Source organism: Phyllobates terribilis, unplaced genomic scaffold, assembly GCF_046119375.1.
Source record: "Phyllobates terribilis strain yellow unplaced genomic scaffold, ASM4611937v1 Scaffold_13__5_contigs__length_258822181, whole genome shotgun sequence".
Classification (NCBI taxonomy): Eukaryota; Metazoa; Chordata; class Amphibia; order Anura; family Dendrobatidae; genus Phyllobates; species Phyllobates terribilis.
Window position 1 is genome coordinate 182688620 of NW_027362773.1, and position 143175 is coordinate 182831794.

At 42.8% G+C, this 143175-nt stretch overlaps 36 non-coding genes across 36 annotated transcripts; all 36 read right to left on the reverse strand.

The window, feature by feature from the left end:
* Positions 1 to 22836: 22836 nt before the first annotated feature.
* TRNAS-AGA (transfer RNA serine (anticodon AGA)) lies at positions 22837 to 22918 on the reverse strand. Its single transcript has one exon. It is a non-coding gene; the product is annotated as a tRNA-Ser (tRNA).
* Positions 22919 to 23821: 903 nt separating this feature from the next.
* Positions 23822 to 23893, reverse strand: TRNAQ-CUG (transfer RNA glutamine (anticodon CUG)). The gene has a single exon. It is a non-coding gene; the product is annotated as a tRNA-Gln (tRNA).
* A 728-nt stretch (positions 23894 to 24621) lies between these two features.
* TRNAS-AGA (transfer RNA serine (anticodon AGA)) lies at positions 24622 to 24703 on the reverse strand. Its single transcript has one exon. It is a non-coding gene; the product is annotated as a tRNA-Ser (tRNA).
* Positions 24704 to 25606: 903 nt separating this feature from the next.
* On the reverse strand, positions 25607 to 25678 carry TRNAQ-CUG (transfer RNA glutamine (anticodon CUG)). Its single transcript has one exon. It is a non-coding gene; the product is annotated as a tRNA-Gln (tRNA).
* A 23095-nt stretch (positions 25679 to 48773) lies between these two features.
* Positions 48774 to 48845, reverse strand: TRNAQ-CUG (transfer RNA glutamine (anticodon CUG)). Its single transcript has one exon. It is a non-coding gene; the product is annotated as a tRNA-Gln (tRNA).
* Positions 48846 to 49574: 729 nt separating this feature from the next.
* On the reverse strand, positions 49575 to 49656 carry TRNAS-AGA (transfer RNA serine (anticodon AGA)). Its single transcript has one exon. It is a non-coding gene; the product is annotated as a tRNA-Ser (tRNA).
* Positions 49657 to 50559: 903 nt separating this feature from the next.
* Positions 50560 to 50631, reverse strand: TRNAQ-CUG (transfer RNA glutamine (anticodon CUG)). Its single transcript has one exon. It is a non-coding gene; the product is annotated as a tRNA-Gln (tRNA).
* A 728-nt stretch (positions 50632 to 51359) lies between these two features.
* On the reverse strand, positions 51360 to 51441 carry TRNAS-AGA (transfer RNA serine (anticodon AGA)). The gene has a single exon. It is a non-coding gene; the product is annotated as a tRNA-Ser (tRNA).
* An 8814-nt stretch (positions 51442 to 60255) lies between these two features.
* On the reverse strand, positions 60256 to 60327 carry TRNAQ-CUG (transfer RNA glutamine (anticodon CUG)). Its single transcript has one exon. It is a non-coding gene; the product is annotated as a tRNA-Gln (tRNA).
* A 728-nt stretch (positions 60328 to 61055) lies between these two features.
* TRNAS-AGA (transfer RNA serine (anticodon AGA)) lies at positions 61056 to 61137 on the reverse strand. Its single transcript has one exon. It is a non-coding gene; the product is annotated as a tRNA-Ser (tRNA).
* Positions 61138 to 62040: 903 nt separating this feature from the next.
* Positions 62041 to 62112, reverse strand: TRNAQ-CUG (transfer RNA glutamine (anticodon CUG)). Its single transcript has one exon. It is a non-coding gene; the product is annotated as a tRNA-Gln (tRNA).
* Positions 62113 to 62840: 728 nt separating this feature from the next.
* TRNAS-AGA (transfer RNA serine (anticodon AGA)) lies at positions 62841 to 62922 on the reverse strand. Its single transcript has one exon. It is a non-coding gene; the product is annotated as a tRNA-Ser (tRNA).
* An 898-nt stretch (positions 62923 to 63820) lies between these two features.
* Positions 63821 to 63892, reverse strand: TRNAQ-CUG (transfer RNA glutamine (anticodon CUG)). The gene has a single exon. It is a non-coding gene; the product is annotated as a tRNA-Gln (tRNA).
* A 13892-nt stretch (positions 63893 to 77784) lies between these two features.
* TRNAS-AGA (transfer RNA serine (anticodon AGA)) lies at positions 77785 to 77866 on the reverse strand. Its single transcript has one exon. It is a non-coding gene; the product is annotated as a tRNA-Ser (tRNA).
* Positions 77867 to 78769: 903 nt separating this feature from the next.
* TRNAQ-CUG (transfer RNA glutamine (anticodon CUG)) lies at positions 78770 to 78841 on the reverse strand. Its single transcript has one exon. It is a non-coding gene; the product is annotated as a tRNA-Gln (tRNA).
* A 1101-nt stretch (positions 78842 to 79942) lies between these two features.
* Positions 79943 to 80024, reverse strand: TRNAS-AGA (transfer RNA serine (anticodon AGA)). The gene has a single exon. It is a non-coding gene; the product is annotated as a tRNA-Ser (tRNA).
* Positions 80025 to 81727: 1703 nt separating this feature from the next.
* TRNAS-AGA (transfer RNA serine (anticodon AGA)) lies at positions 81728 to 81809 on the reverse strand. The gene has a single exon. It is a non-coding gene; the product is annotated as a tRNA-Ser (tRNA).
* Positions 81810 to 86275: 4466 nt separating this feature from the next.
* Positions 86276 to 86347, reverse strand: TRNAQ-CUG (transfer RNA glutamine (anticodon CUG)). The gene has a single exon. It is a non-coding gene; the product is annotated as a tRNA-Gln (tRNA).
* Positions 86348 to 87075: 728 nt separating this feature from the next.
* Positions 87076 to 87157, reverse strand: TRNAS-AGA (transfer RNA serine (anticodon AGA)). The gene has a single exon. It is a non-coding gene; the product is annotated as a tRNA-Ser (tRNA).
* Positions 87158 to 88860: 1703 nt separating this feature from the next.
* TRNAS-AGA (transfer RNA serine (anticodon AGA)) lies at positions 88861 to 88942 on the reverse strand. The gene has a single exon. It is a non-coding gene; the product is annotated as a tRNA-Ser (tRNA).
* Positions 88943 to 90637: 1695 nt separating this feature from the next.
* On the reverse strand, positions 90638 to 90719 carry TRNAS-AGA (transfer RNA serine (anticodon AGA)). The gene has a single exon. It is a non-coding gene; the product is annotated as a tRNA-Ser (tRNA).
* Positions 90720 to 93407: 2688 nt separating this feature from the next.
* On the reverse strand, positions 93408 to 93479 carry TRNAQ-CUG (transfer RNA glutamine (anticodon CUG)). Its single transcript has one exon. It is a non-coding gene; the product is annotated as a tRNA-Gln (tRNA).
* Positions 93480 to 94207: 728 nt separating this feature from the next.
* TRNAS-AGA (transfer RNA serine (anticodon AGA)) lies at positions 94208 to 94289 on the reverse strand. The gene has a single exon. It is a non-coding gene; the product is annotated as a tRNA-Ser (tRNA).
* Positions 94290 to 95919: 1630 nt separating this feature from the next.
* Positions 95920 to 96001, reverse strand: TRNAS-AGA (transfer RNA serine (anticodon AGA)). The gene has a single exon. It is a non-coding gene; the product is annotated as a tRNA-Ser (tRNA).
* A 903-nt stretch (positions 96002 to 96904) lies between these two features.
* TRNAQ-CUG (transfer RNA glutamine (anticodon CUG)) lies at positions 96905 to 96976 on the reverse strand. The gene has a single exon. It is a non-coding gene; the product is annotated as a tRNA-Gln (tRNA).
* Positions 96977 to 106835: 9859 nt separating this feature from the next.
* TRNAQ-CUG (transfer RNA glutamine (anticodon CUG)) lies at positions 106836 to 106907 on the reverse strand. The gene has a single exon. It is a non-coding gene; the product is annotated as a tRNA-Gln (tRNA).
* A 728-nt stretch (positions 106908 to 107635) lies between these two features.
* TRNAS-AGA (transfer RNA serine (anticodon AGA)) lies at positions 107636 to 107717 on the reverse strand. Its single transcript has one exon. It is a non-coding gene; the product is annotated as a tRNA-Ser (tRNA).
* Positions 107718 to 108896: 1179 nt separating this feature from the next.
* Positions 108897 to 108968, reverse strand: TRNAQ-CUG (transfer RNA glutamine (anticodon CUG)). The gene has a single exon. It is a non-coding gene; the product is annotated as a tRNA-Gln (tRNA).
* Positions 108969 to 111476: 2508 nt separating this feature from the next.
* TRNAS-AGA (transfer RNA serine (anticodon AGA)) lies at positions 111477 to 111558 on the reverse strand. The gene has a single exon. It is a non-coding gene; the product is annotated as a tRNA-Ser (tRNA).
* A 3492-nt stretch (positions 111559 to 115050) lies between these two features.
* On the reverse strand, positions 115051 to 115132 carry TRNAS-AGA (transfer RNA serine (anticodon AGA)). The gene has a single exon. It is a non-coding gene; the product is annotated as a tRNA-Ser (tRNA).
* A 15925-nt stretch (positions 115133 to 131057) lies between these two features.
* On the reverse strand, positions 131058 to 131139 carry TRNAS-AGA (transfer RNA serine (anticodon AGA)). Its single transcript has one exon. It is a non-coding gene; the product is annotated as a tRNA-Ser (tRNA).
* Positions 131140 to 132042: 903 nt separating this feature from the next.
* TRNAQ-CUG (transfer RNA glutamine (anticodon CUG)) lies at positions 132043 to 132114 on the reverse strand. The gene has a single exon. It is a non-coding gene; the product is annotated as a tRNA-Gln (tRNA).
* Positions 132115 to 132842: 728 nt separating this feature from the next.
* TRNAS-AGA (transfer RNA serine (anticodon AGA)) lies at positions 132843 to 132924 on the reverse strand. The gene has a single exon. It is a non-coding gene; the product is annotated as a tRNA-Ser (tRNA).
* An 899-nt stretch (positions 132925 to 133823) lies between these two features.
* TRNAQ-CUG (transfer RNA glutamine (anticodon CUG)) lies at positions 133824 to 133895 on the reverse strand. The gene has a single exon. It is a non-coding gene; the product is annotated as a tRNA-Gln (tRNA).
* A 728-nt stretch (positions 133896 to 134623) lies between these two features.
* On the reverse strand, positions 134624 to 134705 carry TRNAS-AGA (transfer RNA serine (anticodon AGA)). The gene has a single exon. It is a non-coding gene; the product is annotated as a tRNA-Ser (tRNA).
* Positions 134706 to 136409: 1704 nt separating this feature from the next.
* TRNAS-AGA (transfer RNA serine (anticodon AGA)) lies at positions 136410 to 136491 on the reverse strand. Its single transcript has one exon. It is a non-coding gene; the product is annotated as a tRNA-Ser (tRNA).
* Positions 136492 to 143175: the final 6684 nt, after the last annotated feature.

Genomic DNA, 143175 nt, shown 5'->3' on the forward strand with positions numbered 1-143175 from the left:
TTCCCATTCTTCCTACTTTTCGGGATAGTTAACGATTGTGCTTTGAGAATCTCATTTTTAAAAATTTCCCATCCTTCCTGGACATTTTTGTCCTTATAGACATCCAGCCATTGGATCCCTCCTATTCTCTTTCTGAGACTCTTAAAATCTGCCTTTCTAAAATCTAACCTTGAAGTTTGAGTCTTCACATGTCTTCCTCCTCTAGTTATCCAAAATTCTATAATAGCATGATCGCTGCCTCCTAGGGTCCCGGCCACCTTTACCTCCTCAACCATTTCCTCCCTGTTTATAAGGATTAGATCCAAAGTAGCAGATCCCCTTGTTCTCTCCCCTACCTTTTGGAAGATAAAGTTGTCAGCAAGAGAGGATAAGAATTTGCTTGACCTGTTAGTTTTACTTGAGAGAGATTCCCAACAAATGTCTGGATAGTTGAAATCTCCCATGACCACTACGTCATATTTTTTGGAGAACTTGGTCATTTGATACATAAAGAGTTCATCCATATATTCAGCTTGCCCAGGTGGCCTGTAGTAAATGCCTACAATGGTGTCCTTTCCGTTGTTCTCTCCTTGTATTCTTACCCAAACAGTTTCCACAGAACTCCCAGTCTCTGAAGCTTCAATCTCTGTGCAGATATACGCTTTTCTAACATACAATGCAACACCTCCTCCTCGTTTATCAAGTCTGTTTCTTGCAAATAAGTTGTATCCTTTTAGCCTTTTATTCCAATCATGTGCATCGTCCCACCAAGTTTCAGTGATTCCAATGACATCATATTCCTTTTCCTGCATTAGTAGTTCCAATTCTCCTTGTTTGTTGCCCATGCTTTGTGCATTTGTATAAAAACATTTTAGTTTGTGATTGGTTTCTCTTCCTCCCATATTTTTATTATTTAGATTTTTTTGTCTTTGTTCTTCTTTTCCACTTCCAGTAGCAGAGATCTCAATAGTATTTGTCAGCTGTATGGCTTTTTCTGGCCTTTTGCTTCCCTTCCCACATTGTTCTAGTTTAAAGCTCTTCTGATGAGTGTAGCTAGGCGACTTCCAAATACATGTTTTCCAGTCTTCGTAAGGTGCACCCCATCTCTAGAAAGTAGTCCATCGTATAGGTAATTCATTCCATGATCCAGAAATCCAAATCCTTGTTGACGGCACCATCGACGTAGCCAGTTGTTCACCTGTAGAATTTTATTCCATCTCATTGTTCCATGGCCATCCACTGGGAGGATGGATAAGAAGACCACCTGCGCTCCCAATTCTTTCACTTTCTTGCCTAAGTCTTCAAAGTCACTGCAGATGGTTTCCAGGTCCTTTCCTGCGGTGTCATTTGTCCCCACATGTATTAGCAGGAATGGGTAGTGATCTGTAGGTCTGAAGAGTCTTGATATCCTGTCAGACACATCTTTAATTTTTGCTCCTGGAAGACAGCACATTTCTCTTGAGGTTATGTATGGTCTGCAGAGAGCGGCCTCTGTTCCTCTTAACAGGGAATCCCCCATGACCACCAATCTCCGTTTTTTCTTCACAACATTCTTCTTTCTCCATCCAGGAGGATTCTGAGGGCTTACAAGGTTATTCATTGCTGGCAAAGTCTTATTTTGCTGTATTTCTTCATGGTTCTCCTGCGTGAGAGCCTGGTACTGGTTCCTGAGCAGTATGGGTGCTGACTGCCTCTCGATCCTCCTGATTCTGTGGGTCACATGCTACCATTCCTCTGTTTCGTCAGGTGCAGTTCGAATTTCTTCTCTTTCTGAATCATGAAGAGATAATTCTGCTTTCTCTAAGAACTCTTCACCTTCCTTAATGATTTTCAAGGTAGTTAACCTCTCTTCTAGATTTCACAACTTTTCCTCCAACAGGGACACAAGCTTGCATTTCTGGCATGTGAAGTTTGGCTTTTCCACTGGCAAGTCTGTGAACATGTAGCAGCATATGCAGCGCACCAAATGGCTACAGGACTCTTCCATGTTCTTATTGTTAATGTTCTGAAAACAGTGAAAAAAGCTTAAAAAAAAAGCTTCAAAATACCGGCGCGCGGTAATATGTTAATGAATTTCCTTTCCAGGGTAAAAACTTGTGTATAAGGTAAAATAAATAACCAAAAACAAAAATACTCCTCCACACCTTGGGCTATGTTCACAAGTAGCATTTTTCATGCGTTTTTGCACTTTTGTATTGCTTTCAACCGTGACAAATGCGTTCACTGGGAAATGTCATTTTAACATTTTACAACCTTATCTGGCCATGTGCTGTGTGACACATGCATACAGTGCTGAAAAGTCAAGGGATCAGCATGGGGAAGACCCCTGGAAGCATCTCTGACCCCCAGGTCACTGTCTAAAAGTGTGCCCATCAGAAGTGATCCTTGCCGCATCAGAAGATGCAGACTTGCAACTATCCCCGTGCAAGTCCTTGTCCCAGGGCAGTGTTCAATTGTACCTCCCCCATTCCTTGCAATGCAAGCGAAAATATGCAGCCAACCACCCACCCACCCGCAGGCTGCAATACCATACTGCTAGCTTTCACTTGAAATGGGGCCTTTTAGTTTGGAGGAGGCCGAAGCTGGCCACTACATCATGGCCGCTTCGGCAGCGAGGTATCCATACTCTGTCCCCAGCCGCCCGGCGGCCGGGTGTCCACGCTCGGTCCCCAGCCGCCAGGTGGCGGCCAGGTGTCCATACTCGGTCCCCAGCCGCCCTGATTTCTCCTGTCACCTTCCCCCACACTTTTCTTAGCCTGGCCTGCTTTAGGGCAGCATTGGACGAGCCCACCAGAGAACCAGACTCCTCCGGTGGGCCCTGGCTTCTCCATCAGGGGAGTTGAGAGTGCCTAGGTGAGGAGCATGATGATGATGATAGAAGTTAGCATCTGCTTTGTTTTCTTGGAATGCAAGCGCATGTATGTAGTAGCGGCTAGGCCTGAGGTGGTCAGCGTTTTGGCGCATATCCTACCTCCTCCGAGGATTGCTGGATGTTTTCCTGCTACTATCCCAGTTCTATGACTCCCTTTAAAACAAAGCTTCAGGTGATAAATGATGGATGAGGTGGTGGCAAAAGGAGAAAGAGCAGGAGGAACAGGGACCATTCACATCAATATCAGGCCAGTCAACCAGATATGTCTTGTAGGATATATTTCTGTAACAAAAGGAGCTGTTCGGCTACACAGTTATAGGGCATACAGTGAGTGCAATGCCTACCAAAAATTTCGAGCCACTCCAATGCCCCTTGGAAATGACATGGAGGTCAGAGGGCGTTAACTAAACCTTTTTTTCGATTTATAGCAACTGGGTCTCCCGTGCACTGTTGGCCTAAGCAGTGAATGGAAGGCTTTCCAAAAATTATGAGGAACTGCAATGCCCCTTACAAGAGCCATGTGTGGCACCCCAGGGGTCTGGTCACCACAGTAATAGAGATATTACGTCGGAGATCAAGTGGGAGGTTTCCTGGTCAGGATCCCTTAAACATGCAACATCCTCCTGCCCCAGTCCTGGGAGGGGAGAATTCTGCCCTTATAAACTGGATCTGGGGCGGGTTGAGTGAGTCAGAGAACAGTCAGAGTCAGAGTGAGAGCAAGGGAAAGTAACAGCAAGGAGCTCTGTAGGAGCTAGGAGCTAAAGACCAGGGGCTGGAAGCTGAGCAGAGCTCACCCTGGCAGAAGACAATAGGAACCGGACACAGGAGTCCGAAGCTGTGAGGACTTATATATCCAGCAGCAGAAACCAGCCGGCAGGGAATTTCAGGTCCTCTGGCCATAGAAGCCTGGAGGCTCAGTCACAAGCAAGGGACCAGCACCGCCATCGTGGAGTGGAGGCTAACAGAAGGCCCCAAGTCACCAGCCATACGGGTGAGCACTACACGGTACACTTAGGGACGTGGGCTACTTCTACCCGCTTACAGCAAGGTAGCCAGGAAGAGTGCAGACAGACGGGGAGGCCTACAACTCCACCTGGCCAGGGGAACTCCTGCTTGCTCACAGACTGACCAGGCCTCTTATGCTAGCCAGTACTCCCGGGAGGGTCTACCTTATATTCATCAGTAAAGACCCTGAACTGCACTGCAAAGACTCTGAGTCGTTCCTGCTGCGCTCGTGCACCATCACCCCCATCATCCACACTCACTGCCCTGAGGCTATACTCCTCCCGAGGGGAGTTATCCCATTCTATGCTGCGCACACAACACCAGCCTCAGCGGTCTGCCTCGCAGCGGTGGTACTCCCTGACCGCAATCCACGGGTGGCGCAGTCGGACAATTAACCTCAAAACATAAGAAAGACTGCCACTGGTTTGACCAGCCTGAGCCACGGGACCGGGTCAACGCCACGGAGACTACAGACCCCAGAGACCCGGCACCGGGTATCCCACACACGTGTACACACGGCCCAGGGGGCGCGTCACATGCAGTACAGCATATTACAAACATAAGTCCCATTATTGGGGAGTGGGAGTCCCATAGTATTTGCTTATGCCTTGCTAGCAAAGCTGCCAAAAATTAGGATGGAGCAACTTGCAATGCCCCTTACAAGAGCCATGCAGTACAGCATATTACAAACATAAGTCCCATTATTGGGGAGTGGGTCTCCCATAGTATTTGCTTATGCCTTGCAAGCAAAAGCTGCCAAAAATTAGGACGGAGCAACTTGCAATACCCCTTACAAGAGCCATGCAGTACAGCATATAACAAACATAAGTCCCATTATTGGGGAGTGGGTGTCCCATGGTATTTGCTTATGCTTTCCCAGCAAAAGCTGCCAAAAATTAGGACGGAGGAACTTGCAATGCTGGCACCCTGGTGGTATAGTGGTGGTGGCGGCTGAGGATAAGGAGAAGAAGATTAAACAGCCGAAATGAGGAAGCGTATACCCATGTGTGGGAGTGAAGCGGTGCATGTGAATACACCTCCCAAAATAACACAGTGGATTTGACTTTATGTTACTCTGCTGTCATTTGGTGGTGATGAGAAGTCTGGCCCAATCCAGCCCTTGTTCATTTTGATAAGGGTCAGCTTGTCAGCATTGTCAGTTGACAGGCGAGTGCGCTTATCAATTATAATTCCCCCAGCGGCACTAAAAACACGGTCCGATAACACGCTAGCGGCAGGGCAGGCCAGGACCTCCAAGGCATACAGAGCGAGTTCATTCCAAGTGTCCAGCTTGGATACCCAATAATTAAAAGGCACAGAGGAATCACGGAGGACGCTGGTACGATCGGCAAGGTACTCCCTCACCATCTTTTGAAACTTTCCACTCCTTTGTGAGAGTACCCTGTGCCTCAGGGCCTGTAAGCTGGGCGGATGTCAGAAAACTGTCCAAGAACGTTGACAGTGTTCCCCTGCCTCTGCTGGATTGGAGTTGCATCTCTCTCGCCTGTACGCCTTGGTTGGGCAACGAACTGTGACCTCTGCCGCTAGCGTGTTCAGATAGGAATTTTTTTAAGAGTTCTGCAGCAAGGGCCTTCTGGTATTGCCCCATTTTTGCAGACTTCTCCACCTCAGGAATAAGAGAGTGAAAGTTCTCCTTGTAGCGGGGGTCTACAAGTGTCACCAACCAGTAATGACTGTCACCCAACATTTTGACAACGCGAGGGTCACGGTTAAGGCAGCCTAACATAAAGTCAGCCATGCGTGCCAGACTGGTAATGGGCAAGATTTCCGAGTCCTCACCAAGATGACGACTGACCATGCTCTCCTATTCCTCCTCCTCTTCCTCCTCCCCCCTGTCCTCAGGCCACCCACGCTGAACCGACGGTATGACACTTTTACAGGTACTACCGTCTACAATGCATGATAGCAGCTCCTGTTCTTCCTCCTCCTCCTCCTGCTCTCCCTCATTGTCCCCCAATGCACGTTGGGATGAGATGAGGCTGGGCTGTGTGTAATCGCCCGCTATGGCTTCTTGATCCATCTCATCATACTCTGGCTGCAATGCCTCCTCTTTAATTCTCTGCAGAGAGCGTTGCAAAAGACAGACAAGTGGGATGCTGACACTAATGATGGTGTCATCGCCACTCACCATCTTGGTGGCCTCCTCAAAGTTTGTCAGGATGGTACATATGTCAGACATCCAGGTCCACTCCTGAGGTCTTATGTGTGGAGTCTGACCTGAATATCGACGGCCTTGTTGCAGCTGGTACTCCACAACTGCTCTCTTCTGCTCACAAATCCTTTGCAACATGTGGAGGGTAGAGTTCCAACGTGTGGGGACATCACACACCAGTCAGTGTGCCGGAAGCTGCAAACGCTGCTGAAACACAGCAAAGGAGGCGGAAGCTGTAGCCGACTTGCGAAAATGAGCTGATAGGCGGCGTACTTTCACGAGCAGATCTGGCAACTCGGGGTACGATTTAAGAAAACGCTGAACCACGAGGTTAAGCACATGAGCCAGGCATGGTACGTGTGTGATCTCACCTCGCCTCAGAGCCGCCACCAGGTTACGGCCATTGACACACACGACCATGCCGGGATGTAGGTTCAGCGGTCTCAGCCACAGATTTGCCTGCTCTTTCACAGCTGTCCACAACTCATAAGTAGAGATGAGCGTTGTTCTACTCGAACTGTTCGCCAATCTCAAATTCGAGCTGTTTTGGGCAGTGTTCGAGCCGTTCGGCGAACACGAACAATTTGAGAAAAATTCGGCTGTTCGAAGTTATGTTCGATAACTGTTCGTGCACCAAAATCATAACTGGATTTTTTCTCAGTAATGATGAAAATTAATGTTAATACGCAGTTTGAGTGTACAGCGGGGTGGGGGGAGGGGCAGGGGATGGATCTCTGCAGGAACAATGAAGATCTCCATTTTTTTTTCTCTTTCCCGCATTTACAGTGGGGAGGTGCAATCTGTCAGCCTATCAGCAGCGCACACAAGGAGCGAAGTGCTTTTTTTCACACAAGCAAGGGCATGTGTCATTGGCAGTGTATGTCACATGTCCTTGCCCTATAAGACCAAGCCATTTTCCCCGTCGCCACCATTTTCTCACTGCTGCAGCTGCGTGTTAGACGGCACCGCTGTTGCTGTGTGCGCTATACCTTGCTAATTTCAAGCCAATTTTCGCACAAATATACAGATAGCTTGGGAGTAGGGAATAGTTGTGATTGCAGTCCTTTTAAGGACTAGGTTACAGCATTTCCTACGACTTTTATCAGGGAGGTCTGTGCTCTTAAATAGATCGGTTGTGGGAGTAAAGACTAATTGTAATTGCAGTCCTTTTCAGGACTAGGTTACATGAGTTCCTATCAGTTTTTGCCAGGCAGGTCTGTGCCAGTGCTGTGCAAGTTTTTTTCACAGCATTGGGCTGAATCTAGCAAAGCTAATCCTTTTTGGCCTATTGCAGAGTGTGTTAGTCAGTGGAGTAGCCTATCTGTGTTGCAAGATATACCACCTGTGTATAGAATACCAATTTTTTTACTGCACCTAGTGAAGTAAAATCTTTTGGGCATAGCATCATTCTATTAGTCCATCTATACTGACCTCCATCAGGTTGCAAATTAAAACTAATTTTTATCTGCATCTACAGTACCTCTGAAAAAATATTTGGGCTTCTAGCAGTGTGTGGGACTTGTTCTATTAGTCCATCTATACTGACCTCTATCAGGTTGCAAACTGAATATATTTTTTTCTGCATCTACCTCTGAAAAAATATTGGGCTTCTAGCTGTGTGTGGGTCTTGTTCTATTAATCCATCTTTACTGACCTCCATCAGGTTGCAAACTGAATATATTTTTTTCTGCATCTACCTCTGAAAAAATATTTGGCCTTCTAGTAGTGTGTCGGACTTTCTCTATTAGTCCATCTATACTGACCTCCATCAGGTTGCAAATTAAAACTAATTTTTATCTGCATCTACAGTACCTCTGAAAAAATATTTGGGCTTCTAGCAGTGTGTGGGACTTGTTCTATTAGTCCATCTATACTGACCTCCATCAGGTTGCAAACTGAATTTATTTTTTTCTGCATCTACCTCTGAAAAAATATTGGGCTTCTAGCTGTGTGTGGGTCTTGTTCTATTAATCCATCTATACTGACCTCCATCAGGTTGCAAACTGAATATATTTTTTTCTGCATCTACCTCTGAAAAAATATTTGGCCTTCTAGTAGTGTGTCGGACTTTCTCTATTAGTCCATCTATACTGACCTCCATCAGGTTGCAAATTAAAACTAATTTTTATCTGCATCTACAGTACCTCTGAAAAAATATTTGGGCTTCTAGCAGTGTGTGGGACTTGTTCTATTAGTCCATCTATACTGACCTCCATCAGGTTGCAAACTGAATATAGTTTTTTCTGCATATACCTCTGAAAAAATATTGGGCTTCTAGCTGTGTGTGGGTCTTGTTCTATTAATCCATCTATACTGACCTCCATCAGGTTGCAAACTGAATATATTTTTTTCTGCATCTACCTCTGAAAAAATATTTGGCCTTCTAGTAGTGTGTCGGACTTTCTCTATTAGTCCATCTATACTGACCTCCATCAGGTTGCAAACTGAATATAATTTTTTTCTGCATCTTCCTCTGAAAAAATATTTTGCCTTCTAGTAATGTGTCGGACTTTCTCTATTAGTCCATCTATACTGACCTCCATCAGGTTGCAAATTAAAACTAATTTTTATCTGCATCTACAGTACCTCTGAAAAAATATTTGGGCTTCTAGCAGTGTGTGGGACTTGTTCTATTAGTCCATCTATACTGACCTCCATCAGGTTGCAAACTGAATATAGTTTTTTCTGCATCTACCTCTGAAAAAATATTGGGCTTCTAGCTGTGTGTGGGTCTTGTTCTATTAATCCATCTATACTGACCTCCATCAGGTTGCAAACTGAATATATTTTTTTCTGCATCTACCTCTGAAAAAATATTTGGCCTTCTAGTAGTGTGTCGGACTTTCTCTATTAGTCCATCTATACTGACCTCCATCAGGTTGCAAACTGAATATAATTTTTTTCTGCATCTAGCTCTGAAAAAATATTTGGCCTTCTAGTAGTGTGTCGGACTTTCTCTATTAGTCCATCTATACTGACCTCCATCAGGTTGCAAATTAAAACTAATTTTTATCTGCATCTCCAGTACCTCTGAAAAAATATTTGGGCTTCTAGCAGTGTGTGGGACTTGTTCTATTAGTCCATCTATACTGACCTCCATCAGGTTGCAAACTGAATATAGTTTTTTCTGCATCTACCTCTGAAAAAATATTGGGCTTCTAGCTGTGTGTGGGTCTTGTTCTATTAATCCATCTATACTGACCTCCATCAGGTTGCAAACTGAATATATTTTTTTCTGCATCTACCTCTGAAAAAATATTTGGCCTTCTAGTAGTGTGTCGGACTTTCTCTATTAGTCCATCTATACTGACCTCCATCAGGTTGCAAACTGAATATAATTTTTTTCTGCATCTAGCTCTGAAAAAATATTTGGCCTTCTAGTAGTGTGTCGGACTTTCTCTATTAGTCCATCTATACTGACCTCCATCAGGTTGCAAATTAAAACTAATTTTTATCTGCATCTACAGTACCTCTGAAAAAATATTTGGGCTTCTAGCTGTGTGTGGGACTTGTTGTATTAGTCCATCTATACTGACCTCCATCAGGTTGCAAACTGAATATATTTTTTTCTGCATCTACCTCTGAAAAAATATTTGGCCTTCTAGTAGTGTGTCGGACTTTCTCTATTAGTCCATCTATACTGACCTCCATCAGGTTGCAAACTGAATATAATTTTTTTCTGCATCTAGCTCTGAAAAAATATTTGGCCTTCTAGTAGTGTGTCGGACTTTCTCTATTAGTCCATCTATACTGACCTCCATCAGGTTGCAAATTAAAACTAATTTTTATCTGCATCTACAGTACCTCTGAAAAAATATTTGGGCTTCTAGCAGTGTGTGGGACTTGTTCTATTAGTCCATCTATACTGACCTCCATCAGGTTGCAAACTGAATATATTTTTTTCTGCATCTACCTCTGAAAAAATATTGGGCTTCTAGCTGTGTGTGGGCCTTGTTCTATTAATCCATCTATACTGACCTCCATCAGGTTGCAAACTGAATATAATTTTTTTCTGCATCTAGCTCTGAAAAAATATTTGGCCTTCTAGTAGTGTGTCGGACTTTCTCTATTAGTCCATCTATACTGACCTCCATCAGGTTGCAAATTAAAACTAATTTTTATCTGCATCTACAGTACCTCTGAAAAAATATTTGGGCTTCTAGCTGTGTGTGGGACTTGTTGTATTAGCCCATCTATACTGACCTCCATCAGGTTGCAAACTGAATATATTTTTTTCTGCATCTACCTCTGAAAAAATATTTGGCCTTCTAGTAGTGTGTCAGACTTTCTCTATTAGTCCATCTATACTGACCTCCATCAGGTTGCAAATTAAAAATAATTTTTATCTGCATCTACAGTACCTCTGAAAAAATATTTGGGATTCTAGCTGTGTGCGGGACTTGTTGTATTAGTCCATCTATACTGACCTCCATCAGGTTGCAAACTGAATATATTTTTTTCTGCATCTACCTCTGAAAAAATATTTGGCCTTCTAGTAGTGTGTCGGACTTTCTCTATTAGTCCATCTATACTGACCTCCATCAGGTTGCAAATTCAAAATAATTTTTTTCTGCATCTATCCCAGCCAATAGTTTTGGCCTAATACCACAGTTTGGCCACTCAGCACTGCTCGGTTACCATCCATTGTTTTTTTGTGCAAACAGCTCCAGAGTTGTGAATTAGTTAACCACCAAAATGAGTGGAAAAAGGCCTGCTGCTGGTGGAAAGGGGAATAGGCGTGTTGGGAAGGGGAAAAAAGGTTGTGTCCGTGGGGTAGGTGTTAAAGCAACAGTAACATCTGCAGAAGAAAGACCATCTTCCAGCCAAACTAAAATGTCTACTTCTTTTAGCGGACAATGTGATAAGATCCCTTTCTTACGGCCACGCCAATCGCTACAAATTCCAGATGAGGCACAAAAACAGCAGGTGCTTCAACGGATATCAAGTGTTCCTTTAAGTGGGCTCTCCTCCACATCAACTTCAACATCACAAATACTCCAGTCCTCAAAGGTGTCACCCAAATCGCACTTGCTTCCTCACAGCTCCCAAATCTCCAGCTGCCCGTCTGAGTATGAGGTAGAACAGATGGTTGAGTCTGCAGAACTGTTTACTCATACTATAGCCTGGGAATCAGAGGTCGACTCCAGCGCTTCTGTGAATCCAGACGAGGAAATGATCTGCACTGATGCCCAGAATCTTTATGAGTCGGATCCAGGACCAGACGCAGAAGGTTCTGACCATAATGTAGACCCTCATTCCCAAACTGTAACTCCTGTTGGTGGAGACAAGAGGAAGACGATGATAAGACTCAAATACCTGATTGGAGCGACAACTTTAGTTTTTTGTCAGGGCAGGAACAGGTTGGCTCTGAGGACGACGGGTGTGATAACGCACAGGGTGGTGATGATGAGGTCGGAGATCCCACTTACTGTCAACCCACAGTCAGCCAAGAGATGAGGTCAGCAGAGGAGGTGGAGGAAGAAGCTAGTGACGACGAGGTCAGGTTGCGCCTTCCTGGACAGAGACGTAGTACTGGAAGCACGTCAACAACTGCATCCTCAAACACAACTCTGCCTCTCACCACAAGTCGTGGTGGCTCTTCAGGTCGCATGGGTGCTAAGCCTTGCATAGCCTGGGCATTTTTTCAGATCGATAAAGATGACCCAACTCGTGTTATCTGTAACATTTGTCAGCAAAAGCTAAGTAGAGGCCAAAAAATACATAGTTTGAGTACTTCATGCATGAACCGGCACATGGACATGAAGCATAAGTTGCAGTGGGAAGCTCAGTGTGCTACAATGCGGCCTAGCCGGCCGGGCCAACCACCGTCTGCCATATCTTGTGCATCCGCGGCCTCTTCATCCTCTGTGACTGGGGGGACAGCAGTCACACCTGTTTTGGGGCGCAGACCTGCCACCTCTTTACCCGCAACAGCCAGCGTGATTGGCAGGTCATCATTTTCTTTGGAGGTGGTAACACCAGCTGGTGTTGAGCGCTGTCCGACATCGATAGCACCACCTTTGGATGAAGGCAACCTAACATGTCCGCCTGCATCTTCCTCACAGACCGGCAGCTTGCCGGGGACCCCCTTATCAACCCCGTCTAAGCACAATAGCCAGCCCTCGGTCCCTCAGATGTGGACAAGTAAAAGACCATTTCCTCCTAGCCATGAGAAAGCTAAGAGGTTGAATTTCACCATCTGCAAGCTCTTGGCTACAGAAATGCTGCCTTTCCGCCTGGTGGACACAGAGGATTTTCGAGACCTTATGTCCGTCGCAGTGCCCCAGTACCAGATGCCCAGTCGGCACTACTTCTCAAAGAAAGGTGTGCCTGCGCTCCACCAGCACGTCGCACACAACATCACCGCTTCTTTGAGAAACTCTGTGTGTGACAGGGTGCATTTCACCACAGACACTTGGACGAGTAGGCATGGAGAGGGGCGTTACATGTCGCTGACTGGGCACTGGGTAACTATGGTGACAGCAGGACAAGGGGCTGCTGTCCAAGTCTTGCCGTCCCCACGAGTTGTGCGTCAATCCTCTTTATGTCAAAGTTCCTCCACTGCTTCTGCCTCCTCAACCTCCTCTCGGTCTTCCACCTGCACCCAAAGCCTGTCTGGTCATGCCACAAGCTTTCTAACTGCGCAGAAGGGATCCTGCACACCTCCTTACTATGCTGGCAGTAGGGCTCAACGTCATCAGGCGGTTTTTACATTGAAATGTCTGGGAAATGTGAGTCACACAGCTGAGGAGTTGTGGTCAGCTCTGGAGAACCAATTTCATGAATGGTTGTCTCCACTGGACCTGAAACCAGGGAAGGCCGTGTGCGACAATGCTGCAAACCTGGGTGCGGTCCTTCGCCGGGGCAATGTCACACACGTGCCTTGTATGGCTCACGTGTTGAACCTGGTTGTCCAGCAATTTTTAGCCCACTATCCCAGACTAGATGGCCTTCTGCAGAGGGCACGGTCGCTGTGTGCTCACTTCCGCCGTTCGCATCCCGCAGCTCAGCGACTTACATCTCTACAGAAGTCGTTGGGCCTGCCACTTCACCGGCTAAAATGCGATGTGCCTACCCGGTGGAATTCAACTCTGCACATGTTGCAGCGACTGTGGCAGCACCGACAAGCCCTGGTGCAATACGTTCTGACGTATAGCCTGGGCCAACGAGATTCAGAGGTGGGGCAAATCACGCTGGAGGAGTGGTCTCAGATCAGGGACCTATGCATCCTTCTGCACAGTTTTGAAATGGCGACGAAGATGTTTAGTGCTGACGATGCCATTATCAGCATGACTATTCCGGTGATTTACATGCTGGAGCACATGTTAAACAGAATTCGGAGTCAGGTGGTGGCACAAGAGGAGGTGGAGGAAGTAGAGGAGGAGGAGTTGTATGCGGAAGGGCTAACATCTGCAAGGTCCAGAAGGTCGGCAGCACCAAGGCAGCAGGCATGTGAGGGTGGGGGAGATGGTTTTACCAGGGCGCATGGTAGCAGCCAAACTAGTGAGGAAGGTGCAGGAGCCCAGGAAGAAGTGGAGGACGAACTGATGGAAGACTCATCAGATGAGGGAGACCTTGATCACATTTCTGTTGTGCGAGGTTGGGGGGAGAGGACAGAGGAAGGAAGCATGATTGTTACCTCGCCACCAACACAACAGGGACTTGGTGCTCCAGGATGCGCAACACACATGAGTGCCTTCTTGCTGCACTACCTGCAACATGACCCTCGAATTGTGAGAATTAGAAATAATCCTGACTACTGGGTTGCCACACTGTTAGATCCCCGGTACAAAAGTAAATTTGCAGAAATTATTCCTGCCATAGAAAGGGATGCACGCATGCAGGAGTATCAGCAGAGACTGTTGCAGAATCTTACATGTGCTTTTCCACAAAATACCAGTGGTGCACGTAGTGAATCTCACAGTTCCAACTTGCCAACCGTGGGACCGTCAAGTGTTCAGCACTCAAACCGTAACAGAACCACAGTATCTGCTGGTAACATCAATTTTGCGGAATCATTTCACCACTTTTTTAGCCCATCCTTTGCAAGGCCACAGGAGACAAGAAGTCTGACACATAGTCAACGCCTAGAGACGATGGTACAGGAGTATCTCCAAGTAAACATTGAAGCCACGACTGTGTCACTGGACCCTTGCTCTTTTTGGGCTTCCAATCTGGATAAATGGCCGGAGCTAGCCACTTACGCCTTGGAGATCTTGTCATGCCCCGCAGCCAGCGTTCTGTCTGAATGTGTGTTCAGCGCTGCTGGTGGTGTGCTGACAGATAAGCGCACGCGGCTCTCCACTGATAATGTAGACAGACTCACGTTCATAAAGATGAACAAATCATGGATCCGAAACGACTTTTCTACCCCTGTGTCATCCTGGGGAGAGTAAAAGCTTGATGATTGGTTAAAATCACCCTACCAAACATTTTAAGCTTTCAAATTACTAATCATGTTTATCTGTATCTTGACTGGAAAATAATTTGGGCTTTGTAGCAGTGTGCAGCACTGATCCTATTAGGCCATCTATAATAAGCTCCACCAGATTTAAAATTAAAAATAATTTTTAGCTGCATCTAGCCCGGAAAATAATTTTGGGGCTCCGAGATGCGCAAGACACATAAGTGCCTTCTTGCTGCACTACCTGCAGCATGACCCTCATATTGTCAGAATTCGAAGTAATCATGACTACTGGGTTGCCACACTCTTAGATCCCCCAAACTTTTTGATCAACCTTTTCATTTTAATAAAGACCAAAAATATGGTCATTTTTGAAATTATAAGCATTAGCAGGTTGTTAGAAACTGAAATCAAACAGTTTTCAACTCAAAACTTTATTCTAGGTGATGTTACATTTTCACATAGGACCCCTTGTTCGAAAGGAGCTTCTGAACTCTCTCGTCCACTGAATTTGTCAGGTTTTGGATGGTTTCTGCTTCAATTGTTTTGCATGAGGACAGAATACCCTCCCAGAGCTGTTGCTTAGATGTGAACTGCCTCCCGCCATCATAGACACTCCTTTTAATGATGCTCCAAAGGTTCTGAATGGGGTAGAGGTCAGGGGAGCATGGGGGTCACACCATAAGTTTGTCCCCTTTTATGCCCATATCAGCCAGAGATGCAGATCTTTTATGTGCAGCATGAGATGGTGCATTATCATGCAGAAAAATGATCTTGCTGTGAAATACACGGTTCTTCTTCTTGAACCATGGCAGGAAGTGCTGTTTGAGAAAATCCACATACATTATGGAGTTCATCTTTAGCGCCTTCAGGGATCCTAAAGGGGCCAACAATCTCTCTCCCCATGATTCCAGCCCAAAACATTACTCCACCTCCTCCTTGTTGGCGCTGTAGCCGTGTTTGCGTGGGGTGTCCATCAACCAGCCATCCTCCACTCCATCCATCTGGACCATCGAGCGCTGCACGGCACTCATCCGTGAACAAAACAGTTTTGAAATCAGTCTTCATGTAATGTTTGGCCCACTGGAGCCGTTTCTGCTTGTGTGAAGTGGATAGAGGAGGTCGACAGGATGGCGTATGCACAGCTGCAAACCTCTGAAGGACCCTGCATCTTGTTTTTCGGGGGACGTTGGAGGCACAAGCAGCTTCAAAAACTTGTCTGCTGCTATGACAAGGCTTTTTTGCCGCTGCTCTTTCAACCTGACGTAATTGCCTGTAGGAAAGAGTCCTCAATTTGCCCTTATCAGCACGCACACGTGTGTACTGTGAATCAGCTACATACTTCTTGATTGCCAAGACACTTCATCCTGATCATCGCACAATGTTGATTGTAGTCATGCCTTGACCTAAACACTCCACAATTTGTTGCTTCTCAGCAGCCGACACATCCTTTTTCTTTCCCATTTTGGAAGAAAATGTTGGCTGCTTAATAATGTGAGAGAGCCTTCTTAAGTAGTCTTGCCTTTCATTGGACACACCTGCCAAACTAATTAGCACAGGTGTCTGCAATTGCTTACAGTGATATAAAGAGCCCTGACACACATCACCATCAATGAGTTTAACTGACAAACAAACAAATTCTTCCCTTATCACTCCTAAACACTTTTTGCATAATAATTTGGAACGCAGTGTACATGTGCTATTCCACAAAACACCAGCGGTTCACGTAGTGAATCTTACAGTTCTAACTTGCCAACCGTGGTCTGTATGGAGTTGTTCAATAAAGGGCCCAAAATTAAGATAACATAGATGGGAGAGGTCTCTATGAATAGGATTTCCTAAGTATTTGATACCCTGTGAGGGCCAGGCAAAGGGAAAGTTGGACTGGATGGAATCCTATATGGATTTGGGGAGGGAGACATCGAGGGCCTCAGACTTCGCTGCATTGATTTTAAAATTTGACCATGTAACAAAGTGATCTATTTCAGCCATAACAGCATGGATGGATATATGTGATTGAGTGATATATACTAGGACATCATCAGCAAATAGAGAGCACTTGTACTCGGTGCCTCCCACCTCAATCCACCTAATATTGGGGTTATGGCGAATTGATGAGAGCAGGTGCTCCGTCACTAGGATGTATAAGAGAGGGGACAGAGGACATCCCTGCCTTGTCCCATTGGTGATTGTGAAAGGTGATGAAAATGTTCTGACGCACCCCCTGGGCCTTGGGACACCCGGAGCCGGACCCTTTTTGGTGGATGCTGGTGGTTGTAGTCTTCGTGGCGGCGACCCGGTTCCGTGGCTCAGGGCGGTCAAACCAGTGGCGGAACTATTTATGTGGTTTTGATGTTTAAATGTCCGACTACGCCACCCGTGGATTGCGGTCAGAGTGAACCGCCGCTACAGGGCAGACCGCTGAGGCTGGTGTTGTGGGTGCAGCAGAGCGTAGCATAACTCCCCACGGGAGGAGTATAGCCTCAGGGCAGTGTATGCGGAGGATGGGGGTGATGGTGCAGGGCAGCAGCAGTAATGACACGGAGTCAGTGATGCAGTCCAGGGCCTTTACTCACAGTTCTTATTATCCAGACCACGTCTGCAGGTAACGGCTGCCCACGTCGTACTGTGCTCACCAGGTGAGGGGCTCAGACAACTCCCAGATAACTTTGTCGCACTTCACAGGACCCCTTTGTGTGTCCTTTGTCTGGCCTTTCTTACCAACACTTCTGTCCGGCTGCCTCGGGCCTCCTCTTGGTAAACTTGGCGCCAGTTTCCCTGACCCTATGTGGTGCCTTCCTAGCGGGTGTAGCGAGGGGCTGCGCCACATAAAATGTCAGAGCCTCCGGTTTCTAGCTGAGGGTCATTTCCTGCCTCCACTAGTTCGGGGACCGGTCTCCCCCTTTGGCCTGACCCCTCCACGCAGGTGGATTCGGGCGTGCGGTGGCGACTCGCCCGTCCGCACCCCTGGGATCCCTTCATTCCTCGTTCCTGGAGCCTTCTCCGCTCCTCTTCCTTCCTTCTCCCTCTTCCAGGCCTGGGCCTCTGTTACTAGGCCCGCCTCCGGAGCAGAGCTCATGCAGAGCCCCTGCTCCCTGCCACTTCTGCTCAGACTTCTCTGCACTGAACTAAGATGGTGCCCACCTTTTATACTCCCTTCTCAATGCACCCAGGAACTGCTTCCTCCCTGCTCCTGCACTACAGGGTTCCCCTTCCTCAGTGTTCCCTCCCCCCACTCCAGCCAGGGACAGGGACTGTCGTGCCCATCTCAGGGGCATATTGGTCGCCCTGCCCCACGGCAATGTGGTGTAATGCATGCAGGTGTCGGGTCCTGATCCACACTCCATCCTTACCTGAGAGTGAGATATCACACCTCTGGGTGAGGTGCAATACGCCTGTAGCAACCGAGCCCTCAGGGTGCTACAGTTCCATTTATCTTCAGCCTAGGTGACGTATTGCGATACAGGGCCGTGATTTTGGCTATAAAAGGGTCCCCTAGACCCCTACCCCAAGCTTTTTAAGAGAATCATATATGGTGTGCCAGGAGACTCTATGGAATGCTTTCTCAGCATCCAACGAGAGTATCTAATTACAAATTTTTAACTGCATCTAGCCCAGGAAATACTTTGTGCCTAGTAGCAGTGTCTGCTAGTCAGCGGATTATCCCGGCTGTTAAGCAAGCTACACCACCTGTAGTTTAGACACTTAATTTTTTCAAAGGAAATGCTTCGGGACCATGGAATACTCAGTGAAGAGCATCAGGAGGCACCCCAAGGCATAGGGGCTGGGACTGGCAGTAGGATGCCTTGCGGTGGACAGCCGAGCTCGATCCTTATAAAAGCTTTTTAACTGCAGCAGCTTTAGTGGACGCTACTGGAGCTGGAATTACGCGGCTGCTGGCATGAGACTTGCCCTCCAATAGATCCTTGTAAATGGATTTAAAGTGTATTCATTCAAATTAGAGAGACAATTTAAATTAAAAAGCTTAGAGCTGCCTCCACCACAGGGGGGCTCGCTCGACCCACCAGCGGACAGGCACCAGTATTGGGAGAGGGGGGCTGGCCATCAGGGTTCACCGCGGCTCTGGCACAAACCCGGCGACACGGAGGTGGCACGGGCAGGAGCGGACTCTCCGTGTCGGCTTCTCACTTTTTGGATTTTAGAAGGGCATGACATGCCTATATCTGTGTCTCCCCCTCCTTTTACTCCTCCACCTCTTTTATTTTCGCATGACTATATGTACTTGTCACTTTTCCATGTGTTAGTTGTGTCTTCTGAGCAGTTTGTCAGCTTTTGGACACCTTTGAAGGTGTTTTCTATGTGTTTCTATGTGTTTTTGTTTGCCTGCCATTGGTTTTAATGGTGTTCGAAGGTGTTCGACGAACAGTTCGACGAACAGTTCGGCGAACACACGGGTGTTCGACGAACCGAACCGAACTCGAACACTACGGGGGTGGCTCAACACTACTCATAAGCAGTGTGAGGTTTATCACCTAAGCTTATGAGTTTCAGCACAGCCTGTTGCCGCTTGGTGAAGGCAGTACTGCAATGCTTCCAGCTTGTAACTGACGTGGTGATATCTGAGATGGAGGCTGAAAATGAGGAGGAGGAGGAGAAGGAGGATGCGCAGGAGCTGTACACTGTGGGGGCAACTCTGACTGACATAGGGCCCACAATCCTCGGTGTGGGGAGGATGTGTTCCGTCCCAAGGTCCGACTGGGTCCCGGCTTCCACTATGTTTACCCAGTGTTCCATCAGAGAGATGTACCTTCCCTGGCCACAAGCACTTGTCCAAGTGTCCGTTGTCAGGTGGACTCTCCCAGTAACTGCGTTGTTGAGGAAACGGCAGATGCTTTGGGACACGTGCTTGTGTAGTGCGGGGATGGCACACCTGGCAAAATAGTGTCGACTGGGGACCGAGTACCGAGGGACGGCCACCGCCATAAGATTGCGGAAGGATTCCGTCTCCACCAGCCTAAAAGGCAGCATTTCCAATGCAAGCAGTCGTGAAATGTGCGAATCTAGGACTGTGGCCTGTGGGGCGTTAGCTGCGAATTTCCGCTTTCGTTCAAAGGCCTGGGATATGGACAATTGAACACTGCGGTGGGACGTGGACGTGGACGTTGATGCTGTTTCTTGAGAAACTGCCATAACAAGTGAAGACTGAGAGGAGTGGGCATCTTTACATGCAGTATGGACAGGGGATTGCCTTGCACACACAACAAGGGGTTCTATTGCACGCACAACAGTGGAAGAAGCAGTGGTGACACCCGCTGACACTGGTCGTGGACCCTGGGTTTTGCCCCACAAAGTCGGGTGCTTTGCTGTCATGTGCCTGATCATGCTGGTGGTGGTCAGGCTGGTAGTTTTGTCACCCCTGCTGATGCTGGCATGGCAGGTGGAACATATGGCCGTTTTGGGGTTATCAGCAGAGTCTTTAAAAAAATCCCAGACTCTGGAAGACCTACCGCTTGTACTGGCTACGCCCCTCGTGTTGGTGTTACGGGGAACGGTTGCCTGCCTTCTGTCTGCGGCCACCACACTGCTTCTTCCTGCCTGTTGGGGTACTCTGCCTCCCTCCCCCTGTGTGCTGCTGGCCTCACTCTGCATGTCCTCCTTCCACGTTGGGTCAGTTACTAGATCATCCACCACCTCCTCCTCTTCCACTTGCGCACCACGATCCTCCTCCTCACTTCCTGGCAATTGTGTCTCGTCATCGTCCACCTCTTGTGACAGATTGCCAACGTCGACTTCCTGTGGCCGTGGCTGTTCAAATATTTGGGCATCACAACATGGGATCTCCTCTTCGACTACTTCAAGCGTATCAGGCGAGGGGCCCAAATATGGAAATGGACCAGTGAACAGCGCTTCAGAGTGTCCAAGTGTGGGATCACTTGCTGTTTGACGACACTCGGCATGCTGGGAGGAAGGAGCATCAGGGTGAGGAGGAGTATGCGGTCGAGACTCACGGCTACTAAGAGTTGACCGTGTGGAAGACAGACCGGAGGTGGTGGTGCCCAGGTAACTGGAAGTATTGTCTGTTATCCAATTAATAACCTATTCACACTGATCAGTTCTCAATACTGGTGTTGTTCTGTGCTTCCCTAGTAATTCGGTCAAGAAGTGGGAGCGAGAAGATGTGGCTGTTGGTTGTGGCACATTTTCACCTTGGCCACGGCCCCATCTTCTGCACGAACAATCACCAGAACGTCCACTTCCACGTCCCTTGCCACGTGCCTTGCCCATTGTAAATGAAGTAAAATAGCTTACACTTGCACTATCAATGGAAAAAGGGTAACAAAGAGTAGATTAGAACCGTGGAAGAGGAAAACCACAGTTATTGTTTACTGGGGTATACCACACTTTTTTAAATAGAGATATTTGCGGCTGAACAGTGAGCGACACACTCAAACTGCTTTTTTTTTAGATACCAAAGGCCCAAAACTGGATAGTACAGCGATTTTACCGGTGGAACTGCGAAACCACACTGGGATGTCGGGCCTACACAAGACTATTTTCAACAGATATATTTTTGTGTCACAACAGTCAGGAGACACTACTGTTTTTCTTTACGGAAAAAACTACCAAAACCTGAATAATAGAGATTTTTCACCGTGGGATGGAAAAACCACAGTTATTGTTTACTGGGGTATACCACGCTTTTTTAAATAGAGATATTTGCGGCTGAACAGTGAGCGACACACTCAAACTGTTTTTTTAGATACAAATGGCCCAAAAGTGGATAATACAGAGGTTTGTACCTTGGAACTGCAAAACCACAATTGTATTTCTCGGGCCTACACCAGACTATTTTCAACAGATATATTTGTGTCTGAAAAATCAGGGAGACACTATTATTATTTTTATACAGCAAAAAATGCCAAAAACAGGATAATAGAGATGTTTTACCGTGGCACATCAAAACCACAGTAATAATTTACTGGTGTATACCAGACTTTTTTAAATATATATATTTGCGGCTGAACATTGAGCGACACACTCAAACTGTTTTTTTTAGATACAAATGGCCCATAGAACTGCAAAACCACACTTCTATTTCTCGGGCCTACACCAGACTATTTTCAACAGATATATTTGTGTCTGAAAAATCAGAGGCATACTTTTTTTTTTTTTGGGGGGGGGGGACACCAAAAGGTTAATAAGATGGGTATTTGTACATTGTGTATGAGGAAAAAAAAAAGAGGATTTAGATTAAAAAAAAGGATTTTTCCTGGCCCCCGGGACCTGGAGCTAAGTCCAGCAATTTCAGCAACAGGAGCAGCACACAGGACTGTAATGTAGCGTTTGCTGGTATAACCACTGCGTCTCCTATACAGCTTGCCTGCCTGCCTGCCTGATATACCTGGGATGGATATTAGTCCTGAGAAGGACTGTTTGATCTGGCAGCGTTTACAGACCCTACACTAACTATTTTGCAGGATATATCTCTCCCTAAATCAGAAGCGCTGTCCCTACACTGTCTGATCCGGAGCGACTGTGTCCAAGATGGCGGCACCCGGTTTTAAATACTCGAGGTGACGCTGTGTGGCAAGCCAATGACTGTAATGCCCACAAACAACATGGCTGCGGCATTACAGTGAATGACTGGCAATACCTGCATGTTCATTGGCTCTGTAAAGAGCGCCAAACATGCAGGGCGGAGACCCGAGCTCCCGCCCGAGAAACCCAGAAATGCTCGGTGCTCGCCGAACATCCTGAGTAGCGTGATGCTCGGGCGAGTACCGAGCAGTGTCGAGCATGTTCGCTCAACACTAGTTCTAATATTAGTGGAAACTGGGAAGTTCATGCATTATGATGAAAACTGGTTCTAAAGCTTTTCTGCAAATGTATATCTAATACACATTGGTAAATTAATATCTCCTCCCTTTTTATTCCACAAGTGTGCTTAAAGTTCCATGATATCACAACAAGGACAGATTTAAAATGTTGATGAAATCTGGCTAATAATTAGCGTGCTGGATCTATTAGCTGGAAAAAGGGTGAGAAAAAAAGAAATTGCAAAACTTCTGCTCATCCAGAAGTCACTAAAGATTTTTCATGGTGTGCTAAAAGGTTCCATCGGAAAGATAATTCAAGTAGAGTTGGTGCAAATCAAAGTTCATATCCCAGTCCATCAGTCACGGCAGTGATCTGTGTTCGCTGGAAAAAAGGAGGATTTGCACCACATACCTGATGGCACCCTCTGAGCTTTGTTTGATTGGTGGTGTGATGCACAAGTGACATCTCACCAGGCTGACTAATCAAAAGAAGATCTACAGATGCTGTTAAGCTGGTTCTACAAATACAATCCAAAGATTACAGAACATTTCTGTGGGGGATAGACTTGGGAATGTGGACATTGATCTACTCAGACAATTCGTCAAAATGTTACATGAAGTTAAACGTAGTTGGCAGGATTTGAACCGATGCAGGGAGACCCCAATGGATTTCTAGTCCATCGCCTTAACCACTCGGCCACAACTACTCGGATGCTGTTTCACCCTTATGAGTTTCACACCTTTTCTTAGAGCACCATGATCAATATCAGTGATTATCCTTCTGGAAGACATTTCAGAAAATGGAAGATTTCAATTGGAAACAAAATTCCAGGCCTCACTGAAATGTAAAAATCTGATTTAAAGGTATCATCAATTGGAACCTTTTACAGTTCAAGGTTTATTAAAATTCATAAGGCGGAATTCGAGTGACTTTGTTCCAAACACCTCCTGAAAAGGGCTTTGAAAATGCTCAATAGTTTGAACAGATTCACTTCCATGCAAAAAGACTTGCTGTTCATATGATCAGGTATTGAGCGTATTTTAACCTCATTAAGTTTCCCAAAACGCCAAGCGGTTAACAGAAGTGAGCATATCATTTTTCAGGTATATTTTGCTTGCTTTAGACTTGCTATACAAGTCAATGAGTAGGTTAGAAAGACCCCTGGAAGGTTCCTGAGTGATGTTCACAGCATTTTGCGAGCAAAAAAGAAACTTAAACAAACTCATTTGATGCCCAAAACAATACTTAGAAAAACATCACCAATCTATGTTTACAAAAATGCTGGAAAACACTAAAAAGGGTGATTCAGGAAAAGAATCGCTGTTGTTTCTTGAGGCCGTTTCGGCTTGAAATCCTGGTCAGTTTCAACCACCTGGAAAAAGTGTCATGCGAACATTGGCACAAGTCATAGAGTACGATTGCTTGGTGTGACATAGATTATATGAGTTTTGCTTCATGAAGTCAAGTTTAACTTTTGAGTTAAACTTTCTTGATAGATAGATCTTTCTGCCATGTGGATTTTAACTTTCTCTTTTTATGTTAAACCATGTACATTGGCAAATTGAGTGTGAGCAGAAAAGATAAAACTGCTATGCACAAAGAATTTCTCAGGTTCCACTGAGATTTGAACTCAGATTGCTGGATTCAGAGTCCAGAGTGCTAACCATTACACCATGGAACCACATGACCAATGAAGCTGGCTGGAATTTCTTTTGAAAACAGTAAAAGAGCATGTGTAAATATTGGAAATGTGAGAAATTCACTCTTAATCCAGTGATCTGAGTTCTAATCTCAGTGGAACCTGGGAATTCATGCATTATGATGAAAACTGGTTCTAAAGCTGTTCCGCAAATGTATATCTAACACACATTGGTAAATTAATATCTCCTCCCTTTTTATTCCACAAGTGTGATTAAAGTTCCATGATATCACAACAAGGACAGTTTTAAAATGTTGATGAAATCTAGCTAATAATTAGCGTGCTGGATCTATCAGCTGGAAAAAGGGTGAGAAAAAAAGAAATTGCAAAACTTCTGCTCATCCAGAAGTCACTAAAGATTTTTCATGGTGTGCTAAAAGGTTCCATCGGAAAGATAATTCAAGTAGAGTTGGGGCAAATCAAAGTTCATATCCCAGTCCATCAGCCACGGCAGTGGTCTGTGTTCACTGGAAAAAAGGAGGATTTGCACCACATACCTGATGGCACCCTCTGAGCTTTGTTTGATTGGTGGTGTGATGCACAAGTGACATCTCACCCGGCTGACTAATCAAAAGAAGATCTACAGATGCTGTTAAGCTGGTTCTACAAATACAATCCATAGATTACAGACCATTTTAGTGGGGAATAGACTTGGGAATGTGGAAATTGATCTACTTAGATAATTTGTCAAAATGTTACATGAAGTTAAATGTAGTTGGCAGGATTTGAACCTATGCGGTAAGACCCCAATGGATTTCTAGTCCATCGCCTTAACCACTCGGCCACAACTACTCAGACGCTGTTTCATTCTTAGGAGTTTCACACCTTTTTTTATAGCACCATGATCAATATCAGTGATTATCCTTCTGGAAGACATTTCAGAAAATGGAAGATTTCATTTGGAAACAAAATTCCAGGCCTCACTGAAATGTAAAAATCTGATTTAAATGTATCATCAAATGGAACCTTTTACAGTTCAAGGTTTATTAAAATTCATAAGGCGGATTTAGAGTGACTTTGTTCCAAACACCTCCTGAAAAAGGCTTTGAAAATGCTCAATAGTTTGAACAGATTCATTTCCATGCAAAAAGACTTGCTGTTCATATGATCAGGTATTGAGCGTCTTTTAACCTCATTAAGTTACCCAAAACGCCAAGCGGTTAACAGAAGTGAGCATATCATTTTTCAAGTATATTTTGCTTGCTTTATACTTGCTATACAAGTCAATGAGTAGGTTAGAAAGACCCCTAGAAGGTTCCTGAGTGACGTTCACAGCATTTTGCGAGCAAAAAAGAAACTTAAACAAACTCATTTGATGCCCAAAACAATACTTAGAAAAACATCACCAAACTATGTTTACAAAAATGCTGGAAAACACTAAAAAGGGTGATTCAGGAAAAGAATCGCTGTCGTTTCTTGAGGCCGTTTCGGCTTGAAATCCTGGTCAGTTTCAACCACCTGGAAAAAGTGTCATGCGAACATTGGCACAAGTCATAGAGTACGATTGCTTGGTGTGACATAGATGATATGAGTTTTGCTTCATGAAGTCAAGTTTAACTTTTGAGTTAAACTTTCTTGATAGATAGATCTTTTTGCCATGTGGATTTTAACTTTCTCTTTTTATGTTAAACCATGTGCATTGGCAAATTGAGTGTGAGCAGAAAAGATAAAACCATTATGCACAAAGAATTTCTCAGGTTCCACTGAGATTTGAACTCAGATAGCTGGATTCAGAGTCCAGAGTGCTAACCATTACACCATGGAACCATATGACGAATGAAGCTGGCTGGATTTTCTTTTGAAAACAGTAAAAGAGCATGTGTAAATAGTGGAAATGTGAGAAATTCACTCTTAATCCAGTGATCTGAGTTCTAATCTCAGTGGAACCTGGGAATTCATGCATTATGATGAAAACTGGTTCTAAAGCTGTCCCGCAAATGTATATCTAACACACATTTGTAAATTAATATCTCCTCCCTTTTTATTCCACAAGTGTGCTTAAAGTTCCATGATATCACAACAAGGACAGTTTTAAAATGTTGATGAAATCTGGCTAATAATTAGCGTGCTGGTTCTATCAGCTGGAAAAAGGGTGAGAAAAAAAGAAATTGCAAAACTTCGGCTCATCCAGAAGTCACTAAAGATTTTTCATGGTGTGCTAAATAGTGTTGAGCCACCCCCGTAGTGTTCGAGTTTGGTTGGGTTCGTCGAACACCCGTGTGTTCGCCGAACTGTTCGTCGAACACCTTCGAACACCGTTAAAACCAATGGCAGGCAAACAAAAGCACATAGAAACACATAGAAAACACCTTCAAAGGTGTCCAAAAGCTGACAAACTGCTCAGAAGAGACAACTAACACATGGAAAAGTGACAAGTACATATAGTCATGCGAAAAGAAAAGAGGTGGAGGAGTAAAAGGAGGGGGAGACACAAATATAGGCATGTCATGCCCTTCTAAAATCCAAAAAGTGAGAAGCCGACACGTTCAGTCAGCTCCTGCCCGTGCCACCTCCGTGTCGCCGGGTTTGTGCCAGAGCCGCGGTGAACCCTGACGGCCAGCCCCCCTCTCCCAATACTGGTGCCTGTCCGCTGGTGGGTCGAGCGAGCCCCCCTGTAGTGGAGGCAGCTCTAAGCTTTTTAATTTAAATTGTCTCTCTAATTTGAATGAATACACTTTAAATCCATTTACAAGGATCTATTGGAGGGCAAGTCTCATGCCAGCAGCCGCGTAATTCCAGCTCCAGTAGCGTCCACTAAAGCTGCTGCAGTTAAAAAGCTTTTATAAGGATCGAGCTCGGCTGTCCACCGCAAGGCATCCTACTGCCAGTCCCAGCCCCTATGCCTTGGGGTGCCTCCTGATGCTCTTCACTGAGTATCCCGTGGTCCCGAAGCATTTCCTTTGAAAAAATTAAGTGTCCAAACTACAGGTGGTGTAGCTTGCTTAACAGCCGGGATAATCCGCTGACTAGCAGACACTGCTACTAGGCACAAAGTATTTCCTGGGCTAGATGCAGTTAAAAATTTGTAATTAGATACTCTCGTTGGATGCTGAGAAAGCATTCCATAGAGTATTCTGGCACGCCATATATGATTCTCTTAAAAAGCTTGGGGTAGGGGTCTAGGGGACCCTTTTATAGCCAAAATCACGGCCCTGTATCACAGTACGTCACCTAGGCTGAAGATAAATGGAACTGTAGCACCCTGAGGGCTCGGTTGCTACAGAGGTATTGCACCTCACCCAGAGGTGTGATATCTCACTCTCAGGTAAGGATGGAGTGTGGATCAGGACCCGACACCTGCATGCATTACACCACATTGCCGTGGGGCAGGGCGACCAATATGCCTCTGAGATGGGCACGACAGTCCCTGTCTCTGGCTGGAGTGGGGGGAGGGAACACTGAGGAAGGGGAACCCTGTAGTGCAGGAGCAGGGAGGAAGCAGTTCCTGGGTGCATTGAGAAGGGAGTATAAAAGGTGGGCACCATCTTAGTTCAGTGCAGAGAAGTCTGAGCAGAAGTGGCAGGGAGCAGGGGCTCTGCATGAGCTCTGCTCCGGAGGAGGGCCTAGTAACAGAGGCCCAGGCCTGGAAGAGGGAGAAGGAAGGAAGAGGAGCGGAGAAGGCTCCAGGAACGAGGAATGAAGGGATCCCAGGGGTGAGGACGGGTGAGTCGCCACCGCACACCCGAATCCACCTGCGTGGAGGGGTCAGGCCAAAGGGGGAGACCGGTCCCCGAAATTAGTGGAGGCAGGAAATGACCCTCAGCTAGAAACCGGAGGCTGTGACATTTTATGTGGCGCAGCCCCTCGCTACACCCTCTAGGAAGGCACCACATATGGTCAGGGAAACTGGCGCCAAGTTTACCAAGAGGAGGCCCGAGGCAGCAGGACAGAAGGGTTGGTAAGAAAGGCCAGACAAAGGACACACAAAGGGGGTCCTGTGAAGCGCTCCAAAGTTATCTGGGAGTTGTCTGAGCCCCTCACCTGGTGAGCACAGTACGACGTGGGCAGCCGTTACCTGCAGACGTGGTCTGGATAATGAGAACTGTGAGTAAAGGCCCTGGACTGCATCACTGACTCCGTGTCGTTACTGCTGCTGCCCTGCACCATCACCCCCATCCTCCGCATACACTGCCCTGAGGCTATACTCCTCCCGTGGGGAGTTATGCTACGCTCTGCTGCACCCACAACACCAGCCTCAGCGGTCTGCCCTGCAGCGGCGGTTCACTCTGACCGCAATCCACGGGTGGCGTAGTCGGACATTTAAACATCAAAACCACATAAATAGTTCCGCCACTGGTTTGACCACCCTGAGCCACGGAACCAGGTCGCCGCCACGAAGGCTACAAAAACCAGCATCCACCAAAAAGGGTCCGGCTCCGGGTGTCCCAAGGCCCAGGGGGTGCATCAGAACATTTTCATCACCTTTCACAATCACCAATGGGGCAAGGCAGGGATGTCCTCTGTCCCCTCTCTTATACATCCTAGTGACGGAGCACCTGCTCTCATCAATTCGCCATAACCCCAATATTAGGTGGATTGAGGTGGGAGGCACCGAGTACAAGTGCTCTCTATTTGCTGATGATGTCCTAGTATATATCACTCAATCACATATATCCATCCATGCTGTTATGGCTGAAATAGATCACTTTGTTACATGGTCAAATTTTAAAATCAATGAAGCGAAGTCTGAGGCCCTCGATGTCTCCCTCCCCAAATCCATATAGGATTCCATCCAGTCCAACTTTCCCTTTGCCTGGCCCTCACAGGGTATCAAATACTTAGGAATTCCTATTCATAGAGACCTCTCCCATCTATGTTATCTTAATTTTTGGCCCTTTATTGAACAACTCCATACAGACCACGGTTGGCAAGTTAGAACTGTAAGATTCACTACGTGAACCACTGGTGTTTTGTGGAAAAGCACATGTACACTGTGTTCCAAATTATTATGCAAAAAGTGTTTAGGAGTGATAAGGGAAGAATTTGTTTGTTTGTCAGTTAAACTCATTGATGGTGATGTGTGTCAGGGCTCTTTATATCACTGTAAGCAATTGCAGACACCTGTGCTAATTAGTTTGGCAGGTGTGTCCAATGAAAGGCAAGACTACTTAAGAAGGCTGTCTCACATTATTAAGCAGCCTACATTTTCAGGCAATTACGTCAGGTTAAAAGAGCAGCGGCAAAAAAGCCTTGTCATAGCAGCAGACAAGTTTTTGAAGCTGCTGGTGCCTCCAACGTCCCCTGAACAACAAGATGCAGGGTCCTTCAGAGGTTTGCAGCTGTGCATACGCCATCCTGTCGACCTCCTCTATCCACTTCACACAAGCAGAAACGGCTCCAGTGGGCTAAACATTACATGAAGACTGATTTCAAAACTGATTTGTTCACGGATGAGTGCCGTGCAGCGCTCGATGGTCCAGATGGATGGAGTGGAGGATGGCTGGTTGATGGACACCCCACGCAAACACGGCTACAGCGCCAACAAGGAGGAGGTGGAGTAATGTTTTGGGCTGGAATCATGGGGAGAGAGATTGTCGGCCCCTTTAGGATCCCTGAAGGCGCTAAAGATGAACTCCATAATGTATGTGGATTTTCTCAAACAGCACTTCCTGCCATGGTTCAAGAAGAAGAACCGTGTATTTCACAGCAAGATCATTTTTTTGCATGATAATGCACCATCTCATGCTGCACATAAAACATCTGCATCTCTGGCTGATATGGGTATAAAAGGGGACAAACTTATGGTGTGACCCCCATGCTCCCCTGACCTCTACCCCATACAGAACCTCTGGAGCATCATCAAAAGGAGTGTCTATGATGGCGGGAGGCAGTTGAAATCTAAGCAACACCTCTGGGAGGGTATTCTGTCCTCATGCAAAACAATTGAAGCAGAAACCATCCAAAACCTGACAAATTCAATGGACGAGAGAGTTCAGAAGCTCCTTTCGAACAAGGGGTCCTATGTGAAAATGTAACATCACCTAGAATAAAGTTTTGAGTTGAAAACTGTTTGATTTCAGTTTCTAATAACCTGCTAATGCTTATAATTTCAAAAATGACCATTTTTTTGGTCTTTATTAAAATGAAAAGGTTGATCGAAAAGTTTGGGGGATCTAAGAGTGTGGCAACCCAGTAGTCATGATTACTTTGAATTCTGACAATATGAGGGTCATGTTGCAGGTAGTGCAGCAAGAAGGCACTTATGTGTCTTGCGCATCTCGGAGCCCCAAAATTATTTTCCGGGCTAGATGCAGCTAAAAATTATTATTAATTTTAAATCTGGTGGAGCTTAGTATAGATGGCCTAATAGGATCAGTGCTGCACACTGCTACAAAGCCCAAATTATTTTGCAGCCAAGATACAGATAAACATGATTAGTAATTTTAAATCTGGTGGAGCTTATTATAGATGGCCTAATAGAATCAGTGCTGCACACTGCTACAAAGCCCAAATTATTTTCCAGCCAAGATACAGATAAACATGATTAGTAATTTGAAAACTTAAAACGGTTGGTAGGGTGATTTTAACCAATCATCAAGCTTTTACTCTCCCCAGGATGACACAGGGGTAGAAAAGTCGCTTCGGATCCATGATTTGTTCATCTTTATGAACGTGAGTCTGTCTACATTATCAGTGGAGAGCCGCGTGCGCTTATCTGTCAGCACACCACCAGCAGCGCTGAACACACGTTCAGACAGAACGCTGGCTGCGGGGCATGACAAGATCTCCAAGGCGTAAGTGGCTATCTCCGGCCATTTATCCAGATTGGAAGCCCAAAAAGAGCAAGGGTCCAGTGACACAGTCATGGCTTCAATGTTTACTTGGAGATACTCCTGTACCATCGTCTCTAGGCGTTGACTATGTGTCAGACTTCTTGTCTCCTGTGGCCTTGCAAAGGATGGGCTAAAAAAGTGGTGAAATGATTCCGCAAAATTGATGTTACCAGCAGATACTGTGGTTCTGTTACGGTTTGAGTGCTGAACACTTGACGGTCCCACGGTTGGCAAGTTGGAACTGTGAGAGTCACTGCGTGCACCACTGGTGTTTTGTGGAAAAGCACATGTAAGATTCTGCAACAGTCTCTGCTGATACTCCTGCATGCGTGCATCCCTTTCTATGGCAGGAATAATTTCGGCAAATTTTCTTTTGTACCGGGGATCTAACAGTGTGGCAACCCAGTAGTCAGGATCATTTCTAATTCTCACAATTCGAGGGTCATATTGCAGGTAGTGCAGCAAGAAGGCACTCATGTGTGTTGCGCATCCAGGAGCACCAAGTCCCTGTTGTGTTGGTGGCAAGGTAACAATCATGCTTCCTTCCTCTGTCCTCTCCCCCCAACCTCGCACAACAGAAATGTGATCAAGGTCTCCCTCTTCTGATGAGGCTTCCATCAGTTCGTCCTCCACTTCTTCCTGGGCTCCTGCACCTTCCTCACTAGTTTGGCTGCTACCATGCACCCTGGTAAAACCATCTCCCCCACCCTCACATGCCTGCCGCCTTGGTGCTGCCGACCGTCTGGACCTTGCAGATGTTAGCCCTTCCGCATACAACTCCTCCTCCTCTACTTCCTCCACCTCCTCTTGTGCCACCACCTGACTCCGAATTCTGTTTAACATGTGCTCCAGCATGTAAATCACCGGAATAGTCATGCTGATAATGGCATCGTCAGCACTAAACATCTTCGTCGCCATTTCAAAACTGTGCAGAAGGGTGCATAGGTCCCTGATCTGAGACCACTCCTCCAGCGTGATTTGCCCCACCTCTGGATCACGTTGGCCCAGGCTATACGTCAGAACGTATTGCACCAGGGCTTGTCGGTGCTGCCACAGTCGCTGCAACATGTGCAGAGTTGAATTCCACCGGGTAGGCACATCGCATTTTAGCCGGTGAAGTGGCAGGCCCAACGACTTCTGTAGAGATGTAAGTCGCTGAGCTGCGGGATGCGAACGGCGGAAGTGAGCACACAGCGACCGTGCCCTCTGCAGAAGGCCATCTAGTCTGGGATAGTGGGCTAAAAATTGCTGGACAACCAGGTTCAACACGTGAGCCATACAAGGCACGTGTGTGACATTGCCCCGGCGAAGGGCCGCACCCAGGTTTGCAGCATTGTCGCACACGGCCTTCCCTGGTTTCAGGTCCAGTGGAGACAACCATTCATGAAATTGGTTCTCCAGAGCTGACCACAACTCCTCAGCTGTGTGACTCACATTTCCCAGACATTTCAAAGTAAAAACCGCCTGATGATGTTGAGTCCTACTGCCAGCATAGTAAGGAGGTGTGCAGGATCCCTTCTGCGCAGTTAGAAAGCTTGTGGCATGACCAGACAGGCTTTGGGTGCAGGTGGAGGACCGAGAGGAGGTTGAGGAGGCAGAAGCAGTGGAGGAACTTTGACATAGAGAGGATTGACGCACAACTCGTCGGGACGGCAAGACTTGGACAGCAGCCCCTTGTCCTGCTGTCACCATATTTACCCAGTGCCCAGTCAGCGACATGTAACGCCCCTGTCCATGCCTACTCGTCCAAGTGTCTGTGGTGAAATGCACCCTGTCACACACAGAGTTTCTCAAAGAAGCGGTGATGTTGTGTGCGACATGCTGGTGGAGCGCAGGCACACCTTTCTTTGAGAAGTAGTGCCGACTGGGCATCTGGTACTGGGGCACTGCGACGGACATAAGGTCTCGAAAATCCTCTGTGTCCACCAGGCGGAAAGGCAGCATTTCTGTAGCCAAGAGCTTGCAGATGGTGAAATTCAACCTCTTAGCTTTCTCATGGCTAGGAGGAAATGGTCTTTTACTTGTCCACATCTGAGGGACCGAGGGCTGGCTATTGTGCTTAGAGGGGGTTGATAAGGGTGTCCCCGGCAAACTGCCGGTCTGTGAGGAAGATGCAGGCGGACATGTTAGGTTGCCTTGATACAAAGGTGGTGCTATCGATGTCAGACAGCGCTCAACACCAGCTGGTGTTACCACCTCCAAAGAAAATGATGACCTGCCAATCACGCTGGCTGTTGCGGGTAAAGAGGTGGCAGGTCTGCGCCCCAAAACAGGTGTGACTGTTGTCCCCCCAGTCACAGAGGATGAAGAGGCCGCGGATGCACAAGATATGGCAGACGGTGGTTGGCCCGGCCGGCTAGGCCGCATTGTAGCACACTGAGCTTCCCACTGCAACTTATGCTTCATGTCCATGTGCCGGTTCATGCATGAAGTACTCAAACTATGTATTTTTTGGCCTCTACTTAGCTTTTGCTGACAAATGTTACAGATAACATGAGTTGGGTCATCTTTATCGATCTGAAAAAATGCCCAGGCTATGCAAGGCTTAGCACCCATGCGACCTGAAGAGCCACCACGAATTGTGGTGAGAGGCAGAGTTGTGTTTGAGGATGCAGTTGTTGACGTGCTTCCAGTACTACGTCTCTGTCCAGGAAGGCGCAACCTGACCTCGTCGTCACTAGCATCTTCCTCCACCTCCTCTGCTGACCTCATCTCTTGGCTGACTGTGGGTTGACAGTAAGTGGGATCTCCAACCTCATCATCATCACCCTGTGCGTTATCACACCCGTCGTCCTCAGAGCCAACCTGTTCCTGCCCTGACAAAAAACTAAAGTTGTCGCTCCAATCAGGTATTTGAGTCTCATCATCATCTTCCTCATTGTCTCCACCAACAGGAGTTACAGTTGGGAATGAGGGTCTACATTATGGTCAGAACCTTCTGCGTCTGGTCCTGGATCTGACTCATAAAGATTCTGGGCATCAGTGCAGATCATTTCCTCGTCTGTATTCACAGAAGCGCTGGAGTCGACCTCTGATTCCCAGGCTATAGCATGAGTAAACAGCTCTGCAGACTCAACCATCTGTTCTACCTCATACTCAGACTGGCAGCTGGAGATTTGGGAGCTGTGAGGAAGCAAGTGCGATTGGGGTGATACCTTTGAGGACTGGAGTATTTGTGATGTTGAAGTTGATGTGGAGGAGAGCCCACTTAAAGGAGCACTTGATATCCGTTGAAGCACCTGCTGTTTTTGTGCCTCATCTGGAATTTGTAGCGATTGGCGTGGCCGTAAGAAAGGGATCTTATCACATTGTCCGCTAAAAGAAGTAGACATTTTAGTTTGGCTGGAAGATGGTCTTTCTTCTGCAGATGTTACTGTTGCTTTACCACCTACCCCACGGACACAACCTTTTTTCCCCTTCCCAACACGCCTATTTCCCTTTCCACCAGCAGCAGGCCTTTTTCCACTCATTTTGGTGGTTAACTAATTCACAACTCTGGAGTTGTTTGCACAAAAAAACAATGGATGGGAACCGAGCAGAGCTGAGTGGCCAAACTGTGGTATTAGGCCAAAACTATTGGCTGGGTTATATGGAGAAAAAAATTATATTCGATTTGCAACCTGATGGAGGTCAATATAGATGGACTAATGGAACAAGTCCCACACACAGCTAGAAGCCCAAATATTTTTTCAGAGGTAGATGCAGAAAAAAAATATATTCAGTTTGCAACCTGATGGAGGTCAGTATAGATGGACTAATAGAGAAAGTCCCACACACTGCTAGAAGGCCAAATATTTTTTCAGAGCTAGATGCAGACAAAAAATTATTTTGAATTTGCAACCTGATGGAGGTCAGTATAGGTGGACTAACAGAACAAGTCCCACACACTGCTAGAAGGCCTATTATTTTTTCAGAGCTAGATGCAGAAAAAAATTATATTCAGTTTGCAACCTGATGGAGGTCAGTATAGATGGACTAATAGAACAAGTCGCACACACAGCTAGAAGCCCAAATATTTTTTCAGAGGTAGATGCAGAAAAAAATTATATTCAGTTTGCAACCTGATGGAGGTCTGTATAGATGGATTAATAGAACAAGTCCCACACACAGCTAGAAGCCCAATATTTTTTCAGAGGTAGATGCAGAAAAAAAATTATTTTTAATTTGCAACCTGATGGAGGTCAGTATAGATGGACTAATAGAGAAAGTCCCACACACTGCTAGAAGGCCAAATATTTTTTCAGAGCTAGATGCAGAAAAAAATTATATTCAGTTTGCAACCTGATGGAGGTCAGTAGAGATGGACTAATAGAACAAGTCCCACACACAGCTAGAAGCCCAAATATTTTTTCAGAGGTAGATGCAGATAAAAATTATTTTTAATTTGCAACCTGATGGAGGTCAGTATAGATGGACTAATAGAGAAAGTCCCACACACTGCTAGAAGGCCAAATATTTTTTCAGAGCTAGATGCAGATAAAAATTATTTTTAATTTGCAACCTGGTGGAGGTCAGTATAGATGGACTAATAGAGAAAGTCCCACACACTGCTAGAAGGCCAAATATTTTTTCAGAGCTAGATGCAGATAAAAATTATTTTTAATTTGCAACCTGATGGAGGTCAGTATAGATGGACTAATAGAGAAAGTCCCACACTCTGCTAGAAGGCCAAATATTTTTTCAGAGCTAGATGCAGAAAAAAATTATATTCAGTTTGCAACCTGATGGAGGTCAGTATAGATGGACTAATAGAACAAGTCCCACACACAGCTAGAAGCCCAAATATTTTTTCAGAGGTAGATGCAGATAAAAATTATTTTTAATTTGCAGCCTGATGGAGGTCAGTATAGATGGACTAATAGAGAAAGTCCCACACACTGCTAGAAGGCCAAATATTTTTTCAGAGCTAGATGCAGATAAAAATTATTTTTAATTTGCAACCTGATGGAGGTCAGTATAGATGGACTAATAGAGAAAGTCCCACACACTGCTAGAAGGCCAAATATTTTTTCAGAGCTAGATGCAGAAAAAAATTATATTCAGTTTGCAACCTGATGGAGGTCAGTATAGATGGACTAATAGAACAAGACCCACACACAGCTAGAAGCCCAAATATTTTTTCAGAGGTAGATGCAGATAAAAATTATTTTTAATTTTCAACCTGATGGAGGTCAGTATAGATGGACTAATAGAGAAAGTACCACACACTGCTAGAAGGCCAAATATTTTTTCAGAGCTAGATGCAGATAAAAATTATTTTTAATTTGCAACCTGATGGAGGTCAGTATAGATGGACTAATAGAGAAAGTCCCACACACTACTAGAAGGCCAAATATTTTTTCAGAGCTAGATGCAGAAAAAAATTATTTTCAGTTTGCAACCTGATGGAGGTCAGTATAGATGGACTAATAGAACAAGTCTCACACACAGCTAGAAGCCCAAATATTTTTTCAGAGGTAGATGCAGATAAAAATTATTTTTAATTTGCAACCTGATGGAGCTCAGTATAGATGGTCTAATAGAGAAAGTCCCACACATTGCTAGAAGGCCAAATATATTTTCAGAGCTAGATGCAGATAAAAATTATTTTTAATTTGCAACCTGATGGAGGTCAGTATAGATGGACTAATAGAGAAAGTCCCACACACTACCAGAAGGCCAAATATTTTTTCAGAGCTAGATGCAGAAAAAAATTATATTCAGTTTGCAACCTGATGGAGGTCTGTATAGATGGATTAATAGAACAAGTCCCACACACAGCTAGAAGCTCAATATTTTTTCAGAGGTAGATGCAGAAAAAAAATATATTCAGTTTGCAACCTGATGGAGGTCTGTATAGATGGATTATTAGAACAAGTCCCACACACAGCTAGAAGCCCAATATTTTTTCAGAGGTAGATGCAGAAAAAAAATATATTCAGTTTGCAACCTGATGGAGGTCAGTATAGATGGACTAATAGAGAAAGTCCCACACACTGCTAGAAGGCCAAATATTTTTTCAGAGCTAGATGCAGATAAAAATTATTTTTAATTTGCAACCTGGTGGAGGTCAGTATAGATGGACTAATAGAGAAAGTCCCACACACTGCTAGAAGGCCAAATATTTTTTCAGAGCTAGATGCAGATAAAAATTAATTTTAATTTGCAACCTGATGGAGGTCAGTATAGATGGACTAATAGAGAAAGTCCCACACACTGCTAGTAGGCCAAATATTTTTTCAGAGCTAGATGCAGAAAAAAATTATATTCAGTTTGCAACCTGATGGAGGTCAGTATAGATGGACTAATAGAACAAGTCCCACACACAGCTAGAAGCCCAAATATTTTTTCAGAGGTAGATGCAGATAAAAATTATTTTTAATTTGCAACCTGATGGAGGTCAGTATAGATGGACTAATAGAGAAAGTCCCACACACTGCTAGAAGGCCAAATATTTTTTCAGAGCTAGATGCAGATAAAAATTATTTTTAATTTGCAACATGATGGAGGTCAGTATAGATGGACTAATAGAGAAAGTCCCACACACTGCTAGAAGGCCAAATATTTTTTCAGAGCCAGATGCAGAAAAAAATTATATTCAGTTTGCAACCTGATGGAGGTCAGTATAGATGGACTAATAGAACAAGTCCCACACACAGCTAGAAGCCCAAATATTTTTTCAGAGGTAGATGCAGATAAAAATTATTTTTAATTTTCAACCTGATGGAGGTCAGTATAAATGGACTAATAGAGAAAGTCCCACACACTGCTAGAAGGCCAAATATTTTTTCAGAGCTAGATGCAGATAAAAATTATTTTTAATTTGCAACCTGATGGAGGTCAGTATAGATGGACTAATAGAGAAAGTCCCACACACTACTAGAAGGCCAAATATTTTTTCAGAGCTAGATGCAGAAAAAAATTATTTTCAGTTTGCAACCTGATGGAGGTCAGTATAGATGGACTAATAGAACAAGTCCCACACACAGCTAGAAGCCCAAATATTTTTTCAGAGGTAGATGCAGATAAAAATTATTTTTAATTTGCAACCTGATGGAGGTCAGTATAGATGGACTAATAGAGAAAGTCCCACACACTGCTAGAAGGCCAAATATATTTTCAGAGCTAGATGCAGATAAAAATTATTTTTAATTTGCAACCTGATGGAGGTCAGTATAGATGGACTAATAGAGAAAGTCCCACACACTACCAGAAGGCCAAATATTTTTTCAGAGCTAGATGCAGAAAAAAATTATATTCAGTTTGCAACCTGATGGAGGTCAGTATAGATGGACTAATAGAACAAGTCCCACACACAGCTAGAAGCCCAAATATTTTTTCAGAGGTAGATGCAGATAAAAATTATTTTTAATTTGCAACCTGATGGAGGTCAGTATAGATGGACTAATAGAGAAAGTCCCACACACTGCTAGAAGGCCAAATATTTTTTCAGAGCTAGATGCAGAAAAAAATTATTTTTAATTTGCAACCTGATGGAGGTCAGTATAGATGGACTAATAGAGAAAGTCCCACACACTGCTAGAAGGCCAACTATTTTTTCAGAGCTAGATGCAGAAAAAAATTATATTCAGTTTGCAACCTGATGGAGGTCTGTATAGATGGATTAATAGAACAAGTCCCACACACAGCTAGAAGCCCAAATATTTTTTCAGAGGTAGATGCAGAAAAAAAATTATTTTAATTTGCAACCTGATGGAGGTCAGTATAGATGGACTAATAGAGAAAGTCCCACACACTGCTAGAAGGCCAAATATTTTTTCAGAGCTAGATGCAGAAAAAAATTATATTCAGTTTGCAACCTGATGGAGGTCAGTATAGATGGACTAATAGAACAAGTCCCACACACAGCTAGAAGCCCAAATATTTTTTCAGAGGTAGATGCAGATAAAAATTATTTTTAATTTGCAACCTGATGGAGGTCAGTATAGATGGACTAATAGAGAAAGTCCCACACACTGCTAGAAGGCCAAATATTTTTTCAGAGCTAGATGCAGATAAAAATTATTTTTAATTTGCAACCTGATGGAGGTCAGTATAGATGGACTAATAGAGAAAGTCCCACACACTGCTAGAAGGCCAAATATTTTTTCAGAGCTAGATGCAGATAAAAATTATTTTTAATTTGCAACCTGATGGAGGTCAGTATAGATGGACTAATAGAGAAAGTCCAACACACTGCTAGAAGGCCAAATATTTTTTCAGAGCTAGATGCAGAAAAAAATTATATTCAGTTTGCAACCTGATGGAGGTCAGTATAGATGGACTAATACAACAAGTCCCACACACAGCTAGAAGCCCAAATATTTTTTCAGAGGTAGATGCAGATAAAAATTATTTTTAATTTGCAACCTGATGGAGGTCAGTATAGATGGACTAATAGAGAAAGTCCCACACACTGCTAGAAGGCCAAATATTTTTTCAGAGCTAGATGCAGATAAAAATTATTTTTAATTTGCAACCTTGTGGAGGTCAGTATAGATGGACTAATAGAGAAAGTCCCACACACTGCTGGAAGGCCAAATATTTTTTCAGAGCTAGATGCAGACAAAAATTATTTTTAATTTGCAACCTGATGGAGGTCTGTATAGATGGACTAATAGAGAAAGTCCCACACACAGCTAGAAGCCCAAATATTTTTTCAGAGGTAGATGCAGATAAAAATTATTTTTAATTTGCAGCCTGATGGAGGTCAGTATAGATGGACTAATAGAGAAAGTCCCACACACTGCTAGAAGGCCAAATATTTTTTCAGAGCTAGATGCAGATAAAAATTATTTTTAATTTGCAACCTGATGGAGGTCAGTATAGATGGACTAATAGAGAAAGTCCCACACACTGCTAGAAGGCCAAATATTTTTTCAGAGCTAGATGCAGAAAAAAATTATATTCAGTTTGCAACCTGATGGAGGTCAGTATAGATGGACTAATAGAACAAGTCCCACACACAGCTAGAAGCCCAAATATTTTTTCAGAGGTAGATGCAGATAAAAATTATTTTTAATTTTCAACCTGATGGAGGTCAGTATAGATGGACTAATAGAGAAAGTCCCACACACTGCTAGAAGGCCAAATATTTTTTGAGAGCTAGATGCAGATAAAAATTATTTTTAATTTGCAACCTGATGGAGGTCAGTATAGATGGACTAATAGAGAAAGTCCCACACACTACTAGAAGGCCAAATATTTTTTCAGAGCTAGATGCAGAAAAAAATTATTTTCAGTTTGCAACCTGATGGAGGTCAGTATAGATGGACTAATAGAACAAGTCTCACACACAGCTAGAAGCCCAAATATTTTTTCAGAGGTAGATGCAGATAAAAATTATTTTTAATTTGCAACCTGATATAGGTCAGTATAGATGGACTAATAGAGAAAGTCCCACACACTGCTAGAAGGCCAAATATATTTTCAGAACTAGATGCAGATAAAAATTATTTTTAATTTGCAACGTGATGGAGGTCAGTATAGATGGACTAATAGAGAAAGTCCCACACACTACCAGAAGGCCAAATATTTTTCAGAGCTAGATGCAGAAAAAAAATATATTCAGTTTGCAACCTGATGGAGGTCTGTATAGATGGATTATTAGAACAAGTCCCACACACAGCTAGAAGCCCAATATTTTTTCAGAGGTAGATGCAGAAAAAAAAAATATTCAGTTTGCAACCTGATGGAGGTCAGTATAGATGGACTAATAGAGAAAGTCCCACACACTGCTAGAAGGCCAAATATTTTTTCAGAGCTAGATGCAGATAAAAAATATTTTTAATTTGCCACCTGGTGGAGGTCAGTATAGATGGACTAATAGAGAAAGTCCACACACTCTAGAAGGCCAAATATTTTTTCAGAGCTAGATGCAGATAAAAATTATTTTTAATTTACAACCTGATGGAGGTCAGTATAGATGGACTAATAGAGAAAGTCCCAAACACTGCTAGAAGGCCAAATATTTTTTCAGAGCTAGATGCAGAAAAAAATTATATTCAGTTTGCAACCTGATGGAGGTCAGTATAGATGGACTAATAGAGAAAGTCCCACACACTGCTAGAATGCCAAATATTTTTTCAGAGCTAGATGCAGATAAAAATTATTTTTAATTTGCAGCCTGATGGAGGTCAGTATAGATGGACTAATAGAGAAAGTCCCACACAATGCTAGAAGGCCAAATATTTTTTCAGAGCTAGATGCAGATAAAAATTATTTTTAATTTGCAACCTGATGGAGGTCAGTATAGAAGGACTAATAGAGAAAGTCCCACACACTGCTAGAAGGCCAAATATTTTTTCAGAGCTAGATGCAGAAAAAAATTATATTCAGTTTGCAACCTGATGGAGGTCAGTATAGATGGACTAATAGAACAAGTCCCACACACAGCTAGAAGCCCAAATATTTTTTCAGAGGTAGATGCAGATAAAAATTATTTTTAATTTTCAACCTGATGGAGGTCAGTATAGATGGACTAATAGAGAAAGTCCCACACACTGCTAGAAGGCCAAATATTTTTTCAGAGCTAGATGCAGATAAAAATTATTTTTAATTTGCAACCTGATGGAGGTCAGTATAGATGGACTAATAGAGAAAGTCCCACACACTACTAGAAGGCCAAATATTTTTTCAGAGCTAGATGCAGAAAAAAATTATTTTCAGTTTGCAACCTGATGGAGGTCAGTATAGATGGACTAATAGAACAAGTCTCACACACAGCTAGAAGCCCAAATATTTTTTCAGAGGTAGATGCAGATAAAAATTATTTTTAATTTGCAACCTGATGGAGGTCAGTATAGATGGACTAATAGAGAAAGTCCCACACACTGCTAGAAGGCCAAATATATTTTCAGAACTAGATGCAGATAAAAATTATTTTTAATTTGCAACCTGATGGAGGTCAGTATAGATGGACTAATAGAGAAAGTCCCACACACTACCAGAAGGCCAAATATTTTTTCAGAGCTAGATGCAGAAAAAAAATATATTCAGTTTGCAACCTGATGGAGGTCTGTATAGATGGATTATTAGAACAAGTCCCACACACAGCTAGAAGCCCAATATTTTTTCAGAGGTAGATGCAGAAAAAAAAAATATTCAGTTTGCAACCTGATGGAGGTCAGTATAGATGGACTAATAGAGAAAGTCCCACACACTGCTAGAAGGCCAAATATTTTTTCAGAGCTAGATGCAGATAAAAATTATTTTTAATTTGCCACCTGGTGGAGGTCAGTATAGATGGACTAATAGAGAAAGTCCACACACTCTAGAAGGCCAAATATTTTTTCAGAGCTAGATGCAGATAAAAATTATTTTTAATTTGCAACCTGATGGAGGTCAGTATAGATGGACTAATAGAGAAAGTCCCAAACACTGCTAGAAGGCCAAATATTTTTTCAGAGCTAGATGCAGAAAAAAATTATATTCAGTTTGCAACCTGATGGAGGTCAGTATAGATGGACTAATAGAACAAGTCCCACACACAGCTAGAAGATCAAATATTTTTTGAGAGGTAGATGCAGATAAAAATTATTTTTAATTTGCAACCTGATGGAGGTCAGTATAGATGGACTAATATAGAAAGTCCCACACACTGCTAGAAGGCCAAATATTTTTTCAGAGCTAGATGCAGATAAAAATTATTTTTAATTTGCAACCTGATGGAGGTCAGTATAGATGAACTAATAGAGAAAGTCCCACACACTGCTAGAAGGCCAAATATTTTTTCAGAGCCAGATGCAGAAAAAAATTATATTCAGTTTGCAACCTGATGGAGGTCAGTATAGATGGACTAATAGAAAAAGTCCCACACACAGCTAGAAGCCCAAATATTTTTTCAGAGGTAGATGCAGATAAAAATTATTTTTAATTTTCAACCTGATGGAGGTCAGTATAGATGGACTAATAGAGAAAGTCCCACACACTGCTAGAAGGCCAAATATTTTTTCAGAGCTAGATGCAGATAAAAATTATTTTTAATTTGCAACCTGATGGAGGTCAGTATAGATGGACTAATGGAGAAAGTCCCACACACTACTAGAAGGCCAAATATTTTTTCAGAGCTAGATGCAGAAAAAAATTATTTTCAGTTTGCAACCTGATGGAGGTCAGTATAGATGGACTAATAGAACCAGTCCCACACACAGCTAGAAGCCCAAATATTTTTTCAGAGGTAGATGCAGATAAAAATTATTTTTAATTTGCAACCTGATGGAGGTCAGTATAGATGGACTAATAGAGAAAGTCCCACACACTGCTAGAAGGCCAAATATATTTTCAGAGCTAGATGCAGATAAAAATTATTTTTAATTTCCAACCTGATGGAGGTCAGTATAGATGGACTAATAGAGAAAGTCCCACACACTACCAGAAGGCCAACAATTTTTTCAGAGCTAGATGCAGAAAAAAATGATATTCAGTTTGCAACCTGATGAAGGTCTGTATAGATGGATTAATAGAACAAGTCCCACACACAGCTAGAAGCCCAAATATTTTTTCAGAGGTAGATGCAGAAAAAAAATTATTTTTAATTTGCAACCTGATGGAGGTCAGTATAGATGGACTAATAGAGAAAGTCCCACACACTGCTAGAAGGCCAAATGTTTTTTCAGAGCTAGATGCAGAAAAAAATTATATTCAGTTTGCAACCTGATGGAGGTCAGTATAGATGGACTAATAGAACAAGTCCCACACACAGCTAGAAGCCCAAATATTTTTTCAGAGGTAGATGCAGATAAAAATTATTTTTAATTTGCAACCTGATGGAGGTCAGTATAGATGGACTAATAGAGAAAAAGTCCCACACACTGCTAGAAGGCCAAATATTTTTTCAGAACTAGATGCAGATAAAAATTATTTTTAATTTGCAACCTGATGGAGGTCAGTATAGATGGACTAATAGAGAAAGTCCCACACACTGCTAGAAGGCCAAATATTTTTTCAGAGCTAGATGCAGATAAAAATTATTTTTAATTTGCAACCTGATGGAGGTCAGTATAGATGGACTAATAGAGAAAGTCCCACACACTGCTAGAAGGCTAAATATTTTTTCAGAGCTAGATGCAGAAAAAAATTATATTCAGTTTGCAACCTGATGGAGGTCAGTATAGATGGACTAATAGAACAAGTCCCACACACAGCTAGAAGCCCAAATATTTTTTCAGAGGTAGATGCAGATAAAAATTATTTTTAATTTGCAACCTGATGGAGGTCAGTATAGATGGACTAATAGAGAAAGTCCCACACACTGCTAGAAGGCCAAATATTTTTTCAGAGCTAGATGCAGAAAAAAATTATTTTTAATTTGCAACCTGGTGGAGGTCAGTATAGATGGACTAATAGAGAAAGTCCCACACACTGCTAGAAGGCCAAATATTTTTTCAGAGCTAGATGCAGATAAAAATTATATTTAATTTGCAACCTGATGGAGGTCTGTATAGATGGACTAATAGAGAAAGTCCCACACACTGCTAGAAGGCCAAATATTTTTTCAGAGCTAGATGCAGAAAAAAATTATATTTAGTTTGCAACCTGATGGAGGTCAGCATAGATGGACTAATAGAACAAGTCCCACACACAGCTAGAAGCTCAGATATTTTTTCAGAGGTAGATGCAGATAAAAATTATTTTTAATTTGCAACCTGATGGAGGTCAGTATAGATGGACTAATAGAGAAAGTCCCACACACTGCTAGAAGGCCAAATATTTTTTCAGAGCTAGATGCAGATAAAAATTATTTTTAATTTGCAACCTGATGGAGGTCAGTATAGATGGACTAATAGAGAAAGTCCCACACACTACCAGAAGGCCAAATATTTTTTCAGAGCTAGATGCAGAAAAAAATTATATTCAGTTTGCAACCTGATGGAGGTCAGTATAGATGGACTAATAGAACAAGTCCCACACACAGCTAGAAGCCCAAATATTTTTTCAGAGGTAGATGCAGATAAAAATTATTTTTAATTTGCAACCTGATGGAGGTCAGTATAGATGGACTAATAGAGAAAGTCCCACACACTGCTAGAAGGCCAACTATTTTTTCAGAGCTAGATGCAGAAAAAAATTATATTCAGTTTGCAACCTGATGGAGGTCTGTATAGATGGATTAATAGAACAAGTCCCACACACAGCTAGAAGCCCAATATTTTTTCAGAGGTAGATGCAGAAAAAAAATATATTCAGTTTGCAACCTGATGGAGGTCTGTATAGATGGATTATTAGAACAAGTCCCACACACAGCTAGAAGCCCAATATTTTTTCAGAGGTAGATGCAGAAAAAAAATATATTCAGTTTGCAACCTGATGGAGGTCAGTATAGATGGACTAATAGAGAAAGTCCCACACACTGCTAGAAGGCCAAATATTTTTTCAGAGCTAGATGCAGAAAAAAATTATATTCAGTTTGCAACCTGATGGAGGTCAGTATAGATGGACTAATAGAGAAAGTCCCACACACTGCTAGAAGGCCAAATATTTTTTCAGAGTTAGATGCAGATAAAAATTAATTTTAATTTGCAACCTGATGGAGGTCAGTATAGATGGACTAATAGAGAAAGTCCCACACACTGCTAGAAGGCCAAATATTTTTTCAGAGCTAGATGCAGAAAAAAAATATATTCAGTTTGCAACCTAATGGAGGTCAGTATAGATGGACTAATAGAACAAGTCCCACACACAGCTAGAAGCCCAAATATTTTTTCTGAGGTAGATGCAGAAAAAAATTATTTTTAATTTGCAATCTGATGGAGGTCAGTATAGATGGACTAATAGAGAAAGTCCCACACACTGCTAGAAGGCCAAATATTTTTTCAGAGCTAGATGCAGATAAAAATGATTTTTAATTTGCAACCTGATGGAGGTCAGTATAGATGGACTAATAGAGAAAGTCCCACACACTACTAGAAGGCCAAATATTTTTTCAGAGCTAGATGCAGAAAAAAATTATTTTCAGTTTGCAACCTGATGGAGGTCAGTACAGATCGACTATTAGAACAAGTCCCACACACAGCTAGAAGCCCAAATATTTTTTCAGAGGTAGATGCAGATAAAAATTATTTTTAATTTGCAACCTGATGGAGGTCAGTATAGATGGACTAATAGAGAAAGTCCCACACACTACTAGAAGGCCAACTATTTTTTCAGAGCTAGATGCAGAAAAAAATTATATTCAGTGTGCAACCTGATGGAGGTCTGTATAGATGGATTAATAGAACAAGTCCCACACACAGCTAGAAGCCCAATATTTTTTCAGAGGTAGATGCAGAAAAAAAATATATTCAGTTTGCAACCTGATGGAGGTCTGTATAGATGGATTATTAGAACAAGTCCCACACACAGCTAGAAGCCCAATATTTTTTCAGAGGTAGATGCAGAAAAAAATTATATTCAGTTTGCAACCTGATGGAGGTCAGTATAGATGGACTAATAGAACAATTCCCACACACAGCTAGAAGACCAAATATTTTTTCAGAGGTAGATGCAGATAAAAATTATTTTTAATTTGCAACCTGATGGAGGTCAGTATAGATGGACTAATAGAGAAAGTCCCACACACTGCTAGAAGGCCAAATATTTTTTCAGATCTAGATGCAGATAAAAATTATTTTTAATTTGCAACCTGATGGAGGTCAGTATAGATGGAATAATAGAGAAAGTCCCACACACTGCTAGAAGGCCAAATATTTTTTCAGAGGTAGATGCAGAAAAAAATTATATTCAGTTTGCAACCTGATGGAGATCAGTATAGATGGACTAGTAGAACAAGTCCCACACACTGCTAGAAGCCCAAATATTTTTTCAGAGCTAGATGCAGAAAAAAATTATATTCAATTTGCAACCTGATGGAGGTCAGTATAGATGGACTAATAGAATGATGCTATGCCCAAAAGATTTTACTTCACTAGGTGCAGTAAAAAAATTGGTATTCTATACACAGGTGGTATATCTTGCAACACAGATAGGCTACTCCACTGACTAACACACTCTGCAATAGGCCAAAAAGGATTAGCTTTGCTAGATTCAGCCAAATGCTGTGAAAAAAACTTGCACAGCACTGGCACAGACCTGCCTGGCAAAAACTGATAGGAACTGATGTAACCTAGTCCTGAAAACGACTGCAATTACAATTAGTCTTTACTCCCACAATCTATCTATTTAAGAGCACAGACCTGCCTGATAAAAGTCATAGGAAATGCTGTAACCTAGCCCTTAAAAGGACTGCAATCACAACTATTCCCTACTCTCAAGCTATCTGTAGATTTGTGCGAAAATTGGCTTGAAATTAACAAGGTATAGCGCACACAGCAACAGCGGTGCCGTCTAACACGCAGCTGCAGCAGTGAGAAAATGGTGGCGACGGGGAAAATGGCTTGGTCTTATAGGGCAAGAACATGTGACATACACTGCCAATGACACATGCCCTTGCTTGTGTGAAAAACAGCAGTTCGCTCCGTGTGTGTGCTGCTGATAGGCTGACAGACTGCACCTCCCCACTGCAAATGCGGGAAAGAGAAAAAAAAATGGAGATCTTCATTATTCCTGCAGAGATCCATCCCCTACCCCTCCCCCCACCCCGCTGTACACTCAAACTGCGTATTAACATTAATTTTCATCATTACTGAGAAAAAATCCAGTTATGATTTTGGTGCACGAACAGTTATCGAACATATCCTCGAACAGCCAAATTTTTTCTCAAATCGTTCGTGTTCGCCGAACGGCTCGAACACCGCCCAAAACAGCTCGAATTTGAGATTGGCGAACAGTTCGAGTAGAACAACGCTCATCTCTAGTGCTAAAAGGTTCCATCGGAAAGATAATTCAAGTAGAGTTGGTGCAAATCAAAGTTCATATCCCAGTCCATCAGCCACGGCAGTGGTCTGTGTTCGCTGGAAAAAAGGAGGATTTGCACCACATACCTGATGGCACCCTCTGAGCTTTGTTTGATTGGTGGTGTGATGCACAAGTGAAATCTCACCCGGCTGACTAATCAAAAGAAGATCTACAGATGCTGTTAAGCTGGTTCTACAAATACAATCCAAAGATTACAGACCATTTCTGTTGGGGATAGACTTGGGAATGTGGATATTGATCTACTCAGACGATTCGTCAAAATGTTACATGAAGTTAAACATAGTTGGCAGGATTTGAACCAACCCAGGGAGACTGGATTTCTAGTCCATCACCTTAACCACTCGGCCACAACTACTCAGACACTGTTTCATTCTTATGAGTTTCATACCTTTTCTTATAGCAACATGATCAATATCAGTGATTATCCTTCTGGAAGACATTTCAGAAAATGGAAGATTTCAGTTGGAAACAAAATTCCAGGCCTCACTGAAATGTAAAAATCTGATTTAAAGGTATCATCAATTGGAACCTTTTACAGTTCAAGGTTTATTAAAATTCATAAGGCGGATTTAGAGTGACTTTGTTCCAAACACCTCCTGAAAAAGGCTTTGAAAATGCTCAATAGTTTGAACAGATTCATTTCCATGCAAAAAGACTTGCTGTTCATATGATCAGGTATTGAGCGTCTTAACCTCATTAAGTTTCCCAAAACGCCAAGCGATTAACAGAAGTGAGCATATAATTTTTCAGGTATATTTTGCTTGCTTTATACTTGCTATACAAGTCAATGAGTAGATTAGAAAGACCCCTGGAAGGTTCCTGAGTGACGTTCACAGCATTTTGCGAGCAAAAAAGAAACTTAAACAAACTTATTTGATGCCCAAAACAATACTTAGAAAAACATCACCAAACTATGTTTACAAAAATGCTGGAAAACACTAAAAAGGGTGATTCAGGAAAAGAATCGCTGTTGTTTCTTGAGGCCGTTTCAGCTTGAAATCCTGGTCAGTTTCAACCACCTGGAAAAGGTGTCATGCGAACATTGACACAAGTCATAGAGTACGATTGCTTGGTGTGACATAGATGATATGAGTTTTGCTTCATGAAGTCAAGTTAAACTTTTCAGCTAAACTTTCTTGAAAGATAGATCTTTTTGCCATGTGGATTTTAACTTTCGATTTTTATGTTAAACCATGTGCATTGGCAAATTGAGTGTGAGCAGAAAAGATAAAACCGCAATGCACAAAGAATTTCTCAGGTTCCACTGAGATTTGAACTCAGATCGCTGGATTCAGAGTCCAGAGTGCTAACCATTACACCATGGAACCACGTGACCGACGAAGCTGGCTGGATTTTCTTTTGAAAACAGTAAAAGAGCATGTGTAAATAGTGGAAATGTGAGAAATTAACTCTTAATCCAGTGATCTGAGTTCTAATCTCAGTGGAACCTGGGAAATTCATGCACTATGATGAAAACTGGTTCTAAAGCTGTTCCGCAAATGTATATCTAACACACATTGGTAAATTAATATCTCCTCCCTTTTTATTCCACAAGTGTGCTTAAAGTTCCATGATATCACAATAAGGACAGTTTTAAAATGTTGATGAAATCTGGCTAATAATTAGCGTGCTGGATCTATCAGCTGGAAAAAGGGTGAGAAAAAAAGAAATTGCAAAACTTCTGCTCATCCAGAAGTCACTAAAGATTTTTCATGGTGTGCTAAAAGGTTCCATCGGAAAGATAATTCAAGTAGAGTTGGTGCAAATCAAAGTTCATATCCCAGTCCATCAGCCACGGCAGTGGTCTGTGTTCGCTGGAAAAAAGGAGGATTTGCACCACATACCTGATGGCACCCTCTGAGCTTTGTTTGATTGGTGGTGTGATGCACAAGTGACATCTCACCCGGCTGACTAATCAAAAGAAGATCTACAGATGCTGTTAAGCTGGTTCTGCAAATACAATCCATAGATTACAGACCATTTCTGTGGGGGATAGACTTGGGAATGTGGAAATTGATCTACTCAGATAATTTGTCAAAATGTTACATGAAGTTAAACATAGTTGGCAGGATTTGAACCTACGCGGGAAGACCCCAATGGATTTCTAGTCCATCGCCTTAACCACTCGGCCACAACTACTCAGACATTGTTTCATTCTTATGAGTTTCACACCTTTTCTTATAGCACCATGATCACTATCAGTGATTATCCTTCTGGAAGACATTTCAGAAAATGGAAGATTTCAATTGGAAACAAAATTCCAGGCCTCACTGAAATGTAAAAATCTGATTTAATGGTATCATCAATTGGATCCTTTTACAGTTCAAGGTTTATTAAAATTCATAAGGCGGATTTAAAGTGACTTTGTTCCAAACACTTCCTGAAAAAGGCTTTGAAAATGCTCAATAGTTTGAACAGATTCATTTCCATGCAAAAAGCCTTGCTGTTCATATGATCAGGTATTGAGCGTTTTTTAACCTCATTAAGTTTCCCAAAACGCCAAGCGGTTAACAGAAGTGAGCATATAATTTTTCAGGTATATTTTGCTTGCTTTATACTTGCTATGCAAGTCAATGAGTAGGTTAGAAAGACCCCTGGAAGGTTCCTGAGTGACGTTCACAGCATTTTGCGAGCAAAAAAGAAACTTAAACAAACTCATTTGATGCCCAAAACAATACTTAGAAAAACATCACCAAACTATGTTTACAAAAATGCTGGAAAACACTAAAAAGGGTGATTCAGGAATAGAATTGCTGTCGTTTCTTGAGGCCGTTTCGGCTTGAAATCCTGGTCAGTTTCAACCACCTGAAAAAAGTGTCATGCAAACATTGGCACAAATCATAGAGTACGATTGCTTGGTGTGACATAGATGATATGAGTTTTGCTTCATGAAGTCAAGTTTAACTTTTGATTTAAACTTTCTTGATAGATAGATCTTTTTGCCATGTGGATTTTAACTTTCTCTTTTTATGTTAAACCATGTGCATTGGCAAATTGAGTGTGAGCAGAAAAGATAATACCGCTATGCAGAAAAAATTTCTCAGGTTCCACTGAGATTTGAACTCAGATCGCTGGATTCAGAGTCCAGAGTGCTAACCATTACACTATGGAACCACATGACCAATGAAACTGGCTGGATTTTCTTTTGAAAACAGTAAAAGAGCATGTGTAAATAGTGGAAATGTGAGAAATTCACTCTTAATCCAGTGATCTGAGTTCTAATCTCAGTGGAACCTGGGAATTCATGCATTATGATGAAAACTGGTTCTAAAGCTGTTCCGCAAATGTATATCTAACACACATTGGTAAATTAATATCTCCTCCTTTTTTATTCCACAAGAGTGCTTAAAGTTCCATGATATCACAACAAGGACAGTTTTAAAATGTTGATGAAATCTGGCTAATAATTAGCGTGCTGGATCTATCAGCTGGAAAAAGGGTGAGAAAAAAAGAAATTGCAAAACTTCTGCTCATCCAGAAGTCACTAAAGATTTTTCATGGTGTGCTAAAAGGTTCCATCGGAAAGATAATTCAAGTAGAGTTGGTGCAAATCAAAGTTCATATCCCAGTCCATCAGCCACGGCAGTGGTCTGTGTTCGCTGGAAAAAAGGAGGATTTGCACCACATACCTGATGGCACCTTCTGAGCTTTGTTTGATTGGTGGTGTGATGCACAAGTGACATCTCACCCGGCTGACTAATCAAAAGAAGATCTACAGATGCTGTTAAGCTGGTTCTGCAAATACAATCCATAGATTACAGACCATTTCTGTGGGGGATAGACTTGGGAATGTGGAAATTGATCTACTCAGATAATTTGTCAAAATGTTACATGAAGTTAAACATAGTTGGAAGGATTTGAACCTACGCGGGAAGACCCCACTGGATTTCTAGTCCATCGCCTTAACCACTCGGCCACAACTACTCAGACATTGTTTCATTCTTATGAGTTTTACACCTTTTCTTATAGCACCATGATCACTATCAGTGATTATCCTTCTGGAAGACATTTCAGAAAATGGAAGATTTCAATTGGAAACAAAATTCCAGGCCTCACTGAAATGTAAAAATCTGATTTAATGGTATCATCAATTGGAACCTTTTACAGTTCAAGGTTTATTAAAATTCATAAGGCGGATTTAAAGTGACTTTGTTCCAAACACTTCCTGAAAAAGGCTTTGAAAATGCTCAATAGTTTGAAAAGATTCATTTCCATGCAAAAAGCCTTGCTGTTCATATGATCAGGTATTGAGTAGTGTTGAGCGATACCTTCCGATATCAGGAAATATCGTATCGGATTGGATCGGGCCGATACCCAAAAAGTATCGGATATCGCCGATTCCGATACCGGAAACCAATGCAAGTCAATGGGACACAAATATCGGAATGAAAATAAACCCTTTCTTTCCTTGTAGGTTAATTCTACATGAAGTAAAACAACTAAGAATAATGTAGAATGACATGAAAAGCCGGCAATTCATCAGCGGCATTCACCGGTACCCGACAATTTACAACAGAAAGAATAGAGCTTCACACATAGATTAGATAGATAGAAACATGTCAGTCACATATATATGAAGTACAGTGACAGTGTTGCTTACTGTACTTGTCATTTAGTGTAAAGGATTTATTAAAAAAAATATTAGTGTTTTCGTGCACCGTCTCTTTAAAAAAGCCGGCCGGCAATTCAGCATCTGTACCCGACAATTTATAACAGACAGAATAGAGCTTCACACATAGATTAGATAGATAGAAACATGTCAGTCACATATATAAGAAGTACAGTGACAGTGTTGCTTACAGAACTTGTCATTTAGTGTAAAGGATTTATTTAAAAAAATAATAGTGTTTTCATGCACCGTCTCTTTAAGAAAGCCGGCCGGCAATTCAGCATCTGTACCCGACAATTTAGAATAGAAGGAATAGAGAATCACACATAGATTAGATAGATAGAAACATGTCAGTCACATATATATGAAGTACAGTGACAGTGTTGATTACTGTACTTGTCATTTAGTGTTAAAATAAAGGATTTATTTAAAAAAAAATTGGCGTGGGGTTCCCCTTAATTTTAGGCTCTAGCGGAGGTTAAGCAGACAGCTGGGGCAAATGTTTGAAGCCTGGGAAGGGGGTAATACCCACGGAGCTTCCCAGGCTACTAATATCAGCCCCCAGCTGAATACCTAGCCTTTACTAGCTATTAAAATGGGGGACCCCCCCAAAAAAATGACGTGGGGTCCCCCCTAATTTAATAGCTAGCACAGGCTAGGCAGACAGCTGGGGGCTGATATTAATAGCCCAGGAAGGGTGCCATGAATATTGGCCCCCTCCCAGGCTAGAAACACCAGCCGTCAGCCGCCCCAGAAATGGCGCATCCATAGGATGCGCCAATTCTGGCACTTAGCCTCGCTCTTCCACGCTGCCCTGGTGCGGTGGCAGGGGGTAATAGGGTTGGGGTTGATGTCAGCTTATAATGCCAGCTGACATCAAGCCCAGGTTAGTAATGGAGAGGCGTCTATAAGACACCCCCATTACTAACCCCATAGTCAAAGTTAAAAGAAAACACAAACACCCAGAGTAAAGTCCTTTAATTGAAATAAAGACACAATTCTTTATTGTTCTAAATTAAACCATACTTACCATCACGCCCATTCCAGCTGAAGCCAACGATCTCCTGCAATAAAAGTAAAATAATAAAGCAACCTCATCCTTACCTTTCGATGGTTCCCAGGACAGCTCCAGCTCTGCTACATCGAGATGACAGGCTGGACCGCAGCAGAACGCCGCCATCCAGCCTGTCATCCCGCAGACACTGAGAAGAGCAGGCATGCTTGCGCTCCTCAGTGTCTCTCTGTGACGTCATCCAGATGAGCCGAGTTCATGTCCAATGAACTCAGCTCACCTCATGCACGTCACTGACAGCGTGGGAAAATTCTCCTGCACTCAGCGCTTCAGCGTGAGAATTCTCCCACGCTGTCAGTGACATACATGAGGTGAGGTCATGTCCAATGAACTCAGCTCACCTCATGCACGTCACTGACAGCGTGGGAAAATTCTCACGCTGAAGTGCTGAGTGCAGGAGAATTTTCCCACGCTGTCAGTGACGTACATGAAGTGAGCGGAGTTCATTGGACATGACCTCGGCTCATCTGGATGCCGTCACAGCCAGACACTGAGGAGTGGAAGTATGCCTGCGCTTCTCAGTGTCTGCGGGATGACAGGATGGATGGCAGCGTTCTGCTGCGGTCCAGCCTGTCATCTCGATGTAGCAGAGCTGAAGCTGTCATGGGAACCATGGAAAGGTAAGGATGAGGTTGCTTTATTATTTTACTTTTATTGCAGGAGATCGTTGGCTTCAGCTGGAATGGGCGTGATGGTAAGTATGGTTTAATTTAGAACAATAAAGAATTGTGTGTTTATTTCAATTAAAGGACTTTTTTCTGGGTGTTGTGTTTTTTTAAATACTTTACTAGAAATTCATGGTGGTCATGTCTAATATTGGCGTGACCCCATGAATTTTGGGCTTAGGGCCAGCTGATAATGCCAAGCTGGCCTTAACCCCTTTATTACCCAGTGAGCCACCGCACCAGGGCCCTGGATGAGTTGGGTACAGCGCCAGAAGATGGCGCTTCTATGAACGCGCCATTTTCTGGGGCGGCTGCGGACTGCAATTTGCAGCGGGGGTGGCCCAGAAAGCTTGGGTCTCCCTGCGCTGCGGATTCCAGCCCCCAGCTGCCTAGTTGTATCTGGCTGGGCACAAAAATAGGGCGAAGCCCCACGCATTTTTTTTTTAAATTATTTCATGAAATTCATGGAATAATTAAGAAAAAAAGGGCTTCCCTATATTGTTGTGTCCGGCCAGGTACAAATAGGCAGCTGGTGGTTGGGGGCAGCCTGTTCCTGCCTGCTGTACCTGGCTGGACACAAATATAGGGCGAAGCCCCACGTCAATTTTTTTTAAAATAAGTCCTTTATTTTAACACTAAATGACATTTGAGGAGTTAATAAAGATGCAGTCCCTAAATTATTATTTATTTTTTAATTAATTTTTCCCAAAACTTTTGACGTGGGCTTCGCCATATTTTTGTATGCCAGCCAGGTACAGCATCCAGCTTCTATGAACGCGCCATTTTCCGGGGTGGCTGCGCACTGCAATTTTCAGCGGGGGGAGGGGGGGGGGCAGAAAGCTTGGGCCTCCCTGCGCTGCAGATTCCATCCCCCAGCTGCCTAGTTGTACCTGGCTGGACACAAAAATAGGGAGAAGCTTCACGTATTTTTTTTTTTTAATTATTTCATGAAATTCATGAAATAATTAAGAAAAAAAGGGCTTCCCTATATTGTTGTGTCCAACCAGGTACAAATAGGCAGCTGGTGGTTGGGGGCAGCCCGTTCCTGCCTGCTGTACCTGGCTGGACACAAATATAGTGCGAAGCCCCACGTCAATTTTTTTTAAATCATTTCAGGAAATTCATGAAATAATTTAAAAAAATTGATGTGGGGCTTCGCCCTATATTTGTGTCCAGTCAGGTACAGCAGGCAGGAACGGGCTGCCCCCAACCACCAGCAGCCTATTTGTACCTAGCCGGACACAACAATATAGGGAAGCCCTTTTTTTCTGAATTATTCCATGAATTTCATGAATTTAAAAAAAAAAAAACGTGGAGCTTCGCCCTATTTTTGTGTCCAGCCAGGTACAACTAGGCAGCTGGGGGCTGGAATCTGCAGCGCAGGGAGGCCCAAGCTTTCTGGGCCCCACCCGCTGCAAATTGCAGTCCGCAGCCGCCCCGGAAAATGGCGCGTTCATAGAAGCGCCATCTTCTGGCGCTGTACCCAACTCATCCAGGGCCCTGATGCGGTGGCTCACTGGGTAATAAAGGGGTTAAGGCCAGCTTGGCATTATCAGCTGGCCCTAAGCCCGAAATTCATGGGGTCACGCCAATATTAGACATGACCACCATGAATTTCTAGTAAAGTATTTAAAAAAAACACAAACACCCAGAAAAAAGTCCTTTAATTGAAATAAACACACAATTCTTTATTGTTCTAAATTAAACCATACTTACCATCACGCCCATTCCAGCTGAAGCCAACGATCTCCTGCAATAAAAGAAAAATAATAAAGCAACCTCATCCTTACCTTTCCATGGCTCCCACGACGGCTCCAGCTCTGCTACATCGAGATGACAGGCTGGACCGCAGCAGAACGCTGCCATCCAGCCTGTCATCCTGCAGACACTGAGAAGCGCAGGCATACTTCCACTCCTCAGTGTCTGGCTGTGACGGCATCCAGATGAGCCGACAATGAACTCGGCTCACCTCATGTACGTCACTGACAGCGTGGGAGAATTCTCCTGCACTCAGCGCTTCAGCGTGAGAATTTTCCCACGCTGTCAGTGACGTGCATGAGGTGAGGTCATGTCCCATGAACTCGGCGCACCTCATGCACGTCACTGACAGCGTGGGAGAATTCTCACGCTGAAGCGCTGAGTGCAGGAGAATTTTCCCACGCTGTCAGTGACGTGCATGAGGTGAGCTGAGTTCATTGGACATGACCTCGGCTCATCTGGATGACGTCACAGAAAGACACTGAGGAGCGCAAGCATGCCTGCGCTTCTCAGTGTCCGCGGGATGACAGGCTGGATGGCAGCGTTCTGCTGCGGTCCAGCCTGTCATCTCGATGTAGCAGAGCTGAAGCTGTCCTGGGAACCATGGAAAGGTAAGGATGAGGTTGCTTTATTATTTTACTTTTATTGCAGGAGATCGTTGGCTTCAGCTGGAATGGGTGTGGCGGTAAGTATGGTTTAATTTAGAACAATAAAGAATTGTGTCTTTATTTCAATTAAAGGACTTTTTTCTGGGTGTTTTTGTTTTTTTTAAATACTTTACTAGAAATTCATGGCGGTCATGTCTAATATTGGCGTGACCCCATGAATTTCGGGCTTAGGGCCAGCTGATAATGCCAAGCTGGCCTTAACCCCTTTATTACCCAGTGAGCCACCGCACCAGGGCCCTGGATGAGTTGGGTACAGCGCCAGAAGATGGCGCTTCTATGAACGCGCCATTTTCCGGGGCGGCTGCGGACTGCAATTTGCAGCGGGTGGGACCCAGAAAGCTTGGGTCTCCCTGCGCTGCAGATTCCAGCCCCCAGCTGCCTAGTTGTACCTGGCTGGACACAAAAATAGGGCGAAGCGCCACACATTTTTTTTTTTAATTATTTCATGAAATTCATGGAATAATTAAGAAAAAAAGGGCTTCCCTATATTGTTGTGTCCGGCTAGGTACAAATAGGCAGCTGGTGGTTGGGGGCAGCCCGTTCCTGCCTGCTGTACCTGGCTGGACACAATTATAGGGCGAAGCCCCACATAATTTTTTTTTAATTATTTCATGAATTTCCTGAAATAATTAAAAAAAAATTGACGTGGGGCTTCACACTATATTTGTGTCCAGCCAGGTACAGCAGGCAGGAACGGGCTGCCCCCAACCACCAGCTGCCTATTTGTACCTAGCCGGACACAACAATATAGGGAAGCCCTTTTTTTCTTAATTATTCCATGAATTTCATGAAATAATTAAAAAAAAAAAAACGTGGAGCTTCTCCCTATTTTTGTGTCCAGCCAGGTACAACTAGGCAGCTGGGGGATGGAATCTGCAGCGCAGGGAGGCCCAAGCTTTTTGCCCTCCCCCCCCCCGCTGAAAATTGCAGTCCGCGGCCGCCCCGGAAAATGGCGCGTTCATAGAAGCTGGATGCTGTACCTGGCTGGCATACAAAAATATGGCGAAGCCCACGTCAAAAGTTTTGGGAAAAATTTATTAAAAAATAAATAATAATTTAGGGACTGCATCTTTATTAAGTCCTCAAATGTCATTTAGTGTTAAAATAAAGGATTTATTTAAAAAAAAAATGGCGTGGGATCCCCCATAATTTTAGTCTCTAGCGGAGGTTAAGCAGACGGCTGGGGCAGATGTTTGAAGCCTGGGAAGGGGGTAAAACCCACGGAGCTTCCCAGGCTACTAATATCAGCCCCCAGCTGAATACCTAGCCTTTACTAGCTATTAAAATGGGGGACCCCCCAAAAAAAAATGACGTGGGGTCCCCTCTATTTTAATAGCTAGCAAAGGCTAGGCAGACAGCTGGGGGCTGATATTAATAGCTCAGGAAGGGTGCCATGAATATTGGCCCCCTCCCAGGCTAGAAACACCAGCCGTCAGCCGCCCCAGAAATGGCGCATCCATAGGATGCGCCAATTCTGGCACTTAGCCTCGCTCTTCCACGCTGCCCTGGTGCGGTGGCAGGGGGTAATAGTGGTGGGGTTCATGTCAGCGCCAGCTGCCATGAAGCCCAGGTTAGTAATGATGGCCGTCTATATGACACCCCCATTACTAACCTACAAAGTGTTAAAAAGAAAAAACACACTACACCCAGAAAAAATAATTTATTTGAAATAAAACACCATTTTATTTAATTCTTAGTTTACTAAAAAAAAAATAGTTACCTGTCCACGTTCCTGCGCTGATCTCCCATGCACAGCTGTCACATCTGGAGATGGTGACAGCTGTGCATGGCTGCTGTAAGCTCAGGCTGCCGGGAACACGTCCGCTCCCGGCAGCGGGAGCCACTGACTGAGGTCACCGGAGTGCATTCAGGCAGCGCAGCTCCGGAGACCTCCTTTACGGCAGTGCTGTACCGTGGGAATTTCTCACGATACAGCAGTGCCGTAAAGGAGCTAACCGGAGCAGCGCTGCCTGAACTCCGGTGAACCCTTACGGCCCCGTCATTCTAGCGGCGGCAGCGGTTCAGAGCGGTCACATTCTATGTGGCTGCTCTGAACTGGAGATCTTCGTGGGACACTCGTGGACTACTACGGAGGGGTAAGGATAAGGTTGTGGTTTATTATTTTATATTTTATTACAGGAGATCGATGGCTTCGGGGAATTAGGTGTCTTGGTGAGTATAGGTGTAGTTTTTTATTTTTTACTTTATTTCAGGTGGCGATCGGCGGGGACAGGTAATGTATGAACTAATTTCTTTTAGGTAACCACTGGCCACCAATGACATGTTTTTAACATTTATTGGGGACACAGTAGGGCAATTTAAATAGCAGGATCAGGCTGATGGGAACTACTGCTCCCATCGAGCTGATCCTGCTGGCAGGAGTGGACGGGGGACAGACATAGGCCGATGGGAGTAGTAGTGTCACATCGGCCTATGTCTGCCCGCACACACACCCGCACACACACACACCCCGCACACACACACACCCCGCACACACACACACACACCCCGCACACACACACACACACCCCGCACACACACACACACACCCCGCACACACACACACCCCGCACACACACACACCCCGCACACACACACACCCCGCACACACACCCGCACACACACACCCCGCACACACACACACCCCGCACACACACACACCCCGCACACACACACACCCCGCACACACACACACCCCGCACACACACACCCCGCGCACACACACACACACACCCCGCACACACTAATCATGACGGGTCTGGGAGGTGAGGCTGACCTGTGCGGCCGTGGGAAAGTTCATGTGAGTTCATGCAGTCAAGCATGAACTCACATGAACCCTCTGAGGGCACCGCGGCTACTTCAAATGAACAGCTGATCGGCATCACCTGATACCTCAGCTGTTCATTTGAAATAACCGGCGGGAAAGCGCAGCACAGAACGGGAAAGCCGGCGGTGAAGTCTTTTCACTGCCGGCTTCCCCGCCCGGGTCCTTCGCTCCTTGGTGCTGCGCTCCCCGCCCGGTCCTAATTTACGATCGGGATGGGAGGTGGCGAGGGGAGCGGAGGATCGGGGTGGGAGGCTGCGGGGAAGCAGTATGGGGCTGCGTGATTGTTTAAAAGCCGGCGGCTTTTTACCGCGCGCCGGCTTTTAAACAATCAGGAGAATTCTCCCACGCTGGGATGGCATTCTGATGACAAGCTGGATCGCAGCTGAGCGCTGCCACCCAGCTTGTCATCCTTCACAGACACTGCAGAGCGCAGGCATTATGGGAACTTCCGATTCCGGTATTCGATATTATAAAAGTATCGGAATTAAGTATCGGAATTCCGATACAGTGAATATCGGCCGATACCCGATATTTCAGTATCGGAATGCTCAACACTAGTATTGAGCGTTTTTTAACCTCATTAAGTTTCCCAAAACGCCAAGCGGTTAACAGAAGTGAGCATATCATTTTTCAGGTATATTTTGCTTGCTTTATACTTACTATGCAAGTCAATGAGTAGGTTAGAAAGACCCCTGGAAGGTTCCTGAGTGACATTCACAGCATTTTGCGAGCAAAAAAGAAACTTAAACAAACTCATTTGATGCCCAAAACAATACTTAGAAAAACATCACCAAACTATGTTTACAAAATGCTGGAAAACACTAAAAAGGGTGATTCAGGATTAGAACTGCTGTCGTTTCTTGAGGCCGTTTCGGCTTGAAATCCTGGTCAGTTTCAACCACCTGGAAAAAGTGTCATGCAAACATTGGCACAAATCATAGAGTATGATTGCTTGGTGTGACATAGATGATATGAGTTTTGCTTCATGAAGTCAAGTTTAACTTTTGATTTAAACTTTCTTGATAGATAGATCTTTTTGCCATGTGGATTTTAACTTTCTCTTTTTATGTTAAACCATGTGCATTGGCAAATTGAGTGTGAGCAGAAAAGATAATACCGCTATGCAGAAAAAATTTCTCAGGTTCCACTGAGATTTGAACTCAGATCACTGGATTCAGAGTCCAGAGTGCTAACCATTACACCATGGAACCACATGACCAATGAAGCTGGCTGGATTTTCTTTTGAAAACAGTAAAAGAGCATGTGTAAATAGTGGAAATGTGAGAAATTCACTCTTAATCCAGTGATCTGAGTTCTAATCTCAGTGGAACCTGGGAATTCATGCATTATGATGAAAACTGGTTCTAAAGCTGTTCCGCAAATGTATATCTAACACACATTGGTAAATTAATATCTCCTCCCTTTTTCTTCCACAAGTGTGCTTAAAGTTCCATGATATCACAACAAGGACAGTTTTAAAATGTTGATGAAATCTGACTAATAATTAGCGTGCTGGATCTATCAGCTGGAAAAAGGGTGAGAAAAAAAGAAATTGCAAAACTTCTGCTCATCCAGAAGTCACTAAAGATTTTTCATGGTGTGCTAAAAGGTTCCATCGGAAAGATAATTCAAGTAGAGTTGGTGCAAATCAAAGTTCATATCCCAGTCCATCAGCCACGGCAGTGGTCTGTGTTCGCTGGAAAAAAGGAGGATTTGCACCACATACCTGATGGCACCCTCTGAGCTTTGTTTGATTGGTGGTGTGATGCACAAGTGACATCTCACCCGGCTGACTAATCAAAAGAAGATCTACAGATGCTGTTAAGCTGGTTCTACAAATACAATCCATAGATTACAGACCATTTCTGTGGGGGATAGACTTGGGAATGTGGAAATTGATCTGCCCAGATAATTCGTCAAAATGTTACATGAAGTTAAACGTAGTTGGCAGGATTTGAACCTACGCGGGAAGACCCCAATGGATTTCTAGTCCATTGCCTTAACTACTCAGCCACAACTACTCAGACACTGTTTCAGTCTTAGGAGTTTCACACCTTTTCTGATAGCACCATGATCAATATCAGTGATTATCCTTCTGGAAGACATTTCAGAAAATGGAAGATTTCAATTGGAAACAAAATTCCAGGCCTCACTGAAATGTAAAAATCTGATTTAAAGGTATCATCAATTGGAACCTTTTACAGTTCAAGGTTTATTAAAATTCATAAGGCGGATTTAAAGTGACTTTGTTCCAAACACTTCCTGAAAAAGGCTTTGAAAATGCTCAATAGTTTGAACAGATTCATTTCCATGCAAAAAGACTTGCTGTTCATATGATCAGGTATTGAGCTTCTTTTAACCTCATTAAGTTTCCCAAAACGCCAAGCGGTTAACAGAAGTGAGCATATCATTTTTCAGGTATATTTTGCTTGCTTTATACTTGCTATGCAAGTCAATGAGTAGTTTAGAAAGACCCCTGGAAGGTTCCTGAGTGACGTTCACAGCATTTTGCGAGCAAAAAAGAAACTTAAACAAACTCATTTGATGCCCAAAACAATACTTAGAAAAACATCACCAAACTAAGTTTACAAAAATGCTGGAAAACACTAAAAAGGGTGATTCAGGAAAAGAATCGCTGTCGTTTCTTGAGGCCGTTTCGGCTTGAAATCCTGGTCAGTTTCAACCACCTGGAAAAAGTGTCATGCGAACATTGGCACAAATCATAGAGTACGATTGCTTGGTGTGACATAGATGATATGAGTTTTGCTTCATGAAGTCAAGTTTAACTTTTGATTTAAACTTTCTTGATAGATAGATCTTTTTGCCATGTGGATTTTAACTTTCTCTTTTTATGTTAAACCATGTGCATTGGCAAATTGAGTGTGAGCAGAAAAGATAAAACCACTATGCACCAAGAATTTCTCAGGTTCCACTGAGATTTGAACTCAGATCGCTGGATTCAGAGTCCAGAGTGCTAACCATTACACCATGGAACCACATGACAAATGAAGCTGGCTGGACTTTCTTTTGAAAACAGTAAAATAGCATGTGTAAATAGTGGAAATGTGAGAAATTCACTCTTAATCCAGTGATCTGAGTTCTAATCTCAGTGGAACCTGGGAATTCATGCATTATGATGAAAACTGGTTCTAAAGCTGTTCCGCAAATGTATATCTAACACACATTGGTAAATTAATATCTCCTCCCTTTTTATTCCACAAGTGTGCTTAAAGTTCCATGATATCACAACAAGGACAGTTTTAAAAAGTTGATGAAATCTGGCTAATAATTAGCGTGCTGGATCTATCAGCTGGAAAAAGGGTGAGAAAAAAAGAAATTGCAAAACTTCTGCTCATCCAGAAGTCACTAAAGATTTTTCATGGTGTGCTAAAAGTTTCCATCGGAAAGATAATTCAAGTAGAGTTGGTGCAAATCAAAGTTCATATCCCAGTCCATCAGCCATGGCAGTGGTCTGTGTTCGCTGGAAAAAAGGAGGATTTGCACCACATACCTGATGGCACCCTCTGAGCTTTGTTTGATTGGTGGTGTGATGCACATGTGACATCTCACCCGGCTAACTAATCAAAAGAAGATCTACACATGCTGTTAAGCTGGTTCTACAAATACAATCCATAGATTACAGACCATTTCTGTGGGGGATAGACTTGGGAATGTGGAAATTGATCTACTCAGATAATTCGTCAAAATGTTACATGAAGTTAAATGTAGTTGGCAGGATTTGAACTTACGCAGGAAAACCCCAATGGATTTCTAGTCCATCGCCTTAACCACTCGGCCACAACTACTCAGACACTGTTACATTCTTATGAGTTTCACACCTTTTCTTATAGCAGAATGATCAATATCAGTGATTATCCTTCTGGAAGACATTTCAGAAAATGGAAGATTTCAATTGGAAACAAATTCCAGGCCTCACTGAAATGTAAAAATCTGATTTAAAGGTATCATCAATTGGAACCTTTTACAGTTCAAGGTTTATTAAAATTCATAAGGCGGATTTAGAGTGACTTTGTTCCAAACACCTCCTGAAAAAGGCTTTGAAAATGCTCAATAGTTTGAACAGATTCATTTCCATGCAAAAAGACTTGCTGTTCATATGATCAGGTATTGAGCGTCTTTTAACCTCATTAAGTTTTCCAAAACGCCAAGCGGTTAACAGAAGTGAGCATATCATTTTTCAGGTATATTTTGCTTGCTTTATACTTGCTATACAAGTCAATGAGTAGGTTAGAAAGACCCCTGGAAGGTTCCTGAGTGACGTTCACAGAATTTTGCGAGCAAAAAAGAAACTTAAACAAACTCATTTGATGCCCAAAACAATACTTAGAAAAACATCACCAAACTATGTTTACAAAAATGCTGGAAAACACTAAAAAGGGTGATTCAGGAAAAGAATCGCTGTCGTTTCTTGAGGCCGTTTCGGCTTGAAATCCTGGTCAGTTTCAACCACCTGGAAAAAGTGTCATGCGAACATTGGCACAAGTCGTAGAGTACGATTGCTTGGTGTGACATAGATGATATGAGTTTTGCTTCATGAAGTCAAGTTTAACTTTTGACTTAAACTTTCTTGATAGATCTTTTTGCCATGTGGATTTTAACTTTCTCTTTTTATGTTAAACCATGTGCATTGGCAAATTGAGTGTGAGCAGAAAAGATAATACCGCTATGCACAAAGAATTTCTCAGGTTCCACTGAGATTTGAACTCAGATCGCTGGATTCAGAGTCCAGAGTGCTAACCATTACACCATGGAACCACATGACCAATGAAGCTGGCTGGATTTTCTTTTGAAAACAGTAAAAGAGCATGTGTAAATAGTGGAAATGTGAGAAATTCACTCTGAATCCTGTGATCTGAGTTCTAATTAGTGTTGAGAGAGCACTAAAATGCTCGGGTGCTCGAAGCTCGGGCCAAGCTCACTGTGATACTCGGGTGCTCGACCCGAGCAGCGAGCCCAATGTTAGTCTATGGGAGACCCGAACATTTTTGCGACGGCTCCCCCGGCAGTCTGTAGAAAGCCTAAATAGTGCCCAAAACGATAGTGACAGGGCTCAAATGACATGGGGAGAGCATAGGGATCGCCCCTGCAAGCATTTCTGACACCCAGGTCACTGCTGTCAACAACGTGGTCAGAGGTATTAAGCCACTTTTACAGGCTCACAATAAAACGTTCAAAAATGAAAGTGAAAGTGCTTTCCTGTGAAATATGTTAACCCCTTAACGACCATGGGTCTTTCTGTTTTTGTGTTTTCCTTTTTTGCTCCCCTTCTTCCCAGAGCCAGAACTTTTTTAATTTTTGTTCAATATGGCCATGTGAGGGCTTATTTTTTGCGGGACGAGTTGTAATTTTAAACACCATCACTGGTTTTACCATATTGTGTGCTGCAAAATGGGAAAAAAATTCCAAGTGCAGTGAAACTGCAAAAAAAATGCCATTCCACAGTTGTTTTTTGGGTCCTTTTTTTACCACGTTCACAGATTGCTAAAACTGACCTGCCATCATTATTTTCCAGGTTGTTTCGAGTTCAAAGACACCAAACATGTATAGGTTCTTTTTTATTTAAGTGGTGAAAAAAAAATCCAAAGCTTGCTAAAAAAAACAAAAAAAATGACGCCATTTTCCGAGACCCTTAGCTTCTCCATTTTTCGGGATCTGGGGCCAGGTGAGGGCTTATTTTTTGCGTGCTGGGCTGACGTTTTTATTGATACCATTTTGGGGTAGATCCGATGTTTTGATCGCCCGTTATTGCATTTTATTGCCAAGTTGTAGCGACCAAAAAAACTTAATTCTGGCGTTTAAAATTTTTTTCTCGTTACGCCGTTTACTGATTGTATTAATTCTTCTTTTATTTTGATAGATCGGGCGATTCTGAACGCGGCGATACCAAATATGTGTATGTGTTTTTTTTTTTATATATATATATTTTATTTTGAATGGGGCGAAAGGGGGGTGACTTAAACTTTTATATATTTTTTATTTTTTTTATTTTTTTAAAAACTTTTTTTTTTAAACTTTCTGCTTGCTTCTATAGTCTCCAGAGGAGACGAGAAGCAGCAGTTGTCTGATTGCTTCTACTGCATACAAGCGATGAGCAGATCGCTTGTATGCAGGAGAAATGCTCACTTGCTGTGAGTGCTGACCACTAGGTGGCGCTCGTAGCAATTGAGACATGACAACCACAGGCGTCTACTGCAGACCCTGAGTTGTCATGCCCACCCATTGGTGACCCGCGATCACGTGACGGGGTCACTGATGGGCGGGGCTTAGGACTCCCGGAAGCGCGAGTTAAATGCCACTGTCAGAGATTTACCATGTTAACAGCCGCGGGTGGATTGCGATTCGAATAATCAGCTGACATGTGCTTGCTTCAGTGTGGGCTCACCGCCGGAGCCCCCGCTGAACCGGCCTTCCCGACCTGGTGCGTACTATTACTGACCCGGTCGGAAAGGGGTTAAGGAACATCCTTTCCAGGGTAAAGACTTGTGTATAAGGTAAAATAAATAACCAAAAACAAAAATACTCCTCCACACCTTGGGCTATGTTCACAAGTAGCATTTTTTATGCGTTTTTGCACGTTTGTATTGCTTTCAACCGTGACAAATGCATTCACCGGGAAATGTCATTTTAACATTTTACAACCTTATCTGGCCATGTGCTGTGTGACACATGCATACAGTGCTAAAAAGACATGGGAACAGCATGGGGAAGACCCCTGGAAGCATCTCTGACAACCAGGTCACTGCCTAAAAGTGTGCCCATCAGAAGTGATCCTTGCCGCATCAGAAGGTGCAGACTTGCAATTATCCCTGTGCAAGTCCTTGTCCAAGGGCAGTGTTCAATTGTACCTCCCCCATAACTTTCAATACAAGCGCAAGTATGCAGCCTGCCACCCACCCACCCCCAGGCTGCAATACCATACTGCTAGCTTGCTTGCACTTGAAATTGGGCCTTTTAGGCATGTGGAGGTGGAACCTGGCCACCACGTCATGGCTGCATCGGTAGCCTGGTATTCATACTCAGTCCCCAGCCGCCCAGCGGCCGGGTGTCCACGCTTGGTCTACAGCCGCCAGGGGGCGGCCGGGTGTCCATACTCAGTCCCCAGCCGCCCCGCGGCCGGGTGCCCACACACAGTCCCCAGCCGCGTGGGGGTGGCTGGGTGTCCATAAACGGTCCCCAGCCGCCCCTATTTGTCCCGGTGCGCCTTATACACAAGCGCGCATACCAAAACATTACCTGTGCCCTCCCCAGTGCATTTAGTGGGAAGGACAGCCTAACCACAAACACGTGGACAAGTGAGTGTGGCCAGGAATGGTCCATCTCACTGACGCCTTCACACTGGGTTAATATTGTGGAAGCCGGGACACAGTTGGACACTGGGATGCAACACGTCCTCCAGACATAGAGGATTGCGGGTCCTGGGTCAATCAGGCTTCAACACAAAGTTCAGAAGGTAGACAGCAGCAGTGGTCGGCCTCCTACACAATGAGTAAATTATTCATGATCATGAGGCCATCCACCTCCTTAGCTTTCTGTTCCTTGGAATGCAAGCGCATGTATGTAGTAGCAGCTAGGCCTGAGGTGGTCAGCATTTTGGCGCATATTGTACCTCCTTCGAGGATTGCTAGATGTTTTCCTGCTACTATCACAGTTCTATGACTCCCGTTAAAACAAAGCTTCAGGTGATGAATGATGGATGAGGTGGTGGCAAAGGAGAAAGAGCAGGAGGAACAGGGACCATTCACATCAATATCAGGCCAGCCAACCACACATGTCTTGTAGGATATGTTTCTGTACCAAAAGGAGCGGTTCAGCTACACAGTTATAAGGCATACAGTGAATGCAATGCCTAGCAAAAATTTTGAGGCACTCCAATGCCCCTTGGAAGTGACATGGAGGTCAGAGGGCCTTAACTAAACCGTTTTTTCCATTTATAGCAACTGGGTCTCCTGTGCACTGTTGGCCTAAGCAGGGAATGGAAGGCTTTCCAAAAATTAATAGGCACTGCAATGCCCCTTGAAACAGATGTGGATTACAGTGTATTAAAAACCTTCTACCCATTATTGGGGAGTGGGTCTCCCTTAGTTTTTGCCTATGCATTGAAAAGCAAAAGCTGACAAAAATTAGGAGGAAATGCAATGCCCGTTGCAAGAGTCGTGGAGATTAGAGGTAATTAAAAACAACATGTCAATGCCCCTTGGAAGAGCTGTGGAGTTCAGAGTGGTTTAACAAGACGGTTTTAATGCCCCTTAGAAGAGACGTGGAGTTCAGAGTGGTTTAACAAGACAGTTTTAATGCCCCTTGGAAGAGATGTGGAGGTCGTAGTAGCTTAACAAGATGGTTTTAATGCCCCTTGGAAGAGTGGTGGAGGTCGCAGTGGAATAAAAAGACAATATCAATGCCCCTTGGAAGAGTGGTGGAGGTTACAGTGGAATAAAAAGACAATATCAATGCCCTGTGGAAGAGACGTGGAGGTCACAGTAGCTTAACAAGACGCTTTTAATGCCCCTTGGAAGAGTGGTGGAGGTCGCAGTGGAATTAGAAGACAATATTAACGACCCTTGGAAGAGACGTGGAGGTCACAGTAGCTTAACAAGATGATTTTAATGCCCCTTACAAGAGCCATGCAGTACAGCATATTAAAAACATTATTCCCATTATTGGGGAGTGGGTCTCCCATAGTCTTTGCCTATGCCTTCCAAGCACAAGCTGCCAAAAATTAGGACAGAGGAACTTGCAATGCTGGCAACATGGACCACGGTCACCCTGGTGGTATAGTGGTTGTGGAGGCTGAGGATAAGGAGAAGAGCAAAAAACAGCCGAAATGAGGAAGCGTATACCCATGTGTGGGTGTGAAGCGATGCATGGGAATACACCTCCCGAAATAACACAGTGGATTTGACTTTATGTTACTCTGCTGTCATTTGGTGGTGATGAGAAGTCTAGCCCAATCCAGCCCTTGTTCATTTTGATAAGGGTCAGCTTGTCAGCATTGTCAGTTGACAGGTGAGTGCGCTTATCAGTTATAATTCCCCCAGCGGCACTAAAAACACGCTCCGATAACACGCTAGTGGCAGGGCAGGCCAGGACCTCCAAGGCATACAGAGTGAGTTCATTCAAAGTGTCCAGCTTGGATACCCAATAATTAAAAGGCACAGAGGAATCACGGAGGACGCTGGTACTCCCTCACCATCTTTTGAAACTTTCCACTCCTTGTGAGAGTACCCTGCGCCTCAGGGCCTGTAAGCTGGGCAGGTCTCAGAAAACTGTACTAGAACATTGACAGTGTTCCCCTGCCTCTGCTGGATTGGAGTTGCGTCTCTCTCGCCTGTATGCCTTAGTTGGGCAGCGAACTGTGACATCTGCCGCTACCGTGTTCAGATGGGAATTTTTTTAATAGTTCTGCAGCAAGGGCCTTCTAGTACTGCCCCATTTTTGTAGACCTCTCCAACTCAGGAATAAGAGAGTGAAAGTTCTCCTTGTAGAGGGGGTCTAAAAGTGTCATCAACCAGTAATGACTGTCACCCAACATTTTGACAATGCGAGGGTCACGGTTAAGGCAGCGTAACATAAAGTCAGCCATGGGTGCCAGACTGGTAACGGGCAAGACTTCCGTGTCCTCACCAAGATGACGACTGATAGTGTTGAGCGATCACTAAAATGCTCGGGTGCTCGAAGCTCGGGCCGAGCTTACCGTGATACTCGGGTGCTCGACCCGAGCAACGAGCCCAATGTTAGTCTATGAGAGACCCGAGCATTTTTGCGGCAGCACCCCCGGCAGTCTGTAGAAAGCCTAAAAAGTGCCCAAAACGATAGTGACAGTGCTCAAAAGACATGGGGGCAGCATGGGGATCGCCCCTGGAAGCATTTCTGACCCCCAGGTCACTGCTGTCAACAACGTGGTCAGAGGTATTAAGCCACTTTTGCGGGCTCACAATAAAACGTTCAAAAACGAAACTGAAACGGTTTTCCTGTGAAATATGTTAAGGAATTTCCTTTCCAGGGTAAAAACTTGTGTATAAGGTAAAATAAATAACCAAAAACAAAAATACTCCTCCACACCTTGGGCTATGTTCACAAGTAGCATTTTTCATGCGTTTTTGCACTTTTGTATTGCTTTCAACCGTGACAAATGCGTTCACCGGGAAATGTCATTTTAACATTTTACAACCTTATCTGGCCATGTGCTTTGTGACACATGCATACAGTGCTGAAAAGACAAGGGATCAGCATGGCGAAGACCCCTGGAAGCATCTCTGACCCCCAGGTCACTGTCTAAAAGTGTGCCCATCAGAAGTGATCCTTGCCGCATCAGAAGATGCAGACTTGCAACTATTCCCGTGCAAGTCCTTGTCCCAGGGCAGTGTTCAATTGTACCTCCCCCAATCCTTGCAATGCAAGCGAAAATATGCAGCCAACCACCCACCCACCCACAGGCTGCAATACCATACTGCTAGCTTTCACTTGAAATGGGGCCTTTTAGTTTGGAGGAGGCCGAAGCTGGCCACTACCTCATGGCCGCTTCGGCAGCGAGGTATCCATACTCTGTCCCCAGCCGCCCGGCGGCCGGGTGTCCACGCTCGGTCCAAAGCCGCCAGGTGGCGGCCAGGTGTCCATACTCGGTCCCCAGCCGCCCTGATTTCTCCTGTCACCTTCCCCCACACTTTTCTTAGCCTGGCCTGCTTTTGGGCAGCATTGGACGAGCCCACCAGAGAACCAGACTCCTCCAGTGGGCCCTGGCTTCTCGATCAGGGGAGTTGAGAGTGCCTAGGTGAGGAGCATGATGATGATGATAGAAGTTAGCATCTGCTTTGTTTTCTTGGAATGCAAGCGCATGTATGTAGAAGCGGCTAGGCCTGAGGTGGTCCGCGTTTTGGAGCATATCCTACCTCCTCCGAGGATTGCTGGATGTTTTCCTGCTACTATCCCAGTTCTATGACTCCCGTTAAAACAAAGCTTCAGGTGATAAATGATGGATGAGGTGGTGGCAAAGGAGAAAGAGCAGGAGGAACAGGAACCATTCACATCAATATCAGGCCAGTCAACCAGATATGTCTTGCAGGATATATTTCTGTAACAAAAGGAGCTGTTCGGCTACACAGTTATAGGGCATACAGTGAGTGCAGTGCCTACCAAAAATTTCGAGCCACTCCAATGCCCCTTGGAAATGACATGGAGGTCAGAGGGCGTTAACTAAACCTTTTTTTCGATTTATAGCAACTGGGTCTCCCGTGCACTGTTGGCCTAAGCAGTGAATGGAAGGCTTTCCAAAAATTATGAGGAACTGCAATGCCCCTTACAAGAGCCATGTGTGGCACCCCAGGGGTCTAGTCACCACAGTAATAGAGATATTACGTCGGAGAGCAAGTGGGAGGTTTCCTGGTCAGGATCCCTTAAACATGCAAGATCCTCCTGCCCCAGTCCTGGGAGGGGAGAATTCTGCCCTTATAAACTGGATCTGGGGCGGGTTGAGTGAGTCAGAGAACAGTCAGAGTCAGAGTGAGAGCAAGGGAAAGTAACAGCAAGGAGCTCTGTAGGAGCTAGGAGCTAAAGACCAGGGGCTGGAAGCTGAGCAGAGCTCGCCCTGGCAGAAGACAATAGGAACCGGACACAGGAGTCCGAAGCTGTGAGGACTTATATATCCAGCAGCAGAAACCAGCCGGCAGGGGATTTCAGGTCCTCTGGCCATAGAAGCCCGGAGGCTCAGTCACAAGCAAGGGACCAACACCGCCGTCGTGGAGTGGTGGCTAACAGAAGGCCCCAAGTCACCAGCCATACGGGTGAGCACTACACGGTACACTCAGGGACGTGGGCTACTTCTACCCGCTTACAGCAAGGTAGCCAGGAAGAGTGCAGACAGACTTGGAGGCCTACAACTCCACCTGGCCTGGGGAACTCCTGCTTGCTCACAGACTGACCAGGCCTCTTATGCTAGCCAGTACTCCCGGGAGGGTCTACCTTATATTCATCAGTAAAGACCCTGAACTGCACTGCAAAGACTCTGAGTCGTTCCTGCTGCGCTCATGCACCATCATCCCCATCATCCACACTCACTGCCCTGAGGCTATACTCCTCCCGAGGGGAGTTATCCCATTCTATGCTGCACACGCAACACCAGCCTCAGCGGTCTGCCTCGCAGCGGTGGTACTCCCTGACCGCAATCCTCGGGAGGCGCAGTCGGACAATTAACCTCAAAACCTAAGAAAGACTGCAACTGGTTTGACCAGCCTGAGCCACGGGACCGGGTCAACGCCACGGAGACTACAGACCCCAGAGACCCGGCACCGGGTATCCCACACACGTGTACACACGGCCCAGGGGGCGCGTCACATGCAGTACAGCATATTACAAACATAAGTCCCATTATTGGGGAGTGGGAGTCCCATAGTATTTGCTTATGCCTTGCTAGCAAAAGCTGCCAAAAATTAGGACGGAGCAACTTGCAATGCCCCTTACAAGAGCCATGCAGTACAGCATATTACAAACATAAGTCCCATTATTGGGGAGTGGGTCTCCCATAGTATTTGCTTATGCCTTGCAAGCAAAAGCTGCCAAAAATTAGGACGGAGCAACTTGCAATGCCCCTTACAAGAGCCATGCAGTACAGCATATTACAAACATAAGTCCCATTATTGGGGAGTGGGTCTTCCATAGTATTTGCTTATGCTTTCCCAGCAAAAGCTGCCAAAAATTAGGATGGAGCAACTTGCAATCCCTCTTACAAGAGCCATGCAGTACAGCATATTACAAACATAAGTCCCATTATTGGGGAGTGGGTGTCCCACAGTATTTGCTTATGCCTTGCAAGCAAAAGCTGCCAAAAATTAGGACGGAGCAACTTGCAATGCCCCTTACAAGAGCCATGCAGTACAGCATATTACAAACATAAGTCCCATTATTGGGGAGTGGGTGTCCCATGGTATTTGCTTATGCTTTCCCAGCAAAAGCTGCCAAAAATTAGGACGGAGGAACTTGCAATGCTGGCACCCTGGTGTTATAGTGGTGGTGGACGCTGAGGATAAGGAGAAGAAGATTAAACAGCCGAAACGAGGAAGCGTATACCCATGTGTGGGAGTGAAGCGGTGCATGTGAATACACCTCCCGAAATAACACAGTGGATTTGACTTTATGTTACTCTGCTGTCATTTGGTGGTGATGAGAAGTCTGGCCCAATCCAGCCCTTATTCATTTTGATAAGGGTCAGCTTGTCAGCATTGTCAGTTGACAGGCGAATGCGCTTTTCAATTATAATTCCCCCAGCGGCACTAAAAACACGCTCCGATAACACGCTAGCGGCAGGGCAGGCCAGGACCTCCAAGGTGTACAGAGCGAGTTCATTCCAAGTGTCCAGCTTGGATACCCAATAATTAAAAGGCACAGAGGAATCACGGAGGACGCTGGTACGATCGGCAAGGTGCTCCCTCACCATATTTTGAAACTTTCCACTCCTTGTGAGAGTACCCCGCGCCTCAGGGCCAATAAGCTGGGCGGGTGTCAGAAAACTGTCCCAGAACGTTGACAGTGTTCCCCTGCCTCTGCTGGATTGGAGTTGCATCTCTCTCGCCTGTACGCCTTGGTTGGGCAACGAACTGTGACCTCTGCCACTAGCGTGTTCAGATAGGAATTTTTTTAAGAGTTCTGCAGCAAGGGCCTTCTGGTATTGCCCCATTTTTGCAGACCTCTCCACCTCAGGAATAAGAGAGTGAAAGTTCTCCTTGTAGCGGGGGTCTACAAGTGTCACCAACCAGTAATGACTGTCACCCAACATTTTGACAACGCGAGGGTCACGGTTAAGGCAGCGTAACATAAAGTCAGCCATGCGTGCCAGACTGGTAATGGGCAAGATTTCCATGTCCTCACCAAGATGACGACTGACCATGCTCTCCTCCTCCTCCTCCTCTTCCTCCTCCCCCCTGTCCTCAGGCCACCCACGCTGAACCGACGGTATGACACTTGTACAGGTACTACCGTCTACAACGCATGATAGCAGCTCCTGTTCTTCCTCCTCCTCCTCCTCCTCCTCTCCCTCATTGTCCCCCAATGCATGTTGGGATGAGATGAGGCTGGGCTGTGTGTAATCGCCCGCTATAGCTTCTTGATCCATCTCATCATACTCTGGCTGCAATGCCTCCTCTTTAATTCTCTGCAGAGAGCATTGCAAAAGACAGACAAGTGGGATGCTGACACTAATGATGGCGTCATCGCCACTCACCATCTTGGTGGCCTCCTCAAAGTTTGTCAGGATGGTACATATGTCAGATATCCAGGTCCACTCCTGAGGTCTTATGTGTGGAGTCTGACCTGAATATCGACGGCCTTGTTGCAGCTGGTACTCCACAACTGCTCTCTTCTGCTCACAAATCCTTTGCAACATGTGGAGGGTAGAGTTCCAACGTGTGGGGACATCACACACCAGCCGGTGTGCCGGAAGCTGCAAACGCTGCTGCAACACAGCAAGGGCGGCGGAAGCTGTAGCCGACTTGCGAAAATGAGCTGACAGGCGGCGTACTTTCACGAGCAGATCTGGCAACTCGGGTATGATTTAAGAAAACGCTGAACCACGAGGTTAAGCACATGAGCCAGGCATGCTACGTGTATGATCTCACCTCGCCTCAGAGCCACCACCAGGTTACGGCCATTGTCACACACGACCATGCCGGGATGTAGGTTCAGCGGTCTCAGCCACAGATCTGCCTGCCCTTTCACAGCTGTCCACAACTCACAAGCAGTGTGAGGTTTATCACCTAAGCTTATGAGTTTCAGCACAGCATGTTGCCGCTTGGCGAAGGCAGTACTGCAATGCTTCCAGCTTGTAACTGACGTGGTGATATCTGAGATGGAGGCTGAAAACGAGGAGGAGGAGGAGAAGGAGGATGCGCAGGAGCTGTACACTGTGGGGGCAACTCTGACTGACATAGGGCCCGCAATCCTCGGTGTGGGGAGGATGTGTTCCGTCCCAAGGTCCGACTGGGTCCCGGCTTCCACTATGGTTACCCCGTGTGCCGTCAGAGAGATGTACCGTCCCTGGCCACAAGCACTTGTCCACGTGTCCGTTGTCAGGTGGACTCTCCCAGTAACTGCGTTGTTGAGGGCACGGCAGATGCTTTGGGACACGTGCTTGTGTAGTGCGAGGATGGCACACCTGGCAAAATAGTGTCGGCTGGGGACCGAGTACCGAGGGACGGCCACCGCCATAAGATTGCGGAAGGATTCCGTCTCCACCAGCCTAAAAGGCAGCATTTCCAATGCAAGCAGTCGTGAAATGTGCAAATCTAGGACTGTGGCCTGTGGGGCGTTAGCTGCGAATTTCCGCTTTCGTTCAAAGGTCTGGGATATGGACAATTGAACGCTGCAGTGGGACGTGGACGTGGACGTTGATGCTGTTTCTTGAGAAACTGCCATAACAAGTGAAGACTGAGAGGAGGGGGCATTTTTACATGCAGTATGGACAGGGGATTGCCTTGCACACACAACAGGGGGTTCTATTGCACGCACAACAGTGGAAGAAGCAGTGGTGACACCCGCTGACGCTGGTCGTGGACCCTGGGTTTCGCCCCTCAAAGTCGGGTGCTTTGCTGCCATGTGCCTGATCATGCTGGTGGTGGTCAGGCTGGTAGTTTTGTCACCCCTTCTGATGCTGGCATGGCAGGTGGAACATATGGCCGTTTTGGGGTTATCAGCAGAGTCTTTAAAAAAATCCCAGACTCTGGAAGACCTACCGCTTGTACTGGCAACGTTCTTCGTGTTGGTGTTACGGGGAACGGTTGCCTGCCTTCTGTCTGCGGTCACCACACTGCTTCTTCCTGCCTGTTGGGGTACTCTGCCTCCCTCCCCCTGTGTGCTGCTGGCCTCACTCTGCATGTCCTCCTTCCACGTTGGGTCAGTTACTAGATCATCCACCACCTCCTCCTCTTCCACTTGCGCACCACGATCCTCCTCCTCACTTCCTGGCAATTGTGTCTCGTCATCGTCCACCTCTTGTGACAGATTGCCAACGTCGACTTCCTGTGGCCGTGGCTGTTCAAATATTTGGGCATCGCAACATGGGATCTCCTCTTCGACCACTTGAAGCATATCAGGCGAGGGGCCCAAATATGGAAATGGACCAGTGAACAGCTCTTCAGAGTGTCCAAGTGTGGGATCACTTGCTGTCTGACGACACTCGGCATGCTGGGAGGAAGGAGCATCAGGGTGAGGAGGAGTATGCGGTCGAGACTCACGGCTACTAAGAGTTGACCGTGTGGAAGACAGACCGGCGGTAGTGGTGCCCAGGTAACTGGAAGTATTGTCTGTTATCCAATTAATAACCTATTCACACTGATCAGTTCTCAATACTGGTGTTGTTCTGTGCTTCCCTAGTAATTCGGTCAAGAAGTGGGAGCGAGAAGATGTGGCTGTTGGTTGTGGCACATTTTCACCTTGGCCACGGCCCCATCTTCTGCACGAACAATCACCAGAACGTCCACTTCCACGTCCCTTGCCACGTGCCTTGCCCATTGTAAATGAAGTAAAATAGCTTACACTTGCACTATCAATGGAAAAAGGGTAATAAAGAGTAGATTAGAACCGTGGAAGAGGAAAACCACAGTTATTGTTTACTGGGGTATACCACACTTTTTAAATAGAGATATTTGCGGCTGAACAGTGAGCGACACACTCAAACTGCTTTTTTTTTAGATACCAAAGGCCCAAAACTGGTTAGTACAGCGATTTGACCGGTGGAACTGCGAAACCACACTGGGATGTCGGGCCTACACAAGACTATTTTCAACAGATATATTTTTGCGTCACAACAGTCAGGAGACACTACTGTTTTTCTTTACGGAAAAAACTACCAAAACCTGAATAATAGAGATTTTTTACCGTGGGATGGAAAAACCACAGTTATCGTTTACTGGGGTATACCACGCTTTTTTAAATAGAGATATTTGCGGCTGAACAGTGAGCAACACACTCAAACTGTTTTTTTTAGATACAAATGGCCCAAAAGTGGATAATACAGAGGTTTGTACCGTGGAACTGCAAAACCACACTTGTATTTCTCGGGCCTACACCAGACTATTTTCAACAGATATATTTGTGTCTGAAAAATCAGGGAGACACTATTATTATTTTTATACAGCAAAAAATGCCAAAAACAGGATAATAGAGATGTTTTACCGTGGAACATCAAAACCACAGTAATAATTTACTGGTGTATACCAGACTTTTTTAAATATATATATTTGCGGCTGAACAGTGAGCGACACACTCAAACTGTTTTTTTTAGATACAAATGGCCCATAGAACTGCAAAACCACACTTCTATTTCTCGGGCCTACACCAGACTATTTTCAACAGATATATTTGTGTCTGAAAAATCAGAGGCACACTTTTTTTTTTGGGGGGGGGGGGACACCAAAAGGTTAATAAGATGGGTATTTGTACATTTTGTAGAAGGAAAAAAATAAGAGGATTTAGATAAAAAAAAAAGGATTTTTCCTGGCCCCCGGAGCTAAGTCCAGCAATTTCAGCAACAGGAGCAGCACACAGGACTGTAATGTAGCGTTTGCTGGTATAACCACTGCGTCTCCTATACAGCCTGCCTGCCTGCCTGCGTGATATACCTAGGATGGATATTAGTCCTGGGAAGGACTGTTTGTTTGATCTGGCAGCCTTTACAGACCCTACACTAACTATTTTGCAGCATATATCTCTCCCTAAATCAGCAGCGCTGTCCCTACACTGTCTGATCCGGAGCGACTGTGTCCAAGATGGCGGCACCCGGTTTTAAATACTCGAGGTGACGCTGTGCGGCCAGTCAATCACTGTAATGCCCACAAACAACATGGCTGCGGCATTACAGTGACTGGCTGGCAATCCCTGCATGTTCATTGGCTCTGTAAAGAGCGCCAAACATGCAAGGTGGAGACCCGAGCTCCCGCCCGAGAAACCCGGAAATGCTCAGTGCTCACCGAACATCCTGAGTAGCGTGATGCTCAGGCGAGTACTGAGCAGTGTCGAGCATGTTTGCTCAACACTAGTTCTAATCTCAGTGGAACCTGGGAAATTCATGCATTATGATGAAAACTGGTTCTAAAGCTTTTCTGCAAATGTATATCTAATACACATTGGTAAATTAATATCTCCTCACTTTTTATTCCACAAGTGTGCTTAAAGTTCCATGATATCACAACAAGGACAGATTTAAAATGTTGATGAAATCTGGCTAATAATTAGCGTGCTGGATCTATTAGCTGGAAAAAGGGTGAGAAAAAAAGAAATTGCAAAACTTCTGCTCATCCAGAAGTCACTAAAGATTTTTCATGGTGTGCTAAAAGGTTCCATCGGAAAGATAATTCAAGTAGAGTTGGTGCAAATCAAAGTTCATATCCCAGTCCATCAGTCATGGCAGTGATCTGTGTTCGCTGGAAAAATGGAGGATTTGCACCACATACCTGATGGCACCCTCTGAGCTTTGTTTGATTGGTGGTGTGATACACAAGTGACAACGCACCAGGCTGACTGATCAAAAGAAGATCTACAGATGCTGTTAAGCTGGTTCTACAAATACAATCCAAAGATTACAGACCATTTCTGTGGAGGATAGACTTGGGAATGTGGATATTGATCTACTCAGACAATTCGTCAAAATGTTACATGAAGTTAAACGTAGTTGGCAGGATTTGAACCTACGCAGCGAGACCCCAATGGATTTCTAGTCCATCGCCTTAACCACTCGGCCACAACTACTCAGATGCTGTTCCAACCTTATTAGTTTCACACCTTTTCTTAGAGCACCATGATCAATTTCAGTGATTATCCTTCTGGAAGACATTTCAGAAAATGGAAGATTTCAATTGGAAACAAAATTCCAGGCCTCACTGAAATGTAAAAATCTGATTTAAACGTATCATCAATTGGAACCTTTTACAGTTCAAGGTTTATTAAAATTCATAAGGCGGATTTCGAGTGTCTTTGTTCCAAACACCTCCTGAAAAGGGCTTTGAAAATGCTCAATAGTTTGAACAGATTCACTTCCATGCAAAAAGACTTGCTGTTCATATGATCAGGTATTGAGCGTCTTTTAACCTCATTAAGTTTCCCAAAACGCCAAGCGGTTAAAAGAAGTGAGCATATCATTTTTCAGGTATATTTTGCTTGCTTTATACTTGCTATACAAGTCAATGAGTAGGTTAGAAAGACCCCTGGAAGGTTCCTGAGTGATGTTCACAGCATTTTGCGAGCAAAAAAGAAACTTAAACAAACTCATTTGATGCCCAAAACAATACTTAGAAAAACATCACCAAACTATGTTTACAAAAATGCTGGAAAACACTAAAAAGGGTGATTCAGAAAAAGATTCGCTGTCGTTTCTTGAGGCCGCTTCGGCTTGAAATCCTGGTCAGTTTCAACCACCTGGAAAAAGTGTCATGTGAACATTGGCACAAGTCATAGAGTACGATTGCTTGGTGTGACATAGATGATATGAGTTTTGCTTCATGAAGTCAAGATTAACTTTTGAGTTAAACTTTCTTGATTGATAGATCTTTTTGCCATGTGGATTTTAACTTTCTCTTTTTATGTTAAACCATGTGCATTGGCAAATTGAGTGTGAGCAGAAAAGATAAAACCGCTATGCACAAAAAATTTCTCAGGTTCCACTGAGATATGAACTCAGATGGCTGGATTCAGAGTCCAGAGTGCTAACCATTACACCATGGAACCACATGACCAATGAAGCTTGCTGGATTTTCTTTTGAAAACAGTAAAAGAGCATGTGTAAATGTGAGAAATTCACTCTTAATCCAGTGATCTGAGTTCTAATCTCAGTGGAACCTGGGAATTCATGCATTATGATGAAAACTGGTTCTAAAGCTGTTCCGCAAATGTATATCTAACACACATTGGTAAATTAATATCTCCTCCCTTTTTATTCCACAAGTGTGCTTAAAGTTCCATGATATCACAACAAGGACAGTTTTAAAATGTTGATGAAATCTGGCTAATAATTAGCATGCTGGATCTATCAGCTGGAAAAAGGGGAGAAAAAAAGAAATTGCAAAACTTCTGCTCATCCAGAAGTCATTAAAGATTTTTCATGGTGTGCTAAAAGCTTGCTGGATTTTCTTTTGAAAACAGTAAAAGAGCATGTGTAAATAGTGGAAATGTGAGAAATTCACTCTTAATCCAGTGATCTGAGTTCTAATCTCAGTGGAACCTGGGAATTCATGCATTATGATGAAAACTGGTTCTAAAGCTGTCCCGCAAATGTATATCTAACACGCATTGGTAAATTAATATCTCCTCCCTTTTTATTCCACAAGTGTGCTTAAAGTTCCATGATATCACAACAAGGACAGTTTTAAAATGTTGATGAAATCTGGCTAATAATTAGCGTGCTGGATCTATCAGCTGGAAAGAGGGTGAGAAAAAAAGAAATTGCAAAACTTCTGCTCATCCAGAAGTCACTAAAGATTTTTCATGGTGTGCTAAAAGGTTCCAATGGAAAGATAATTCAAGTAGAGTTGGTGCAAATCAAACTTCATATCCCAGTCCATCAGCCTCGGCAGTGGTCTGTGTTCGCTGGAAAAAAGGAGGATTTGCACCACATACCTGATGGCACCCTCTGAGCTTTGTTTGATTGGTGGTGTGATGCACAATTGACATCTCACCCGGCTGACTAATCAAAAGAAGATCTACAGATGCTGTTAAGCTGGTTCTACAAATACAATCCATAGATTACAGACCATTTCTGTTGGGGATAGACTTGGGAATGTGGAAATTGATCTACTCACATAATTTGTCAAAATGTTACATAAAGTTAAATGTAGTTGGCAGGATTTGAACCTATGCAGGAAGACCCCAATGGATTTCTAGTCCATCGCCTTAACCACTCGGCCACAACTACTCAGACACTGTTTCATTCTTATGAGTTTCACACCTTTTCTTATAGCACCATGATCAATATCAGTGATTATCCTTCTGGAAGACATTTCAGAAAATGGAAAATTTCAATTGGAAACAAAATTCCAGGCCTCACTGAAATGTAAAAATCTGATTTAAACGTATCATCAATTGGAACCTTTTACAGTTCAAGGTTTATTAAAATTCATAAGGTGGATTTAGAGTGACTTTGTTCCAAACACCTCCTGAAAAAGGCTTTGAAAATGCTCAATAGTTTGAACAGATTCATTTCCATGCAAAAAGACTTGCTGTTCATATGATCAGGTATTGAGCGTCTTTTAACCTCATTAAGTTTCCCAAAACGCCAAGCGGTTAACAGAAGTGAGCATATCATTTTTCAGGTATATTTTGCTTGCTTTATACTTGATATACAAGTCAATGAGTAGGTTAGAAAGACCCCTGGAAGGTTCCTGAGTGACGTTCACAGCATTTTGCGAGCAAAAAAGAAACTTAAACAAACTCATTTGATGCCCAAAACGATACTTAGAAAAACATCACCAAACTATGTTTACAAAAATGCTGGAAAACACTAAAAAGGGTGATTCAGGAAAAGAATCGCTGTCGTTTCTTGAGGCCGTTTCGGCTTGAAATCCTGGTCAGTTTCAACCACCTGGAAAAAGAGTCATGCGAACATTGGCACAAGTCATAGAGTACGATTGCTTGGTGTGACATAGATGATATGAGTTTTGCTTCATGAAGTCAAGTTTAACTTTTGAGTTAAACTTACTTGATAAATAGATCTTTTTGCCATGTGGATTTTAACTTTCTCTTTTTATGTTAAACCATGTGCATTGGCAAATTGAGTGTGAGCAGAAAAGATAAAACCGCTATGCACAAAGAATTTCTCAGATTCCACTGAGATTTGAACTCAAATAGCTGGATTCAGAGTCCTGAGTGCTAACCATTACACCATGGAACCATATGACCAATGAAGCTGGCTGGATTTTCTTTTGAAAACAGTAAAAGAGCATGTGTAAATAGTGGAAATGTGAGAAATTCACTCTTAATCCAGTGATCTGAGTTCTAATCTCAGTGGAACCTGGGAATTCATGCATTATGATGAAAACTGGTTCTAAAGCTGTCCCGCAAATGTATATCTAACACGCATTGGTAAATTAATATCTCCTCCCTTTTTATTCCACAAGTGTGCTTAAAGTTCCATGATATCACAACAAGGACAGTTTTAAAATGTTGATGAAATCTGGCTAATAATTAGCGTGCTGGATCTATCAGCTGGAAAAAGGGTGAGAAAAAAAGAAATTGCGAAACTTCTGCTCATCCAGAAGTCACTAAAGATTTTTCATGGTGTGCTAAAAGGTTCCATCGCAAAGATAATTCAAGTAGAGTTGGTGCAAATCAAAGTTCATATCCCAGTCCATCAGCCACGGCAGTGGTCTGTGTTCGCTGGAAAAAAGGAGGATTTGCACCACATACCTGATGGCACCCTCTGAGCTTTGTTTGATTGGTGGTGTGATGCACAAGTGACATCTCACCCGGCTGACTAATCAAAAGAAGATTTACAGATGCTGTTAAGCTAGTTCTACAAATACAATCCATAGATTACAGACCATTTCTGTTGGGGATAGACTTGGGAATGTAGAAATTGATCTACTCAGATAATTAGTCAAAATATTACATGAAGTTAAACATAGTTGGCAGGATTTGAACCTACGCGGGAAGACCCCAATGGATTTCTAGTCCATCGCCTTAACCACTCGGCCACAAATACTCAGACACTGTTTCATTCTTATGAGTTTCACACCTTTTCTTATAGCACCATGATCAATATCAGTGATTATCCTTCTGGAAGACATTTCAGAAAATGGAAGATTTCAATTGGAAACAAAATTCCAGGCCTCACTGAAATGTAAAAATCTGATTTAAAGGTATCATCAATTGGAACCTTTTACAGTTCAAGGTTTATTAAAATTCATAAGGTGGATTTAGAGTGACTTTGTTCCAAACACCTCCTGAAAAAGGCTTTGAAAATGCTCAATAGTTTGAACAGATTCATTTCCATGCAAAAAGACTTGCTGTTCATATGATCAGGTATTGAGCGTCTTTTAACCTCATTAAGTTTCCCAAAACGCCAAGCGGTTAACAGAAGTGAGCATATCATTTTTCAGGTATATTTTGCTTGCTTTATACTTGCTATACAAGTCAATGAGTAGGTTAGAAAGACCCCTGGAAGGTTCCTGAGTGACATTCACAGCATTTTGCGAGCAAAAAAGAAACTTAAACAAACTCATTTGATGCCTAAAACAATACTTAGAAAAACATCACCAAACTATGTTTACAAAAATGCTGGAAAACACTAAAAAGGGTGATTCAGGAAAAGAATCGCTGTCGTTTCTTGAGGCCGTTTCGACTTGAAATCCTGGTCAGTTTCAACCACCTGGAAAAAGTGTCATGCGAACATTGGCACAAATCATAGAGTACGATTGCTTGGTGTGACATAGATGATATGAGTTTTGCTTCATGAAGTCAAGTTTAACTTTTGAGTTAAACTTTCTTGATAGATAGATCTTTTTGCCATGTGGATTTTAACTTTCTCTTTTTATGTTAAACCATGTGCATTGGCAAATTGAGTGTGAGCAGAAAAGATAAAACCGCTATGCACATAGTATTTCTTAGGTTCCACTGAGATTTGAACTCAGATCGCTGGATTAAAAGTCCAAAAAGTACACCATGGAACCATATGACCAATGAAGCTGGCTGGATTTTCTTTTGAAAACAGTAAAAGAGCATGTGTAAATAGTGGAAATGTGAGAAATTCACTCTTAATCCAGTGATCTGAGTTCTAATCTCAGTGGAACCTGGGAATTCATGCATTATGATGAAAACTGGTTCTAAAGCTGTCCCGCAAATGTATATCTAACACGCATTGGTAAATTAATATCTCCTCCCTTTTTATTCCACAAGTGTGCTTAAAGTTCCATGATATCACAAAAAGGACAGTTTTAAAATGTTGATGAAATCTGGCTAATAATTAGCGTGCTGGATCTATCAGCTGGAAAAAGGGTGAGGAAAAAAAGAAATTGCAAAACTTCTGCTCATCCAGAAGTCACTAAAGATTTTTCATGGTGTGCTAAAAGGTTCCATCGGAAAGATAATTCAAGTAGAGTTGGTGCAAATCAAAGTTCATATCCCAGTCCATCAGCCACGGCAGTGGTCTGTGTTCGCTGGAAAAAAGGAGGATTTGCACCACATACCTGATGGCACCCTCTGAGCTTTGTTTGATTGGTGGTGTGATGCACAAGTGACATCTCACCCGGCTGACTAATCAAAAGAAGATTTACAGATGCTGTTAAGCTAGTTCTACAAATACAATCCATAGATTACAGACCATTTCTGTTGGGGATAGACTTGGGAATGTGGAAATTGATCTACTCAGATAATTATTCAAAATGTTACATGAAGTTAAACGTAGGTGCCAGGATTTGAACCTATGCAGGAAGACCCCAATGGATTTCTAGTCCATCGCATTAACCACTCGGCCACAACTACTCAGACACTGTTTCATTCTTATGAGTTTCTCACCTTTTCTTATAGCACCATGATCAATATCAGTGATTATCCTTCTGGAAGACATTTCAGAAAATGGAAGATTTCAATTGGAAACAAAATTCCAGGCCTCACTGAAATGTAAAAATCTGATTTAAAGGTATCATCAATTGGAACCTTTTACAGTTCAAGGTTTATTAACATTCATAAGGTGGATTTAGAGTGACTTTGTTCCAAACACCTCCTGAAAAAGGCTTTGAAAATGCTCAATAGTTTGAACAGATTCATTTCCATGCAAAAAGACTTGCTGTTCATATGATCAGGTATTGAGCGTCTTTTAACCTCATTAAGTTTCCCAAAACGCCAAGCGGTTAACAGAAGTGAGCATATCATTTTTCAGGTATATTTTGCTTGCTTTATACTTGCTATACAAGTCAATGAGTAGGTTAGAAAGACCCCTGGAAGGTTCCTGAGTGACGTTCACAGCATTTTGCGAGCAAAAAAGAAACTTAAACAAACTCATTTGATGCCTAAAACAATACTTAGAAAAACATCACCAAACTATGTTTACAAAAATGCTGGAAAACACTAAAAAGGGTGATTCAGGAAAAGAATCGCTGTCGTTTCTTGAGGCCGTTTCGACTTGAAATCCTGGTCAGTTTCAACCACCTGGAAAAAGTGTCATGCGAACATTGGCACAAATCATAGAGTACGATTGCTTGGTGTGACATAGATGATATGAGTTTTGCTTCATGAAGTCAAGTTTAACTTTTGAGTTAAACTTTCTTGATAGATAGATCTTTTTGCCATGTGGATTTTAACTTTCTCTTTTTATGTTAAACCATGTGCATTGGCAAATTGAGTGTGAGCAGAAAAGATAAAACCACTATGCACATAGTATTTCTTAGGTTCCACTGAGATTTGAACTCAGATCGCAGGATTAAAAGTCCAGAGTGCTAACCTTTACACCATGGAACCATATGACCAATGAAGCTGGCTGGATTTTCTTTTGAAAACAGTAAAAGAGCATGTGTAAATAGTGGAAATGTGAGAAATTCACTGTTAATCCAGTGATCTGAGTTCTAATCTCAGTGGAACCTGGGAATTCATGCATTATGATGAAAACTGGTTCTAAAGCTGTCCCACAAATGTATATCTAACACACATTGGTAAATTAATATCTCCTCCCTTTTTATTCCACAAGTGTGCTTAAAGTTCCATGATATCACAACAAGGACAGTTTTAAAATGTTGATGAAATCTGGCTAATAATTAGCGTGCTGGATCTATCAGCTGGAAAAAGCGTGAGAAAAAAAGAAATTGCAAAACTTCTGCTCATCCAGAAGTCACTAAAGATTTTTCATGGTGTGCTAAAAGGTTCCATCGGAAAGATAATTCAAGTAGAGTTGGTGCAAATCAAAGTTCATATCCCAGTCCATCAGCCACGGCAGTGGTCTGTGTTCGCTGGAAAAAAGGAGGATTTGCACCACATACCTGATGGCACAATCTGAGCTTTGTTTGATTGGTGGTGTGATGCACAAGTGACATCTCACCCGGCTGACTAATCAAAAGAAGATTTACAGATGCTGTTAAGCTAGTTCTACAAATACAATCCATAGATTACAGACCATTTCTGTGGGGGATAGACTTGGGAATGTGGAAATTGATCTACTCAGATAATTATTCAAAATGTTACATGAAGTTAAACGTAGGTGCCAGGATTTGAACCTACGCAGGAAGACCCCAATGGATTTCTAGTCCATCGCCTTAACCACTCGGCCACAACTACTCAGACACTGTTTCATTCTTATGAGTTTCTCACCTTTTCTTATAGCACCATGATCAATATCAGTGATTATCCTTCTGGAAGACATTTCAGAAAATGGAAGATTTCAATTGGAAACAAAATTCCAGGCCTCACTGAAATGTAAAAATCTGATTTAAAGGTATCATCAATTGGAACCTTTTACAGTTCAAGGTTTATTAAAATTCATAAGGTGGATTTAGAGTGACTTTGTTCCAAACACCTCCTGAAAAAGGCTTTGAAAATACTCAATAGTTTGAACAGATTCATTTCCATGCAAAAAGACTTGCTGTTCATATGATCAGGTATTGAGCGTCTTTTAACCTCATTAAGTTTCCCAAAACGCCAAGCGGTTAACAGAAGTGAGCATATCATTTTTCAGGTATATTTTGCTTGCTTTATACTTGCTATACAAGTCAATGAGTAGGTTAGAAAGACCACTGGAAGGTTCCTGAGTGACGTTCACAGCATTTTGCGAGCTAAAAAGAAACTTAAACAAACTCATTTGATGCCCAAAACAATACTTAGAAAAACATCACCAAACTATGTTTACAAAAATGCTGGAAAACACTAAAAAGGGTGATTCAGGAAAAGAATCGCTGTCGTTTCTTGAGGCCGTTTCGACTTGAAATCCTGGTCAGTTTCAACCACCTGGAAAAAGTGTCATGCGAACATTGGCACAAATCATAGAGTACGATTGCTTGGTGTGACATAGATGATATGAGTATTGCTTCATGAAGTCAAGTTTAACTTTTGAGTTAAACTTCCTTGATAGATATATCTTTTTGCCATGTGGATTTTAACTTTCTCTTTTTATGTTAAACCATGTGCATTGGCAAATTGAGAGTGAGCAGAAAAGATAAAACCTCTATGCACAAAGAATTTCTCAGGTTCCACTGAGATTTGAACTCAGATCACTGGATTCAGAGTCCAGAGTGCTAACCATTACACCATGGAACCACATGACCAATGAAGCTGGCTGGATTTTCTTTTGAAAACAGTAAAAGAGCATGTGTAAATAGTGGAAATGTGAGAAATTCACTCTTAATCCAGTGATCTGAGTTCTAATCTCAGTGGAACCTGGGAATTCATGCATTATGATGAAAACTGGTTCTAAAGCTGTCCCACAAATGTATATCTAACACACATTGGTAAATTAATATCTCCTCCCTTTTTATTCCACAAGTGTGCTTAAAGTTCCATGATATCACAACAAGGACAGTTTTAAAATGTTGATGAAATCTGGCTAATAATTAGCGTGCTGGATCTATCAGCTGGAAAAAGGGTGAGAAAAAAAGAAATTGCAAAACTTCTGCTCATCCAGAAGTCACTAAAGATTTTTCATGGTGTGCTAAAAGGTTCCATGGGAAAGATAATTCAAGTAGAGTTGGTGCAAATCAAAGTTCATATCCCAGTCCATCAGCCTCGGCAGTGGTCTGTGTTCGCTGGAAAAAAGGAGGATTTGCACCACATACCTGATGGCACCCTCTGAGCTTTGTTTGATTGGTGGTGTGATGCACAATTGACATCTCACCCGGCTGACTAATCAAAAGAAGATCTACAGATGCTGTTAAGCTGGTTCTACAAATACAATCCATAGATTACAGACCATTTCTGTTGGGGATAGACTTGGGAATGTGGAAATTGATCTACTCACATAATTCGTCAAAATGTTACATGAAGTTAAATGTAGTTGGCAGGATTTGAACCTATGCAGGAAGACCCCAATGGATTTCTAGTCCATCGCCTTAACCACTCGGCCACAACTACTCAGACACTGTTTCATTCTTATGAGTTTCACACCTTTTCTTATAGCACCATGATCAATATCAGTGATTATCCTTCTGGAAGACATTTCAGAAAATGGAAGATTTCAATTGGAAACAAAATTCCAGGCCTCACTGAAATGTAAAAATCTGATTTAAACGTATCATCAATTGGAACCTTTTACAGTTCAAGGTTTATTAAAATTCATAAGGTGGATTTAGAGTGACTTTGTTCCAAACACCTCCTGAAAAAGGCTTTGAAAATGCTCAATAGTTTGAACAGATTCATTTCCATGCAAAAAGACTTGGTGTTCATATGATCAGGTATTGAGCGTCTTTTAACCTCATTAAGTTTCCCAAAACGCCAAGCGGTTAACAGAAGTGAGCATATCATTTTTCAGGTATATTTTGCTTGCTTTATACTTGATATACAAGTCAATGAGTAGGTTAGAAAGACCCCTGGAAGGTTCCTGAGTGACGTTCACAGCATTTTGCGAGCAAAAAAGAAACTTAAACAAACTCATTTGATGCCCAAAACGATACTTAGAAAAACATCACCAAACTATGTTTACAAAAATGCTGGAAAACACTAAAAAGGGTGATTCAGGAAAAGAATCGCTGTCGTTTCTTGAGGCCGTTTCGGCTTGAAATCCTGGTCAGTTTCAACCACCTGGAAAAAGAGTCATGCGAACATTGGCACAAGTCATAGAGTACGATTGCTTGGTGTGACATAGATGATATGAGTTTTGCTTCATGAAGTCAAGTTTAACTTTTGATTTCAACTTACTTGATAAATAGATCTTTTTGCCATGTGGATTTTAACTTTCTCTTTTTATGTTAAACCATGTGCATTGGCAAATTGAGTGTGAGCAGAAAAGATAAAACCGCTATGCACAAAGAATTTCTCAGATTCCACTGAGATTTGAACTCAAATAGCTGGATTCAGAGTCCTGAGTGCTAACCATTACACCATGGAACCATATGACCAATGAAGCTGGCTGGATTTTCTTTTGAAAACAGTAAAAGAGCATGTGTAAATAGTGGAAATGTGAGAAATTCACTCTTAATCCAGTGATCTGAGTTCTAATCTCAGTGGAACCTGGGAATTCATGCATTATGATGAAAACTGGTTCTAAAGCTGTCCCGCAAATGTATATCTAACACGCATTGGTAAATTAATATCTCCTCCCTTTTTATTCCACAAGTGTGCTTAAAGTTCCATGATATCACAACAAGGACAGTTTTAAAATGTTGATGAAATCTGGCTAATAATTAGCGTGCTGGATCTATCAGCTGGAAAAAGGGTGAGAAAAAAAGAAATTGCGAAACTTCTGCTCATCCAGAAGTCACTAAAGATTTTTCATGGTGTGCTAAAAGGTTCCATCGCAAAGATAATTCAAGTAGAGTTGGTGCAAATCAAAGTTCATATCCCAGTCCATCAGCCACGGCAGTGGTCTGTGTTCGCTGGAAAAAAGGAGGATTTGCACCACATACCTGATGGCACCCTCTGAGCTTTGTTTGATTGGTGGTGTGATGCACAAGTGACATCTCACCCGGCTGACTAATCAAAAGAAGATTTACAGATGCTGTTAAGCTAGTTCTACAAATACAATCCATAGATTACAGACCATTTCTGTTGGGGATAGACTTGGGAATGTAGAAATTGATCTACTCAGATAATTAGTCAAAATATTACATGAAGTTAAACATAGTTGGCAGGATTTGAACCTACGCGGGAAGACCCCAATGGATTTCTAGTCCATCGCCTTAACCACTCGGCCACAAATACTCAGACACTGTTTCATTCTTATGAGTTTCACACCTTTTCTTATAGCACCATGATCAATATCAGTGATTATCCTTCTGGAAGACATTTCAGAAAATGGAAGATTTCAATTGGAAACAAAATTCCAGGCCTCACTGAAATGTAAAAATCTGATTTAAAGGTATCATCAATTGGAACCTTTTACAGTTCAAGGTTTATTAAAATTCATAAGGTGGATTTAGAGTGACTTTGTTCCAAACACCTCCTGAAAAAGGCTTTGAAAATGCTCAATAGTTTGAACAGATTCATTTCCATGCAAAAAGACTTGCTGTTCATATGATCAGGTATTGAGCGTCTTTTAACCTCATTAAGTTTCCCAAAACGCCAAGCGGTTAACAGAAGTGAGCATATCATTTTTCAGGTATATTTTGCTTGCTTTATACTTGCTATACAAGTCAATGAGTAGGTTAGAAAGACCCCTGGAAGGTTCCTGAGTGACATTCACAGCATTTTGCGAGCAAAAAAGAAACTTAAACAAACTCATTTGATGCCTAAAACAATACTTAGAAAAACATCACCAAACTATGTTTACAAAAATGCTGGAAAACACTAAAAAGGGTGATTCAGGAAAAGAATCGCTGTCGTTTCTTGAGGCCGTTTCGACTTGAAATCCTGGTCAGTTTCAACCACCTGGAAAAAGTGTCATGCGAACATTGGCACAAATCATAGAGTACGATTGCTTGGTGTGACATAGATGATATGAGTTTTGCTTCATGAAGTCAAGTTTAACTTTTGAGTTAAACTTTCTTGATAGATAGATCTTTTTGCCATGTGGATTTTAACTTTCTCTTTTTATGTTAAACCATGTGCATTGGCAAATTGAGTGTGAGCAGAAAAGATAAAACCGCTATGCACATAGTATTTCTTAGGTTCCACTGAGATTTGAACTCAGATCGCTGGATTAAAAGTCCAAAAAGTACACCATGGAACCATATGACCAATGAAGCTGGCTGGATTTTCTTTTGAAAACAGTAAAAGAGCATGTGTAAATAGTGGAAATGTGAGAAATTCACTCTTAATCCAGTGATCTGAGTTCTAATCTCAGTGGAACCTGGGAATTCATGCATTATGATGAAAACTGGTTCTAAAGCTGTCCCGCAAATGTATATCTAACACGCATTGGTAAATTAATATCTCCTCCCTTTTTATTCCACAAGTGTGCTTAAAGTTCCATGATATCACAACAAGGACAGTTTTAAAATGTTGATGAAATCTGGCTAATAATTAGCGTGCTGGATCTATCAGCTGGAAAAAGGGTGAGAAAAAAAGAAATTGCGAAACTTCTGCTCATCCAGAAGTCACTAAAGATTTTTCATGGTGTGCTAAAAGGTTCCATCGCAAAGATAATTCAAGTAGAGTTGGTGCAAATCAAAGTTCATATCCCAGTCCATCAGCCACGGCAGTGGTCTGTGTTCGCTGGAAAAAAGGAGGATTTGCACCACATACCTGATGGCACCCTCTGAGCTTTGTTTGATTGGTGGTGTGATGCACAAGTGACATCTCACCCGGCTGACTAATCAAAAGAAGATTTACAGATGCTGTTAAGCTAGTTCTACAAATACAATCCATAGATTACAGACCATTTCTGTTGGGGATAGACTTGGGAATGTAGAAATTGATCTACTCAGATAATTAGTCAAAATATTACATGAAGTTAAACATAGTTGGCAGGATTTGAACCTACGCGGGAAGACCCCAATGGATTTCTAGTCCATCGCCTTAACCACTCGGCCACAAATACTCAGACACTGTTTCATTCTTATGAGTTTCACACCTTTTCTTATAGCACCATGATCAATATCAGTGATTATCCTTCTGGAAGACATTTCAGAAAATGGAAGATTTCAATTGGAAACAAAATTCCAGGCCTCACTGAAATGTAAAAATCTGATTTAAAGGTATCATCAATTGGAACCTTTTACAGTTCAAGGTTTATTAAAATTCATAAGGTGGATTTAGAGTGACTTTGTTCCAAACACCTCCTGAAAAAGGCTTTGAAAATGCTCAATAGTTTGAACAGATTCATTTCCATGCAAAAAGACTTGCTGTTCATATGATCAGGTATTGAGCGTCTTTTAACCTCATTAAGTTTCCCAAAACGCCAAGCGGTTAACAGAAGTGAGCATATCATTTTTCAGGTATATTTTGCTTGCTTTATACTTGCTATACAAGTCAATGAGTAGGTTAGAAAGACCCCTGGAAGGTTCCTGAGTGACATTCACAGCATTTTGCGAGCAAAAAAGAAACTTAAACAAACTCATTTGATGCCTAAAACAATACTTAGAAAAACATCACCAAACTATGTTTACAAAAATGCTGGAAAACACTAAAAAGGGTGATTCAGGAAAAGAATCGCTGTCGTTTCTTGAGGCCGTTTCGACTTGAAATCCTGGTCAGTTTCAACCTCCTGGAAAAAGTGTCATGCGAACATTGGCACAAATCATAGAGTACGATTGCTTGGTGTGACATAGATGATATGAGTTTTGCTTCATGAACTCAAGTTTAACTTTTGAGTTAAACTTTCTTGATAGATAGATCTTTTTGCCATGTGGATTTTAACTTTCTCTTTTTATGTTAAACCATGTGCATTGGCAAATTGAGTGTGAGCAGAAAAGATAAAACCGCTATGCACATAGTATTTCTTAGGTTCCACTGAGATTTGAACTCAGATCGCAGGATTAAAAGTCCAGAGTGCTAACCTTTACACCATGGAACCATATGACCAATGAAGCTGGCTGGATTTTCTTTTGAAAACAGTAAAAGAGCATGTGTAAATAGTGGAAATGTGAGAAATTCACTCTTAATCCAGTGATCTGAGTTCTAATCTCAGTGGAACCTGGGAATTCATGCATTATGATGAAAACTGGTTCTAAAGCTGTCCCACAAATGTATATCTAACACACATTGGTAAATTAATATCTCCTCCCTTTTTATTCCACAAGTGTGCTTAAAGTTCCATGATATCACAACAAGGACAGTTTTAAAATGTTGATGAAATCTGGCTAATAATTAGCGTGCTGGATCTATCAGCTGGAAAAAGCGTGAGAAAAAAAGAAATTGCAAAACTTCTGCTCATCCAGAAGTCACTAAAGATTTTTCATGGTGTGCTAAAAGGTTCCATCGGAAAGATAATTCAAGTAGAGTTGGTGCAAATCAAAGTTCATATCCCAGTCCATCAGCCACGGCAGTGGTCTGTGTTCGCTGGAAAAAAGGAGGATTTGCACCACATACCTGATGGCACAATCTGAGCTTTGTTTGATTGGTGGTGTGATGCACAAGTGACATCTCACCCGGCTGACTAATCAAAAGAAGATTTACAGATGCTGTTAAGCTAGTTCTACAAATACAATCCATAGATTACTGACCATTTCTGTGGGGGATAGACTTGGGAATGTGGAAATTGATCTACTCAGATAATTATTCAAAATGTTACATGAAGTTAAACGTAGGTGCCAGGATTTGAACCTACACAGGAAGACCCCAATGGATTTCTAGTCCATCGCCTTAACCACTCGGCCACAACTACTCAGACACTGTTTCATTCTTATGAGTTTCTCACCTTTTCTTATAGCACCATGATCAATATCAGTGATTATCCTTCTGGAAGACATTTCAGAAAATGGAAGATTTCAATTGGAAACAAAATTCCAGGCCTCACTGAAATGTAAAAATCTGATTTAAAGGTATCATCAATTGGAACCTTTTACAGTTCAAGGTTTATTAAAATTCATAAGGTGGATTTAGAGTGACTTTGTTCCAAACACCTCCTGAAAAAGGCTTTGAAAATACTCAATAGTTTGAACAGATTCATTTCCATGCAAAAAGACTTGCTGTTCATATGATCAGGTATTGAGCGTCTTTTAACCTCATTAAGTTTCCCAAAACGCCAAGCGGTTAACAGAAGTGAGCATATCATTTTTCAGGTATATTTTGCTTGCTTTATACTTGCTATACAAGTCAATGAGTAGGTTAGAAAGACCACTGGAAGGTTCCTGAGTGACGTTCACAGCATTTTGCGAGCTAAAAAGAAACTTAAACAAACTCATTTGATGCCCAAAACAATACTTAGAAAAACATCACCAAACTATGTTTACAAAAATGCTGGAAAACACTAAAAAGGGTGATTCAGGAAAAGAATCGCTGTCGTTTCTTGAGGCCGTTTCGACTTGAAATCCTGGTCAGTTTCAACCACCTGGAAAAAGTGTCATGCGAACATTGGCACAAATCATAGAGTACGATTGCTTGGTGTGACATAGATGATATGAGTATTGCTTCATGAAGTCAAGTTTAACTTTTGAGTTAAACTTCCTTGATAGATATATCTTTTTGCCATGTGGATTTTAACTTTCTCTTTTTATGTTAAACCATGTGCATTGGCAAATTGAGAGTGAGCAGAAAAGATAAAACCTCTATGCACAAAGAATTTCTCAGGTTCCACTGAGATTTGAACTCAGATCACTGGATTCAGAGTCCAGAGTGCTAACCATTACACCATGGAACCACATGACCAATGAAGCTGGCTGGATTTTCTTTTGAAAACAGTAAAAGAGCATGTGTAAATAGTGGAAATGTGAGAAATTCACTCTTAATCCAGTGATCTGAGTTCTAATCTCAGTGGAACCTGGGAATTCATGCATTATGATGAAAACTGGTTCTAAAGCTGTCCCACAAATGTATATCTAACACACATTGGTAAATTAATATCTCCTCCCTTTTTATTCCACAAGTGTGCTTAAAGTTCCATGATATCACAACAAGGACAGTTTTAAAATGTTGATGAAATCTGGCTAATAATTAGCGTGCTGGATCTATCAGCTGGAAAAAGGGTGAGAAAAAAAGAAATTGCAAAACTTCTGCTCATCCAGAAGTCACTAAAGATTTTTCATGGTGTGCTAAAAGGTTCCATCGGAAAGATAATTCAAGTAGAGTTGGTGCAAATCAAAGTTCATATCCCAGTCCATCAGCCACGGCAGTGGTCTGTATTCACTGGAAAAAAGGAGGATTTGCACCACATACCTGATGGCACCCTCTGAGCTTTGTTTGATTGGTGGTGTGATGCACAATTGACATCTCACCCGGCTGACTAATCAAAAGAAGATCTACAGATGCTGTTAAGCTGGTTCTACAAATACAATCCATAGATTACATACCATTTCTGTGGGGGATAGACTTGGGAATGTGGAAATTGATCTACTCAGATAATTCGTCAAAATGTTACATGAAGTTAAATATAGTTGGCAGGATTTGAACCTACGCGGGAAGACCCCAATGGATTTCTAATCCATCACCTTAACCACTCGGCCACAACTACTCAGACACTGTTTCATTCTTATGAGTTTCACACCTTTTCTTATAGCACCATGATCAATATCAGTGATTATCCTTCTGGAAGACATTTCAGAAAATGGAAGATTTCAATTGGAAACAAAATTCCAGGCCTCACTGAAATGTAAAAATCTGATTTAAAGGTATCATCAATTGGAACCTTTTACAGTTCAAGGTTTATTAAAATTCATAAGGTGCATTTAGAGTGACTTTGTTCCAAACACCTCCTGAAAAAGGCTTTGAAAATGCTCAATAGTTTGAACAGATTCATTTCCATGCAAAAAGACTTGCTGTACATATGATCAGGTATTGAGCGTCTTTTAACCTCATTAAGTTTCCCAAAACGCCAAGCGGTTAACAGAAGTGAGCATATCATTTTTCAGGTATATTTTGCTTGCTTTATACTTGCTATACAAGTCAATGAGTAGGTTAGAAAGACCCCTGGAAGGTTCCTGAGTGACGTTCACAGCATTTTGCGAGCAAAAAAGAAACTTAAACAAACTCATTTGATGCCCAAAACAATACTTAGAAAAACATCACCAAAGTATGTTTACAAAAATGCTGGAAAACACTAAAATGGGTGATTCAGGAAAAGAATCGCTGTCGTTTCTTGAGGCCGTTTCGGCTTGAAATCCTGGTCAGTTTCAACCACCTGGAAAAAGTGTCATGCGAACATTGGCACAAGTCATAGAGTATGATTGCTTGGTGTGACATAGATGATATGAGTTTTGCTTCATGAAGTCAAGTTTAACTTTTGAGTTAAACTTTCTTGATAGATAGATCTTTTTGCCATGTGGATTTTAACTTTCTCTTTTTATGTTAAACCATGTGCATTGGCAAATTGAGTGTGAGCAGAGTCCTGAGTGCTAACCATTACACCATGGAGCCATATGACCAATGAAGCTGGCTGGATTTTCTTTTGAAAACAGTAAAAGAGCATGTGTAAATAGTGGAAATGTGAGAAATTCACTCTTAATCCAGTGATCTGAGTTCTAATCTCAGTGGAACCTGGGAATTCATGCATTATGATGAAAACTGGTTATAAAGCTGTCCCGCAAATGTATATCTAACACGCATTGGTAAATTAATATCTCCTCCCTTTTTATTCCACAAGTGTGCTTAAAGTTCCATGATATCACAACAAGGACAGTTTTAAAATGTTGATGAAATCTGGCTAATAATTAGCGTGCTGGATCTATCAGCTGGAAAAAGGGTGAGAAAAAAAGAAATTGCAAAACTTCTGCTCATCCAGAAGTCACTAAAGATTTTTCATGGTGTGCTAAAAGGTTCCATCGGAAAGATAATTCAAGTAGAGTTGGTGCAAATCAAAGTTCATATCCCAGTCCATCAGCCACGGCAGTGGTCTGTGTTCGCTGGAAAAAAGGAGGATTTGCACCACATACCTGATGGCACCCTCTGAGCTTTGCTTGATTGGTGGTGTGATGCACAATTGACATCTCACCCGACTGACTAATCAAAAGAAGATCTACAGATGCTGTTAAGCTGGTTCTACAAATACAATCCATAGATTACAGACCATTTCTGTGGGGGATAGACTTGGGAATGTGGAAATTGATCTACTCAGATAATTCGTCAAAATGTTACATGAACTTAAACGTAGTTGGCAGGATTTGAACCTACGCGGGAAGACCCCAATGAATTTCTAGTCCATCGCCTTAACCACTCGGCCACAACTATTCAGACACTGTTTCATTCTTATGAGTTTCACACCTTTTCTTATAGCACCATGATCAATATCAGTGATTATCCTTCTGGAAGACATTTCAGAAAATGGAAGATTTCAATTGGAAACAAACTTTCAGGCCTCACTGAAATGTAAAAATCTGATTTAAAGGTATCATCAATTGGAACCTTTTACAGTTCAAGGTTTATTAAAATTCATAAGGTGGATTTAGAGTGACTTTGTTCCAAACACCTCCTGAAAAAGGCTTTGAAAATGCTCAATAGTTTGAACAGATTAATTTCCATGCAAAAAGACTTGCTGTTCATATGATCAGGTATTGAGCGTCTTTTAACCTCATTAAGTTTCCCAAAACGCCAAGCGGTTAACAGAAGTGAGCATATCATTTTTCAGGTATATTTTGCTTGCTTTATACTTGCTATACAAGTCAATGAGTAGGTTAGAAAGACCACTGGAAGGTTCCTGAGTGACGTTCACAGCATTTTGCGAGCTAAAAAGAAACTTAAACAAACTCATTTGATGCCCAAAACAATACTTAGAAAAACATCACCAAACTATGTTTACAAAAATGCTGGAAAACACTAAAAAGGGTGATTCAGGAAAAGAATCGCTGTCGTTTCTTGAGGCCGTTTCGACTTGAAATCCTGGTCAGTTTCAACCACCTGGAAAAAGTGTCATGCGAACATTGGCACAAATCAAAGAGTACGATTGCTTGGTGTGACATAGATGATATGAGTTTTGCTTCATGAAGTCAAGTTTAACTTTTGAGTTAAACTTTCTTGATAGATAGATCTTTTTGCCATGTGGATTTTAGCTTTCTCTTTTTATGTTAAACCATGTGCATTGGCAAATTGAGTGTGAGCAGAAAAGATAAAACCGCTATGCACAAAGAATTTCTTAGATTCCACTGAGATTTGAACTCAGATCGCTGGATTCAGAGTCCAGAGTGCTAACCATTACACCATGGAACCATATGACCAATGAAGCTGGCTGGATTTTCTTTTGAAAACAGTAAAAGAGCATGTGTAAATAGTGGAAATGTGAGAAATTCACTCTTAATCCAGGGATCTGAGTTCTAATCTCAGTGGAACCTGGGAATTCATGCATTATGATGAAAACTGGTTCTAAAGCTGTCCCGCAAATGTATATCTAACACACATTGGTAAATTAATATCTCCTCCCTTTTTATTCCACAAGTGTGCTTAAAGTCTCATGATATCACAGCAAGGACAGTTTTAAAATGTTGATGAAATCTGGCTAATAATTAGCGTGCTGGATCTATCAGCTGGAAAAAGGGTGAGAAAAAAAGAAATTGCAAAACTTCTGCTCATCCAGAAGTCACTAAAGATTTTTCATGGTGTGCTAAAAGGTTCCATCGGAAAGATAATTCAAGTAGAGTTGGTGCAAATCAAAGTTCATATCCCAGTCCATCAGCCTCGGCAGTGGTCTGTGTTCGCTGGAAAAAAGGAGGATTTGCACCACATACCTGATGGCACCCTCTGAGCTTTGTTTGATTGGTGGTGTGATGCACAAGTGACATCTCACCCGGCTGACTAATCAAAAAAAGATTTACAGATGCTGTTAAGCTAGTTTTACAAATACAATCCATAGATTACAGACCATTTCTGTGGGAGATAGACTTGGGAATGTGGAAATTGATCTACTCAGATAATTAAAGTGTTACATGAAGTTAAATGTAATTGCCAGGATTTGAACCTACAATGGAATACCCCAATGGATTTCTAGTCCATTGCCTTAACCGCTCGGCCACAACTACTCAGACACTGTTTCATTCTTAAGAGTTTCACACCTTTTCTTATAGCACCATGATCAATATCAGTGATTATCCTTCTGGAAGACATTTCAGAAAATGGAAGATTTCAATTGGAAACAAAATTCCAGGCCTCACTGAAATGTAAAAATCTGATTTAAAGGTATCATCAATTGGAACCTTTTACAGTTCAAGGTTTATTAAAATTCATAAGGCGGATTTAGAGTGACTTTGTTCCAAACACCTCCTGAAAAAGGCTTTGAAAATGCTCAATAGTTTGAACAGATTCATTTCCATGCAAAAAGACTTGCTGTTCATATGATCAGGTATTGAGCGTCTTTTAACCTCATTAAGTTTCCCAAAATGCCAAGCGGTTAACAGAAGTGAGCATATCATTTTCAGGTATATTTTGCTTGCTTTATACTTGCTATACAAGTCAATGAGTAGGTTAGAAAGACCCCTGGAAGGTTCCTGAGTGATGTTCACAGCATTTTGCGAGCAAAAAAGAAACTTAAACAAACTCATTTGATGCCCAAAACAATACTTAGAAAAACATCACCAAACTATGTTTACAAAAATGCTGGAAAACACTAAAAAGGGTGATTCAGGAAAAAAATCGCTGTCGTTTCTTGAGGCCGTTTCGGCTTGAAATCCTGGTCAGTTTCAACCACCTGGAAAAAGTGTCATGCGAACATTGGCACAAGTCACAGAGTACGATTGCTTGGTGTGACATACAGTCATGGCCAAAAGTATTGAGAATGAGACAAATAGTAATTTTTCCAAAGTTTGCTGCTTCATTTTGTGTAATGGCAATTTGCATATACTCCTGAATGTCAAAGAGTGATCAGCTTAACAGTACTTACTGTACTTGCAAAGTCAATATTTGCCCAGAAAATGAACTTTAACCCCCAAAACACATTTCAACATCATTGCAGTCCTGCCTTAAAAGGAGCAGCTAACACACAGGTGTGGGTGTTGATGAGGACAGGGCTGGCGATCAATCAGTCATGATTAAGTAAGAATGACATCACTGGACACTTTAAAAGGAGGCTGTTTCTTGGTATCATTGTTTCTCTTCAGTTAACCATGGTTATCTCTAAAGAAACACGTGCAGCCATCATTGCACTGCACAAAAATGGCCTAACAGGGAAGAGTATCGCAGCTACAAAGATTGCACCTCAGTCAACAATCTATCGCATCATCAAGAACTTCAAGGAGAGAGCTTCCATTGTTGTCAAAAAGGCTCCAGGCGCCCAAGAAAGACCAGCAAGCGCCAGGACCGTATCTTAAAACTGTTTCAGCTGCGGGATCGGACTACCAGCAGTGCCGAGCTTGCTCAGGAATGGCAGCAGGCTGGTGTGAGTTCTTCTGCACGCACTGTGAGGCGGAGACTCTTTGAGCAAGGGCTGGTTTCAAGGAGGGCAGCAAAGAAGCCACTTCTCTCCAGAAAAAACATCAGGGACCAACTGATATTCTGCAAAAGGTACAGGGAGTGGACTGCTGAGGACTGGGGCAAAGTCATTTTCTCTGATGAATCCCCTTTTCGATTGTTTGGGACATCTGGAAAACAGCTTATTCGGAGAAGAAGAGGTGAGCGCTACCACCAGTCTTGTCTCATGCCAACTGTAAAGCATCCTGAAACCATACATGTGTGGGGTTGCTTCTCAGCCAAGGGAATTGGCTCTCTCACAGCCTTGCCTAAAAACACAGCCATGAATAAAGAATGGTACCAGAATGTCCTCCAAGAGCAACTTCTCCCAACCGTCCAAGAGCAGTTTGGTGCCCAAAAATGCCTTTTCCAGCATGATGGAGCACCTTGCCATAAAGCAAAGGTGATAACAAAATGGCTCATGGAACAAAACATAGAGATTTTGGGTCCATGGCCTGGAAACTCCCCAGATCTTAATCCCATTGAGAACTTGTGGTCAATCATCAAGAGACGGGTGGACAAACAAAAACCAACAAATTCTGGCAAAATGCGAGCATTGATTATGCAAGAATGAACTGCTATCAGTCAGGATTTGGTCCAAAAGTTGATTGAGAGCATGCCAGGGAGAATTACACAGGTCTTGAAGAAGAAGGGGCAACACTGCAAATATTGACTTGCTGCATTAACTCATTCTAACTGTCAATATAACCTATTGGTACTCATAATATGATTGCAATTATATTTCTGTATGTGATATAAACATCAGACAAACACTAATAAAAATCAGAGGCCAGCAGATCATGTGAAAATATAATTTTGGTGTCATTCTCAAAACTTTTGGCCATGACTGTAGATGATATATGAGTTTTGCTTCATGAAGTCAAGTTTAACTTTTGAGTAGAGATGAGCGGTGTTCAACTAGAACTGTTCGCCAATCTCAAATTCGAGCTGTTTTGGGCGGTGTTCGAGTTGTTCGACGAACCCGAACGATTTGCAAAAAATTCGGCTGTTCGAGGTTATGTTCGATAGCTGTTCGTGCACCAAAAGCGTGTCCTGCATGTCTGGCGCTATTTAGAGCACCAATCATGCAGGGATTGTCTGCCACTCACTGTAATGCCACAGCCATGGTGGTTGTGGCATTACAGTGATTGCCCAAATCGATGGGAACAGTGCTCACAGTGAAACATGAAAAGCCGGCAATTCATCAGCGGCATACACTGGTACCCGACAATTTAGAACAGAAAGAATAGAGAATCACACATAGATTAGATAGATAGAAACATGTCAGTCACACATATAAGAAGCACAGTGACAGTGTTGCTTACTGTACTTGTCATTTAGTGTAAAGGATTTATCAAAAAAAATAATAGTGTTTTCATGCACCGTCTCTTTAAAAAAGCCGGCCGGCAATTCAGCATCTGTACCCGACAATTTAGAATAGAAGGAATAGAGAATCACACATAGATTAGATAGATAGAAACATGTCAGCCACATATATACGAAGTACAGTGACAGTGTTGCTTACTTTACTTGTCATTTAGTGTAAAGGATTTATTAAAAAATATAATAGTGTTTTCGTGCACCGTCTCTTTAAAAAAGCCGGCCGGCAATTCAGCAGCGGTACCCGACAATTTATAACAGACAGAATAGAGCTTCACACATAGATTAGATAGATAGAAACATGTCAGTCACATATATATGAAGTACTGTGACAGTGTTGCTTACTGTACTTGTCATTTACTGCAAAGGATTTATTAAAAAAAATAATAGTGTTTTCATGCACCGTCTCTTTAAAAAAGCCGGCCGGCAATTCAGCATCTGTACCCGACAATTTATAACAGACAGAATAGAGCTTCACACATAGATTAGATAGATAGAAACATGTCAGTCACATATATAATAAGTACAGTGACAGTGTTGGTTACTGTACTTGTCATTTAGTATTAAAATAAAGGATTTATTATTAAAAAAAATTGGCGTGGGGTTCCCCGTAATTTTAGTCTCTAGCGGAGGTTAAGCAGACGGCTGGGGCAGATGTTTGAAGCCTGGGAAGGGGGTAATACCCACGGAGCTTCCCAGACTACTAATATCAGCCCCCAGCTGAATACCTAGCCTTTACTAGCTATTAAAATGGGGGACCCCCCAAAAAAATGACGTGGGGTCCCCCCTAATTTAATAGCTAGCAAAGGCTAGGCAGACAGCTGGGGGCTGATATTAATAGCCCAGGAAGGGAACCATGAATATTGGCCCCCTCCCAGGCTAGAAACACCAGCCGTCAGCCGCCCCAGAAATGGCGCATCCATAGGATGCGCCAATTCTGGCACTTAGCCTCGCTCTTCCACGCTGCCCTGGTGCGGTGGCAGGGGGTAATAGGGTTGGGGTTGATGTCAGCTTATAATGCCAGCTGACATCAAGCCCAGGTTAGTAATGGAGAGGCGTCTATAAGACACCCCCATTACTAACCCCATAGTCAAAGTTAAAAGAAAACACAAACACCCAGAATAAAGTCCTTTAATTGAAATAAAGACACATTCCTTTATTGTTCTAAATTAAACCATACTTACCGTCACGCCCATTCCAGCTGAAGCCAACGATCTCCTGCAATAAAAGAAAAATAATAAAGCAACCTCATCCTTACCTTTCCATGGTTCCCACGACAGCTTCAGCTCTGCTACATCGAGATAACAGGCTGGACCGCAGCAGAACGCTGCCATCCAGCCTGTCATCCCACAGACACTGAGAAGCGCAGGCATGCTTGCGCTCTGCAGTGTCTGGCTGTGACGGCATAAAGATGAGACGAGTTCATGTCCAATGAACTCGGCGCACCTCATGCACGTCACTGACAGCGTGGGAGAATTCTCCTGCACTCAGCACTTCAGCGTGAGAATTCTCCCACGCTGTCAGTGACGTGCATGAGGTCAGCTGAGTTCATTGGACATGAATGAGCTCACCTCATGCACGTCACTGACAGCGTGGGAGAATTCTAACGCTGTAGCGCTGAGTGCAGGAGAATTTTCCCACGCTGTCAGTGACGTGCATGAGGTGAGCTGAGATCATTGGACATGAATGAGCTCACCTCATGCACGTCACTGACAGCGTGGGAAAATTCTCCTGCACTCAGCGCTTCAGCGTGAGAATTTTCCCACGCTGTCAGTGACGTGCATGAGGTGAGCTCATTCATGTCCAATGAACTCAGCTGACCTCATGTACGTCACTGACAGCGTGGGAGAATTTTCACGCTGAAGTGCTGAGTGCAGGAGAATTCTCCCACGCTGTCAGTGACGTGCATGAGGTGCGCCGAGTTCATTGGACATGAGCTTGTCTCATCTTTATGCCGTCACAGCGAGACACTGAGGAGCGCAAGCATGCCTGCGCTACTGAGTGTCCGCGGGATGACAGGCTGGATGGCAGCGTTCTGCTGCGGTCCAGCCTGTCATCTCGATGTAGCAGAGCTGAAGCTGTCGTGGGAACCATGGAAAGGTAAGGATGAGGTTGCTTTATTATTTTACTTTTATTGCAGAAGACATTGGCTTCAGCTGGAATGGGCGTGACGGTAAGTATGGTTTAATTTAGAACAATAAAGAATTGTGTGTTTATTTCAATTAAAGGACTTTATTCTGGGTGTTGTGTTTTTTTAAATACTTTACTAGAAATTCATGGTGGTCATGTCTAATATTGGCGTGACCCCATGAATTTCGGGCTTAGGGCCAGCTGATAATGCCAAGCTGGCCTTAACCCCTTTATTACCCAGTGAGCCACCGCACCAGGGCCCTGGATGAGTTGGGTACAGCGCCAGAAGATGGCGCTTCTATGAACGCGCCATTTTCCGGGGCGGCTGCGGACTGCAATATGCAGCGGGTGGGGTCCAGAAAGCTTGGGCCTCTCTGCGCTGCAGATTCCAGCCCCCAGCTGCCTAGTTGTACCTGACTGGGCACAAAAATAGGGCGAAGCCCCACGCATTTTTTTTTTTAATTATTTCATGAAATTCATGGAATAATTAAGAAAAAAAGGGCTTCCCTATATTGTTGTGTCCAACCAGGTACAAATAGGCAGCTGGTGGTTGGGGGCAGCCCGTCCCTGCCTGCTGTACCTGGCTGGACACAAATATAGTGCGAAGCCTCACGTCAATTTTTTTTAAATTATTTCATGAAATAATTTTTTTAAAAAAGGGCTTCCCTATATTGTTGTGTCTGGCCAGGTACAAATAGGCAGCTGGTGGTTGGGGGCAACCCGTTCCTGCCTGCTGTACCTGACTGGACACAAATATAGGGCGAAGCCCCACGTCAATTTTTTTTAAATTATTTCAGGAAATTCATGAAATAATGAAAAAAAAATTGATGTGGTGCTTCGCCCTATATTTGTGTCCAGTCAGGTACAGCAGGCAGGAACGGGCTGCTCCCAACCACCAGCTGCCTATTTGTACCTAGCCGGACACAACAATATAGGGAAGCCCTTTTTTTCTTAATTATTCCATGAATTTAAAAAAAAAATACGTGGAGCTTCGCCCTATTTTTGTGTCCAGCCAGGTACAACTAGGCAGCTGGGGGCTGGAATCTGCAGCGCAGGGAGACCCAAGCTTTCTGGGCCCCACCCGCTGCAAATTGCAGTCCGCAGCCGCCCCGGAAAATGGCGCGTTCATAGAAGCGCCATCTTCTGGCGCTGTACCCAACTCATCCAGGGCCCTGGTGCGGTGGCTCACTGGGTAATAAAGGGGTTAAGGCCAGCTTGGCATTATCAGCTGGCCCTAAGCCCGAAATTCATGGGGTCACGCCAATATTAGACATGACCACCATGAATTTCTAGTAAATTATTTAAAAAAAACACAAACACCCAGAAAAAAGTCCTTTAATTGAAATAAACACACAATTCTTTATTGTTCTAAATTAAACCATACTTACCGCCACGCCCATTCCAGCTGAAGCCAATGATCTCCTGCAATAAAAGTAAAATAATAAAGCAACATCATCCTTACCTTTCCATGGCTCCCACGACAGCTTCAGCTCTGCTACATCGAGATGACAGGCTGGACCGCAGCAGAACGCTGCCATCCAGCCTGTCATCCCGCAGACACTGAGAAGCGCAGGCATGATTGCGCTACTCAGTGTCTGGCTGTGACGGCATCCAGATGAGCCGAGGTCATGTCCAATGAACTCGGCTCACCTCATGCACGTCACTGACAGCGTGGGAAAATTCTCACGCTGAAGCGCTGAGTGCAGGAGAATTTTCCCACGCTGTCAGTGACGTACATGAGGTGAGCCGAGTTCATTGTCGGCTCATCTGGATGCCGTCACAGTCAGACACTGAGGAGCGCAAGCATGCCTGCGCTTCTCAGTGTCTGCGGCATGGCAAGCTGGATGGCAGCGTTCTGCTGCGGTCCAGCCTGTCATCTCGATGTAGCAGTGCTGGAGCTGTCCTGGGAACCATGGAAAGGTAAGGATGAGGTTGCTTTATTATTTTTCTTTTATTGCAGGAGATCGTTGGCTTCAGCTGGAATGGGCGTGATGGTAAGTATGGTTTAATTTAGAACAATAAAGAATTGTGTCTTTATTTCAATTAAAGGACTTTATTCTGGGTGTTTGTGTTTTTTTTTTAACTTTGACTATGGGGTTAGTAATGGGGGTGTCTTATACACGCCTCTCCATTACTAACCTGGGCTTGATGTCAGCTGGCATTATAAGCTGACATCAACCCCAACCCTATTATCCCCTGCCACCGCACCAGGGCAGCGTGGAAGAGCGAGGCTAAGTGCCAGAATTGGCGCATCCTATGGATGCGCCATTTCTGGGGCGGCTGACGGCTGGTGTTTCTAGCCTGGGAGGGAGCCAATATTCATGGTTCCCTTCCTGGGCTATTAATATCAGCCCCCAGCTGTCTGCCTAGCCTTTGCTAGCTATTAAATTAGGGGGGACCCCACGTCATTTTTTTGGGGGGGTCCTCCATAATAATAGCTAGTAAAGGCTAGGTATTCAGCTGGGGGCTGATATTAGTAGCCTGGGAAGCTCCGTGGGTATTACCCCCGTCCCAGGCTTCAAACATCTGCCCCAGCTGTCTGCTTAACCTCCGCTAGAGACTAAAATTACGGGGAACCCCACGCCAATTTTTTTTAATAATAAATCCTTTATTTTAATACTAAATGACAAGTACAGTAACCAACACTGTCACTGTACTTATTATATATGTGACTGACATGTTTCTATCTATCTAATCTATGTGTGAAGCTCTATTCTGTCTGTTATAAATTGTCGGGTACAGATGCTGAATTGCCGGCCGGCTTTTTTAAAGAGACAGTGCATGAAAACACTATTATTTTTTTTAATAAATCCTTTGCAGTAAATGACAAGTACAGAAAGCAACACTGTCACAGTACTTCATATATATGTGACTGACATATTTCTATCTATCTAATCTATGTGTGAAGCTCTATTCTGTCTGTTATAAATTGTCGGGTACCGCTGCTGAATTGCCGGCCGGCTTTTTTAAAGAGACGGTGCACGAAAACACTATTATATTTTTTAATAAATCCTTTACACTAAATGACAAGTACAGTAAGCAACACTGTCACTGTGCTTCATATATATGTGACTGACATGTTTCTATCTATCTAATCTATGTGTGATTCTCTATTCCTTCTATTCTAAATTGTCGGGTACCGCTGCTGAATTACCGGCCGGCTTTTTTAAAGAGACGGTGAACGAAAACACTATTATATTTTTTAATAAATCCTTTACACTAAATGACAAGTACAGTAACCAACACTGTCACTGTACTTCATATATATGTGACTGACATGTTTCTATCTATCTAATCTATGTGTGATTCTCTATTCCTTCTATTCTAAATTGTCGGGTACAGATGCTGAATTGCCGGCCGGCTTTTTTAAAGAGACGGTGCATGAAAACACTATTATTTTTTTAAATAAATTCTTTGCAGTAAATGACAAGTACAGTAAGCAACACTGTCACTGTACTTCTTATATATGTGACTGACATGTTTCTATCTATCTAATCTATGTGTGAAGCTCTATTCTGTCTGTTATAAATTGTCGGGTACCGCTGCTGAATTGCCGGCCGGCTTTTTTAAAGAGACGGTGCACGAAAACACTATTATATTTTTTAATAAATCCTTTACACTAAATGACAAGTACAGTAAGCAACACTGTCACTGTACTTCATATATATGTGACTGACATGTTTCTATCTATCTAATCTATGTGTGATGCTCTATTCCTTCATGTCTAAATAGTCGGGTACCGGTGTATGCCGCTGCTGAATTGCCGGCCGGCTTTTTTAAAGAAAGCGTCTTCTGAGCAGTTTGTCAGCTTTTGGACACCTTTGAAGGTGTTTTCTATGTGTTCCTATGTGTTTTTGTTTGCCTGCCATTGGTTTTAACGGTGTTCGACGGTGTTCTAAGGTGTTCGACGAACAGTTGTTCGGACATCCCGGTGTTCGACGAACCGAACCGAACCCAAACACTACGGGGGTGGCTCAACACTACTTTTGAGTTAAACTTTCTTGATAGATAGATCTTTTTGCCATGTGGATTTTAACTTTCTCTTCTTATGTTAAACCATGTGCATTGGAAATTGAGTGTGAGCAGAAAAGATAAACCAGTTATGCACAAAGAATTTCTCAGGCTCCACTGAGATTTGAACGCAGATCACGGGATTCAGAGTCCAGAGTGCTAACCATTACACCATGGAACCACATGACCAATGAAGCTGGCTGGATTTTCTTTTGAAAACAGTAAAAGAGCATGTGTAAATAGTGGAAATGTGAGAAATTCACTCTTAATCCAGTGATCTGAGTTCTAATCTCAGTGGAACCTGGGAATTCATGCATTATGATGAAAACTGGTTCTAAAGCTGTCCCACAAATGTATATCTAACACACATTGGTAAATTAATATCTCCTCCCTTTTTATTCCACAAGTGTGCTTAAAGTTCCATGATATCACAACAAGGACAGTTTTAAAATGTTGATGAAATCTGGCTAATAATTAGCGTGCTGGATCTATCAGCTGGAAAAAGGGTGAGAAAAAAAGAAATTGCAAAACTTCTGCTCATCCAGAAGTCACTAAAGATTTTTCTTGGTGTGCTAAAAGGTTCCATCGGAAAGATAATTCAAGTAGAGTTGGTGCAAATCAAAGTTCATATCCCAGTCCATCAGCCATGTCAGTGGTCTGTGTTCGCTGGAAAAAAGGAGGATTTGCACCACATACCTGATGGCACCCTCTGAGCTTTGTTTGATTGGTGGTGTGATGCACAAGTGACATCTCACCCGGCTGACTAATCAAAAGAAGATCTACAGATGCAGTTCAGCTGGTTCTACAAATACAATCCATAGATTACAGACCATTTCTGTGGGGGATAGACTTGGGAATGTGGAAATTGATCTACTCAGATAATTCGTCAAAATGTTACATGAAGTTAAACGTAGTTGGCAGGATTTGAACCTACGCGGGAAGACCCCAATGGATTTCTAGTCCATTGCCTTAACCACTTGGCCACAACTACTCAAACACTGTTTCATTCTTAAGAGTTTCACACCTTTTCTTATAGCACCATGATCAATATCAGTGATTTTCCTTCTGGAAGACATTTCAGAAAATGGAAGATTTCAATTGGAAACAAAATTCCAGGCCTCACTGAAATGTAAAAATCTGATTTAAAGGTATCATCAATTGGAACTTTTTACAGTTCAAGGTTTATTAAAATTCATAAGGCGGATTTAGAGTGACTTTGTTCCAATGGATTTCTAGTCCATTGCCTTAACCACTTGGCCACAACTACTCTGACACTGTTTCATTCTTAAGAGTTTCACTCCTTTTCTTATAGCACCATGATCAATATCAGTGATTATCCTTCTGGAAGACATTTCAGAAAATGGAAGATTTCAATTGGAAACAAAATTCCAGGCCTCACTGAAATGTAAAAATCTGATTTAAAGGTATCATCAATTGGAACCTTTTACAGTTCAAGGTTTATTAAAATTCATAAGGCGGATTTAGAGTGACTTTGTTCCAAACACCTCCTGAAAAAGGCTTTGAAAATGCTCAATAGTTTGAACAGATTCATTTCCATGCAAGAAGACTTGCTGTTCATATGATCAGGTATTGAGCGTCTTTTAACCTCATTAAGTTTCCCAAAACGCCAAGCGGTTAACAGAAGTGAGCATATCATTTTTCAGGTATATTTTGCTTGCTTTATACTTGCTATACAAGTCAATGAGTAGGTTAGAAAGACCCCTGGAAGGTTCCTGAGTGACGTTCACAGCATTTTGCGAGCAAAAAAGAAACTTAAACAAACTCATTTGATGCCCAAAACAATACTTAGAAAAACATCACCAAACTATGTTTAAAAAAATGCTGGAAAACACTAAAAAGGGTGATTCAGGAAAAAAATCGCTGTCGTTTCTTGAGGCCGTTTCGGCTTGAAATCCTGGTCAGTTTCAACCACCTGGAAAAAGTGTCATGCGAACATTGGCACAAGTCATAGAGTACGATTGCTTGGTGTGACATAGATGATATGAGTTTTGCTTCATGAAGTCAAGTTTAACTTTTGAGTTAAACTTTCTTGATAGATAGATCTTTCTGCCATGTGGATTTTAACTTTCTCTTTTTATGTTAAACCATGTGCATTGGCAAATTGAGTGTGAGCAGAAAAGATAAAACCGCTATGCACAAAGAATTACTCAGGTTCCACTGAGATTTGAACTCAGATTGCTGTATTCAGAGTCCAGAGTGCTAACCATTACACCATGGAACCACAAGACCAAAGGAACTGGCTGGATTTTCTTTTGAAAACAGTAAAAGAGCATGTGTAAATAGTGGAAATGTGAGAAATTCACTCTTAATCCAGTGATCTGAGTTCTAATCTCAGTGGAACCTGGGAATTCATGCATTATGATGAAAACTGGTTCTAAAGCTGTCCCGCAAATGTATATCTAACACACATTGGTAAATTAATATCTCCTCCCTTTTTATTCCACAAGTGTGCTTAAAGTTCCATGATATCACAACAAGGACAGTTTTAAAATGTTGATGAAATCTGGCTAATAATTAGCGTGCTGGATCTATCAGCTGGAAAAAGGGTGAGAAAAAAAGAAATTGCAAAACTTCTGCTCATCCAGAAGTCACTAAAGATTTTTCATGGTGTGCTAAAAGGTTCCATCGGAAAGATAATTCAAGTAGAGTTGGTGCAAATCAAAGTTCATATCCCAGTCCATCAGCCACGGCAGTGGTCTGTGTTCGCTGGAAAAAAGGAGGATTTGCACCACATACCTGATGGCACCCTCTGAGCTTTGTTTGATTGGTGGTGTGATGCACAAGTGACATCTCACCCGGCTGACTAATCAAAAGAAGATTTACAGATGCTGTTAAGCTAGTTCTACAAATACAATCCATAGATTACAGACCATTTCTGTGGGGGATAGACTTGGGAATGTGGAAATTGATCTACTCAGATAATTAGTCAAAATGTTACATGAAGTTGGCAGGATTTGAACCTATGCAGGAATACCCCAATGGATTTCTAGTCCATCGCCTTAACCACTCAGCCACAGTTTCATTCTTAAGAGTTTCACACCTTTTCTTATAGCACCATGATCAATATCAGTGATTATACTTCTGGAAGACATTTCAGAAAATGGAAGATTTAAATTGGAAACAAAATTCCAAGCCTCACTGAAATGTAAAAATCTGATTTAAACGTATCATCAATTGGAGCCTTTTACAGTTCAAGGTTTATTAAAATTCATAAGGCAGATTTAGAGTGACTTTGTTCCAAACACGTCCTGAAAAAGGCTTTGAAAATGCTCAATAGTTTGAACAGATTCATTTCCATGCAAAAAGACTTGCTGTTCATATGATCAGGTATTTAGCGTCTTTTAACCTCATTAAGTTTCCCAAAACGCCAAGCGGTTAACAGAAGTGAGCATATCATTTTTCAGGTATATTTTGCTTGCTTTATACTTGCTATACAAGTCAATGAGTAGGTTAGAAAGACCCCTGGAAGGTTCCTGAGTGACGTTCACAGCATTTTGCGAGCAAAAAAGAAATTTAAACAAACTCATTTGATGCCCAAAACAATACTTAGAAAAACATCACCAAACTATGTTTACAAAAATGCTGGAAAACACTAAAAAGGGTGATTCCGGAAAAGAATCGCTGTCGTTTCTTGAGGCCGTTTCGGCTTGAAATCCTGGTCAGTTTCAACCACCTGGAAAAAGTGTCATGCGAACATTGGCACAAGTCATAGAATACGATTGCTTGGTGTGACATAGATGATATGAGTTTTGCTTCATGAAGTCAAGTTTAACTTTTGAGTTAAACTTTAACTTTTGAGTTAAACTTTCTTGATAGATAGATCTTTTTGCCATGTGGATTTTAACTTTCTCTTCTTATGTTAAACCATGTGCATTGGCAAATTGAGTGTGAGCAGAAAAGATAAAACTGCTATGCACAAAGAATTTCTCAGGTTCCACTGAGATTTGATCTCAGATTGCTCGATTCAGAGTCCAGATTGCTAACCATTACACCATGGAACCACATGCCCAATCAAGCTGGCTGGATTTTCTTTTGAAAACAGTAAAAGAGCATGTGTAAATAGTGGAAATGTGAGAAATTCACTTTTAATCCAGTGATCTGAGTTCTAATCTCAGTGGAACCTGGGAATTCATGCATTATGATGAAAACTGGTTCTAAAGCTGTCCCGCAAATGTATATCTAACACACATTGGCAAATTAATATCTCCTCCATTTTTATTCCACAAGTGTGCTTAAAGTTCCATGATATCACAACAAGGACAGTTTTAAAATGTTGATGAAATCTGGCTAATAATTAGCGTGCTGGATCTATCAGCTGGAAAAAGGGTAAGAAAAAAAGAAATTGCAAAACTTCTGCTCATCCAGAAGTCACTAAAGATTTTTCATGGTGTGCTAAAAGGTTCCATCGGAAAGATAATTCAAGTAGAGTTGGTGCAAATCAAAGTTCATATCCCAGTCCATCAGCCCCGGCAGTGGTCTGTGTTCGCTGGAAAAAAGGAGGATTTGCACCACATACCTGATGGCACCCTCTGAGCTTTCTTTGATTGGTGGTGTGATGCACAAGTGACATCTCACCTGGCTGACTAATCAAAAGAAGATCTACAGATGCTGTTAAGCTGGTTCTACAAATACAATACATAGATTACAGACCATTTCTGTGGGGGATAGACTTGGGAATGTGGAAATTGTTCTACTCAGATAATTTGTCAAAATGTTACATGAAGTTAAACGTAGTTGGCAGGATTTGAACCTACGCGGGAAGACCCCAATGGATTTCTAGTCCATTGCCTTAACCACTCGGCCACAACTACTCAGACACTATTCCATTCTTAAGAGTTTCACAAATTTTCTTATAGCACCATGATCAATATCAGTGATTATCCTTCTGGAAGACATTTCAGAAAATGGAAGATTTCAATTGGAAACAAAATTCCAGGCCTCACTGAAATGTAAAAATCTGATTTAAAGGTATCATCAATTGGAACCTTTTACAGTTCAAGGTTTATTAAAATTCATAAGGCGGATTTAGAGTGACTTTGTTCCAAACACCTCCTGAAAAAGGCTTTGAAAATGCTCAATAGTTTGAACAGATTCATTTCCATGCAAAAAGACTTGCTGTTCATATGATCAGGTATTGAGCGTCTTTTAACCTCATTAAGTTTCCCAAAACGCCAATCGGTTAACAGAAGTGAGCATATCATTTTTCAGGTATATTTTGCTTGCTTTATACTTGCTATACAAGTCAATGAGTAGGTTAGAAAGACCCCTGGAAGGTTCCTGAGTGACGTTCACAGCATTTTGCGAGCAAAAAATAAACTTAAACAAACTCATTTGATGCCCAAAACAATACTTAGAAAAACATCACCAAACTATGTTTACAAAAATGCTGGAAAACACTAAAAAGGGTGATTCAGGAAAAAAATCGCTGTCGTTTCTTGAGGCCGTTTCGGCTTGAAATCCTGGTCAGTTTCAACCACCTGGAAAAAGTGTCATGCGAACATTGGCACAAGTCATAGAGTACGATTGCTTGGTGTGACATAGATGATATGAGTTTTGCTTCATGAAGTCAAGTTTAACTTTTGAGTTAAACTTTCTTGATAGATAGATCTTTCTGCCATGTGGATTTTAACTTTCTCTTTTTATGTTAAACCATGTGCATTGTCAAATTGAGTGTGAGCAGAAAAGATAAAACCGCTATGCACAAAGAATTTCTCAGGTTCCACTGAGATTTGAACTCAGATTGCTGTATTCAGAGTCCAGAGTGCTAACCATTACACCATGGAATCACATGACCAAAGGAGCTGGCTGGATTTTCTTTTGAAAACAGTAAAAGAGCATGTGTAAACAGTGGAAATGTGAGAAATTCACTCTTAATCCAGTTATCTGAGTTCTAATCTCAGTGGAACCTGGGAATTCATGCATTATGATGAAAACTGGTTCTAAAGCTGTCCCGCAAATGTATATCTAACACACATTGGTAAATTAATATCTCCTCCCTTTTTATTCCACAAGTGTGCTTAAAGTTCCATGATATCACAACAAGGACAGTTTTAAAATGTTGATGAAATCTGGCTAATAATTAGCGTGCTGGATCTATCAGCTGGAAAAAGGGTAAGAAAAAAAGAAATTGCAAAACTTCTGCTCATCCAGAAGTCACTAAAGATTTTTCATGGTGTGCTAAAAGGTTCCATCGGAAAGATAATTCAAGTAGAGTTGGTGCAAATCAAAGTTCATATCCCAGTCCATCAGCCACGCAGTGGTCTGTGTTCGCTGGAAAAAAGGAGGATTTGCACCACATACCTGATGGCACCCTCTGAGCTTTGTTTGATTGGTGGTGTGATGCACAAGTGACATCTCACCCGGCTGACTAATCAAAAGAAGATTTGCAGATGCTGTTAAGCTAGTTCTACAAATACAATCCATAGATTACAGACCATTTCTGTGGGGGATAGACTTGGGAATGTGGAAATTGATCTACTCAGATAATTAGTCAAAATGTTACATGAAGTTAAACATAGTTGGCAGGATTTGAACCTATGCAGGAATACCCCAATGGATTTCTAGTCCATCGCCTTAACCACTCAGCCACAGTTTCATTCTTAAGAGTTTCACACCTTTTCTTATAGCACCAAGATCAATATCAGTGATTATCCTTCTGGAAGACATTTCAGAAAATGGAAGATTTAAATTGGAAACAAAATTCCAGGCCTCACTGAAATGTAAAAATCTGATTTAAAGGTATCATCAATTGGAACCTTTTACAGTTCAAGGTTTATTAAAATTCATAAGGCGGATTTAGAGTGACTTTGTTCCAAATACGTCCTGAAAAAGGCTTTGAAAATGCTCAATAGTTTGAACAGATTCATTTCCATGCAAAAAGACTTGCTGTTCATATGATCAGGTATTGAGCGTCTTTTAACCTCATTAAGTTTCCCAAAACGCCAAGCGGTTAACAGAAGTGAGCATATCATTTTTCAGGGATATTTTGCTTGCTTTATACTTGCTATACAAGTCAATGAGTAGGTTAGAAAGACCCCTGGAAGGTTCCTGAGTGACGTTCACAGCATTTTGCGAGCAAAAAAGAAATTTAAACAAACTCATTTGATGCCCAAAACAGTACTTAGAAAAACATCACCAAACTATGTTTACAAAAATGCTGGAAAACACTAAAAAGGGTGATTCCGGAAAAGAATCACTGTCGTTTCTTGAGGCCGTTTCGGCTTGAAATCCTGGTCAGTTTCAACCACCTGGAAAAAATGTCATGCGAACATTGGCACAAGTCATAGAATACGATTGCTTGGTGTGACATAGATGATATGAGTTTTGCTTCATGAAGTCAAGTTTAACTTTTGAGTTAAACTTTAACTTTTGAGTTAAACTTTCTTGATAGATAGATCTTTTTGCCATGTGGATTTTAACTTTCTCTTCTTATGTTAAACCATGTGCATTGTCAAATTGAGTGTGAGCAGAAAAGATAAAACCGCTATGCACAAAGCATTTCTCAGGTTCTACTGAGATTTGAACTCAGCTTGCTCGATTCAGAGTCCAGATTGCTAACCATTACACCACGGAGCCACATGCCCAATGAAGCTGGCTGGATTTTCTTTTGAAAACAGTAAAAGAGCATGTGTAAATAGTGGAAATGTGAGAAATTCACTCTTAATCCAGTGATCTGAGTTCTAATCTCAGTGGAACCTGGGAATTCATGCATTATGATGAAAACTGGTTCTAAAGCTGTCCTGCAAATGTATATCTAACACACATTGGTAAATTAATATCTCCTCCATTTTTATTCCACAAGTGTGCTTAAAGTTCCATGATATCACAACAAGGACAGTTTTAAAATGTTGATGAAATCTGGCTAATAATTAGCGTGCTGGATCTATCAGCTGGAAAAAGGGTAAGAAAAAAAGAAATTGCAAAACTTCTGCTCATCCAGAAGTTACTAAAGATTTTTCATGGTGTGCTAAAAGGTTCCATCGGAAAGATAATTCAAGTAGAGTTGGTGCAAATCAAAGTTCATATCCCAGTCCATCAGCCCCGGCAGTGGTCTGTGTTCGCTGGAAAAAAGGAGGATTTGCACCACATACCTGATGGCACCCTCTGAGCTTTGTTTGATTGGTGGTGTGATGCACAAGTGACATCTCACCCGGCTGACTAATCAAAAGAAGATCTACAGATGCTGTTAAGCTGGTTCTACAAATACAATACATAGATTACAGACCATTTCTGTGGGGGATAGACTTGGGAATGTGCAAATTGATCTACTCAGATAATTTGTCAAAATGTTACATGAAGTTAAACATAGTTGGCAGGATTTGAACCTACGCGGGAAGACCCCAATAGATTTCTAGTCCATTGCCTTAACCACTCGGCCACAACTACTCAGACACTATTCCATTCTTAAGAGTTTCACACCTTTTCTTATAGCACCATGATCAATATCAGTGATTATCCTTCTGGAAGACATTTCAGAAAATGGAAGATTTCAATTGGAAACAAAATTCCAGGCCTCACTGAAATGTAAAAATCTGATTTAAAGGTATCATCAATTGGAACCTTTTACAGTTCAAGGTTTATTAAAATTCATAAGGCGGATTTAGAGTGACTTTGTTCCAAACACCTCCTGAAAAAGGCTTTGAAAATGCTCAATAGTTTGAACAGATTCATTTCCATGCAAAAAGACTTGCTGTTCATATGATCAGGTATTGAGCGTCTTTTAACCTCATTAAGTTTCCCAAAACGCCAAGCGGTTAACAGAAGTGAGCATATCATTTTTCAGGTATATTTTGCTTGCTTTATACTTGCTATACAAGTCAATGAGTAGGTTAGAAAGACCCCTGGAAGGTTCCTGAGTGACGTTCACAGCATTTTGCAAGCAAAAAAGAAACTTAAACAAACTCATTTGATGCCCAAAACAATACTTAGAAAAACATCGCCAAACTATGTTTACAAAAATGCTGGAAAACACTAAAAAGGGTGATTCAGGAAAAAAATCGCTGTCGTTTCTTGAGGCCGTTTCGGCTTGAAATCCTGGTCAGTTTCAACCACCTGGAAAAAGTGTCATGCGAACATTGGCACAAGTCATAGAGTACAATTGCTTGGTATGACATAGATGATATGAGTTTTGCTTCATGAAGTCAAGTTTAACTTTTGCGTTAAACTTTCTTGATAGATAGATCTTTTTTGCCATGTGGATTTTAACTTTCTCTTTTTATGTTAAACCATGTGCATTGGCAAATTGAGTGTGAGCAGAAAAGATAAAACCGCTGTGCACAAAGAATTTCTCAGGTTCCACTGAGATTTGAACTCAGATCACTGGATTCAGAGTTCAGAGTCCTAACCTTTACACCATTGAACCATGTGATCAATGAAGCTGGCTGGATTTTCTTTTGAAAATGGTAAAAGAGCATGTGTACATTGTGGAAATGTGAGAAATTCACTCTGAATCCAGTGATCTGAGTTCTAATCTCAGTGGAACCTGGGAAATTCATGCATTATGATTAGTGTTGAGCCATCTCTGTACTGTTCGAGTTCGGTTCGGTTCGTCGAACACCCTTGTGTTCGCCAAACTGTTCGTCGAACTCCTTCGAACACCGTTAAAACCAATGGCAGGCAAACAAAAACACATAGAAACACATAGAAAACACCTTCAAAGGTGTCCAAAAGCTGACAAACTGCTCAGAAGACATAACTAACACATGGAAAAGTGACAAGTACATATAGTCATGCGAAAATAAAAGAGGTGGAGGAGTAAAAGGAGGGGGAGACACAGATATAGGCATATCATGCCCTTCTAAAATCCAAAAAGTGAGAAGCCGACACGGCCAGTCTGTTCCTGCCCGTGCCACCTCCGTGTCTCCAGGTTTGTGCCAGAACCGCGGTGTACCCTGACTGCCAGCCCCCCTCTCCCAATACTGGTGCCTGTCCGCTGGTGGGTCGAGCGAGCCCCCCTGTGGTGGAGGCAGCTCTAAGCTTTTTAATTTAAATTGTCTCTCTAATTTGAATGAATACACTTTAAATCCTTTTACAAGGATCTATTGAAGGGCAAGTCTCATGCTAGCAGCCGCGTAATTCCAGCTCCAGTAGCGTCCACTAAAGCTGCTGCAGTTAAAAAGTTTTTATAAGGATCGAGCTCGGCTGTCCACCGCAAGGCATCCTACCGCCAGTCCCAGCAACTATGCCTTGAGGTGGCTCCTGATGCTCTTCACTGAGTATCCCGTGGTCCCGAAGCATTTCCTTTGAAAAAATTAAGTGTCCAAACTACAGGTGGTGTAGCTTGCTTAACAGCCCGATAATCCGCTGACTAGCAGACACTGCTACTAGGCACAAAGTATTTCCTGGGCTAGATGCAGTTAAAAATTTGTAATTAGATACTCTGGTTGGATGCTGAGAAAGCATTCCATAGAGTCTCCTGGCACACCATATATTATTCTCTTAAAAAGCTTGGGGTAGGGGTCTAGGGGACCCTTTTATAGCCACAATCACGGCCCTGTATCGCAATACATGACCTAGGCTGAAGATAAATGGAACTGTAGCACCCTGAGGGCTCGGTTTCTACAGAGGTATTGCACCTCACCCAGAGGTGTGATATCTCACTCTCAGGTAAGGATGGAGTGTGGATCAGGACCCGACACCTGCATGCATTACACCACATTGCCGTGGGGCAGGGCGACCAATATGCCCCTGAGATGGGCACGACAGTCCCTGTCCCTATCTGGAGTGGGGGGAGGGAACACTGAGGAAGGGGAACCCTGTAGTGCAGGAGCAGGGAGCAAGCAGTTCCTGGGTGCATTGAGAAGGGAGTATAAAAGGTGGGCACCATCTAAGTTCAGTGCAGAGAAGTCTGAGCAGAAGTGACAGGGAGCAGGGGCTCTGCATGAGCTCTGCTCCGGAGGCGGGCCTAGTAACAGAGGCCCAGGCCTGAAAGAGGGAGAAGGAAGGAAGAGGATCGGAGAAAGCTCCAGGATCGAGGAACGAAGGGATCCCAGGTGTGCGGACGGGCGAGTCGCCACCGCACGCCCGAATCCACCTGCGTGGAGGGGTCAGGCCAAAGGGGGAGACCGGTCCCCGAAACTAGTGGAGGCGGGAAACGACCCTCAGCTAGAAACCGGAGGCTGTGACATTTTATGTGGCGCAGCCCCTCACTACATCCACTAGGAAGGCACCACATAGGGTCAGGGAAACTGGCGCCAAGTTTACCAAGAGGAGGCCCGAGGCAGCCGGACAGAAGGGTTGGTAAGAAAGGCCAGACAAAGGACACACAAAGGGGGTCCTGTGAAGCGCTCCAAAGTTATCTGGGAGTTGTCTGAGCCCCTCACCTGGTGAGCACAGTACGACGTGGGCAGCCGTTACCTGCAGAAGTGGTCTGGATAATAAGAACTGTGACTAAAGGCCCTGGACTGCTTCACTGACTCCGTGTCGTTACTGCTGCTGCCCTGCACCCCCATCCTCCGCATACACTGCCCTGAGGCTATACTCCTCCCGTGGGGAGTTATGCTACGCTCTGCTGCACCCACAACACCAGCCTCAGCGGTCTGCCCTGCAGCGGCGGTTCACTCTGACCGCAATCCACGGGTGGCGTAGTCGGATTTTTAAACATCAAAACCACATAAATAGTTCCGCCACTGGTTTGACCGCCCTGAGCCACGGAACCGGGTCGCCGTCACGGAGACTACAACCACCAGCATCCACCAAAAAGGGTCCGGCTCCGGGTGTCCCAAGGCCCAGGGGGCGCATCAGAACATTTTCATCACCTTTCCTAATCACCAATGGGACAAGGCAGGGATGTCCTCTGTCCCCTCTCTTATACATCCTAGTGACGGAGCACCTGCTCTCATCAATTCGCCATAACCCCAATATTAGGTGGATTGAGGTGGGAGGCACCGAGTACAAGTGCTCTCTATTTGCTGATGATGTCCTAGTATATATCACTCAATCACATATATCCATCCCTGCTGTTATGGCTGAAATAGATCACTTTGTTACATGGTCAAATTTTAAAATCAATGCAGCGAAGTCTGAGGCCCTCGATGTCTCCCTCCCCAAATCCATACAGGATTCCATCCAGTCCAACTTTCCCTTTGCCTGGCCCTCACAGGGTATCAAATTCTTAGGAATTCCTATTCATAGAGACCTCTCCCGTCTATGTTATCTTAATTTTGGGCCCTTTATTGAACAACTCCATACAGACCACGGTTGGCAAGTTAGAACTGTAAGATTCACTACGTGAACCACTGGTGTTTTGTGGAAAAGCACATGTACACTGTGTTCCAAATTATTATGCAAAAAGTGTTTAGGAGTGATAAGGGAAGAATTTGTTTGTTTGTCAGTTAAACTCATTGATGGTGATGTGTGTCAGAGCTCTTTATATCACTGTAAGCAAATGCAGACACCTGTGCTAATTAGTTTGGCAGGTGTGTCCAATGAAAGGCAAGACTACTTAAGAAGGCTGTCCCACATTATTAAGCAGCCTACATTTTCTGCCAAAATGGGAAAGAAAAAGGATGTGTCGGCTGCTGAGAAGCAACAAATTGTGGAGTGTTTAGGTCAAGGCATGACTACAATCAACATTGTGCGATGATCAGGATGAAGTGTCTTGGCAATCAAGAAGTGTGTAGCTGATTCACAGTACACACGTGTGCGTGCTGATAAGAGCAAATTGAGGACTCTTTCCTACAGGCAATTACGTCAGGTTAAAAGAGCAGCGGCAAAAAAGCCTTGTCATAGCAGCAGACAAGTTTTTGAAGCTGCTGGTGCCTCCAACGTCCCCCGAACAACAAGATGCAGGGTCCTTCAGATTTTTGCAGCTGTGCGTACGCCATCCTGTCGACCTCCTCTATCCACTTCACACAAGCAGAAACGGCTCCAGTGGGCCAAACATTACATGAAGACTGATTTCAAAACTGTTTTGTTCACGGATGAGTGCCGTGCAACGCTCGATGGTCCAGATGGATGGAGAGGAGGATGGCTGGTTGATGGACACCTCACGCAAACACGGCTACAGCGCCAACAAGGAGGAGGTGGAGTAATGTTTTGGGCTGGAATCATGGGGAGAGAGATTGTCGGCCCCTTTAGGATCCCTGAAGGGGTAAAGATGAACTCCATAATGTATGTGGAGTTTCTCAAACAGCACTTCCTGCCATGGTTCAAGAAGAAGAACCGTGTATTCCACAGCAAGATCATTTTTATGCATGATGATGCACCGTCTCATGCTGCACATAACACATCTGCATCTCTGTCTGATATGGGCATAAAAGGGGACAAACTTATGGTGTGACCCCCATGCTCCCCTGACCTCTACCCCATTCAGAACCTCTGGAGCATCATCAAAAGGAGTGTCTATGATGGCGGGAGGCAGTTCACATCTAAACAACAGCTCTGGGAGGGTATTCTGTCCTCATGCAAAACAATTGAAGCAGAAACCATCCAAAACCTGACAAATTCAATGGACGAGAGAGTTCAGAAGCTCCTTTCGAACAAGGGGTCCTATGTGCAAATGTAACATCACCTAGAATAAAGTTTTGACTTGAAAACTGTTTGATTTCAGTTTCTAATAACCTGCTAATGCTTATAATTTCAAAAATGACCATTTTTTGGTCTTTATTAAAATGAAAAGGTTGATCGAAGAGTGTGGGGGATCTAAGAGTGTGGCAACCCAGCAGTCAGGATTACTTCGAATTCTGACAATCCGAGGGTCATGTTGCAGGTAGTGCAGAAAGAAGGAACCCATGTGTTTTGCGCATCCAGGAGCACCAAGTCCCTGTTGTGTTGGTGGCGAGGTAACAATCATGCTTCCTTCCTCTGTCCTCTCCCCCCAACCTCGCACAACAGAAATGTGATCAAGGTCTCCCTCATCTTATGAGTCTTCCATCAGTTCGTTCTACACTTCTTCCTGGGCTCCTGCACCTTCCTCACTAGTTTGGCTGCTACCATGCGCCCTGGTAAAACCGTCTCCCCCACCCTCACATGCCTGCCGCCTTGGTGCTGCCGGCCGTCTGGACCTTGCAGATGTTAGTCCTTCCGCATACAACTCCTCCTCCTCTACTTCCTCCACCTCCTCTTGTGCCACCACCTGACTCCGAATTCTGTTTAACATGTGCTCCAGCATGTAAATCAGCGGAATAGTCATGCTGATAATGGCATCGTCAGCACTAAACATCTTCGTCGCCATTTCAAAACTGTGCAGAAGGGTGCATAGGTCCCTGATCTGAGACCACTCCTCCAGCGTAATTTGCCCCACCTCTGGATCTCGTTGGCCCAGGCTATACGTCAGAACGTATTGCACCAGGGCTTGTCGGTGCTGCCACAGTCGCTGCAACATGTGCATAGTTGAATTCAACCGGGTAGGCACATCGCATTTTAGCCGGTGAAGTGGCAGGCCCAATGACTTCTGTAGAGATGTAAGTCGCTGAGCTGCGGGATACGAATGGCGTAAGTGAGCACACAGCGACCGTGCCCTCTGCAGAAGGAGATCTAGTCCGGGATAGTGGGCTAAAAATTTGCTGGACAACCAGGTTCAACACGTGAGCCATACAAGGCACGTGTGTGACATTGCTCCGGCGAAGGGCCGCACCCAGGTTTGCAGCATTGTCGCACACGGCCTTCCCTGGTTTCAGGTCCAGTGAAGACAACCATTCATGAAATTGGTTCTCCAGAGCTGACCACAACTCCTCAGCTGTGTGACTCACATTTCCCAGACATTTCAAAGTAAAAACCGCCTGATGACATTGAGCCCTACTGCCAGCATAGTAAGGAGGTGTGCAGGATCCCTTCTGCGCAGTTAGAAAGCTTGTGGCATGACCAGACAGGCTTTGGGTGCAGGTGGAGGACTGAGAGGAGGTTGAGGAGGGAGAAGCAGTGGAGGAACTTTGAGATAAAGAGGATTGACGCACAACTCATGGGTGTTATGTTCTGCTACCAAAGCTAAGGAAAGAGAGGAGATCTGTCCCTACTATAAGACTCAGCTGAATCCCTACGATGTAACAGGGAACCTGATCCTGCGATCAGACCTGCTAAAGTCCTAATCTAGTCTGTACGGAGACCTATAGATTTGGGGAGGGAATCCCTACAAGTACTAAGGACTGGGAGGAATATGGGACACCTCCTAACAGAAATAGCAGCAGAAAGACGAACAAACAAAATAGATAGAACCTAGAGGTCCGTAGACCAAGCAAACTAACAGAGTTAGATACAGAGCACAGGCTAGCTAGAAAGTAGATATACAATGAAGTCCAGCAAAGCCAGAAGGGCGGAGCAGGATTAAATAGGCCAACAAGGTCATGTGACCAGCAAAGGAAAAAAAACCTAACAGCAAGGTTCTAACAGTACCCCCCCTTCTAAGAGGATCCTCCGGATCCCCTAGGACCAGGCTTATCAGGAAATCTCCTGTGAAACGCTCTGATAAGTCTGGACGCGGAAACATCATCTGACCTCACCCAAGAGTTATCCTCGGGTCCGAAACCTTTCCAGGCCACAAGATACTGCAAACTACCTCTATACCGTCTAGAGTCAAGGATGCGAGAAATTTCATATTCCCCGTCCTCCACCACCGGAGGAACAGAGGCAGAGGCGTCACCATCCGACACAACAGCTTTTTTTAACAGAGAGACATGAAAGACCGGATTAATTCTCCAGGAGGTAGGAACCTCCAACCTAACAGCAGATTGGTTGACAACCTGAAGCACCTTAAAGGGCCCTACAAACTTGGGACCCAATTTCTTAGAAGGAATCCTCAACCGCAGATTCCTAGAGGACAACCAAACCATGTCACCAACAGCGAACAAAACCTCCTGTCGTTTCCTATCAAAGTAGTCTTTAGATTTTCTGTTGGCCTCCTGAAGATTACCACGCACATCCGTCCAAACTCTTTCCAAATCACCGGAAAAATTCTCCTCCTCAGGCACGGCAGATCCCAACTTGGAGAACGACCCAAACGACGGATGTCTCCCAGAACAACAAAAAAAAGGCGAACAACCAGCAGAAGAAGATGTATGATTGTTCAGAGCAAATTCGGCAAGTGGCAGAAACTCAGACCACCCCTCTTGATTGTCTGCCACAAAACAACGCAAGAACTGCTCAACATCCTGGTTTTTCCTTTCTGTCTGGCCATTAGATTCAGGATGATATCCGGACGAAAACGACAAATGAATTCCCAACCTGTCACAAAAGGCACGCCAAAAACGAGCCACGAACTGAGGACCCCTATCAGAAACAATGTCAGTAGGAACGCCATGAAGTCTGACAATTTCCTTGACAAAGGCCTTAGCGAGAGTTTTAGCGCAGGGCAGTTTGACGAAGGGAACCAAGTGACACATCTTGCTAAAACGGTCCACGACCACCCAGATGACAGTAAAACCCTCAGAGGGGGGAAGGTCAGTTATAAAGTCCATAGCCAAATGTGTCCAAGGAGCACTGGGGACCTCCAAAGGACAAAGCAACCCCGCAGCAGGAGTATGTGAGGACTTAGATCTAGCACATATAGTACATTGGCGCACCCACTTAATGACTTCCTTCTGCCATCCAGGCCACCAAAAACTGCGACCCACCAGTCTCTTGGTCTCAGAGATTCCGGGATGACCTGCCAACCGAGATTCGTGACACTCAACAAACAAATCTCTCCTAAAGGTCCCAGGCACAAACAACCTCCCATGAGGAGTGTTAGATGGGGCATTCTCCTGAGCTTTAAGAATCTCATCTTCCAAAACGGAGTCTAAAGCAGCTATCACAACACCTTCTTGTAAAATGTTTTCCTCTTTCTCAGCACCGACTATGGGAGAAAAACTGTGAGACAAGGCATCCGCCTTAACATTCTTAGTACCAGGGATGTAAGTAACGGAGAAATTAAACCGCGAGAAAAACAGTGCCCACCTAGCCTGACGGGCATTCAGGCGCTTGGCAGCGTCAAGATATATCAGATTTTTATGATCCGTAAGAACCTGAACGGGAAATTCCGCACCTTCCAAGAAGTGGCGCCAGTGTTCAAATGCGAGTTTAATAGCCAATAATTCCCGATTACCAATATCGTAATTCAATTCAGTCTCCGAAAATTTTTTTGAAAAAAATGCACAGGGATGTAATCCATCCCCGTTATCCTGAGACAATACTGCGCCAACCCCCACAGAGGAAGCATCAACCTCAACCAAAAACGGCCTAGTAACATCAGGCTGCATAAGGATGGGAGCAGAGGTGAACCTCTCCTTGAGATACACAAAAGCTTCAATGGCCTCAGAAGACCACTGAACCGCATCAGCACCTTTCCTGGTGAGATCAGTCAGAGGTTTGACAATACTAGAAAAATTTTTTATGAATTTTCTATAGTAATTGGCGAAACCCAAAAACCTCTGTATTGATTTCAAACCAATAGGCCTAGGCCATTCCTGCACAGCCTGAACCTTAACCGGATCCATCTCAAAACCTTTGCTGGAGATAATGTAGCCCAAAAAACTAATTCTCTGTACAGCGAACTCACATTTCTCCAGCTTAGCAAAAAGCGAATTGTCCATTAATAACTGTAATACCTCACGCACGCTCCGCCAATGAGACTCCAGATCTGGCGAATAAATCAAAATGTCATCCAAATACACAACCACATTTTTACCGATCAAAGGTCTAAGGATGTCATTAATCAGATTCTGAAAAAATGCAGGAGCATTAGTAAGACCAAAAGGCATAACCAGATTCTCAAAATGACCCACAGGAGTGTTAAAAGCAGTCTTCCATTCATCACCCTCCTTCATGCGCAACAGATTGTATGCCCCCTTAAGGTCAATTTTAGAGAACCCTACGCGCTGGGATTCATCCCCAGAGGACTTGGGTCTCAAACGAAAATACAATAAGCAAGCATTTTTAAATGAAAAAAATTCTCGATGTTCACCAAAAAATAAATCCGGCAAACATACCTTAGGCTCCAAGAAATATGCTCCAGGACAGTTACTCACGTGCTGACGGAGCTCGGCCACTTCCAGAGAGAGTCCCTGCAGGTGTTTAGCCAAATCCTGAACCGTCACCATGATGGAACAAAAAAAAATCTTTCCTTAGAGAATTTACAGGCTGGACTTACTGTTATGTTCTGCTACCAAAGCTAAGGAAAGAGAGGAGATCTGTCCCTACTATAAGACTCAGCTGAATCCCTACGATGTAACAGGGAACCTGATCCTGCGATCAGACCTGCTAAAGTCCTAATCTAGTCTGTACGGAGACCTATAGATTTGGGGAGGGAATCCCTACAAGTACTAAGGACTGGGAGGAATATGGGACACCTCCTAACAGAAATAGCAGCAGAAAGACGAACAAACAAAATAGATAGAACCTAGAGGTCCGTAGACCAAGCAAACTAACAGAGTTAGATACAGAGCACAGGCTAGCTAGAAAGTAGATATACAATGAAGTCCAGCAAAGCCAGAAGGGCGGAGCAGGATTAAATAGGCCAACAAGGTCATGTGACCAGCAAAGGAAAAAAAACCTAACAGCAAGGTTCTAACAATGGGGATGGCAAGACTTGGACAGCAGCCCCTTGTCCTGCTGTCACCATAGTTACCAAGTGCCCAGTCAGCGACATGTAACGCCCCTGTCCATGCCTACTCGTCCAAGTGTCTGTGGTGAAATGCACCGTGTCACACACAGAGTTTCTCAAAGAAGCGGTGATGTTGTGTGCGACATGCTGGTGGAGCGCAGGCACACCTTTCTTTGAGAAGTAGTGCGGACTGGGCATCTGGTACTGGGGCACTGCGACGGACATAAGGTCTCGAAAATCCTCTGTGTCCACCAGGCGGAAAGGCAGCATTTCTGTAGCCAAGAGCTTGCAGATGGTGAAATTCAACCTCTTAGCTTTCTCATGGCTAGGAGGAAATGGTCTTTTACTTGTCCACATCTGAGGGACCGAGGGCTGGCTATTGTGCTTAGATTGGGTTGAAAAGGGTGTCCCCGGCAAACTGCCGGTCTGTGAGGAAGATGCAGGCGGACATGTTAGGTTGCCTTGATCCAAAGGTGGTGCTATCGATGTCGGACAGCGCTCAACACCAGCTGGTGTTACCACCTCCCAAGAAAATGATGACCTGCCAATCACGCTGGCTGTTGCGGGTAAAGAGGTGGCAGGTCTGCGTCCCAAAACAGGTGTGACTGCTGTCCCCCCAGTCACAGAGGATGAAGAGGCCGCGGATGCACAAGATATGGCAGACGGTGGTTGGCCCGGCCGGCTAGACCGCATTGTAGCACAGTGAGCTTCCCACTGCAACTTATGCTTCATGTCCATTTGCCGGTTCATGCATGAAGTACTCAAACTATGTATTTTTTGGCCTCTACTTAGCTTTTGCTGACAAATGTTACAGATAACACGAGTAGGGTCATCTTTATCGATCTGAAAAAATGCCCAGGCTATGCAAGGCTTAGCAGCCAGGCGACCTGAAGAGCCACCATGACTTGTGGTGAGAGGCAGAGTTGTGTTTGAGGATGCAGTTGTTGACGTGCTTCCAGTACTACGTCTCTGTCCAGGAAGGCGCAACCTGACCAAGTCATCACTAGCATTCTCCTCCACCTGCTCTGCTGACCTCATCTCTTGGCTGACTGTGGGTTGACAGTAAGTGGGATCTCCATCCTCATCATCATCACCCTGTGCGTTATCACACCCGTCGTCCTCAGAGCCAACCTGTTCCTGCCCTGACAAAAAACTAAAGTTGTCGCTCCAATCAGGTATTTGAGTCTCATCATCGTCTTCCTCATTGTCTCCACCAACAGGAGTTACAGTTTGGGAATGAGGGTCTACATTATGGTCAGAACCTTCAGCGTCTGGTCCTGGATCCGACTCATAAAGATTCTGGGCATCAGTGCAGATCATTTCCTCGTCTGGATTCACAAAAGCGCTTGAGCCGACCTCTGATTCCCAGGCTATAGTATGAGTAAACAGCTCTGCAGACTCAACCATCTGTTCTACCTCATACTCAGACGGGCAGCTGGAGATTTGGGAGCTGTGAGGAAGCAAGTGCGATTGGGGTGACACCTTTGAGGACTGGAGTATTTGTGATGTTGAAGTTGATGTGGAGGAGAGCCCACTTAAAGGAGCACTTGATATCCGTTGAAGCACCTGCTGTTTTTGTGCCTCATCTGGAATTTGTGGCGATTGGCGTGGCCGTAAGAAAGGGATCATATCACATTGTCCGCTAAAAGAAGTAGACATTTTAGTTTGGCTGGAAGATGGTCTTTCTTCTGCAGATGTTACTGTAGCTTTAACACCTACCCCACGGACACAACCTTTTTTCCCCTTACCAACATGCCTATTCCCCTTTCCATCAGCAGCAGGCCTATTTCCACTCATTTTGGTGGTTAACTAATTCACAACTCTGGAGTTGCTTGCACAAAAAAACAATGGATGGGAACCGAGCACAGCTGAGTGGCCAAACTGTGGTATTAGGCCAAAACTATTGGCTGGGTTAGATGCAGAAAAAAATTATATTCAATTTGCAACCTGATGGAGGTCAGTATAGATGGACTAATAGAACAAGTCCCACACACAGCTAGAAGCCCAAATATTTTTTCAGAGGTAGATGCAGAAAAAAATTATATTCAGTTTGCAACCTAATTGAGGTCAGTATAGATGGACTAATAGAACAAGTCCCACACACTGCTAGAAGGCCAAATATTTTTTCAGAGCTAGATGCAGAAAAATATTATATTCAATTTGCAACCTGATGGAGTTCAGTATAGATGGACTAATAGACCAAGTCCCACACACTGCTAGAAGGCCAAATATTTTTTCAGAGCTAGATGCAAAAAAAAATTATATTCAATTTGCAACCTGATGGAGGTCAGTATAGATGGACTAATAGAACAAGTCCCACACACAGCTAGAAGCCCAAATATTTCTTCAGAGGTAGATGCAGAAAAAAATTATATTCAGTTTGCAACCTGATGGAGGTCAGTATAGATGGACTAATAGAACAAGTCCCAAACACTGCTAGAAGGACAAATAGTTTTTCAGAGCTATGTGCAGACAAAAAAATATTTTGAATTTGCAACCTGATGGAGGTCAGTATAGATGGACTAGTAGAACAAGTCCCACACACTGCTAGAAGGACAAATATTTTTTCAGACCTAGATGCAGAAAAAAATTATATTCAATTTGCAACCTAATGGAGGTCAGTATAGATGGACTAATAGACCAAGTCCCACACACTGCTAGAAGGCCAAATATTTTTTCAGAGCTAGATGCAGACAAAAAAATATTTTTATTTTGCAACCTGATGGAGGTCAGTATAGATGGACTAGTAGAACAAGTCCCACACACTGCTAGAAGCCCAAATTTTTTTTCAGAGGTACATGCAGAAAAAAATTATATTCAGTTTGCAACCTGATGGAGGTCAGTATAGCTGGACTAATAGAACAAGTCCCACACACTGCTAGAAGGCCAAATATTTTTTCAGAGCTAGATGGAGATACAAATTATTTTTAATTTGCAACCAGATGGAGGTCAGTATAGATGGACTAATAAAACAAGTCCCACAAACTGCTAGAAGCCCAAATATTTTTTCAGAGGTAGATGCAGAAAAAAATTATATTCAGTTTGCAACCTGATGGAGGTCAGTATAGATGGACTAGTAGAACAAGTCCCACACACTGGTAGAAGGACAAATATTTTTTCAGAGCTAGATGCATTAAAAAATTATATTCAATTTGCAACCTGATGGAGGTCAGTATAGATGGACTAATAGAACAAGTCCCACACACTGCTAGAAGGCCAAATATTTTTTCAGAGCTAGATGCAGACAAAAAATTATTTTTAATTTGCAACCTGATGGAGGTCAGTATAGATGGACTAATAAAACAAGTCCCACACACGGTTAGAAGCCCAAATATTTTTTCAGAGGTAGATGCAGAAAAAAATTATATTCAGTTTGCAACCTGATGGAGGTCAGTATAGATGGACTAGTAGAACAAGTCCCACACACTGCTTGAAGGACAAATATTTTTTCAGAGCTAGATGCAGTTAAAAATTATTTTTAATTTGCAACCTGATGGAGGTCAGTATAGATGGACTAATAGAACAAGTCCCACACACTGCTAGAAGGCCAAATATTTTTTCAGAGCTAAATGCAGACAAAAAAATATTTTTAATTTGCAACCTGATGGAGGTCAGTATAGATGGACTAATAGAACAAGTCCCACACACTGCTAGAAGGCCAAATATTTTTTCAGAGCTAGATGCAGATAAAAATTATTTTTAATTTGCAACCTGATGGAGGTCAGTATAGATGGACTAATAAAACAAGTCCCACACACTGCTAGAAGCCCAAATATTTTTTCAGTGGTAGATGCAGAAAAAAATTATATTCAGTTTGCAACCTGATGGAGGTCAGTATAGATGGACTAGTAGAACAAGTCCCACACACTGCTAGAAGGACAAATATTTTTTCAGAGCTAGATGCAGTCAAAAAATTATTTTGAATTTGCAACCTGATGGAGGTCAGTATAGATGGACTAGTAGAACAAGTCCCACACACTGCTAGAAGGACAAATATTTTTTCAGAGCTAGATGCAGAAAAAAATTATATTCAATTCGCAACCTGATGGAGGTCTGTATAGATGGACTAATAGAACAAGTCCCACACACTGCTAGAAGGCCAAATATTTTTTCAGAGCTAGATGCAGTCAAAAAATTATTTTGAATTTGCAACCTGATGGAGGTCAGTATAGATGGACTAGTAGAACAAGTCCCACACACTGCTAGAAGGACAAATATTTTTTCAGAGCTAGATGCAGAAAAAAATTATATTCAATTTGCAAGCTTATGGAGGTCAGTATAGATGGACTAATAGAATGATGCTATGCCCAAAAGGTTTTACTTCACTAGGTGTAGTAAAAAAATTGGTATTCTATACACAGGTGGTGTATCTTGCAACACAGATAGGCTACTCCACTGACTAACACAGGCCAAAAAGGATTAGCTTTGCTAGATTCAGTCAAATGCTGTGAAAAAAACTTGCACAGCACTGGCACAGACCTGCCTGGCAAAAACTGATAGGAACTGATGTAACTTAGTCCTGAAAAGGACTGCAATTACAATTAGTCTTTACTCCCACAACCTATCTATTTAAGAGCACAGACCAGCCTGATAAAAGTCGTAGGAAATGCTGTAACCTAGTCCTTAAAAGGACTGCAATCACAACTATTCCCTACTCCCAAGCTATCTGTAGATTTGTGCGAAAATTGGCTTGAAATTAGCAAGGTATAGCGCACACAGCAACAGCGGTGCCATCTAACATGCAGCTGCAGCAGTTAGAAAATGGTGGCGACGGGGAAAATGGCTGGGTCTTATAGGGCAAGGACATGTGACATACACTGCCAATGACACATGCCCTTGCTTGTGTGATAAAAAGCACTTCGCTCCGTGTGTGTGCTGCTGATAGGGTGACAGATTGCACCTCCCCACTGTAAATGCGGGAAAGAGAAAAAAAAATGAAAATCTTCATTATTCCTGCAGAGATCCATCCCCTGCACCTTCCCCCGCCCCGCTGTACACTCAAACTGCGTATTAACATTAATTTTCATCATTACTGAGAAAAAATCCAATTATGATTTTGGTGTACGAACAGTTATCGAACATAACCTCGAACAGCCAAATTTTTCTCAAATCGTTCATGTTCGCCGAATGCCCCGAACACCGCCCAAAACAGCTCGAATTTGAGATTGGCGAACAGTTCGAATCGAACAACGCTCATCTCTAATTATGATGAAAACTCTTTCTAAAGCTGTTCCGCAAATGTATATCTAATACACATTGGTAAATTAATATCTCCTCCCTTTTTATTCCACAAGTGTGCTTAAAGTTCCATGATATCACAACAAGGACAGTTTTAAAATGTTGATGAAATCTGGCTAATAATTAACGTGCTGGATCTATTAGCTGGAAAAAGGGTGAGAAAAAAAGAAATTGCAAAACTTCTGCTCATCCAGATGTCACTAAAGATTTTTTCATGGTGTGCTAAAAGGTTCCATCAGAAAGATAATTCAAGTAGAGTTGGTGCAAATCAAAGTTCATATCCCAGTCCATCATTCACGGCAGTGATCTGTGGTCACTGGAAAAAAGGAGGATTTGCACCACATACCTTATGGCACCCTCTGAGCTTTGTTTGATTGGTGGTGTGATGCACAAGTGACATCGCACCAGGCTGACTAATCAAAAGAAGATCTACAGATGCTGTTAAGCTGGTTCTACAAATACAATCCATAGATTACAGACCATTCTGTGGGGGTTAGACTTGGGAATGTGGAAATTGATCTACTCAGATAATTCGTCAAAATGTTACATGAAGTTAAACGTAGTTGGCAGGATTTGAACCTACGCGGGAAGACCCCAATGGATTTCTAGTCCATCGCCTTAACCACTCGGCCACAACTACTCAGACACTGTTGCATTCTTATGAGTTTCACACCTTTTCTTATAGCACCATGATCAATAACAGTGATTATCCTTCTGGAAGACATTTCAGAAAATGGAAGATTTCAATTGGAAACTAAATTCCAGGCCTCACTGAAATGTAAAAATCTGATTTAAAGGTATCATCAATTGGAACCTTTTGCAGTTCAAGGTTTAATAAAATTCATAAGGCGGATTTAGAGTGACTTTGTTCCAAACACCTCCTGAAAAAGGCTTTGAAAATGCTCAATAGTTTGAACAGATTCATTTCCATGCAAAAAGACTTGCTGTTCATATGATCAGGTATTGAGCGTCTTTTAACCTCATTAAGTTTCCCAAAACGCCAAGCGGTTAACAGAAGTGAGCATATCATATTTCAGGTATATTTTGCTTGCTTTATACTTGCTATACAAGTCAATGAGTAGGTTAGAAAGACCCCTGGAAGGTTCCTGAGTGACGTTCACAGCATTTTGCGAGCAAAAAAGAAACTTAAACAAACTCATTTGATGCCCAAAACAATACATAGAAAAACATCACCAAACTATGTTTACAAAAATGCTGGAAAACACTAAAAAGTGTGATTCAGCAAAAGAATCGCTGTCGTTTCTTGAGGCCGTTTCGGCTTGAAATCATGGTCAGTTCCAACCACCTGGAAAAAGTGTCATGCGAACATTGGCACAAGTCATAGAGTACGATTGCTTGGTGTGACATAGATGATATGAGTTTTGCTTCATGAAGTCAAGTTTAACTTTTGAGTTAAACTTTCTTGATAGATAGATCTTTTTGCCATGTGGATTTTAACTTTCTCTTTTTATGTTAAACCATGTGCATTGGCAAATTGAGTGTGAGCAGAAAAGATAAAACTGCTATGCACAAAGAATTTTTCAGGTTCCACTGAGATTTGAACTCAGATCGCTGGATTCAGAGTCCAGAGTGCTAACCATTACACCATGGAACCACATGACCAATGAAGCTGGCTGGATTTTCTTTCGAAAACAGTAAAATAGCATGTGTAAATAGTGGAAATGTGAGAAATTCACTCTTAATCCAGTAATCTGAGTTCTAATCTCAGTGGAACCTGGGAATTCATGCATTATGATGAAAACTGGTTCTAAAGCTGTTCCGCAAATGTATATCTAACACACATTGGTAAATTAATATCTCCTGCCATTTTATTCCACAAGTGTGCTTAAAGTTCCATGATATCACAACAAGGACAGTTTTAAAATGTTGATGAAATCTGGCTAATAATTAGCTTGCTGGATCTATCAGCTGGAAAAAGTGTGAGAAAAAAAGAAATTGCAAAACTTCTGCTCATCCAGAAGTCACTAAAAATTTTTCATGGTGTGCTAAAAGGTTCCATCGGAAAGATAATTCAAGTAGAGTTGGTGCAAATCAAAGTTCATATCCCAGTCCATCAGCCACGGCAGTGGTCTGTGTTCGCTGGAAAAAAGGAAGATTTGCACCACATACCTGATGGCACCCTCTGAGCTTTGTTTGATTGGTGGTGTGATGCACAAGTGACATCTCACCCGGCTGACTAATCAAAAGAAGATCTACAGATGCTGTTAAGCTGGTTCTACAAATACAATCCATAGATTACAGACCATTTCTGTGGGGGATAGACTTGGGAATGTGGAAATTGTTCTACTCAGATAATTCGTCAAAATGGTACATGAAGTTAAACGTAGTTAGCAGGATTTGAATCTACGCGGGAAGACCCCAATGGATTTCTAGTCCATTGCCTTAACCACTCGGCCACAACTACTCAGACACTGTTACATTCTAATGAGTTTCACACCTTTTCTTATAGCACCATGATCAATATCAGTGATTATCCTTCTGGAAGACATTTCAGAAAATGGAAGATTTCAATTGGAAACAAAATTCCAGGCCTCACTGAAATGTAAAAATCTGAATTAAAGGTATCATCAATTGGAACCTTTTACAGTTCAAGGTTTATTAAAATTCATAAGGCGGATTTAGAGTGACTTTGTTCCAAACACCTCCTGAAAAAGGCTTTGAAAATGCTCAATAGTTTGAACAGATTCATTTCCATGCAAAAAGACTTGCTGTTCATATGATCAGGTATTGAGCGTCTTTTAACCTCATTAAGTTTCCCAAAACGCCAAGCGGTTAACAGAAGTGAGCATATCATTTTTCAGGTATATTTTGCTTGCTTTATACTTGCTATACAAGTCAATGAGTAGGTTAGAAAGACCCCTGGAAGGTTCCTGAGTGACGTTCACAGCATTTTGCGAGCAAAAAAGAAACTTAAGCAAACTCATTTGATGCCCAAAACAATACTTAGAAAAACATCACCAAACTATGTTTACAAAACTGCTGGAAAACACTAAAAAGGGTGATTCAGAAAAAGAATCGCTGTCGTTTCTTGAGGCCGTTTCGGCTTGAAATCCTGGTCAGTATCAACCAACTGGAAAAAGAGTCATGCGAACATTGGCACAAGTCATAGATTACGATTGCTTGGTGTGACATAGATGATATGAGTTTTGCTTCATGAAGTCAAGTTTAACTTTTGAGTTAAACTTTCTTGATAGATCTTTTTGCCATGTGGATTTTAACTTTCTCTTTTTATGTGAAACCATGTGCATTGGCAGATTGAGTGTGAGCAGAAAAGAATAAACCACTACGCACAAAGAATTTTTCAGATTCCACTGAGATTTGAACTCAGATCGTTGGATTCAGAGTCCAAAGTGCTAACCATTACACCATGGAACCACATGACCAATGAAGCTGGCTGGATTTTCTTTTGAAAACAGTAAAAGAGCATGTGTAAATAGTGGAAATGTGAGAAATTCACTCTTAATCCAGTGATCTGAGTTCTAATCTCAGTGGAACCTGGGAATTCATGCATTATGATGAAAACTGGTTCTAAAGCTGTTCCGCAAATGTATATCTAACACACATTGCTAAATTAATATCTCCTCCCTTTTTATTCCACAAGTGTGCTTAAAGTTCCATGATATCACAACAAGGACAGTTTTAAAATGTCGATGAAATCTGGCTAATAATTAGCGTGCTGGATCTATCAGCTGGAAAAAGGGTGAGAAAAAAAGAAATTGCAAAACTTCTGCTCATCCAGAAGTCACTAAAGATTTTTCATGGTGTGCTAAAAGGTTCCATCTGAAAGATAATTCAAGTAGAGTTGGTGCAAATCAAAGTTCATATCCCAGTCCATCAGCCACGGCAGTGGTCTGTGTTCGCTGGAAAAAAGGAGGATTTGCACCACATACCTGATGGCACCCTCTGAGCTTTGTTTGATTGGTGGTGTGATGCAAAAGTGACATCTCACCCGGCTGACTAATCAAAAGAAGATCTACAGATGCTGTTAAGCTGGTTCTACTAATACAATCCATAGATTACAGACCATTTCTGTGGGGGATAGACTTGGGAATGTGGAAATTGATCTACTCAGATAATTCGTCAAAATGTTACATGAAGTTAAACGTAGTTGACAGGATTTGAAGCTACGCGGGAAGACCCCAATGGATTTCTAGTCCATCGCCTTAACCACTCGGCCACAACTACTCAGACACTGTTTCATTCTTATGAGTTTCACACCTTTTCTTATAGCACCATGATCAATATCAGTGATTATCCTTCTGGAAGACATTTCAGAAAATGGAAGATTTCAATTGGAAACAAAATTCCAGGCCTCACTGAAATGTAAAAATCTGATTTAAAGGTATCATCAATTGGAACCTTTTACAGTTCAAGGTTTATTAAAATTCATAAGGCGGATTTAGAGTGACTTTGTTCCAAACACCTCCTGAAAAATGCTTTGAAAATGCTCAATAGTTTGAACAGATTCATTTCCATGCAAAAAGACTTGCTGTTCATATGATCAGGTATTGAGCGTCTTTTAACCTCATTAAGTTTCCCAAAACGCCAAGCGGTTAACAGAAGTGAGCATATCATTTTTCAGGTATATTTTGCTTGCTTTATACTTGCTATACAAGTCAATGAGTAGGTTAGAAAGACCCCTGGAAGGTTCCTGAGTGACGTTCACAGCATTTTGCGAGCAAAAAAGAAACTTAAACAAACTCATTTGATGCTCAAAACAATACTTAGAAAAACATCACCAAACTATGTTTACAAAAATGCTGGAAAACACTAAAAAGGGTGATTCAGGAAAAGAATCGCTGTCGTTTCTTGAGGCCGTTTCGGCTTGAAATCCTGGTGAGTTTCAACCACCTGGAAAAAGTGTAATGCGAACATTGGCACAAGTCAAATAGTACGATTGCTTGGTGTGACATAGATGATATGAGTTTTGCTTCATGAAGTCAAGTTTAACTTTTGAGTTAAACTTTCTTGATAGATAGATCTTTTTGCCATGTGGATTTTAACTTTCTCTTTTTTATGTTAAACCATGTGCATTGGCAAATTGAGTTTGAGCAGAAAAGATAAAACCGCTATGCACAAAGAATTTCTCAATTTCATCTGAGATTTGAACTCAGATCACTGGATTCAGAGTCCCGTGTGCTAACCATTACACCATAGAACCACATGACCAACGAAGCTGGCTGGATTTTATTTTGAAAACAGTAATAGAGCATGTGTAAATAGTGGAAATGTGAGAAATTCACTCTTAATCCAGTGATCTGAGTTCTAATCTCAGTGGAACCTGGGAATTCATGCATTATGATGAAAACTGGTTCTAAAGCTGTTCCGCAAATGTATATCTAACACACATTGGTAAATTAATATCTCCTCCCTTTTTATTCCACAAGTGTGCTTAAAGTTCCATGATATCACAGCAAAGATAGTTTTAAAATGTTGATGAAATCTGGCTAATAATTAGCGTGCTGGATCTATCAGCTGGAAAAAGGGTGAGAAAAAAAGAAATTGCAAAACTTCTGCTCATCCAGAAGTCACTAAAGATTTTTCATGGTGTGCTAAAAGGTTCCATCGTAAAGATAATTCAAGTAGAGTTGGTGCAAATCAAAGTTCATATCCCAGTCCATCAGCCACGGCAGTGGCCTGTGTTCGCTGGAAAAAAGGAGGTTTTGCACCACATACCTGATGGCACCCTCTGAGCTTTGTTTGATTGGTGGTGTAATGCACAAGTGACATCTCACCCGGCTGACTAATCAAAAGAAGATCTACAGATGCTGTTAAGCTGGTTCTACAAATACAATCCATAGATTACAGACCATTTCTGTGGGGGATAGACTTGGAAATGTGAAAATTGATCTACTCAGATAATTCGTCAAAATTTTACATGAAGTTAAACGTAGTTGACAGGATTTGAACCTACGCGGGAAGACCCCAATGGATTTCTAGTCCATCGCCTTAACCACTCGGCCACAACTACTCAGACACTGTTTCCTTCTTATGAGTTTCACACCTTTTCTTATAGCACTATGATCAATATCAGTGATTATCCTTCTGGAAGACATTTCAGAAAATGGAAGATTTCAATTGGAAACAAAATTCCAGGCCTCACTGAAATGTAAAAATCTGATTTAAAGGTATCATCAATTGGAACCTTTTACAGTTCAAGGTTTATTAAAATTCATAAGGCGGATTTAGAGTGTCTTTGTTCCAAACACCTCCTGAAAAATGCTTTGAAAATGCTCAATAGTTTGAACAGATTCATTTCCATGCAAAAAGACTTGCTGTTCATATGATCAGGTATTGAGCGTATTTTAACCTCATTAAGTTTCCCAAAACGCCAAGCGGTTAACAGAAGTAGTGTTGAGCCACCCCCGTAGTGTTCGAGTTCGGTTCGGTTCGTCGAACACCCGTGTGTTCGCCGAACTGTTCATCGAACTGTTCGTCGAACACCTTCGAACACCGTTAAAAACAATGGCAGGCAAACAAAAACACATAGAAACACATAGAAAACACCTTCAAAGGTGTCCAAAAGCTGACAAACTGCTCAGAAGACATAACTAACACATGGAAAAGTGACAAGTACATATAGTCATGCGAAAAGAAAAGAGGTGGAGGAGTAAAAGGAGGGGGAGACACAGATATAGGCATGTCATGCCCTTCTAAAATCCAAAAAGTGAGAAGCCGACACGGACAGTCCGCTCCTGCCTGTGCCACCTCCGTGTCGCCGGGTTTGTGCCAGAGCAGCGGTGAACCCTGACGGCCAGCCCCTCTCCCAATACTGGTGCCTGTCCGCTGGTGGGTCGAGCGAGCCCCCCTGTGGTGGAGGCAGCTCTAAGCTTTTTAATTTAAATTGTCTCTCTAATTTGAATGAATACACTTTAAATCCATTTACAAGGATCTATTGGAGGGCAAGTCTCATGCCAGCAGCCGCGTAATTCCAGCTCCAGTAGCGTCCACTAAAGCTGCTGCAGTTAAAAAGCTTTTATAAGGATCGAGCTCGGCTGTCCACCGCAAGGCATCCTAATGCCAGTCCCAGCCCCTATGCCTTGGGGTGCCTCCTGATGCTCTTCACTAAGTATCCCATGGTCCCGAATCATTTCCTTTGAAAAAATTAAGTGTCTAAACTACAGGTGGTGTAGCTTGCTTAACAGCCGGGATAATCCGCTGACTAGCAGACACTGCTACTAGGCACAAAGTATTTCCTGGGCTAGATGCAGTTCAAAATTTGTAATTAGATACTCTCGTTGGATGCTGAGAAAGCATTCCATAGAGTCTCCTGGCATGCCATATATGATTCTCTTAAAAAGCTTGGGGTAGGGGTCTAGGGGACCCTTTTATAGCCAAAATCACGGCCCTGTATCGCAATACGTCATCTAGGCTGAAGATAAATGGAACTGTAGCACCCTGAGGGCTCGGTTGCTACAGACGTATTGCACCTCACCCAGAGGTGTGATATCTCACTCTCAGGTAAGGATGGAGTGTGGATCAGGACCCGACACCTGCATGCATTACACCACATTGCCGTGGGGCAGGGCGACCAATATGCCCCTGAGATGGGCACGACAGTCCCTGTCCCTGGCTGGAGTGGGGGGAGGGAACACTGAGGAAGGGGAACCCTGTAGTGCAGGAGCAGGGAGGAAGCAGTTCCTGGGTGCATTGAGAAGGGAGTATAAAAGGTGGGCACCATCTTAGTTCAGTGCAGAGAAGTCTGAGCAGAAGTGGCAGGGAGCAGGGGCTCTGCATGAGCTCTGCTCCGGAGGCGGGCCTAGTAACAGAGGCCCAGGCCTGGAAAAGGGAGAAGGAAGGAAGAGGATCGGAGAAGGCTCCAGGAACGAGGAATGAAGGGATCCCAGGGGTGCGGACGGGCGAGTCGCCACCGCACGCCCGAATCCACCTCCGTGGAGGGGTCAGGCCAAAGGGGGAGACCGGTCCCCGAACTAGTGGAGGCAGGAAACGACCCTCAGCTAGAAACCGGAGGCTCTGACATTTTATGTGGCACAGCCCCTCGCTACACCCGCTAGGAAGGCACCACATAGGGTCAGGGAAACTGGCGCCAAGTTTACCAAGAGGAGGCCCGAGGCAGCCGGACAGAAGTGTTGGTAAAAATGGCCAGACTAAGGACACACAAAGGGGGTCCTGTGAACTGCTCCAAAGTTATCTGGGAGTTGTCTGAGCCCCTCACCTGGTGAGCACAGTACGACGTGGGCAGCCGTTACCTGCAGACGTGGTCTGGATAATAAGAACTGTGAGTAAAGGCCCTGGACTGCATCACTGACTCCGTGTTGTTACTGCTGCTGCCCTGCACCATCACCCCCATCCTCCGCATACACTGCCCTCAGGCTATACTCCTCCCGTGGGGAGTTATGCTACGCTCTGCTGCACCCACAACACCAGCCTCAGCGGTCTGCCCTGGAGCGGCGGTTCACTCTGACCGCAATCCACGGGTGGCGTAGTCGGACATTTAAACATCAAAACCACATAAAAAGTTCCGCCACTGGTTTGACCGCCCTGAGCCACGGAACCGGGTTGCCGCCACGGAGACTACAACCACCAGCATCCACCAAAAAGGGTCGGGCTCCGGGTGTCCCAAGGCCCAGGGGGCGCGTCAGAACATTTTCATCACCTTTCACAATCACCAATGGGACAAGGCAGGGATGTTCTCTGTCCCCTCTCTTATACATCCTAGTGACGGAGCACCTGCTCTCATCAATTCGCCATAACCCCAATATTAGGTGTATTGAGGTGGGAGGCACCGAGTACAAGTGCTCTCTATTTGCTGATGATGTCCTAGTATATATCACTCAATCACATATATCCATCCCTGCTGTTATGGCTGAAATAGATCACTTTGTTACATGGTCAAATTTTAAAATCAATGCAGCGAAGTCTGAGGCCCTCGATGTCTTCCTCCCCAAATCCATATAGGATTCCATCCAGTCCAACTTTCCCTTTGCCTGGCCCTCACAGGGTATCAAATACTTAGGAATTCCTATTCATAGAGACCTCTCCCATCTATGTTATCTTAATTTTGGGCCCTTTATTGAACAACTCCATACAGACCACGGTTGGCAAGTTAGAACTGTAAGATTCACTACGTGAACCGCTGGTGTTTTGTGGAAAAGCACATGTACACTGCGTTCCAAATTATTATGCAAAAAGTGTTTAGGAGTGATAAGGGAAGAATTTGTTTGTTTGTCAGTTAAACTTATTGATGGTGATGTGTGTCAGGGCTCTTTATATCACTGTAAGCAATTGCAGACACCTGTGCTAATTAGTTTGGCAGGTGTGTCCAATGAAAGGCAAGACTACTTAAGAAGGCTCTCTCACATTATTAAGCAGCCTACATTTTCTGCCAAAATGGGAAAGAAAAAGGATGTGTCGGCTGCTGAGAAGCAACAAATTGTGGAGTGTTTAGGTCAAGGCATGACTACAATCAACATTGTGCGATGATCAGGATGAAGTGTCTTGGCAATCAAGAAGTATGTAGCTGATTCACAGTACACACGTGTGCGTGCTGATAAGGGCAAATTGAGGACTCTTTCCTACAGGCAATTACGTCAGGTTGAAAGAGCAGCGGCCAAAAAGCCTTGTCATAGCAGCAGACAAGTTTTTGAAGCTGCTTGTGCCTCCAACGTCCCCCGAACAACAAGATGCAGGGTCCTTCAGAGGTTTGCAGCTGTGCATACGCCATCCTGTCGACCTCCTCTATCCACTTCACACAAGCAGAAACGGCTCCAGTGGGCCAAACATTACATGAAGACTGATTTCAAAACAGTTTTGTTCACGGATGAGTGCCGTGCAGCGCTCGATGGTCCAGATGGATGGAGTGGAGGATGGCTGGTTGATGGACACCCCACGCAAACACGGCTACAGCGCCAACAAGGAGGAGGTGGAGTAATGTTTTGGGCTGGAATCATGGGGAGAGAGATTGTCGGCCCCTTTAGGATCCCTGAAGGCGCTAAAGATGAACTCCATAATGTATGTGGATTTTCTCAAACAGCACTTCCTGCCATGGTTCAAGAAGAAGAACCGTGTATTTCACAGCAAGATCATTTTTCTGCATGATAATGCACCATCTCATGCTGCACATAAAACATCTGCATCTCTGGCTGATATGGGCATGAAAGGGGACAAACTTATGGTGTGACCCCCATGCTCCCCTGACCTCTACCCCATTCAGAACCTTTGGAGCATCATTAAAAGGAGTGTCTATGATGGCGGGAGGCAGTTCACATCTAAGCAACAGCTCTGGGAGGGTATTCTGTCCTCATGCAAAACAATTGAAGCAGAAACCATCCAAATCCTGACAAATTCAATGGACGAGAGAGTTCAGAAGCTCCTTTCGAACAAGGGGTCCTATGTGAAAATGTAACATCACCTAGAATAAAGTTTTGAGTTGAAAACTGTTTGATTTCAGTTTCTAACAACCTGCTAATGCTTATAATTTCAAAAATGACCATTTTTTTGGTCTTTATTAAAATGAAAAGGTTGATCGAAAAGTTTGGAGGATCTAAGAGTGTGGCAACCCAGTAGTCATGATTACTTCGAATTCTGACAATATGAGGGTCATGCTGCAGGTAGTGCAGCAAGAAGGCACTTATGTGTCTTGCGCATCTCGGAGCCCCAAAATTATTTTCCGGGCTAGATGCAGCAAAAAATTATTTTAAATTTTAAATCTGGTGAAGCTTTAGTATAGATGGCCTAATAGGATCAGTGCTGCACACTGCTACAAAGCCCAAGTTATTTTCCAGTCAAGATACAGATAAACATGATTAGTAATTAGAAAGCTTAAAACGGTTGGTAGAGTGATTTTAACCAATCATCAAGCTTTTACTCTCCCCAGGATGACACAGGGGTAGAAAAGTCGTTTCGGATCCATGATTTGTTCATCTTTATGAACGTGAGTCTGTCTACATTATCAGTGGAGAGCCGCGTGCGCTTATCTGTCAGCACACCACCAGCAGCGCTGAACACACGTTCAGACAGAACGCTGGCTGCGGGGCATGACAAGATCTCCAAGGCGTAAGTGGCTAGCTCCGGCCATTTATCCAGATTGGAAGCCCAAAAAGAGCAAGGGTCCAGTGACACAGTCGTGGCTTCAATGTTTACTTGGAGATACTCCTGTACCATCGTCTCTAGGCGTTGACTATGTGTCAGACTTCTTGTCTCCTGTGGCCTTGCAAAGGATGGGCTAAAAAAGTGGTGAAATGATTCCGCAAAATTGATGTTACCAGCAGATACTGTGGTTCTGTTACGGTTTGAGTGCTGAACACTTGACGGTCCCACGGTTGGCAAGTTGGAACTGTGAGATTCACTACGTGCACCACTGGTATTTTGTGGAAAAGCACATGTAAGATTCTGCAACAGTCTCTGCGTGGCCAAACTGTGGTATTAGGCCAAAACTATTGGCTGGGTTAGATGCAGAAAAAAATTATATTCAATTTGCAACCTGATGGAGGTCAGTATAGATGGACTAATACAACAAGTCCCACACACAGCTAGAAGCCCAATATTTTTTCAGAGGTAGATGCAGAAAAAAATATATTCAGTTTGCAACCTGATGGAAGTCAGTATAGGTGGACTAATAGAACAAGTCCCACACACTGCTAGAAGGCCAAATATTTTTTCAGAGCTAGATGCAGAAAAAAATTATATTCAGTTTGCAACCTGATGGAGGTCAGTATAGATTGATTAATAGAACAAGACCCACACACAGCTAGAAGCCCAATATTTTTTCAGAGCTAGATGCAGAAAAAAATTATATTCAGTTTGCAACCTGATGGAGGTCAGTATAGATTGATTAATAGAACAAGACCCACACACAGCTAGAAGCCCAATATTTTTTCAGAGCTAGATGCAGAAAAAAATTATATTCAGTTTGCAACCTGATGGAGGTCAGTATAGATTGATTAATAGAACAAGACCCACACACAGCTAGAAGCCCAATATTTTTTCAGAGCTAGATGCAGAAAAAAATTATATTCAGTTTGCAACCTGATGGAGGTCAGTATAGATGGATTAATAGAACAAGACCCACACACAGCTAGAAACCCAATATTTTTTCAGAGCTAGATGCAGAAAAAAATTATATTCAGTTTGCAACCTGATGGAGGTCAGTATAGATGGATTAATAGAACAAGACCCACACACAGCTAGAAGCCCAATATTTTTTCAGAGCTAGATGCAGAAAAAAATTATATTCAGTTTGCAACCTGATGGAGGTCAGTATAGATGGATTAATAGAACAAGACCCACACACAGCTAGAAGCCCAATATTTTTTCAGAGGTAGATGCAGAAAAAAATATATTCAGTTTGCAACCTGATGGAGGTCAGTATAGATGGACTAATACAAGTCCCACACACAGCTAGAAGCCCAATATTTTTTCAGAGGTAGATGCAGAAAAAAATATATTCAGTTTGCAACCTGATGGAGGTCAGTATAGATGGATTAATAGAACAAGACCCACACACAGCTAGAAGCCCAATATTTTTTCAGAGCTAGATGCAGAAAAAAAATTAGATTCAGTTTGCAACCTGATGGAGGTCAGTATAGATGGACTAATAGAATGATGCTATGCCCAAAAGATTTTACTTCACTAGGTGCAGTAAAAAAATTGGTATTCTATACACATGTGGTTTATCTTGCAACACAGATAGGCT